This window comes from Doryrhamphus excisus, linkage group LG11 (genome assembly GCF_037039965.1).
Source record: "Doryrhamphus excisus strain RoL-2023G ecotype Guam linkage group LG11, RoL_Dexc_Guam_v1.1, whole genome shotgun sequence".
Taxonomy (NCBI): Eukaryota; Metazoa; Chordata; class Actinopteri; order Syngnathiformes; family Syngnathidae; genus Doryrhamphus; species Doryrhamphus excisus.
Window position 1 is genome coordinate 3,312,461 of NC_136367.1, and position 144,179 is coordinate 3,456,639.

The 144,179-nt window shown below is 38.7% G+C and overlaps 6 protein-coding genes and 2 long non-coding RNA genes across 8 annotated transcripts; 3 read left to right on the forward strand and 5 right to left on the reverse strand.

Moving 5' to 3' along the window:
* The first annotated feature begins 14,679 nt into the window (after positions 1-14,679).
* LOC131139608 (proteasome subunit alpha type-6) lies at positions 14,680-19,574 on the forward strand. Its single transcript, XM_058089359.2, has 7 exons — positions 14,680-14,866; positions 15,480-15,574; positions 16,448-16,529; positions 16,817-16,972; positions 17,846-18,024; positions 18,118-18,212; positions 19,398-19,574. Exons 1-7 carry the CDS (start codon positions 14,791-14,793, stop codon positions 19,453-19,455), a joined length of 741 nt encoding a protein of 246 aa, XP_057945342.1. The 5' UTR covers positions 14,680-14,790; the 3' UTR covers positions 19,456-19,574.
* A 1,746-nt stretch (positions 19,575-21,320) lies between these two features.
* On the reverse strand, positions 21,321-23,254 carry LOC131139599 (NF-kappa-B inhibitor alpha-like). The gene is made up of 6 exons (XM_058089346.2): positions 22,939-23,254; positions 22,528-22,633; positions 22,232-22,439; positions 22,062-22,150; positions 21,718-21,978; positions 21,321-21,640 (listed from the first exon to the last, which is right to left on the reverse strand). The coding sequence occupies exons 1-6, from the start codon at positions 23,166-23,168 to the stop codon at positions 21,611-21,613; spliced, it is 924 nt and encodes a 307-aa protein (XP_057945329.2). The 5' UTR covers positions 23,169-23,254; the 3' UTR covers positions 21,321-21,610.
* Positions 23,255-29,502: 6,248 nt separating this feature from the next.
* Positions 29,503-39,620, forward strand: LOC131139593 (breast cancer metastasis-suppressor 1-like protein-A). Its single transcript, XM_078794563.1, has 11 exons — positions 29,503-29,679; positions 30,347-30,624; positions 30,823-30,913; positions 31,046-31,173; positions 32,322-32,401; positions 32,530-32,626; positions 33,868-33,957; positions 34,033-34,097; positions 34,164-34,203; positions 36,036-36,156; positions 37,950-39,620. Exons 2-11 carry the CDS (start codon positions 30,489-30,491, stop codon positions 38,065-38,067), a joined length of 966 nt encoding a protein of 321 aa, XP_078650689.1. The 5' UTR covers positions 29,503-29,679; positions 30,347-30,488; the 3' UTR covers positions 38,068-39,620.
* A 311-nt stretch (positions 39,621-39,931) lies between these two features.
* LOC144901238 (uncharacterized) lies at positions 39,932-89,578 on the forward strand. The gene is made up of 4 exons (XR_013629393.1): positions 39,932-40,007; positions 47,581-47,690; positions 72,320-72,435; positions 88,678-89,578. It is a non-coding gene; the product is annotated as an uncharacterized LOC144901238 (long non-coding RNA).
* On the reverse strand, positions 72,516-89,368 carry LOC131139628 (calmodulin-1). The gene is made up of 6 exons (XM_058089403.2): positions 89,235-89,368; positions 82,327-82,357; positions 81,181-81,324; positions 75,824-75,930; positions 75,319-75,454; positions 72,516-73,663 (listed from the first exon to the last, which is right to left on the reverse strand). Exons 1-6 carry the CDS (start codon positions 89,235-89,237, stop codon positions 73,635-73,637), a joined length of 450 nt encoding a protein of 149 aa, XP_057945386.1. The 5' UTR covers positions 89,238-89,368; the 3' UTR covers positions 72,516-73,634.
* LOC144901239 (uncharacterized) lies at positions 83,787-86,718 on the reverse strand. Its single transcript, XR_013629394.1, has 3 exons — positions 84,136-86,718; positions 84,028-84,065; positions 83,787-83,993 (listed from the first exon to the last, which is right to left on the reverse strand). It is a non-coding gene; the product is annotated as an uncharacterized LOC144901239 (long non-coding RNA).
* Positions 89,579-92,315: 2,737 nt separating the features above from the next.
* LOC131126033 (26S proteasome regulatory subunit 4) lies at positions 92,316-95,881 on the reverse strand. Its single transcript, XM_058068174.2, has 11 exons — positions 95,783-95,881; positions 95,264-95,317; positions 94,997-95,093; positions 94,523-94,647; positions 94,232-94,417; positions 94,044-94,172; positions 93,782-93,878; positions 93,524-93,713; positions 93,297-93,448; positions 93,066-93,220; positions 92,316-92,666 (listed from the first exon to the last, which is right to left on the reverse strand). Exons 1-11 carry the CDS (start codon positions 95,783-95,785, stop codon positions 92,532-92,534), a joined length of 1,323 nt encoding a protein of 440 aa, XP_057924157.1. The 5' UTR covers positions 95,786-95,881; the 3' UTR covers positions 92,316-92,531.
* A 1,580-nt stretch (positions 95,882-97,461) lies between these two features.
* Positions 97,462-107,444, reverse strand: LOC131131641 (potassium channel, subfamily K, member 13-like). Its single transcript, XM_058076517.2, has 3 exons — positions 106,802-107,444; positions 101,203-101,957; positions 97,462-97,972 (listed from the first exon to the last, which is right to left on the reverse strand). Exons 1-3 carry the CDS (start codon positions 107,136-107,138, stop codon positions 97,817-97,819), a joined length of 1,248 nt encoding a protein of 415 aa, XP_057932500.2. The 5' UTR covers positions 107,139-107,444; the 3' UTR covers positions 97,462-97,816.
* Positions 107,445-144,179: the final 36,735 nt, after the last annotated feature.

A 144,179-nucleotide genomic window follows, 5' to 3' on the forward strand; every position in this document is an offset into this window, starting at 1 on the left:
CATCATGCTGCTGCTGGAACCTTCCTATTCTCAACATGGCAGATCTGAAAAAGGTAAAAGTGGCACCTGTGGAGTTGATATGGGTACAAAAAGGCTCAGTCGAGCCCTGAAAGCAGCTTTTTTTTATTAGCTTTTCGTTCGATTCCATTTGCTTTTATGTAAATAAAACAAAACAGTATCAGTCCAAAATGACCCTGAGCAATTTATGAATGAAAATGAAAATTGCATGCAGTTTCTTATAAATCCGCTGGGGGGCACAATTGTTCTCAGCACATAAACATGACACTGCAATAGCAGTGAGATGGATTATGCTGAAGCTGTTTTGTTTTTTCATTCATTCATTTTCTACCGCTTTTCCTCACGAGGGTCACGGGGGGGGTGTGCTGGAGCCTATCCCAGCTGTCTTTTTGGGCGAGAGACGGGGTACACCCTGGACTGGTGGCCAGCCAATTCACACTCACATTCATACCTATGGACAATTTGGAGTCGCTAATTAACCTAGCATGTTTTTGGAATGTGGGAGGAAAACCCACGCATGCACGGGGAGAACATGCAAACTCCACACAGAGATGGCCGAGGGTGGAATTGAACCTTGGTCTCCTAGCTGTGAGGTCTGCGCGGTAACCACTGGGTCCATCATCCACCACTAATACTACAGCCCACAAAAATGTCAGGTATGCTGAAAAGCAGCATGCAACTGCAGGCCGCCATACGCACACGCAAACTGGGAGGGATCGGAATGGGAATATTGAAGCAGTTTTGGGACTTTACAAGCAGACGTGCGGGTGACGATGTAAGGCTTCATTAGTGAGGTCAGGTTGGATAACAATGCTTACATTCTCGTCTCTGGATTTTCCCGCTGAATCACAGATTGATGACTGCCGCATGCATCACGTCTCTCCCAGAAAGGAAGCTGCTTGAAACGGGAGACGTCGAGTTTCCTCTTTGTTGCACTTTTACACACATGGAATGTTGTGGAGATTTGGTGTTTTTAGCATTTAATGAGGACTTTAATATTTAACACGGCGGTCGCGTGGTTAGCACGCAGACCTCACAGCTAGGAGACCAGGGTTCAATTCCACTCTTGGAGTTTGCATGTTCTTCCCGTGTATGCGTGGGTTTTCTCCGGGTACTCCGGTTTCCTCCCACATTCCAAAAACATGCTAGGTTAATTAGCGACTCTAAATTGTCCATAGGTATGAATGCGAGTGTGAATGGTTGTTTGTCTATATGTGCCCTGTGATTGGCTGGCGACCATTACACGGTGTACCCCACCTCTCGCCCGAAGACAGCTGGGATAGGCTCCAGAACCCCTGCGACCCTTGTGAGGATAAGCGGTACAAAATGAATGAATGAATTTTAGAGCCCTCTAGACATGAAGTAACACCCCTATAGTGAACTTTATACTCATATTACCCAATATATTAGACATAATAAGAGAAAATAATGTTTTCACGCTGCATGGCGGTCGAGTGGTAAGGAGACCCGAGTTCAATTCCACCCTCGGCCATCTCTGTGTGGAGTTTGCATGTTCTCCCCGTGCATGCGTGGGTTTTCTCCGGGTACTCCGGTTTCCTCCCACATTCCAAAAACATGCTAGGTTAATTAGCGAGTCCAAATTGTCCATAGGTATGAATGTGAGTGTGAATGGTTGTTTGTCTATATGTGCCCTGCGATTGGCTGGCCACCAGTCCAGGGTGTACCCCGCCTCTCGCCTGAAGACAGCTGGTATAGGCTCCAGCACCCCCCACAACCCTTGTAAGGAAAACGGTAGAAAATGAATGAATGAATGGGTATTTTTATATACGGGTACTGATGCTGCCTGACAAAGTCGAGTAAGGACAGGGACAGTTGGCATGAACCCAATCAGACAAATATGTGTTTTGAGGTCACGGTCCCACCTGTTGGATTTGTTCGTGCATGGCCTTGAATGCACCGTAGTTGACTGTTGCTGTCAATAAAGTAGAGCACACCGCTGCACTGTGGTATCTGAGGTCCATGTAAATATAGCAACAGCGGTTAGGGGGCATGCTAGACAAAAAGAAAAGTGAGACATATAGAAATACTTAAGAAGGGAACATAATGAGGACAGCAGTCGTGGCTTTAATGTGGGCCTCAGCGGGGACCCAACATGAGGGAAGGGGATTTCCAACGCTGCCTGGTCTCCCGTATCACCCCCTCAGCCTCCGCATCCTCTGAGAGCTGCGCTGTTCAGAGCGCAGAGCACCCATCCCCTGAATCATCAAAGGCAACGTGAATACACTTTTAGATTTAGTGTAGCTACTGAGGAACTAAGCTACATACTAAATTAGAGTAGTTACTGAGGAACTAAGATACATAAATTAGAGTAGTTACTGAGGAGCTAAGATACATTGATTTAGTGTAGTTACTGAGGAACTAAGCTACATACTAAATTAGAGTAGTTACTGAGGAACTAAGATACATTGATTTAGTGTAGTTACTGAGGAACTAAGCTACATAAATTAGAGTAGTTACTGAGGAACTAAGCTACATAAATTAGAGTAGTTACTGAGGAACTCAGGTATATTGATTTAGTGTAGTTAGTGAGGAATTAAGCTACATAAATTAGAGTAGTTACTGAGGAACTAAGGTACATTGATTTAGTGTAGTTACTGAGGAACTAAGCTACATAAATTAGAGTAGTTACTGAGGAACTCAGGTACATTGATTTAGTGTAGTTACTGAGGAACTGAGCTACATAAATTAGAGTAGTTACTGAGGAACTCGGGTACATTGATTTAGTGTAGTTACTGAGGAACTAAGGTATATTGATTTAGTGTAGTTACTGAGGAACTAAGCTACATAAATTAGAGTAGTTACTGAGGAACTAAGGTACATTGATTTCGTGTAGTTACTGAGGAATTAAGCTACATAAATTAGAGTAGTTACTGAGGAACTAAGCTACATAAATTAGAGTAGTTACTGAGGAACTCAGGTACATTGATTTAGTGTAGTTACTGAGGAATTAAGCTACATAAATTAGAGTAGTTACTGAGCAACTAAGGTACAGTGATTTAGTGTAGCTGCTGAGGAACTAAGCTACATAAATTAGAGTAGTTATCGAGGAACTAAGCTACATAAATTTGAGTAGTTACTGAGGAACTAAAGCATGCACATTTAGAGTAGTTACTTAGGAACTAAGCTACATAAATTTTGAGTAGTTACTCAGTAACTAAGCTACATAAATGTGAGTAGTTACCAAGGAACTGAAGCACATTAATTTAGAGTAGATACTGAGGAACTGAGTTGAATAGTTATTAACAGAGGACCTATGGAAAGAATTAGTACATTATTTCCTGAGAAACTAAGCTACATACATTTTGAGTAGTTACTGAGGAAGTAATGAGTAGAGTAGTGACAGACGAATTGAGTTCTATACTATAAATTCAAAGTAGTTACTGAGGAACTAATGAGTAGCGTAGTTACTGAGGAACTAAGGGATATTTATAGTAGTTACTGAGTAACTAATAGGTAAAGTAGTAACAGGAATTAAGCAATATAAGGTTAGAGTAGTTACTGAGGAACTAATGAGTATAGAAGTTACTAATGACCCAAAGCACGTGCATTTAGAGTGGTTACCGAGGAACCAATGAGTAGAGTCGTTACTGATGAACTTAGGCACATGCATTTGGAGTGGTTATTGTGGAACTCATGAGTAGTTACTGAGGAACTTGGGCACATACATTTAGAGTAGTTACTGAGGAACTGATGAGGAACTATTGCGTCGTGGTTTGGGTGGAGTCGGTTCATTCCTCATTAACTCGTGTAAATGTGGGCACCTTATCGTTAAGTGTTACCCATCAGTTCATGCTCAAAGACTAGATAGGACAGCCTTCGTCTGAGGGGATGGGGGGGGGGGGATCCAGGTCTTTATCCTCGAACATAGAGGCAGCATCTTCTCAGACAATGAGGGCATTCAACGCCCTAAGAAAGGAAAAACATATTTTATGTTTAAAGGCAAAATGAACTGATGTTTAGTTTCAACAGTGAGAGTATAAACAAAAATACTACCCCCCCCCAAAAAAAAAAATGTGCACTTGATCATTTTTTTTAAACTATTATGTTCATTGTGTTGTGGAATTTCCCGAGCGGTTATTGCTTTCAGCTGCCAGTTTGCAAGCTGCAGGTGTTTGCAACAATGGTAGTGATGATGAACACATTGTGGACCTCCAGCTTTTTCAGGTTGGCGGTTTGATGCTCCCTCCCTCCTTCCTTTCCTCCCTCCTGCCCAATAGTCATGTCAATAATGGTGTCATCAGTCAACATTGGGAATGCTAACAGATTTATTTAAAGATGCTCAGATCCTGATATCCAATATTGTCCAGCACTTCATTAACGATACCATTAACTTAAAGCAGCTCTCATAGGTTCGACGGCGTATGAGTGGTCATTGAGTGTTTTGACTGGCGGGGGTGGAGGCCTGCTTCCTTTTTCAGAATGGCTTATGCAACTGCTGGTCGCAGGAGAGCAGTAGTGAAACATCCCCTTTAGAACAATGTGCCTGGGTGTGGGGAGGGTATGGTACTGTGCATTCAGGTCCAGATACTTTGGGTACTTTCCTGCATAAAGAGCAGCCCACCACTGACATGTGCTCAAAGCAAAGAGGTGTGAAAAATGTACTTTGAACAAGGAAACAGGAAATCTGTCACATCCCATCTCTGGGTCAAAAACGGTTTGTGGTTTGTCTGCGAGGAACCAAAATTCTTGATTGTCACTATAGGGGTACTATTTCATGTCTATAGGGCTCTAATAAGATCAGTCATATGAATGTGAGTGCGTTGCTTTTTTGGGGTGACACTTTTTGGGCACACAACTTGAATGATATCGAGCATCCGAGATCCTTTTAGTTCCCAAATACTTTCTAATACGCTTCTGCCTTTGGAGACTATGTGTCTGTAAGTAATGTGCAATTCTAATGATATGATACCTATGAGATTATTATAGCTGCTGTTTGCATTTCCTCCAAACAAAAGGATCCGATGCCGCTGTAGCCGCTAACTCGACCGGTTTGACTGTCTGCGGCGGGAGAAGCGCGAGACACAAGGAGGAGGGAGGGGGGGAATTTGAAAGGAAGAGCGGAGGGAGGCAGTCAAGCAGCTCATTGTCCCGAGCTGAGGATCCAGTCAAACAAAGCCAAGCAGTGAGAGAGGAATTCCCCCAAGTAAGTTCAAACGTTTGCAGATGTGCGCCTGGCCAACCGCTACTGTACACATCTGGTGAAAGCATCCCTAAGATTACCCCCCCCCCACCCCTCAATTCCATCAACCCTGCCCTCTGCTCTACCCCTGGAAAAGCCATTTAGCAGCACACATGGCGACCCGCTGCACGCGACCCAGTCAGGCGGCCTGTCAATCAGTCAGTCCGCTGCAGTGCGAATCATCGGAAGCCTGAAAAGGACATTATCTTGGCAGCAGGAGGAGACATTTGTGCTGAGGGAAAGTTTGGGGGATTTTTTTTTTTTTTTTTTACTCGCCGTTTCCAAGTAACTGTGCTACTGGAGGTCAGCAGTAGTCAAACACCCCAGAAAAAAAAGTGGGATTCGTACATTCTTCAACATGTTGTTGTTTTCCACCAAAGCACAAAGCCCCATTGAAGAGGCTGACACATGGATATTGGAAAACACTAAAGTCTTTCCATTTTGGGGTACAACTGGAAACTCATTTCTAGGATAGGATTATGTTAGGAAGCCGTCACTTCAAAGTCTTCATTTGGTTTTGGTGGACTTCCTGGTGTATTTTGTATCATTTTATCAGCAAAACAACCCCAGACCATCACACTACCACCACCATATTTTACTTTCCATATTTTACTCTTTCTATTTTGGGGTACAATTGGAAACACAATTCTAAGCAATTCATTCTAGCGTCTATCCGGAACACTAGATAGGATTATTTTAGGAAGCCGTCACTCCAAAGTCTTCATTTGGTTTTTGTGGACTTCCTGGTGTATTTTGTATCATTGTGATGTTGTAGAAATGGTTCCATTTATCACAGCAAGTCTTCCAGGTCATTTTTGCAGCAAAACAACCCCAGACCATCACACTACCACCACCATATTTTACTTTCCATATTTTACTCTTTCCATTTTGGGGTACAATTAGAAACACAATTCTAAGGGATTCATTCTAGCGTCTATCCGGAGCACTAGATAGGATTATGTTAGGAAATAGTCACTCCAAAAGCAGCAAAACAACACTAGACCATCACACTACCACCACCATATTTTACTGTTAGCTATTTTTACATCAGATGGGAGTTGAACTTTGGAAAACATCACAGCAAGTTTTCCAGGTCCTTTTAGCAGCAACACAATCCCAGACCATCACACTACCACCACCATATTTTACTGTTAGTATGATGTTCTTTTTTTTCTGAAATGTGGCGGTATTTTTACATCAGATGTAATGGGAGTTCAAGTTTGGAAAACACGAATCTCTTTCCATTTTGGTGTACAATTGGAAACACAATTCTTAAGGATTCATTCTAGCGTTGATCCAAGATAGGATTATGTTTGGAAGCCGTCACTCCAAATGTGACTTCCTGGTGTATTTTGTATCATTCTGATGTTGTAGAAATGGTTCCATTTATCACAGCAAGTCTTCCAGGTCCCTTTAGCAGCAAAACAACCCCAGACCATCACACTACCACCACCATATTTTACTCTTAGTCAATCCAGGATAAGATTGTGTTAGGAAGCCGTCGCTCCAAAGTCTTCATTTGGTTTTGGTGGACTTCCTGGTGTATTTTGTATCATTGTGGTGCTGTAGAAATGGGTAAGTCTTCCTGGTCCCTTTAGCAGCAAAACAACCCCAGACCATCACACTACCACCACTATATTTTACTGTTAGTATGATGTTATTTTTTTCTGAAATGTGGCGTTATTTTTTACACCAGATGTAATGGGAGTTCAACTTTTGAGTATTTTCGGGATTATTACGATTTTTTCTGGCAAATCTGAGATGAGAATTCATGGTGATTTTCGCCCTTTTTGCCCACTGTCCTTCTTATGGTCATGAACACTGCCTTTAACAAGTGAGGCCTGCAGTTCTTTGGATGTTGTGGGGTCTTTTGTGACCTCTTGGCTGCATGGATGGAAGGTTCACCACCAGTCCATGTTTTTGCCATTTGTGCACAATGGCTCTCACTGTGGTTTGCTGGAGTCCCAAAGCTTTATCTACCTTTTAAGTGCGATTAACATGCAAACATTCACACTATACAGTATGCAGTGTATTTTGTTATTGCAGTGTTCGACTCCGTACCAGCTCTCAATGCATTCTTTTGAGTCAATTCCCCTTTTTTTGTGTTCCCGCACACTCAAACCAGTAAATCCACCGAGTTGAACGTAACTAGCTGAAAACGATGTAATCATACGGGTGTTGTTGTCACCTCAAAGCCGCCATGTTCACTTTTTTTTTTTTTTTCCAAAATAAGACACCCATGTGGGTCGGTCGGACTTGTTTGTAGTCACTCGAGCGCTGCTGCACGCAGGCCCGAAGCGTACAACTGTGCACACACACACACACATTTACAATAGCGGGAAATTCCCAACAAAAATTCCAGCCGAGCAGCGTGAGGACATTCTTGTGTTTTTGAAAAAGTCTCGCAGCTGAAATGAAAGTCACTTATACTACCGTGGAGTCCTGAGTACCCTCCAGCTAGCAATAAATATCCCCTGACTGGGGATGTTGGAGGGAAGATTAAGTTTCTTGACAGCACTTTGGAAGTACGGGAAGCCTGATAGAACAGGCAGAAGTGACAAAAGGGAATTTAGGCGCTTAAATAAAGTGAAGTATTGGCTATTAACTGCTTTTAAATCTCAAAAAAAAAAAAAAAAAAAGTATATCAAGTGAATTTTTGGGAAGTGTTGTCACTCTAAATTCCCCCCCATCATTCCCTGCGATGACTTCACCGAAGTCATTCTTTATTTATAATCCTTTTTGACATTGACATAACAAAACATGATCCATGAGAACATTATTTCCATCCGCGGACAGTGCGGACATGCAATTAATGAATGCAAAAGTGTTTAGAGAGGGGGGATTTTTATAGGCGTACAGTAGTGCGTGCAGCATGAGTCATGCTGTTTGGTTGGATCCTTCAGTCTCCATCGTGGACCACAAGCATGTCTAACTGTAGTCTTCATCCATGCTTGCCCTGTATTTAGTCATACAGTGGTATCATTGTTCCTTTTAATGTATCGGCTGGATGCGTTGCTTTGCTTATTTATTACTCGCGGCATGTGGTCCGGTTGTGATTTGTTGCAGTTGGCATCACTGCAGTGGTTACACTCATTCAAGGCCATGAGATTACTGGTTTCGCTGGTCTCACCGGGAAATAGCGGTTCCCATAATTATGCTGTAGGATAAGGTTTGGAACCCCCCAGTTCCCTTTCAGAGGAGCTGTCTGTTAAGAGAGTGGGGGCTGGCGTTAAGCATTAAGATGATAACTTCATTGCCATTTGTTGCCATTTGTTTGGGTTCCTCTTATTCTGATTGAAAAAACAGTTATCCTCTCATTTGTGTGGAAGTGGTAAGTTATGGCTTTTTAAGTTTAAAAGAAAAAAACAAAGCTAAATAGTTAGCTCAATTGGAGTTACCCTTGTTTGGGTTCCTCTTATTCTGATTGAAAAAACAGTTATCCTCTCATTTGTGTGGAAGTGGTAAGTTATGGCTTTTTTAAGTTTAAAAGAAAAAAACAAAGCTAAATAGTTAGCTCAATTGGAGTTACCCTTGTTTGGGTTCCTCTTATTCTGAAAGAAAAAACAGTTATCCTCTCATTTGTGTGGAAGTGGTAAATTATGGCCTTTTAAGTTTGAAAGAAAAAAAACAAAGTTCAATAGTTAGCTCGATTGGAGTCCCTGCAGCATAAGATTTGAGCAATGTATTACGACGATTACTGGTTTCACTGGTCTCACCGGGAAATGGCGGTTCCCATAATTATGCTGTAGGATAAGGTTTGGAACCCCCCAGTTCCCTTTTAGTGGAGCTGTCTGTGAAGAGAGTGGGGGCTGGCGTTAAGCATTAAGATGATGACTTCCGTATCACGGAGTTGCCATTTGTTTGGTTTCCTCTTATTCTGATTGAAAAAACAGTTATCCTCTCATTTGTGTGGAAGTGGTAAGTTATGGCTTTTTAAGTTTAAAAGAAAAAAAGCAAAGCTAAATAGTTAGCTCGATTGGAGTTCCCCTTGTTTGGGTTCCTCTTATTCTGATTGAAAAAACAGTTATCCTCTCATTCGTGTGGAAGTGGTAAGTTATGGCTTCTTAAGTTTAGAAGAAAAAAAACAAAGCTAAATAGTTAGCTCGATTGGAGTTCCCCTTGTTTGGGTTCCTCTTATTCTGATTGAAAAAACAGTTATCCTCTCATTTGTGTGGAACTGGTAAATTATGGCTTTTTAAGTTTGAAAGAAAAAAAACAAAGTTAAATAGTTAGCTCGATTGGAGTCCCTGCAGCATAAGATCTGAGCAATGTATTACGAAGATTACTGGTTTCACTGGTCTCACCGGGAAATAGCGGTTCCCATAATTATGCTGTAGGATAAGGTTTGGAAGCCCCCAGTTCCCTTTTAGAGGAGCTGTCTGTTAAGAGAGTGGGGCCTGGCGTTAACCCATTTGTTTGGGTTCCTCTTATTCGGATTGAAAAAAGAGTTATCCTCTCATTCGTGTGGAAGTGGTAAGTGTTTGGCTTAAGTTTAAAAGAATAAAAAAACAATGCTAAATAGTTAGCTTGACTGGAGTCCCTGTAGCATAAGATTTGAGCAATGCATTATGAACAATGAATAATAGGAGTAAAAAAGTGACCATATTTCATGACTCTATTTTCTATGAAAATATTGCTTTTATTAACATAGAACATTCCAACATTCATTGATTGTGGTAGGGTTTGGTTTGGGACCAAGTAACCAATTATGACTTCCGTATCGCGGAGTTGCCATTTGTTTGGGTTCCTCTTATTCTGATTGAAAAAACACAGTTATCCCCTCATTCGTGTGGAAGTGGTAAGTTATAGCTTTTGAAGTTTAAAAGAAAAAAAAACAAAGCTAAATAGTTAGCTCGATTGGAGTCCCTGCAGCATAAGATTTGAGCAATACTAATACAGGTTTGCAATGATGCAAAGTCGACAATTACATTATACACCCCCCCTCCCAATCACCCCGCACAAACCAGGAAGTAGCATCCTCGCTAATCAACAGGTCATCAACAGGTACGGTATGTGAAATGAGTCACGCATAGCTTAGAGGGGAGGGAGCTTTTAAATGATGACGTTTTTTTTTGTGTCTGGTTTCCTTGCAAGTTTTGTTATGATGACGGAAAAGGACAAAATAATGCACGTTAGCACAACAGATATGAGCAATGCTATTCTAACTTGAGGCCCGAAAAATAAAAATAACACTTCAGGTCAGTGCTGATCTGGGTGTTTGTCAGTCCGCTATTAAAAGACAGAATTGGGATGATACCACAATGACACAGAATGAAACATGGGGGTGGTTTTTGTTCAGGGAATGATGTAAGGCTCGACTGTAATAATGTAATAAAATATAATTAATAAAAATAATAATAATAATAATAAAACGGCAAATAATAAAAACTTAAGAAACCACATATAGTTGGTGTGTAGACAAATTATTTTTTTTTCAGATTAAAATGAACAAAGCATTATTAGAGCCCTGTAGACATGACAAAACACGACTATAGTCACATTTATATTTTTTTTATTTACAACATATTGCGCAACTGCAGGGTCTTGACACACATGCTAACTCGCAAACTAGAGAGCTAGCGACCGAAACGGTAGCCTCCGAGTTATTTCATTTAAACTTAAATAGCCAAAAACTTACCACTTCCACACGGGTAGGGAGGATAACTATTAACAGTTATTTAACCTTTAACATGAACATTAATCAAACATAATATTTTTTTCTGGGTACATGATTTGCGCGGGCCGCACTAACATTAAACTTTCATATCAAAGCGGGGGGCCTCAAACTAGTGTCCTGTGGGCCACATTTGGCCCGCGGGCCGCATGTTTGAGACCCCATGCTATACACGGACAAGAAGTGCGTCTATTTTTAATCAGGAGGGAATGTTTATGTAAAATTTAGCAGTCAAAATGTTCACTCCCAACACCTCCCTTTACCTCGGGTTCCCATGGCAACGCATCCTCAGCAAGCAAACATAACTTATAAACATATCATTTCTAATGGTTGGAGTAATTAGTGAAACAAACATGACAGAAGAAAGTCCCCGTGCAGCTGAAGAAGGAACGAGTCACAGCATTCCGTGGAAGTGCGCAATCATCATGACTGTCGCTACTGGAATGTTTCCTGCACATGACTTTGACCCCGCTTTAGTACCACACCGACTGCCAAGGTGCAATTTACTACATTTTTTTCCCCCCAAGAAATAAAAATATCTGAACATGTTCAAGGCATGAAGACTTGGACTCGTCACATGGACGTGATGGGTCCAAGTCTTACTCGTGGAGTATTTAACAGCCCGCACGGTGGAACAGTGGTTTGCATGGGTGACTTCTCCATCAGTGCCTTCATATGGCGGCTGAAATGAAATTATTAAAATAATGTATATTTTTGGTCATTATAGTCCATTATGCTACAAAACAAAAATGAATGCATGTTTTATAAACATTTAATTTAAAAAATTGTACAAAAAAAATAAATGTACAACCAAAAAAATCAGCAAATTTCCTGTTTTTTGGTCATGTATTTGTATCACAAAAAGTTGCACAAAAGCAACCAGTGAACTTATTTTTAAAATATATGGATATACATTTTTTCCCCCAGTTTCACTTCCTTGTGAGAAGCTAATGCTTCTCTCAATGTCACATGACAGTTACTCTGGTGGAAATGCAGATAAATAAAGACATGTTCTACATAAACATGATACATTTAGTTAAAATAATTAGTTTACTTGCAGTTTAAAAAAAAAATAATAATAAAAAAAAAATAATTATGTAAGTATATGTATAAAAACTTTAAATGTATGTAATGGCACCATAATTAAATTCTATATGTACTATATTATTTTTATTGTGTAAAATATTTTTATTTATATAGTATATTATATTATAAATGTATATAGTTTGTGTGTATCACATTTTTTTCAATTAATTTCATTTATTTTGTGTTACTTATTTTATTAAAAAAATTTTATATTTGTGTGACTTTTATATGTATCATAAATATAAGTTTATACAATAAAATATACAACTATTCTGTATATAAGATTCATCAAAATTATTAAATATATAAACAATATTTAATTTTATATTTAAATTTTATATTTATTTAATATTTAATATACCAATATTTAATATTTAATTTATTTATAATTAAATATTTAATAATAAACATGATGTCACTTAATTGTTGCAAGTGCAGAGAGAAAGTAATGACACCATAATTAATGTAATTCTATATGTACTGTATTATTTTTATTGTGTAAAATATTTTTATTTATGTAGTTTGTGTGTATCACATTTTTTCCAATTAATTTAATTTATTTTGTATTATTTATTTTATTAAAAAAATAAAATTCATTATTTTTTATATTTGTGTGACTTTTATATGTATCGCAAATATAAGTTTATACAATAAAATATACAACTATACTGTATATAAGAGTAATCAAAATTATTAAATATATAAACAATATTTTATATTTAATTTAATATTTATTTAATATTTAATATAACAATATTTAATATTTTATTTTATTGATAATTAAATATTAAATAATAAACATGATGTCACTTAATTGTCGCGAGTGTAGAGAGAGCGAGCAATTTATCCTTTCATAATCGGCTAATTAAAACTCAAGAGACATTAAATAACTGACATGATGTAATATGTTTTAAAGCAAAGGTTGTTTTTTTTTTTATGAAAGTATAATGGAAGGTATGCCGTCTTTGCCAGCTCTCATGTTGTTCATGTTGGAAGGCAAACAAGGAGGCGGGCCGCTCTATTGCAACACACATCCAAGCGACATTGCAACCACATGTTTGCTTGCAACATACAAACTATGCACTTTTTTTTTAATGTGTCAAAGTTAAAGGAAGCCAACACGCAGCGTTGCCACCAACATTTTTCCCCCCCACTTCCAATTCACTCGGTTCCTCATTCCACAAAGATACACACATGATGAAACTTTTCTTATTACACTTATTTGCAGTATTTTTGGTTACTGTAAATGGGAAAAAGTGAGTAGTATTAAAAAGTTTAGTGTTTTAGAAAAACACCTGTGACAACGGAAGTGGGTCCCACACGACTTGAAGCAGACCTGGGGGTGGGGGTCTTTCACTGGCAGAATGGAAACTATACCGTATATGAATGAGAGACGCTTTCGTGGAGTAAGGTCAAAAGCAGAGGAGAGAGGGGGGCATGATGAATCACGGATGGGGGGATTCATCAGTCATGAAATTCCATTCATAAATAAATCTAGGCCACGATACATCTCCAAGAATTCGACGACTGTACTGTATGACACGAGTTGAAAAAATTGTTATTGTAATTAATATGATGTACTTTTTTTCATGTCAAAGCGCTAAATAAAACTACAAGCATAAAAATTACTAAATGAAGTAAAATACAAATTTAAGTACTGAAAGAAGTATTATTAGTAGTAATATTACACAACGTATATTTATAATGCATATAAAAGTCACACAAATATAAAAAATAATGAATATTTTTTAATAAAATAAATAACACAAAATAAATTAAATTAATTGGAAAAAAATGTGATACACACAAACTATACAAATTTATTTATATATATGTATGTGTGTATAAACTATATAAATAAAAATATTTTACACAATAAAAATAATATAGCACATATAGAATTACATTAATTATGGTGTCATTACTTTCTCTCTGCACTCGCAACAATTAAGTGACATCATGTTTATCATTTAATATTTAATTATAAATAAAATTAAATATTAAATATTGGTATATTAAATATTAAATCAATATAAAATAAAAATATTAAATTAAATATTAAATATTGTTTATTACATTTTATATGTAGGTAAGTATTTATTATTGAATTATTAAATATTTAATTATTATTTTAAAATATTTATCTATGTATTTATTGATCTATGATTTAAAATCCGATAGATAAAAAGTTTGGCTTTAATCTTTCATAATTAGAACAATTGTTACATTAATATAAATGCGATAAAAAATAAATAAAAAATACTTGCAATAATTTATTTGTATTTATATTAGTACAATATGTAATATATGCAAAATAAATAGTGTGTCATTTTTGTCATAGCCGTAGTCATCGTAGTCATTTTTATATGTAGGTAAGTATTACATTATTTAATATTTTTAAATATGTATGTATGTATTTATTCATCTATGATTTAAAATCCTATAGCTAAAAAGTTTGGCTTTAATCTTTCATAATTAGAGCAATTGTTACATTTATTTATATGAATGCTATAAAAATACATTAAAACTAAACAATATTTGCAATAATTTATTTGTATTATTTGAAATTGTTAGATTATATTATAATATTTTTTTGTTTATATTTCTAAACACCGAAAAGGAATCGTGTGCTTATCCCGTCTCCTGAATGGCAAAGCATGCGTCGTTACCATGGAAACTGCAGAGACCTCTGACACCGGATGTACTTTTAGTTGCTGCGGCTCCACTTCCGGTTTGAAACAGTTGTGCACAAGCTAGTTACCGCTTGCAGATTCATTTCAGCGAGCTTCTCGGTCAAGTTTACCGTGGAAAAATGTCCCGGGGATCGAGTGCGGGGTTTGACCGACATATTACCATCTTCTCTCCCGAAGGAAGGCTTTATCAAGTCGGTTAGTATTTGCAGCATTTTAAACAAAAGCCGGCTGGAAGGCTGTCATGTTTGCTAGCTAGCTAAATGCTCAGTCATGGTTCACACTGTTCCCGTTGTAGCTGCTAAACAACACACAGCCATGACAAAGTTATTATTATGTACAGTTTTAAAGCACGTTTATGTTGTAATGGTTACGTTTCGACAATTGTGTTGCTTATAATTCAACGAATTGAATCCTCTGGTTGATTAAGTAGCAAGTGAGGTTAGCTAGCAAGTTAGCACGCCAGGCAACCAATGAAATTAATTGCTACTACTTTACCAGTTGATTGAAGAGTAGTTTTTAAACCGTATCGGTTAAATAATTATTGTTTAATTCGGTTTTGGGTTGCATGACGAATGATATTTGAATTTTGAAGATAATGAAAGTGATAGCATTGTTTATTGTGACCGGAAGTAGTAATGAGGCAACGTCAGTAATGACGTATGAAGATTTTCAATGCTTTATTTTACATTTGCAGATTCGGTTACCGTGATGAAAATAAATAAGTGATTTTACTTGATAATACTCCTGGAAAACAACTTTCTTATTAACATATCAACACTCATCAACACTTTGTGTTGTTTTCTTTCAGAATATGCTTTCAAGGCTATCAATCAAGGTGGACTCACGTCAGTCGCCGTACGAGGGAAGGATTGTGCAGTTGTCGTTACACAGAAAAAAGTACCGGTGAGTGGATGAAAATAAGATAATGAGGTTTGCACATTTTGAAAATGAGCCCTGAAAGAAGTTTGAGATGGCTCTGAATGCTCGGTTTATTCTACCATCACAATGGAGCCTTGTGAGAAGTCACCGGCTTCCTTATATGGGCGTGCCTGGGTACAAGTTGCAAGCTGTACAAGTCAAATGGGACCAATCACAGCGGAATGGGAACACCCGGAGTCGAGCCATATGTGGCATTAAAACGGAACGTTTTGGAAATCCAAGGAAATATAGCTGGAACAGCGGCAGATTCTGGAAGATCTAGAAAGCTAGCTCCGAGAAAGAAATCTAGCTGCTCTATAGGAGTCCACAACTCAATACCAAGGGGCCGAAAATGAACATAATAGATCCTCTTTAAGTATTTTCAAGCATAAAGATTGTTAAATGAACTGGAATATTAATAGAAGGCATTCATAAGACTCATTCAAATATGTTGTGGTGGATTCTACACAAGTCACTAGGTGCCTGCATTGTTACTGTAATGTTGGGTGAGACACACAAGCACCAGACTTGATTGCTTTTAAACTCTATTCTGAACCCCCAACGTCACTTCCTGTCCTCCCACTCATCTTTGCTAGCCATAGTCTTAATGGCTTATTTTGTCTTACGTCTACAATGTTTGCTAATACAAATGTAAAGATGACTATAGGGGTGTTATTTCATGTCTGGGGGCTCTAATAATGTTAAAACGCATATTTTAGAAGGTCGTGAACAGGTTGGGCTGTTAAACCGGCTGAATTAAGGAGAATCTGACATGTGTTGTGGTAATCTTATATATATATATATATATATATATTTTTTTTTTTTTATCTTATGTTTCCATCTTGTCTCCTTCACCAGGACAAGCTTCTGGATTCCAACACAGTGACTCATCTTTTCAGAATAACAGATAATATTGGCTGTGTCATGTCCGGAATGACAGGTAAATAAAAGGCAATGTGAGTTACTAACACATTAAAAACGGCACCTCCCAACATGTTTGACAACCCCGTGCCCATAGAAGGCCTTTTAATATGTCCTCGCAACCACTTCTGCCTACATTTCCACACTCCATATTTGTTCATTGCCGCTTTCTCAACCAAAATGCTACACACCAACACTTCCCAACTGAAATAACCACATAAGCATTGTTTTAATGAAACATCAGAACAAAACTGTTGACTTATAAATGACCGTATTCTTTTTTTTTTTCAACAACGCCTTCACCAGCCGACAGCCGGTCCCAGGTTCAGCGAGCTCGCTACGAGGCGGCTAACTGGCAGTACAAGTACGGCTACGAGATCCCCGTGGACATGCTGTGTAAGAGGATTGCAGACATCTCGCAGGTCTACACGCAGAACGCTGAGATGCGACCGCTGGGCTGCTGTAAGTATAGCGTAGAGCAGGGGTCTCAAACTCGATTGACTTGGGGGCCACTGGGTGAGACTGGGCCGCATCAGGTTTTCCAAAAAAACAAACAAAAAAAACATGCATTTATTTAAAAAAATTATTAACTTCCACTGTTCTCAAATATCTTAATTTTTATTTTTCTACACAAAATAAGATGAAAAATAAATAAACAAATCAAGAATAAAGAAAATCAATCAATCAGTAATAAATAAATATAATAATAATAAAATGGCAAATAATAAAAACTTAAACCACATATAGTTGGTGGGTAGACAAATTATTTTTTTCAGATTAAAATGAACAAAGCATTATTAGAGCCCTGTAGACATGACAAAACACGACTATAGTCACATTTATACTCTTTTTATTTACAACATATTGCGCAACTGCAGGGTCTTGAGACACATGCTAACTCGCAAACTAGAGAGCTAGCGACCTAAACGGTAGCCTTCAAGTTATTTCCTTTCAACTTAAATAGCCAAAAACTTACCACTTCCACACGGATAGGGAGGATAACTATTAACAGTTATTTAACCTTTAACATGAACATTAATATTAATCAAACGTAATAATTTTTTCTGGGTACATGATACCATACAGCATCCATATCAAACTTGCATGGCGGAGGCCTCAAACTAGTGTGGCCCGCGGGCCGTGTGTTTGAGACCCCTGCCGTAGAGTCTGGAGCAAAATGTTGTGTTGTAATAAAAAGTCAGCCGGCAGTCAAAAGCCCCGCCCAGGTTTAACAAAGCTTGTGCACGCTAACTGATCAGGTTCACGGAAGGCAACCCTTCCACAAGGTCACGGCTCAAAACCCCCAAAGCCCAAACGTGCCGTTGTACCCCGCAGGTATGATTGTGATAGGCATAGACGACGAGTGCGGCCCGCAGGTCTACAAATGTGACCCGGCGGGCTACTACTGCGGCTTCAAAGCCACCGCCGCCGGCGTGAAGCAGACGGAAGCCACCAGTTTTCTGGAGAAGAAAGTGAAAAAGAAACTGGACTGGACCTTTGAGCAAACCATCGAGGTGTGTGTTGCACGAGCGGCAAGAATGTAGTGCTGCAGTTGTTGGGGAATTTCGATATAATCCCCCCCCCCTTCTCTGTTTTTCTTGTACCAGACGGCCATCTCTTGTCTGTCAACTGTTCTCTCCATTGACTTCAAACCCTCTGAGCTTGAAGTGGCCGTGGTCACAACACAAGACCCCAAGTTCAGGTAAACGTGTTTTAATCTTTTAATTCTCAAACATCAACATGTTGATCTAGAATGAGATTACACAATCATAAAGTCAATTATTTACCCATTTTAAAGATGATGGATACAAACCGGAACGCTCTAAGTCATTTTTTTGGGGGGTGTAATGTAATTGTCGACTTTGCATCATTGTAAACCTGCTTATGACTGATGTTATTAGAGCCCTGTAGACATGAAATAGTACCCCTATAGTTACATTTACACTCCGAATTACCAAATATAGTAGACATTCATTCATTTTCGACCGCTTTTTCCTCACGAGGGTCGCGGGAATGCTGGAGCCCATCCCAGCTGTCTTTGGGCGAGAGGCGGGGCACACACTGAACTGGTGGCCAGCCAATCACAGGGCACATATAGACAAACAACCATTCACACTCACATTCATACCTATGGACAATTTGGAGTCGCCAATTAACCTAGCATGTTTTTGGAATGTGGGAGGAAACCGGAGTACCCGGAGAAAAAAAACCCACGCATGCACGGGGAGAACATGCAAACTCCACACACAGAGATGGCCGAGGGAGGAATTGAACCCTGGTCTCCTAGCTGTGAGGCCCTCGCGCTAATCACTCGTCCGCCATGCAGCGTAAAAACATCGTATTTTCTCTTATTATGTCTACTAATATGAGTATAAAGTTCACTATAGGGGTGTTACTTCATGTCTAGAGGGCTCTAAAATTCATTCATTTATTCATTCATTTTCTACCGCTTAGCTTCACAAGGGTCGCAGGGGGTGCTGGAGCCTATCCCAGCTGTCTTCGGCCGAGAGGCGGGGTACACCCTGGACTGGTGGCCAGCCAATCACAGGGCACATATAGACAAACAACCATTCACACTCACATTCATACCTATGGACAATTTGGAGTGGCCAATTAACCTAGCATGTTTTTGGAATGTGGGAGGAAACCGGAGTACCCGGATTAAATCCACGCATGCACGTAGAGAACATGCAAACTCACACACAGAGATGGCCGAGGGTGGAATTGGACCCTGGTCTCCTAGCTGTGAGGTCTGCACGCTAACCACTCGACCACCGTGCCGCCGGGTGTAGACATACTATTCCTAATTGTAGTACCAGATTTCCATGATTAATAGCCTCAGTCCCTCCTGGGATTTCCCACTCAACATCCTGTGTTCCCTCTGCAGGATTCTGACAGAGGCGGAAGTGGACACTCACCTGATGTCCCTGGCAGAGCGGGACTGAGCAAGCAGAGACAGGTCACATGTTGGATTAAGTCTGGCGTTATCCTTGTTTGCTGTACATTTCATCCCAACGTTTAATTCAATGATAATTAAAACAAAAAATCTTTTGGAGTAAAATAACATTTGTTGTTGGTTTTACTTTCAAGTGTTAATGTATACAGAATTAATTGTTTTTTGTTTTTTTTTTCCGGGAATGTAGCATACATAGTACATCCTGTTTCATCAGTGCTGCTTTCATGTGTCAAATTTAGAAGCAGGAGGGGGGAGGTGGGGGGGGGGCGTGGATGGGAACATGAGCTGTGCACGACTCTGCTTCCTGTTGTAGCTCTGAATGCAGCAAAGTCACATGACTCACATGAAGCATTGTAGAATTGACCCAATTTTTGCAGGTTTTTTTTTTAAACCTTTACACCTAAAACACGAGTACATTAGCAATATATTTAGGCATGAAACTATTTTTGTCGTCGTTTGAATGAATTGAGTAATCGGGTTGGTCTTTGTTTTGAAAAATACAATGGTTTAGTCTGTAACATAAACAAAAAGATGCAAAACTGTCAGTCAATGTTCTCCAAAGTCAAAGCTGATGTGTGTGAATATTTTCATAATAATGAAGGAAATTTTAAATTTTATTTAAATGTAATTAAATTATATTTAATTAAATTTTATTTAATTACATTTTAAATGAAAAATATTGTTTTGGGAAACATAATGTAGATCATGTGTGTCTCCAATTCAATACTAATTTTCTGTGGTGTGTTTTGGGAAATGGCAGCTCTGCATCTCTATTGGTGACCGATATTGACATCATCCTCCGCATCCAAAAAGATGCAAAACTGTCAGTCAATGTTCTTCAAAGTCAAAGCTGATGTTTGTGAATATTTTAGTAATAATGAAAGAAAAATTGTAATTTTATTTAAATGTAATTAAATAAAATTTAATTTAATTACATTTTTTTAATTAAATAAAATGTAATTAAATAAAATGTAATTAAATTTTATTTAAATTAAATTTTATTTAATTACATTTTATTTAATTTAATTACATTTACAATGAAAAATATTGTTTGGGGGAAACAATAATGCAGATCATGTAATATTAGCTCATGTGTGTCTCCAATTCAATACTAATTTTTGTGGTGTATTTTGTGAAATGGCAGCTCTGCATTTCTATTGGTTACCAATATTTACATCATCCTTTTAATCAGAAATGACATCATCGGTTAGTCAGGCAATATTCCTGAATCATAAAATCATTTGTCTTGCACTCCACCTATCTCTGAATGACACCCTGTACCCAATCCCCCCTTTTTGAATGTTCTCTCTTTATCCATAAATCATATCTGTATCTATCTGTTATCATTTAGAATTCTGTGATCTCCTGATTGTAGAAATGAGGAAGCAAGTAGAACATGTGGAAACCCCCGTGAAGTCCCGTGCACGTCTCCACGGCCTTGCACATGTTTACAATCATAGGCTATTAAAATTACAATTACTTAACATTAGGACCAGTTCTGGAAAAAAAATACATTTTTAATGTAATCTAATAATTTCAAAGCTTTTATGCTGAATGCTGAATTAAGCAATCTGGATCGTTTATTATGTCTTCATTACTAGGTAGGGCTGAGCGTTCAATAGTTTGGGACTTTTTTACGCTGTGACTCACACGCTTATTGTGACCTCGCCCAATACGAGGAAATCCCACATGCTTGCATGGCGTTTCTAAACGGGACGGTTTTGGACCTGTGTGTCTTTCACAACGTGGCTCGTAACTCTCGAGCGCTGTCAAGTCCATGTGTCGTGTGAGTAATTGTGGTTGTGTTCCAGTAAAAAAAAAAAAAAAACACACATGCCTCACACAGACCAGTAATTCATATTTAAATGTTTTTTATTATGCGTATTATTTTGTTTGATAGTGTTGAACATATTTACAGGTATAAAAATAATATCTCTGTATGTACACTTTACTACATGATTCACATCCTTATACGGTATTACAGAGACAACTGTGGTTCTTGGTCTTGCTTGTGTGTTCTGGACCGGAACCGGACACTGTATTCCTTCTTATGGGCCAGCACTGTTATGGCCTTCTGGGCAGGTGTTCGGGCCGTGGCTTGATGACCCCGATAGCAGCTCTTTCATCACCACTAGTGGTTGATTTTACTTCCCGAACTTTATGTCGTCATACAACTGCGAAGGTGAAGAAGAACGTTAAAATATGTCGATATTATAAAACCCGTTTTAGACCGTTTTGTGAAAAAACTGACCTCGTCCTCGGAGAGGTCCAGATCCTCCATATCGCTGTCGTCTGATTCGCTGTCAGGTAACGCCCTCAGCTCCTGTGCCGTCTTCTCGTGCAGTTGTCGCCGTATGTCGTCATTTTGCCGCCCGTAAGTGAGATGATACGGCGTGAAACCGCCGTAATTTAAGCAATTGACGTCGGCGCCTAAATCGATGAGGCGACGAACCAACGCCGGGTTTTGGACATCCACGGCCAAATGTAACGCCGTTCTTCCGCTGCATTGTTCCTGTATTACAAAAAAATTTAACGTTATTTCCTCGAGTTTCAACATGCAGACTTGCGGGGGCGGGGGTGGGGGGGGCGCCTTACCTGCGCGTTGACGTCGGCACCCAACCGAACTAGACTCTCCACTAATGAAATGTAGCCTTGAATGGACGCCAGGTGAAGACAGTTATATCCTTAGAGAGCAACACAAAAAAAAAATTATAACAGCCGCTCATTTTTTTTTTTTTTTTTTTTTATGCGTTTCTTGAACATACCGTTGTAGTTGGAGAAGGAGAGCATGGATGTAAGATGGCGGTGGCAGTTTTGGGTGATGACGCCGAAACAAGCCAGTGAGCCTTTCTTGCAGGCTATGTGAAGCGCGGTGTTGCCGTTGTCGTCGGCGAGTCGGGGGTCGGAACCTGCTTTCAGGAGCTGTTCCACCAATTGCGGCTGTTCCGTGATCACGGCTATGTGCAGAGCTGTCTGCAAGGGACATTTAATTATTTTTTTTTTTTGTTTTTAGCGTTAGCATTATTACATTACATGCATTCAAATGAAGTTTTTGTCATACCTGTCTTTGGTGGTTCTGTACGTTAAGAAACGGGTGATTGTGGGACAGTTTGATCATCTGCCGGGCTTGTTCGATGCCTTCATGAATGATGGCCAAGTGCAGAAGCCTATCAGATACATGGAGAAGTTAAGAGAAGTTAAGTAAAAAAAAAAAAAAAATGGCCGCCTGTGCAAAAGGAGCGTTTCGCAAGAGTGGAGTTTTTGCGCTTGTTTCCACCAGTTTGACACGTCTGATGCTTTTATCAGTTACTGGCGTGGGGCCAGGGACTTTCCTAAGCTCCGCCCATTACACCCAACTTTTAAACATCCTTCATGCAATATCTTATTTCGTTTTTGCATTGTTAGAAAAAAACGTTTTTGCATGAATAAATGCGCACTTTTCTAGTTTTGTGCAAAAAAAAAAAAAACTTACGTGTCACCGTCGTCTGTCACGACGCTTCTCCACTGCTCGTATTCATGCACACGCTCCTCGCTGGCGTGCACGGTCAAATGCTCCATGTAGCTGACCAGATCGTCCTCTTTTAGAGAGTCCAACCCGCTATCAAAACGCTCGTCCTGGCAGGGTAATATTTTCCCTTGCTTTGCCTCCATATTGTTATAATCCGTAAAATTATCGTGGTGAGATACTCCTTGGACGTCCATGTTGGCTGTGAGAAAGACACACAGTGCGCACAACACACACACACGCACACGCAAACATCCGAAGGGTCAGTTTGCGCAGAGGAAGGCAGGCGCACTGGGTTTTTGTGCGCCTGCCTTCCTGCCTGGGAGGAGCCTCTCTCTCTCTGCGGGGATTTCCAATTGACTTATCTAAAGACAGGAGCAGGGAAATCACACGCCAAGCAGGGTTGGGTTTTTGTGAGAAAAAAATCCCCCCCCCCCCCTCCACCTTCACCCATCCTCCACCCATTAATAATAAGTCAACATGAAAACTTGTAGTTTCCTTTTAAGACACCCACCCACAGGGGATGTTTGGGAATGGTGGCCATCAATGAGAGTGGGGCATCCTTGAAGAGTTGATCTTTGTTTGGGGAAATTATAGTGAGATTTTCCATAAAATGACTTATTTCCACTTTTGAAAATAATTGTAACTCAGTATATTATATTAGTCAAAAATATTTTATTGATTAAATATTAAATCCTACTTTGTGGAACTGCAATAAAACAAGAAAGTCAACAATAGCTAATGTCTAAATTAGTTAAATTATTTGTATAAATTACTGTTTACGATGTACATTGTTCATATTTATTATTTATTATTATTTTTTTGTTTTTTATTTTTTGTTTTTTATTTTTTATTTATTTTTTTATTTTTTATTTTATTTTTTATTTTTTATTTTTTATTTTTTATTTTTTATTTTTTATTTTTTATTTTTTATTTTTTATTTTTTATTTTTTATTTTTTATTTTTTATTTTTTATTATAAATGAGAGTGGGGCATCCTTGAAGAGTTGATCTTTGTTTGGGGAAATTATAGTGCGATTTTCCATAAAATGACTTATTTCCACTTTTGAAAATAATTGTAACCCAGTATATTATATTAGTCAAAAATATTTCATTGATTAAATATTAAATCCTACTTTGTGGAACTGCAACAAAACAAGAAATGACTGTTCATTCAACAATAGCTAATGTCTAAATTAGTTAAATTATTTGTATAAATTACTGTTTACGCTGTACATTGTTCATATTTATTATTTATTTTTATTTTTTATTTTTTTATTTTTTATTTTTTATTTTTTATTTTTTATTTTTTATTTTTTATTTTTTATTTTTTATTTTTTATTTTTTATTTTTTATTTTTTATTTTTTTTTATAAATGAGAGTGGGGCATCCTTGAAGAGTTCATCTTTGTTTGGGGTAATTATAGTGCAATTTTCCATAAAATGGCTTATTTTCACTTTTGAAAATATTTGTAACCCAGTATATTAGTCAAAAATATTTCATATCATATTTAAGTCAATGTTATGTAAATGTAACAAAAATACAAAGATAATGCATTCAGAAGATGCATTTAAATATGACATGAGGATTGTAGATGTAGTACTCTACACCGGTCACTAGATGCCAGTAATGTTACTGTAATGTTGGGTGAGACACAATCAGACACAACAGCCTTTTATTGCACGTCGGAATTTGAACCCCTCACATCACTTCCTGTCCGCAATCCTACTCCGCTATCCCCCGTAGTAGAACACCACATTTAAAGCTTTATTTTGGCTTTAAATGTATTATTTTGTCTTATGGCTAGAACTGAATATCAGGTAATATGAGTGTAAAGGTAACTATAGGGGTGCTATGTTATGTCGAGGGGGCTCTAATAATGTTAAATTGTAGTTAGTAAGCACTTTTTTTGTGTGTTTTAACTACAAAAATATTTCATTGATTAAATATTAAATCCTACTTTGTGGAACTGCAACAAAACAAGAAACGACTGTTCATTCAATAATAGCTAATGTGTAAATTATTGAAATGATTTGTACAAATTACTGTTTACGCTGTACATTGTTCATATTTGATGTCATCTATTTATTCTCCACATTATTATTTCTTGTTTATTTTTTATTTTTTTTATTATTTTTTTTGTATTTTTTATTTTAATTTAAAAAAAAAAAAATTTTAATTTTTTTTTTACACAGGAGCTATGCAACAACATTTCGTTAGTTAGTAGCTAAAATTTAACTCATCATGATCTTCTTACCGTAATATTTTGACTTTATTCCTGTGACCGTATAACTTTTTCTGCAACTTTAATTGATGTTCTGTCTGTTTCTCATAACATTATGACTTTTTTTAATGCACTTTTTCTATGTTTTATGAACTATGGACTTAGTGCATGCATTTCCCTGTATTTTAATTGGGTCCCTGAACAGCATGGTATTGTGACACCCGGGCATCATGTGCCGTAAGAGGATGTTCTGGACTTGCCTGTCTTTGCAAATACTGTAGGAAGCAGAACAACTGCTGTTTTGCTTGTTGTTGTTTTTTGGGGGTTTTTTTTGCACTACATTTTCATACTGAATTATCATAAATGTGTCCATTTTTTTTCCCCCGGCACTTTACTTTATGAAGCGTTTTTTTTTTTCTAACTACATAGCAACAGTATCCAAGCGTTGGCACCCTATTCGAGGGAGATCACATTGTGTGCAAGAGACGTGAATGGCGTCTAAACACACCCAAATGGGATGCCCGTGTGTCTTTGTCTTTGGAGCGTGAGTCACATGCCACTCATACTGTATGCGTGCACGCAATCTCCTCGTAATTCCAAGCAATCTTTCATCTCTGCCGTGTGGCACAACAAAGAAAGCGAGGACAAACTGTTCTTGCGAAGTTCTCACAGTGAAAATATACACAGTGGAACAATACTTGGACAGATATTAACACCGCACAGGAAACTACGGGACTTCCACTTACTGCTTTGTAGATTTTTTTGTTGTTGTTGTTGCTGCAAAGACGATGCAAGCTGGTACTTTTGCTTTGTGTTTATGTGGTTGTTATGGAAACAAGCGCTGTCATTCGAGTGTCAAGTGCAGTACAAACGGCGTAAGTGTATATCGGTCGGGTTTAGCTTCTGCTGATGTCATAGAAATATTTGCTGTTATGCTAACTGTTGGAAAAGCAGTGGTGGTGTTTTTTTTTGGGGCGGCACGGTGGTTGAGTGGTTAGCACGCAGACCTCACAGCGAGGAGAGCAGGGTTCAATTCCACCCTCGGCCATCTCTGTGTGGAGTTTGCATGTTTTCTCCGGGTACTCTGGTTTCCTCCCACATTCCAATCTCGTTATTTCAACTTTTTATCTCATTATTTCGACTTTATCTTGTTATTTCGACTTTCTTATCTCGTTATTTTGACTTTCTTATCTCGTTATTTCGACTTTTTTATCTCATTATTATGACTTTCTACCTCATTATTATAACTTTCTATCTCGTTATTTCGACTTGTTTTCTCGTTATTTCGACTTATCTCGTTATTTCGACTTTCTTATCTTGTTATTTCGACTTTCTTATCTCATTATTTCGACTTTCTTATCTTGTTATTTCGACTTTATTTTGTTATTTCAACTTTCTTATCTCGTTATTTCGACTTTCTTATCTCGTTATTTCGACTTTTTATCTCATTATGACTTTCTACCTCATTATTATGACTTTATATCTCGTTATTTCAACTTGTTTTCTCGTTATTTCGACTTATCTTGTTATTTCGACTTTATCTTGTTATTTCGACTTTCTTATCTTGTTATTTTGACTTTCTTATCTTGTTATTTCGACTTTCTTATCTCGTTATTTCGACTTTATCTCGTTATTTCGACTTTATCTCGTTATTTCGACTTTATCTTGTTATTTCGACTTTATCTTGTTATTTCGACTTTTTATCTCATTATGATTTTCTACCTCATTATTATGACTTTATATCTCGTTATTTCGACTTATCTCGTTATTTCGACTTTATCTTGTTATTTCGACTTTTTATCTCATTATAATGACTTTCTATCTCGTTATTTCGACTTGTTTTCTCATTATTTCGACTTTATCTTGTTATTTCGACTTTATCTCGTTATTTCAACTTTTTATCTTGTTATTTCGACTTTATCTTGTTATTTTGACTTTCTTATCTCGTTATTTTGACTTTTTACCTCATTATGATGACTTTCTATCTCGTTATTTCGACTTGTCACGTTATTTCGACTTATCTCGTTATTTCGACTTCTCATTATTTCAACTTTATCTCGTTATTTTGACTTTATATCTCGTTATTTTGACTTTATCTTGTTATTTTGACTTTCTTATCTCATTATTATGACTTTCTATCTCGTTATTTCGACTTGTTTTCTCGTTATTTCGACTTATCTCATTATTTTGACTATCTCGTTATTTCGACTTTATCTTGTTATTTCGAGTTTCTTATCTTATTTCGACTTTATCTTGTTATTTCGACTTTTTATCTCGTTATTATGACTTTCTACCTCATTATGACTTTCTATCTCATTATTTCGACTTGTTTTCTCGTTATTTCGACTTATCTCGTAATTTCGACTTCTCATTATGTCGACTTTATCTCGTTATTTTGACTTTTTATCTCGTGATTTCGACTTTTTATCTCGTTATTTCGACTTTTTATCTCGTTATTTCGACTTTTTATCTTGTTATTTCGACTTTCTATCTTATCAGTTCGACTTTCTATCTTGTTATTTCGACTTTCTCAGAATTTCGACTTTTTATCTCATTATTTTGGGTCTGCACGGCAGACGAGTGGTTTAGCGCGCAGACCTCACAGCTAGGAGACCCGAGTTCAATCCCACCATCTCTGTATGGAGTTTGCATGTTCTCCCCGTGCATGCGTGGGTTTTTTTTCTCCAGGTACTCCGGTTTCCTCCCACATTCCAAAAACATGCTAGGTTAATTGCCGACTCCAAATTGTCCATAGGTATGAATGTGAGTGTGAATGGTTGTTTGTCTATATGTGCCCTGTGATTGGCTGGCGACCATTGGTGTACCCCGCCTCTCACCCTTGTGAGGATAAGCGGCAGAAAATGAATGAATGAATCTCATTATTTTTACTTCCCATTGAGATAATTTTTTACGAGCTTCCATATATATAAGGGTTCATTCACCCAACTGAAAATATCAATCATGACACATTCCTGTATTCTGAAGGGAGGCGTCACTCACATATTACAGTAATCCTCCACCGGACCAGACCTTTGTTCACTTACATACCACTTCCACACCCACTGAAAGCACACCTCCCTCTCAGCATGAGTATCAAAGTCATTTATGACAGTATTTAAGTGTGATAGTACCATAAATAAAATATCTGACGTACTATATTATTACATAAGGCAGCAATCTAACTGGTAGAGGAAGTTATCAGCATTCTGAAAGAGAGGCCGACAACATGCGAGACAAAGACTACTGACTGAAAGTTTCAAAAAGAAGTTGAAAAGGTCGGTGAACGTCCTTTGTCATGCATGACCCACTATTGCGATGAATGTTCAGAGAGTGGGTGTGTTTCACAGAAGGGGTAATACCTTTATTTCCATCCTCAGGCATTCCCACTGTGTATGTACACGCCTACGCTACTCTGATGCTACTTTAAAGGTTGTAATGTTACTGTTCCTGTCTTTGTCATATAGTTGTCTCCGTGCAAGAGGCGGGGTACACCCTGGACTGGTGGCCAGCCAATCACAGGGCACATATAGACAAACAACCATTCACACTCACATTCATACCTATGGACAATTTGGAGTCGCTAATTAACCTAGCATGTTTTTGGAATATGGGAGGAAACCGGAGTACCCAGATTAAATCCACGCATGCACGGGGAGAACATGCAAACTCCACACAGACATAGCCGAGAGTGGAATTGAACCCTGCGTCTCCTAAGGTGTGAGGTCTGCGCATTGCAGCCCCCACATGAAGTCTTATTTATGTCATATTTTCTGTTACTATGTCTACTATATTGGGTAATACAAGTGCAAAGGTGACTATAGGGGTGTTATTTTCTGTCTAGAGGGCTCTAATAATGTTGAAAGAGATCGTTTAGAAGGTTGTGAATTGGTTTTCTATGCTGTAAGTATGAAAACATTTGTGTTTATAAATTTATAAATGTTTAGAAATAAGGAAAAATATATAAATAAATAAATATATTTATAAAATTAATAAATAAATAAATATATTTATAAAATAAATAAATATATTTATAAAATAAATAAATAAATACATATATTTATAAAATTGATAAATAAATAAATAAAAAATTATAAATAAATTCTACTTAAATAAATAGAGAAAATCACTTTCTTGTGTTTTTGAGAAACAATAGTAGTTTTTGTTCTTCTTGATCTATTTACCTGTACTTTATTTTGGTATGTACGGTAAAAAAGTATGTGTATCAATAACACAGACCCTGTGTTTACTCAGTATCGGATCAATACCTACATTTGGAGAATCACCCATGCCTTTAATCCGCAGTGCTCCTACGACTAAACAACCTTGAAGTTGTGCAAACTCTGAATTTCTGCCTGCGCACTGCAGCGCTACAGAAATCAGACAGCAAAGTTTCCTGACCCACATGCAGTTGAAAATGGACCACGTTGGCAGACAGCACGGAAATCGTGGGATTGCATGATAAACCGCAACCAAAATGACGGCATGGTATCGCTCTATCCAGTTGATTCATTTCTGCTTTTTTTGTGTCTGTCAGCATAGAAGCTAAGACCACTGTGGTTTCTAAATTGAATGATTGATGATATCATTGGTGTCCAATACATTCATTCATTTTTTTTGGTCATACTTAAAACTGGTGTTTTTGCTTTTTTTTGTGTGGAACTGGTTTACTTGAATTTTTTTTTACAAATAATAAAAAAAAAATCCTGCATAATTAAATAAATATTATGAATTAATCCGCCAAGGTCAAACTGTAACCGACATAATTTTTGTAACAATAATCATGTAACATATGTAATCTTTCATTTATTTATTTTATGTTATTTATGACTTTTAAATTGTTTTAAGTTTCTGTCAACTTTTACTTATATATGGATAATTTATTTACTTATTTTTCTTTCTATTTTTTATATTGAGCAAACTATCTTCAAGCTCAAACTACCACAGTACACTTTTTTTTATCATTTACGGAAATTTTTTTGTATAATTTATTTATTTTATTTTCAGTAAATAACCTCACAAATGTCGAAAAACAAAACTTCCCTGTATAACCAATAAAACTACAAATCCCACAACAGTTCCCATCCACCACTAGTTGTGCATATCGACATTTGATTGGATAACCTGAGTAAAACCTCTTCTGATTGGTCCACAGTAGCCATGTTTGCATTCCCAGCTGTCTTGATGCGGTCTTTGCTAACCGGTTAGCTACCTCTTAGCTACAACACCGTCTTCCGCCGGTGTTCAAACTAACGATACCACCACGGCGTGAACGGTTGCGTGGATTATAAGTCGTTATGCCGGTTCATTCCCGGGAGAAGAAGGAAAATAACCACGAAGAAATGGAAGTGGATTTTCCGGAGCAAGATGCTAGCAGCACAGACGAGGAGGACACGGTTAGCACGTCGGTGTCTGAAGATGGAGACAGCTCTGGTAGGAAAAAAAAAAATGGGCCTTAAATATCACCACACTGTTATATTCACATTACACAATTGCCTGTCAGTTATAATCTCACTGGGAAATGTCACAGCTTGACTCTAATGATGTAAATATTATGTTTATGCACAGTGGAGATGCTATTTGTTTAGTTACTATGGCGATGCTAAATCTGCCATGTCTTCACATGAACAGAGATGGATGATGAAGATTGTGAGAGGAGGAGGATGGAGTGCCTGGACGAGATGACTACTCTTGAGAAACAGTTCACAGATTTGAAGGAACAGTAAGTTATCTTCTGTAAATGGCAGAAATTCAAAGAGTGTTACTAGTGTTACTGATTCTCAGTGGTGGGTTCAACTGTCAGTCATTATTTAAAAGTAACATGTAAACAGTAACTTTTTTTTTTTTTTTAAAGATTGTATAAGGAACGTCTGAGTCAGGTAGACATCAAGCTGCAGGAGGTGATGGCTGGATGTGCCCAGGAATACCTGGAACCTTTAGCCAATCTGCAGGAGAACATGCAGATCAGGACCAAAGTGGCAGGTATGCATGTGGTTTGTATCAGGGGTTCTCAAACCTGGATCCACAAGTCGTGACCCACTTTTATTTATTTTACGAGGGTCGCGAGGGGTGCTGGAGCCTATCCCAGCTGTCTTCAGGCGGGGTACACCCCCGGACCGGTCGCCAGCCAATCACAGGGCACATATAGACAAACAACCATTCACACTCACATTCATACCTATGGACAATTTGGAGTCGCTAATTAACCTAGCATGTTTTTGGAATGTGGGAGGAAACCGGAGTACCCGGAGAAAACCCACACATGCACGGGGAGAACATGCAAACTCCACACAGAGATGGCCTCAGCAGACCCGACAGCCCCCGGTGTGGAAGACCCCCCCCTTGAGGAAACACTGGAGTTAAAAGCTAAAGACTAAGAGCATACAATAGGACTAAAAAGATTAAAATATTAGTTAAAAGCCTGATTAAAATGGGCTGCACGGTGGTCGAGTGGTTAGCGTGCAGACCTCACAGCTAGGAGACCCGAGTTCAATCCCACCCTCGGCCATCTGTGTGTGGAGTTTGCATGTTCTCCCCGTGGGTTTTCTCCGGGTACTCCGGTTTCCTCCCACATTCCAAAAACATGCTAGGCTAATTAGCGACTTCAAATTGTCCATAGGTATGAATGTGAGTGTGAATGGTTGTTTGTCTATATGTGCCCTGTGATTGGCTGGCCACCAGTCCAGCGGGTGTACCCACCGCCTGAAGACAGCTGGGATAGGCTCCAGCACCCCCCTGCGACCCTCGTGAGGATAAGCGGTAGAAAATGAATGAATGAACTGTCACAAACAAGACGACCCGTGACTGCTTTTGGACGGGGGTGGGGGGCTCACAACCGTACCCGCTGCTCGTTGAGAAGAGCAGTACATGCTTTCAGAAAGCTTGCAATTTTTTAACATGCTTATATGCCCTCGTTTGAACCATAGTGCCTTTTGTGAAGCTTGAAGATTTCGCAACTTGTTCGTCGGTTCTTAAACGCACCACAGCTAAGTGCTGTGAAACCATTACATAACTTTATCAGACGCTGCCACAGTTTAATAAGGCCACCAAATCGAACACAAAACTATATTTAATGTCAATAAATTCATGATTTATTTGTCATTACTAACGTTTGACTGGATGTCTTGCAGGCATCTACAAGGAGCTGTGCTTGGAGTCGGTGAAGAACAAGTACGACTGTGAGATCCAGGCAGCCTGCCAGCACTGGGAGGTGATAATGAAATAGAATGGAGATCGAGTTCTATCATTTCACAATCCAGGATAGAATGTCTGTGGCAATAGATGAGCTGCTTCCGCATACACTTAATGTTGACCCATGTGTGTGTTTTTTTTCCACAGAGTGAGAAGCTGCTTCTGTTTGACACCGTGCAAAGTGAGCTGGAGGAGAAGATAAGACGACTGGAAGAGGACCGACACAGTATTGATATCACCTCAGGTACCAAGGAGATATACCATATATACCGGAAAGGGCGCTTAATGGTTATTGTGTGAATGCTGAGTTATTCCTCTACTTCTTATTCCACTTCAGTTATTGTCCGCTAACTCGTCTTAGATTTCTCAAGCATTCATTCGTTTTCTAACGCTTATCTTCACGAGGGTTGCGGCGGTGCTGGAGCCTATCCCAGCAGTCTTCGGGGCAAGAGACTGGTCGTCAGCCAATCACAGGGCACATATAGACAAACAACCATTCACACTCACATTCATACCTATGGACAATTTGGAGTCGTCAATTAACCTAGCATGTTTTTGGAATGTGGGAGGAAACCGGAGTACCCGGAGAAAACCCACGCATGCACGGGGAGAACATGCAAACTCCACACAGAGATGACCGAGGGTGGGATTGAACTCGGGTCTCCGAGCTGTGAGGCCCTCGCGCTAATCACTTGTCCGACATACAGCGTAAAAACATCTTATTTTCTCTTATTATGGATACTATATTGGGTAATATGAGTATAACGTTCACTATAGGGGTGTTACTTCACGTCTGGAGGGCTCTAAAATTCATCTATTCATTTCCTACCACTTATCCTTACAAGGGTCGCGGGGGGTGCTGGAGCCTATCCCAGCTGTCTTCGGGCGAGAGGCGGGGTACACCCTTGACTGGTGGCCAGCCAATCACAGGGCACATATAGACAAACAACCATTCACACTCACATTCATACCTATGGACAATTTGGAGTCGCCAATTAACCTAGCATGTTTTTGGACGGGGAGAACATGCAAACTCCACACAGAGATGACAGAGGGTGGGATTGAACTCGGGTCTCCTAGCTGTGAGGTCTGCGTGCTAACCACTCGTCCACCGATTTTTTTCATTTGTGAAGTCAAAGGTCACTGACGGTGGACCCGAGACATGCCATGACTCTGTGTTCTGCCTTTTTTGTGAAGCTTGCTTTGTTCATTCGGATTGGGGAAGGGGGGGGGGGTCCCAAAGTGTTTCCACAAAGTTGGAAGCGTACAAGTTTCCTGATAAGAATGAAGAATTAAAATTCCATGGGACTTCAGCGTCTATTCCAATCACTGATTGCCTAATCAGTTGATTAGAACGATAGTTTAGTTTTAGTTATAGCTATAGTTTTGTCCTCGGTGTATGAAGTACTGAATAACTATGAGGTGGCATTTTTGATTGCTCTAATGCCGATTTTCATTTCTAATCCACACTTTTTGACTTCCCAGAATTGTGGAATGATGGATTGCATTCCCGGAAAAATAAGAAGAAAGACCCATTCTGTCCCATTAAGAAGAAGAAGCCGGTTGTTGTTTCTGATATCCTTTCTATCATCCCGCCACAGAACCAAATCCTTCTGTTAGCCTAACTGTTTTCTTTAACGCTTCTTTTACGGCCTTATATTGTTTATATGCTGCAAGATCTGGATATTCTTGAAGACTGGACTGCAATACGGAAGGTAATATTTTGGGGGAAGTGAGTTTGGGTGTTTTTATGTTTGTGATGTTTTGTTTTGTTTTCTCAGGCGATGGCATCTCTTGGACCGCCCAGGGTGAAAGTTGACGGTGAGAATCTAATTTCCTGTCCTCCTCAATATTTGCCTCAAGCACAGGGATCAATGCACATATCCACATTCCTATCTGATCCCGGTACCTGAATTTGGATATCTGCCGATACTGTTCCAATATTCCAAAACCAGAGCTTTGTTTGCTTCAATATTTTTTTATGATTGTCTACAGATGCTATAATAACAATGACGAGGAGGTGGTTGGCCAACAGCGGCTTTATTAAACAAACAGATTATTGTCGGCCGCTATGTTTGCTAAACAACACTAAAGCAGAGATGTGGCTCATTGATCAGGAATCTTTGCATTTCCGTCACTTGAATTACGGTGGTATTTGGGAACCCGATACCGATACCGGATCGGCCTCATTGGAAAAATGGGGAAGCAAAGACCGAATTTCATACTAATAATAGGCTTTTTTTTCATATCAACATGTGTTACTTTACCAAATCACTTTACCAAAGTGATTTGACCAAATTTCATACTAATAATTGGCTTTTTTCATATCAACGTGTGTTACTTTACCAAATCACTTTGGCCGAATTTCATACTAATAATAGGCTTTTTTCATATAAACATGTGTTACTTTACCAAATCACTTTTGATTTGAATTTCATACTAATAATAGGCTTTTTTCATATCAACATGTGTTACTTTACCAAATCACTTTGACCGAATTTCATACTAATAATAGGCTTTTTTCATATCAACGTGTGTTACTTTACCAAATCACTTTGACCGAATTTCATACTAATAATAGGCTTTTTTCATATCAACATGTGTTACTTTACCAAATCACTTTTGATTTGAATTTCATACTAATAATAGGCTTTTTTCATATCAACATGTGTTACTTTACCAAATCACTTTTAGTAAAGTAACACATGTTGATATGAAAAAAGCCCATTATTAGTATGAAATTTGGTCAAAGTGATTTGGTAAAGTGACCGAATTTCATACTAATAATAGGCTTTTTTCATATCAACATGTGTTACTTTACCAAATCACTTTGACCGAATTTCATACTAATAATAGGCTTTCTTCATGTGTTACTTTACCAAAAGTGATTTGGTAAAGTAACACATGTTGATATGAAAAAAGCCTATTATTAGTATGAAAATCGGTCAAATCACTTTTGGTAAAGTGACCGAATTTTCATGCTAATAATAGGCTTTTTTCATATCACACATATTAGTATGAAATTCGGTCAAATCACTTTGGTAAAGTGATTTGGTAAAGTAACACATGTTGAAATGAAAAAAAAAGCCTATTATTAGTATGAAATTCGGTCAAATCACTTTGGTAAAGTAACACATGTTGATATGAAAAAAAAAGCCTATTATTAGTATGAAATTCGGTCAAATCACTTTGGTAAAGTAACACATGTTGATATGAAAAAAAAGCCTATTATTAGTATGAAATTCGGTCAAATCCCTTTGGTAAAGTAACACATGTTGATATGAAAAAAAAAGCCTATTATTAGTATGAAATTCGGTCAAAGTGATTTGGTAAAGTAACACATGTTGATATGAAAAAAAAGCCTATTATTAGTATAAAATTCGGTCAAAGTGATTTGGTAAAGTAACACATGTTGATATGAAAAAAAAGCCTATTATTAGTATGAAATTCGGTCACATCACTTTGGTAAAGTAACACATGTTGATATGAAAAAAGCCAATTATTAGTTTGAAATTCGGTCTTTGCATCCTTTTGATTTTTCTCCATGTGACCCTCACGGGGGAAATGCTTGGCCACACCTCTTTTTAAAGCATTCAAACTAATCTGAGGTCCTTTCTTTTCTATCATGGAATCACCTTTTTAAACTTCATCAGCCAAAACGGACCGACACCAACATGTTGCACGCTCTGAAGACGGTCGACTTTTCTACGACAACCAGTGGTACTGCCGGGGCCAGTCCATCTGTATCAACAGGAAAGATGAGTTCCCCACAAGGTTTGTGTGTGTGTGAGAATGAATCAATTGCACCTCAATCTTGCATTACAGTATGCAAAAATGGAAGAATTATGGACGACAAAGCACATCTTACACTAGGGATCACTGAATTAAAACTATGGTGAATTTGAGGCCAAAAAAAAAGCTTTTAAAAAAGCACAAGAAGTGACTGTTGGGTGCTGCCGGTGATGTTGGGGCAACACGACCCCGGCAACACCTGCTTTCATGCTCGCCTCTGGAGATTTGTAGTGTCGTGTCTGTGTCACATGCAAATGTGTTTATCAGCAGTCACAGCCTGTCCCTGTTACCACAAAGTGTCAGAACACTAGAAGATCACAGTCCCAACAACTATACTGTAAAGCGCATCCTTGTTTCAGAACCAAAGTAACCTATCAAAGTTGTTCCAACTGTAATGTCTGCGTCATTGAATGTAGGCATTTCTATTGAATCTGGGTTTAGGAGGCACCTGGGGGTGCTCACAATAGGGTGGTTGTTGTCCAAAGTGCAGCCTGGGAACCATTTGCGGCCATTGCATGTATTTTATTTATTTTATTTATTTTATTTATTTTATTTATTTTATTTATTTTATTTATTTTATTTATTTTATTTTGTTATTTTATTTATTTTAATTTAATCTAATTTAATCTAATTGAATCTATTTTTTAAATTTTTTAATTTAATTTAATTTTTATTTTATTTTTTTATTTAATTTTATTTTTATTTTTTATGCATCATAACACATACATTATGGCTCCATTATGATTAAACTTTGCACAATATATAATGCAGTACTACTGTACTTATGACAATGACACACGGTGTATGATTGAGTCTCAGCTTTCTAATTTTTTTAATGAAATATTTCATTTATGTTTTACAACAGAAACGCATGTCAAAATTCAAAACAAATAATAAATATGAAACCTGACTTAACCCTAAAACATCTATATGCATCTAAAAGCTCTGATAAAACATTCCACTGTTCTCAAATATCTTAATTTTTTATTCTTCTGCACGAAATAAGATGAAAAATAAATAAACAAATCAAGAATAAAGAAAATTAATCAGTAATAAATAAATATAATAATAATAATAATAAAATGGCAAATAATAAAAACTTAAGAAACCACATATATAGTTGGTGGGTAGACAAATTATTTTTTTCAGATTAAAATGAACAAAGCATTATTAGAGCCCTGTAGACATGACAAAACACCACTATAATCACATTTATACTCTTTTTATTTACAACATATTGCGCAACTGCAGCGTCTTGAGACACATGCTAACTCGCAAACTGGAGAGCTAGCGACCTAAACGGTAGCCTTCAAGTTATTTCCTTTAAACTAAAAATAGCCAAAAACTTACCACTTCCACATGGATAGGGAGGATAACTATTAACAGTTATTTAACCTTTAACATGAACATTAATCAAACGTAATATTTTTTTCTGGGTACATGATACCATACAGCATCCATATCAAACTTGCGCGGGCCGCACTAACATTAAACTTTCATATCAAGGCGGGGGCCTCAAACTAGTGTCCTGCGGGCCACATTTGGCCGCGTGTTTGAGACCCCTGATCTACGGTCATGGCCAAATATATTGACATGCCAATGTTTTTGGCCGTGATGACCTAAACCTCCAATGCAGAGGTCATCGCTCTCCTCACTACACTGCACACGGAGCAGTGACCTCTACAGTGGAGAGACCAAGCAAACCCACCTACAAAATATTATTGCATCAACAACGTGACTACTTTTTTTCCCTAACTCTTATTTTATCTCCACAGCGCCGTCATCACCACCATCAACAACGATGAAGTGTGGTTCAAACGCCTGGACGGCACCAAGTCCAAACTGTACATATCTCAGCTGCAGAAAGGCAAATACACCATCAAACACTCATGAAACCGTCCTGAGATTTCCAATACGAAAACCTTCTATGTGCACGATCACACACACACACACACACACACACACACACACACACACAAAGTACATCCTTAAAAATACACCCCCCCTCTTTATTTGTGCGTAATGGACCAACCATGAAAGGGTCTTCTCCTCTGTAAATATGTACTTATGTTGATATTAACGACAAATTCACAAAGTGTCATTTCTCCATAAAAGGAGATCCAGTGCAAAGCGCTGCTGAGAACGAAAGCGGGTGAAGCGAAGTGAAGTGCAGTCGTGTGCCTTTTTGAGACAAGACTTTGGCTGAATTAAAAAAAAAAACACACAAATAAATCATCCACATGTGCGCTGAAAGCCTTACTGTGTCGTGTGGCAGCAATCAAAAGACTGGAAGTGGATTAAAACGGGTCAGTTAGTGATGCTAATGCTGCTAGCATTGTTTTCATAGTCACCGCAATCCTGTCCGATATGTATGAAGCTTTGAGTGCATGCTTTGATAGAGTGTGTGTGTGTAGTCACATATTGCACAAGAATTGGGAATGATGAACCTGAACGCCACACGAGTGTGTGAGTGTATGATGTCTGAATGTCTCCAACGTTATTTTTGCAGCACTGAAATTGAAGTAGAAATCAAGCAAGCGTGGAAAGACAACGTTTCTAGAGGTTCCCTGTAAATAGAAGATTTAATGTTATGGGTATGTTTGATTCTTCCTTCATGTGCCTGATGGTGGGGTGGGCATCCGGGTTTCAACAAACCGTGCTGTTTATTTCTCCTTTCTGTCAGTAGACGTACACTTGAACTGCAAACGCAAGGAACAAAGTGTCCTGCAATGCATCATAGTGTTTTGTAAAGCTTATTTAGATTATTTTTGTTGTAAAAAAAAAACAAAAAAAAAACACATGCTGGACACTCGGCGACAATTTGTACCTTTGTATCTTTACGTGTCAAAGGTCAAAAGAAACATGTGACCTACAGTGCCAATGCATGTGCATCTTATTATTATTTTTTGTTATATCTGAAGAGTTGACACTGTAGGGACTGTTTCTCATAAATGGCCCACCACAAATAAATTTACCCTTGCTTATAAACACTTTATAATGGGACAGTCTGTGAATGCAGCTTGTCATTCCAACTATGTACAGCAGGTGGCATTATAACGCATACATTACGGTTCCATTATGATTATTATGAAACTTTGTACAATATATAATGCAGTACTACTGTACTTATGACAAATGACATCGGTGCGTATGATTGAGTCTCAGCTTTCTAATTTTTTTATAAAATATTTCATTTATAATATGTTTTGCAACAGAAACGCATGTCAAAATTAAAAACAAATAATAAATATGAAACCTAACTTAACCCTAAAACATGTTTATGCTTGGTGGGAACTCATGTTAAGTCCATAAGTGAGGTACTGTTAGCGTTTTGTGCTCTAAAATTGATTCTCACTTGAAAATATCGATACTTTTACTTTGGTTATTTGAGGTAATTTTTGCCTGAATCGTTTGTTGAAGTAATGAGCCATGTATGAATTGCAAATAAAGTTTTCATTCTTATAGTTAATAAAAATAAAATAAAAAAATGTATTGTTTTAAATAAACTATAAATAAAAAAATATTTTTACATATATGATTTTTTTTCATTTTTTTTCTGTTGTTGTATATTACCTACTTCAATATACATCACCTTTAAAAATGAATAAATTACATAAATTAATTATTGAATAAGTAAGTGAATTTCCACCAATTATCGTTATCGTATCGGTATCACTGACAGCAGCCTGAATTTCATTCAATATCGAATCAGAATCAAAGTCAGTGGTATCGTACATCACTAAGGTACTATACAACAGGAAGCATATCAGCGTGTTTGTCATGTGACAGTCACGTGACTACCTCGGATTGCCCCAATATGGCACTGGTGTCAGGTAAGCTAGCTCATTTCCAAACTCGCTGTTGCCCATTGAAGGTAATTTTAAACCCATTTAACTGTTTTAATGCTTTAGTCGGTGGTCAAATATTACAATTAAACTATACTTGATATAATTTGTTCATGAATTCATGAAAAGCAACTACGAAAATATCGGACTTTAAAACAGTTACGGACAGCCTGGCTTGACATATTAGAATATCACACATGCTAATTAAACACTCAAATTAATTAGAAACAATATATACTATTTAGTTCCATTCCACATTCGCTGTCAAAATGTATAATGAAAAATGTAAAATGAAACGTGTGTGTAAATAATATAACTCAATATTGACTGCTTCTGTTGCAATGTCACGTTTGTCCGCAAGGTGTCGGTAGAGCTCCACCTTGGAAATGCTGCAGGTGTTTGCAAGCGACGGGAAGAGGAGGGGGTGGTCTTTGAATCTGGGGCACCCTGCTGTTGAAGCCTTCCAGCTGATGAGAGAGAGAGAAAGAGAGAGAGAAAGAAAGAGAGAGGGAAAAGGGAAGGATTGAAGGCACAGCTTGATCACAGTTTGCAGGCCTTGTCTGCATCTACTGCTGCAAGAGAGAGAGAGCGCGAGAGAGAGAGAGAAAGGAAAATCCCCATCAAGCCATCAAAAGCAGCATGCAACATTCCTTGTTGTCAATGTGCACATGCAAAAAAAAAAAAAAAAACATGCATCCCTCCCCCAACCTATCCTATCCTGATCCTATCTCCGTGGACTGCTCGGAGCATTTTGCATGGATGTGGAGGGACTTCTTCCTGTGACGAGTCAGGTCCTGATGGATGATAAGAAGCCCAGGCCATGGGCGTCATCCATACTTAATGAGAAACCAGAACTGGAAGGGTCATTGGGAGGTGTTTACTGCAACAGTGGGGCTAATTAGACCGTGAAAGTGTCACACACTGCTGAATTACTTATATCTCAGCCCCACTGTGTGTGATGTACATCTATATCTATATATCATATATATATATATATGTGTGTGTGTGTGTGTGTTGTCGCCATGTGTTTTCAAGGGAGTACCACTGTGGTTGTCTTTGTGCATGCGTGAAATGTGCCGCGCTGCAGGCCCCAGCGTGGGCGTGTACCTTTTGATGCTGATTGTGTAAGAGAATGCTAAATGTATGCATCCATAAGTTAACATCAAAAAGGATGAGGCAAACGGCGCTCGCGATGAGGTTACGTGCATCGAACGCAACAAGCGAGTGGAGCGGAGTCATTCACCAATTGGATGGAATTCCCTCGCCTGCATGGGGGGGGGTTGGTTCCAACTGTTTGTATGATTTTTAGGCATTATGATGAAAAGGACAAGCGCTAGGTGTTTGCATGCTAATATGCTAACGCGAGCACACTAGCATTTCTGAGAATTACATGAATATGGACTTAAGATGACACTTAGCGCTATTATGCTAGGTGTTAGCATGCTAATGTGCTAACATGAGCACACTAGCATTTCTGTGATTTCCATTAATAGAGACTTGAGTTGACACTTAGCGCTATTATGCTAGGTGTTAACATGCTAATGTGCTAACATGAGCTCACTAGCATTTCTGAGAATGCCATGAATATGGACTTAAGATGACACTAGGTGTTAGCATGTTAGCGTTGCTAGCATGCTAATATTAGCATTGTAGCATTTTTAGCCATTTTCATGGGTAGACACAGTATATAAACACTTAGCATTAACATGTTAGGTGTTACCATGCTAACATTAGCATAGTAGCATTTTTAATAGGGTTGGGCGATATGGACCTTAGCATAGATTACGATATTTTGGGGATGTATTACAATATAATGGTATAAAATGCCACCCTCGCCAAGCTGACACTTAGCTCTATTATGCTAGGTGTTGGCATGCTAATGTGCTAACACGAGCACACTAGCATTTCTGAGAATTCCATGAATATGGACTTAAGATGACACTTGGCGCTATTATGCTAGATGTTAGCATGCTATTGTGCTAACATGGGCAACCTAGCATTTTTGCGATTTCCATTAATGTAGACTTAAGATGACACTTAGCGCTATTATGCTAGGTGTTAGCATGCTAATGTGCTAACATGAGCATACTAGCATTTCTGTGATTTCCATTAATATGAACTTAAGATGACCCTTAGCGCTATTATGCTAGGTGTTAGCATGCTAATGTCCTAACATGAGCATACTAGCATTTCTGTGATTTCCATTAATATGGACTTAAGATGACATTTAGCGCTATTATGTTAGGTGTTAGCATGCTAATGTGCTAACATGAGCACACTAGCACTTCTGTGATTCCCATGAATATGGACTTAAGCTGACACTTAGCTCCATTATGCTAGGTGTTGACATGCTAATGTGCTAACATGAGCTCACTAGCATTTCTGAGAATGCCATGAATATGGACTTAAGATGACACTTAGCGCTATTATGCTAGGTGTTAGCATGCTATTGTGCTAACATGAGCATACTAGCATTTCTGTGAGTTCCATTAATATGGACTCAAGATGACACTTAGCGCTATTATGCTAGGTGTTAACATGCTAATGTGCTAACATGAGCACACTAGCATTTCTGCGATTTCCATTAATATGGACTTAAGATGACCCTTAGCGCTATTATGCTAGGTGTTAGCATGCTAATGTCCTAACATGAGCATACTAGCATTTCTGTGATTTCCATTAATATGGACTTAAGATGACACTAGCTCCATTATGCTAGGTGTTGACATGCTAATGTGCTAACATGAGCTCACTAGCATTTCTGAGAATTCCATGAATATGGACTTAAGATGACACTTAGCGTTTTTATGCTAGGTGTTAGCATGCTTTTGTGCTAACATGAGTACATTAGCATTTTTGAGATTTTTCCATGAATATGGACTTAAGGTGACACTTAGCGCTATGATGCTAGATGTTAGCATGCTATTGTGCTAACATGAGCACACTAGCATTTCTGTGATTTTCATGAATATGGACTTAAGGTGACACTTAGCGCTATGATGCTAGGTGTTAGCATGCTATTGTGCTCACATAAGCACACTAGCATGTTTGCGATTACCATGAATATGACCTTAAGATGACACTTAGCACTATTATGCTAGGTGTTAGCATGTGAATGTTAGCATTGTTAGCATTTTTTCAAGTCATTCAAATCCTTCCATGGTATATTTTCATGGTCACGGATTCTAAATATGTAGGACTAATATTTCTGGTGTAAATCCCAATATGTCCTTCCTGTGTGGGCCCCTTGGCTTAAGTTGGCGGTCGCAGTGGGGCACACCTGCCCCCTATTAGTAATTATGTTACTATTTAGTGCAGCTTGGGCTGCAGTTCATTGCCAGGTCGTATTGTTTTTCCAAGTGTTTCTTTCTGCGACTCGTGAGGTTTCCTACCAGCAAACATCCACGCATCTTTTTGGACTCCAGCCTTCCTCTTCACGGTAAAAGACTTTTGACCGGAATGTGGAATCCACTTTCCGTTTTGCTACACCTGTCATCCTTTTTACTGTCAAATGAAATCGTGGAAGTTGATTCAACTTTAGTGGTTCCGCTGAGCTAATTCCAAAAAGATAATGTTGTCCTTGTTACACCTTTCCAGATATCATCTCCATATTTTAAATGTTTGTCAGCTTCGCTATCCATTAAAGTGATTCATACTGTGGGCAACTCCAGCTGAGTGGAATCAACTTTTGAGAACCGTGGAAGGAATTTTTTTTAATACCAAATATATTGCAATAATGGTCCACTCAGACGGATGACATTTATCCTGTCTGAGAAAATGGCTGCATAGTTCATTCGTCCAAATAAGACTGATTGTCACAGATTATGTAAAGCTTTTAAAACAGTACTCGGCAAACCTAATAGAGCATCAACATCCTTCCTTCACCTTTGTCTTCTCCATGGAGATGATTCAAATTATGATTTGAATTATTGATATATGAATTATTATTTTATTTTATAATTAATATGTAAGATTTTGTTTGGGTTTTTTTTCTTTTATTCATGAATTTATTCCTACAATATTTTGGCTTTGTTCTTTTTTTTCTTAATATTTTGTCTATTTCTGTAAAATTATTATTTTTTTTAAATATGCAGTGGGCCCATTGAAAAAAAAATGCTTCAAATGGCCCCAGGCCACACTTTGGACACCCCTGCTACAATAATTAATATGTAAGATTTTATGTTTGGGGTTTTTCCACATAAAATCAAATGTATTTGTGTGGTGGCCCGCCACAGATTCATTTGGACACCAAGATGACCGCTAACTGATATTGTTCAATTCTGAATTTCCGATACTGATATGTGTAACATGACATATCTAATTTATTTTTTCTTTTATTCATGACTTTATTCCTACAATATTTTGACTTTATTCTTGTATTCTAACAAATTTTTCAAATATCACAAGTTTAATGTTTTGTTTCTTTAGTACATTAATCATGTAAAATTGACTCATTCGCATCTGATTACTTTTTTTTTCTTAATATTTTCACTACTCCTGTAAAATTACAGATTTTTTTTTTTAAATATGTGGTGGGCCCATATAAAAAACAAAACACAAAAAAACAAAACAGCCGCATGCTTCAAATGGCCCCAGGCCACACTTTGGACACCCCTGCTACAACAATTAATATGTAAGATTTTATGTTTGGGGTTTTTGCACATAAAATCAAACGTATTTGTGTGGTGGCCCGCCACAGATTCATTTGGACACCAAGATGACCACTAACTGACACAAGGGTGAATATTTGAGAATATTAACACATTTTCCAAAAATTACAACTTTATTCAATGTTTCAATGTTTTTCTTATAATAGGATTATTATTTTTAAAATGTTTTCTTTTGGTTGTTTTGACTAAAACCAAATATGGAACCTAACTTCGCACTAAATATCTTTATGCTTGGGGATGTTTGATATTGGCTTTTTTGCCCCCAAAAAACGATATGCCAATATGTTTAACATGACATATGTAATTTATCGCTAATTTATTTTATTTTTTCTTTTATTCATGAATTTATTCCTACAATATTTTGACTATTTTTGTGTTCTAACAATTTTTTCAAATATCACAAGTTTGTTTTGTTTCTTTAGTACATTAATCTTGTAAAATTGACTTGTTCGCATCGGATTACTTTTTTTTTTCTTTAATATTTTGACTATTCCTGTAAAATTACAAATTTTTAAAAATATACGGTGGGCCCATTTATAAAAAAAAAAAAAAACATGCTTCAAATGGGCTCCAGGCCACACTTTGGACACCCCTGCTATAACCGGTAATATGTAAGATTTTATACTTGAGGTTTTTCCACATAAAATCAAACGTATTTGTGTGATGGCCCGCCACAGATACATTTGAACACATTGAGGGAATATTTTTATTGTATTTTTTTTTTTACTCACTTATGCAAATTTGACAATGACGGGACATGCCTTTTGTCCAGATGAATATTAATCACCGACTTATAGATAACAAAGCAGGATGACTCATCTATTATCCATCATTCTTTATATGAATTAGTGTTTACATATAACATGTTTTTAATCTTTCCCTGCATGGACAGTTGTTTCCATTAGCATTTTTTTTTTCCTCTCAGAGGCTGACAGACAAAGCATGAGCATAAAAAAAGTTACTCTGATGACGGCTATGATGACATTTAAAATAACATTATCACAGCAGGCAAATGATCATTTGTTCATCCACAGACTCCAATAAAGCACCGGAACATCACGTAATGTTCCAATAATACCTGGAATAAGAAAGATGACTTTCATTAGTAGCAGTATGTAACATTTACAACAAGGACCAGAATTACTCACAATCCAGATGCCTTTTTTTTTTTTTTTTTTACATTTATAATTTTCTTGTAATATTATGGCTTTTTTTCCTCAAAATTACTTTTTTCTCAAAAAATTTGTTTTTCTTGTAAAATTCTTTAACAATTTTTTTTTCTCTAAATTTACGTCTCAAGTCGTATTTCTGACTTTATTTATTTGTTATTTAGATGACTTTCATTAGTAGCAGTATATAACATTTACGAGGACCAGAATCACTCCAGTTAATCCAGATGCTTTTTTTTGTACATTTAGAATTTTCTTGTAATATTATGACTTTTTTTTTCTCAAAAAATGTGATTGTTTTTCTTGTAAAGTTATTTTTTAAATTTTTTTTTTTCAAAATTTACATCTCTTAAGTCGTATTTCTGACTTTATTGTTTTAAATGTACAACTTTATTTATTTATTATTTAGATGACTTTCATTAGTAGCAGTATATAACATTTACAACAAGGACCAGTATACTCACAATCCATTTTTTTTGGTACATTTATAATTTTCTTGTAAAATTATGACTTTTTTTTTCTCAAAAAATTTGATTGTTTTTCTTGTAAAATTTAACACAATTTTTTTTTCTAAATGTACATCTCTTAAGTCGTATTTCTAACTATTGTTTTAAATGTACAACTTTATTTATTATTTAGATGATTTTCTTGTAATATTATGACTTTTTTTTTTCTCAATTACATTTTTTTTCAAAAAATTTGATTGTTTTTGTACTTTTTTTTTTTAGATTTTTCTAAATTTATGTCAAGTTGTATTTCTGACTTTAGTGTTTTAAATGTACAACTTTATTATTTAGATGATTGTCTTGTAATATGACTTTTTTTCTCAATTACATTTTTTCTCAAAAAATTTGATTGTTTTTTGTACTTTTTTTTTTTTTTTTTTAGATTTTTCTAAATTTATGTCTCAAGTTGTATTTATGACTTTATTGTTTTAAATGTACAACTTTATTTATTTATTATTTAGATGACTTTCATTAGTAGCAGTATATAACATTTACAACAAGGACCAGTATACTCACAATCCATTTTTTTGCTACATTTATAATTTTCTTGTAAAATTATGACTTTTTCTTTCTCAAAAAATTTGATTGTTTTTCTTGTAAAATTTAACACAATTTTTTTTTCTAAATGTACATCTCTTAAGTCGTATTTCTATTGTTTTAAATGTACAACTTTTATTATTTAGATGATTTTCTTGTAATATTATGACTTTTTTTCTCAATTACATTTTTTTTCAAAAAATTTGATTGTTTTTGTACTTTTTTTTTTAGATTTTTCTAAATTTATGTCTCAAGTTGTATTTATGACTTTATTGTTTTAAATGTACAACTTTATTATTTAGATGATTTTCTTGTAATATTATGACTTTTTTCTCAATTACATTTTTTCTCAAAAAATTTGATTGTTTTTTGTACTTTTTTTTTTTTTTAGATTTTTCTAAATTTATGTCTCAAGTTGTATTTATGACTTTATTGTTTTAAATGTACAACTTTATTCTCAAAAGCGAAGATTTTTTTCCCCTGGTGTAGTTTTAATACTGACTTTTGGTGTCATAGTTTAGATTATATCCGTGTATCAAGTCATCTTCCCTTATTTCCTTCCAGACTCGGCTTCATGTATGCAAATGTAGTCAAATTGACAAGTTGTGACAGTACTGTATATTACTTCAATGTAGACTTATTTATATTCATATTTTTTGGTGTATCTTGTTTGTTGCAGACAATCAGTGGAGTGGAATGAGAAAGCAAAGCTCAGCCAGCCATTTGGATCCAGTCCTAATTAACCAGGCCTTGCTGACAGGATGCTGACAGAGTACATCACACACTCAGGTACTTCGTTTCTCTTGGTTTTGTCTGCTTTTTTTTCTTGTTGTTATTATTATTATTATTAATGTATCCTCCAAGGAAGGCATGTACAACTTCTGAAAAAGTCCAATTAAAACATTCCTAACTCGCTCCCCAGCAACCAACCAATCATATTCCAACTTCTATTATTTGAGGGTTGGTCATGGTAATGGTTTGATTTCATTTTAACGTGCATCAGATTACAATTGAATGCATCACATAATCAGTTCACAGTTCCACATGTCCAAAAGGAGTAGGAAGAAGCAAAGCTTATTAAATCCTACCCCTCCATCTGGTACTTTTACAATCAGTAACTGTTACATTTGTTCACTTCCTGCTTTCCTAATATAGTTTAAGGCAGGGGTCTCAAATTCAATTCACTTGGGAGGCCACTGGAGCTCGGGTCTGGGTGAGATTGGGCCGCATCAGGTTTTCCCAAAAAAAAATGTATTTATTAAAAACAAAAAAATTAAAAAAAACTTTGCTTTGGTTCCAATTTTCTACAATAAAAGCTCTGATAAAACATTCCACTGTTCTCAAATATCTTAATTTTTATTTTTCTACTCAAAATAAGATGAAAAATAAATAAACAAATCAAGAATAAAGAAAATAAATAAATATAATAATAATAATATAATAATAATAATAAAACTGCAAATAATAAAAACTTAAGAAACCACATATAGTTGGTGGGTAGACAAATTATTTTTTTCAGATTAAAATGAACAAAGCATTATTAGAGCCCTGTAGACATGACAAAACACGACTATAGTCACATTTATACTCTTTTTATTTACAACATATTGTGCAACTGCAGAGTCTTGAGACACATGCTAACTCGCAAACTAGAGAGCTAGCCACCTAAATGGTAGCCTTCAAGTTATTTCCTTTAAACTTAAATCGCCAAAAACTTACCACTTCCACACGGATAGGGAGGATAACTATTAACAGTTATTTAACCTTTAACATGAACATTAATCAAACGTAATAATTTTTTCTGGGTACATGTTACCATACAGCATCCATATCAAACTTGCGCGGGGCCGCGCTAACATTAAACTTTCATATCAAGGCGGGGGCCTCAAACTAGTGTCCTGCGGGCCACATTTGGTTCACGACTCTTCATCATATTTGGTTTGGGTCGGATGACATGAAAACAAATTTGTCGCTAGTCCCATTATAATGTGTTTATGAGCAATAAATGAATTGACTTGGCATATTAAACCCGCCTCTACTGAAAGTAGTGTTTTACTTTAGAAACGTAGCTAAAGCTAGCTGTATGAATAATGAAGTGTATCGTTCCCTTGTAGAAAAAGTACTGTACTTGTACTTTTACTGGACAGCACAGGCGTCTGGAGTGTGAGTAAAAATGTGAGGGGGGGGGGGAGGGATGCATGGAAATGAGGCATGTCTTAAGATGGGAAGGAAACCCCTTCCATCCCCCCCACCCCCCAGGGGTGCTTTTTACTCGACGCTTCACTTTGATGGGTCACAATGATAACGCTTAATGCACTTCTCTCGCTCGCCCTGTTTCATTCACAAACGCGAACACACATGCCTTCGGGGATTATTATTTTTGTTGTTGTTTGTTTACTTGATGTCATACGTTGTCGTTTGGACATTCCATGACAATAACACAGACCACTGGCCACAACTTTAGTTACGCATTAAGTTATGGGGGGACGAATGTACAAACTTAGTCACAGTAGATAAAGTAATCCCTCACCATATTTGCACTTTGAATATTGTACAGTATATAAATTAATTAATATATATTATATTATGTATTAAATTATTAATTAATTAATATATATTATATTATGTATTAAATTATTAATTAAATAATATATATTATATTATGTATTAAATTATTAATTAATTAATATATGTTATATTGTGTATTAAATTATTAATTAATTTATATTAATATACATATTATATATTATTAATTAATTAATATATATTTATTATATATATCATTATATAGTAACATAATATAAATATATAATATTAAATACAATATAAAATTATTTAACTATTATAAAATACAAACTTAGTCACAGTAGATAAAGTAACCCCTCCCCATATTTGCACTTTGAATATTGTACAGTATATAAATTAATTAATATATATTATATTATGTATTATTAAATTATTTAATTAATATTAATATACATATTATATATTATTCATTAATTAACTAATATTAATATACATAATATTATTAATTAATATATTTATCATTATATATCATAATATAAATATTATATATATTAAATACAATATAAAATTATTTAACGATTATAAAATATTATATATAATTAATTAATAAATGTTATATATATATATAATATGAAATATATTTAAATATAATATATATATTATATATTGTAATAATAATAATAATAATTAATATAAATTAATAAACTGCATTCTCCATTGTTGCTGCTGTTACTGTTTTAAGTGTAAGCTACACCTTCCCTGTTATATGGCATAGTATTTTGCTTAAAACATTTTTTTAATAATAAAAATATATAATATAATAAAACTAACTAACTAATAATAAAAAATAAAAAATATATATATACATATTTTTTAAATGTTTTGTTATGCAAATTTGGAGGGGCAAATAAACCGAATGCATGAGCTCGACCACACTATAGTCAACTCATTTATTCATCTCGTATCGCCGACAACCACAATCAATGTGCTGCCAGCTGAATGGAGTGGTAGTAAATATTGTATGTTATCATTTTGCATATTGACCACATATGGCTTCTGTTGATGGAGACCTCCATATGAGGATCATCAAGTTGCAGGACAGTCGGTAAGGCTTTACCTGACTTTTCCTCAGGACGCGGAAGCTTTATAAATAGTTACAGATTAATCAACTAATAGTTTCTGCTCTATTGTGTTCATTTGAGCATACAGTATAATGGGTGCGATTTGGGGCCCTCATTAAGCCGCCCTGAAAGCGTCAAAATGTCAGAGGCAGGTCTGGCATCACTAACAACATATTCTTAAATTAATAGCTCTCAGTCAAAACAGCATTATTATTTTGATACATTCATGAATTTTCTACCGCTTATCCTCATGAGGGTCGTGGAGGGGTGCTGGAGCCTATCCCAGCTGTCTTCAGACGAGAGGCGGGGTACACCCTGGACTGGTGGCCAGCCAATCACAGGGCACATATAGACAAACAACCATTCACACTCACATTCATACCTATGGACAATTTGGAGTCGCTAATTAACCTAGCATGTTTTTGGAATGTGGGAGGAAACCGGAATAAACCCACACATGCACGGGGAGAACATGCAAACTCCACACAGAGATGCCCGAGGGTGGAATTGAACTCGGGTGTCCTATCTGTGTGGCCTGCATGCTAACCACTCGTCCAAATTCCAGTGTATAAACACAAAATTCATCACACAGCAACTGAACACTCAGAAGGTATACATGGGAAAATATATAAACGTGTACCAATACAAGTTTACATGTATTGTGTCTGGGCTCCTGGTATATACGTACACCAGTAAATCAGGTTCTTTTCTAGTTTGTGGAAACAATGGTGCCTTAGCGTAATATGGCTAAAGGGTCGCATGGATTAGCTCGTTGGAGCCTATCCCAGCTGTCTTCAGGCGAGAGGCGGGGGTACACCTTGGACTGGTCACCAGCCAATCACAGGGCACATATAGACAAACAACCATTCACACTCACGTTCATACCTATGGACAATTTGGAGTCGCTAATTAACGTAGCACAGGGGTGGGCTAACTTTTTGACTCGCAAAAGGTTGGCTCAAGCCATGATGCCAGGTTGTATTTTAAGTTTCAATTAAATACTTTGTAAAAAAAAAAAATGTTCGGGCCGTATTTAAACACTTGGCGGGCTGGATCTGGCCCCCGGGTCATAGTTTGTCCACCCTTGACCGAGCATGTTTTTGGAATGTAGGAGGAAACCGGAGTACCCGCATGCACGGGGAGAACATGCAAACTCCACATAGAGATTGAACTTGGGTGAGGTCTGTGCGCTAACCACTCGTCCACCGTGCAGCCCATGTTAAACATTATTATAAGTTGGGTTACGAACAAGTTCCGTTCCTAAGATTTACAATGTAAGTGGAATTTTAGTGTCGGAACTCGTATTTTAATTAACGCTTAAGTCAGCCACATGGTACAGAGAACCCATCAAGGACATAAAATGCAGTAATAAAAACACTAAATACAAGAATTAAATGAAACGGTAATAAAAAAGAGAGAGCACAATCCCTTACCTTTTTATCCCTTTTTCTAATCTCAGCCAACGCATCAGGAAACTCACTGCTGCTTTATCTTCCCACCAGCAGCTTCACCTTGAACCTTATGCAAATTGGCACAAGCCTTACACGGCATAAACACTTTTCCTTTCCAACCATCTCCTGAAGGGACGTAAGGCTCACTGGGACTGAGTGCTGATTCTGGTCTTCCAGCCAAAACACAAGCAACCTTTCCGTCCCAATCATAAGACCGCTGCACTGTCGCTTTCATAGGAGCACATCCTTTAACATGCTCAAGGATGGGATCTTTAGGCTTTATGATGCTCGGATGCTTGCAACAGTTACGCAGTGTGCTTGAACACATCGTCAAGTTTGTAATATATTTTGTTAATATTGAAAGTCAACCTCTTTTGGCTTCATTGATCCTTTAACATGCTCAAGGATGCAATGTTTATCCTTTATGATGCTTGCAACAGTTACGCAGTGTGCTTGAACACATCAAGTATGTAATATATTTCGTTAATATTGAAAGTCAACCTCTTTTGGCTTCATTGGTCCTTTAACATGCTCAAGGATACGATCTTTATCCTTTATGATGCTTGCAACAGTTACGCAGTGTGATTGAACACATCAAGTATGTAATATATTTCGTTAATATTGAAAGTCAACCTCTTTTGGCTTCATTGATCCTTTAACATGCTCAAGGATACGATCTTTAGGCTTTATGATGCTCGGATGCTTGCAACAGTTACGCAGTGTGCTTGAACACATCAAGTATGTAATATATTTTGTTAATATTGAAAGTCAACCTCTTTTGGTTTCATTGATCCTTTAACATGCTCAAGGATACGATGTTTATCCTTTATGATGCTTGCAACAGTTACGCAGTGTGCTTGAACACATCAAGTATGTAATATATTTCGACAATATTGAAAGTCAACCTCTTTTGGCTTCATTGATCCTTTAACATGCTCAAGGATACGATCTTTATCCTTTATGATGCTTGCAACAGTTACGCAGTGTGATTGAACACATCAAGTATTTAATATATTTAGTTAATAATGAATTTTCGGATGCTTGCAACCGTTACGCAGTGTGCTTGAACACATGAAATATGAAATATATTTTGTTAATAATGAAGTTTATTTTCCGAATATGCGGTATTGTACTTTAAACACCCCAGCCATAAATGGCGTATCTGTCAGTGTCATATCTTGTACAGAGGAATCAAATCGGTGAAAGTCAACCTCTTTGTTGCTTCATTGATCCTTTAACATGCTCAAGGATACAAACTTTATCCTTTATGATACTCGGATGCTTGCAACAGTTACGCAGTGTGCTTGAACACATCAAGTATGTAATATATATCATTAATAATGAATTTTATTTTGTACTTTGAACACCCCAGCCATAAAGGCAGTATCTGTCAGTGTCATATCTGTACAGAGGAATCAAATCGGTAAAAGTCAACCTCTTTGTTACTTCATTGATCCTTTAACATGCTCAAGGATACAATCTTTACCCTTTATGATGCTCGGATGCTTACTTTAAACACCCCAGCCATAAAGGGCCTATTTGTACGGAGGAATCAAATCGGGGAAAGTCAAACTCTTTGTTGCTTCATTGATCCTTTAACATGCTCAAGGATATGATTTTTATCTTTTATGATGCTCGGATGCTTACTTTAAACACCCCAGCCATAAAGGGCCTATTTGTACGGAGGAATCAAATCGGGGAAAGTCAAACTCTTTGTTGCTTCATTGATCCTTTAACATGCTCAAGGATATGATTTTTATCTTTTATGATGCTCGGATGCTTACTTTAAACACCCCAGCCATAAAGGGCCTATTTGTACGGAGGAATCAAATCGGTAAAAGTCAAAGTCTTTGTTGCTTCATTGATCCTTTAACATGCTCAAGGATACGATTTTTATCTTTTATGATGCTCGGATGCTTACTTTAAACACCCCAGCCATAAATGGCGTATCCGTCAGTGTCATATCTGTACAGAGGAATCAAATCGGTGAAAGTCAACCTCTTGGTTGCTTCATTGATTTCTACATCTGTGTCCCACTTACGTGGCGTCAAAAGGCCCAGCTGTCAGCTGAACAACACTGCCAGGGGATCACGCGGTTAAGACGAGGGGGGGGAAGTGATGGGCTTGTCAGTGTCACGCCCCCCCCCCCCGTCAGCCTGGCCCCCTCGTCAGCGCTCTCCAAAGCTAGCATCAAGAGAGTCTGTCGTTGCCGTTTATGATCAAGAGCCACCGCCTCGGCCGCCGGGACTCCAAAGTTACTGTGGCAACCCAGGCGCGGAGAACTGAAAGTGCAGGTGCTGAGCACGTGGTTTCCGAGCCATCCGAGGACGCGGCGATAAGCACTGACTCATGAACACAAGAGGGAACACTGTGTGAACGTGTCAAAATTCCACGTCGTTTTTTTTTTTTTTTTTACAAGGTCGTACAGAGGTCGGCACCAACAGGGACTTTTAATGTTAGGGAGGCCAGATGTGGACAAACCGGGTTTCCGGAGACCCGATTGTCGAACAAACGGCCAGACCGCGTGGAAAAAAAAAAAAAAGGCGAAAGCGTGTAGGTGGCGTCCGTGCATGTGTTTCAACATTCGGGTGTGCGTGGGCAATGCGGGATGTCGGCGGACGGAGAGTAAAAAAGAAATAGAGCACAGAGCCTCGCCATGCATGGAAAGCGTACAGCGAGTGTTTTTTTTTCCACACACACACACAATGGGGATTTCTCGTCGCTGATCTCAGCGAATTCTCATATGAATATTCATAAAGTCCTCTTGTCTTCGGTAAAAGCTTCCGTGTTGTTCCACACCGCGGGAAAGCGTAGCCGCCGAGTGCTACTCAATGTTTCATTGCAACTTCCTGCATCAGTGTGTCCTGCACTATAAAAGCCTTTATTTGTGTTTTGTTTATGTACCCAATTATGTTGATGTGATTTATCTGGCATGCATGTGTCATTATCTCTGCTTTACATTTTTGAAAATGTGCTCGCACATGCAAAAAAAAAAAAAAAAAAAAAAATCCAGCCCGGAGCGCTTTATGTTTATGAATAAGTAAATAGAATTTCCCCGTACGGCAGACGCTCCATTTGGCTCGGCCTTACCCACCACTTGGGGCTATGTTTCCCCCCCCCACTCTCACATGGTCCCCAATAACATAACACACACATACCTATTACCCCTTCGGCTTAACGGGCCTACTTTTGCATCGCCGTGTATTCCTGCATCTCCCGCTCTTATGTAACCCGTAAGAAGGAGGGCAAAGCAAGAGGAAGCAGGCTGTCTTTATGTGCCGGCTTCATTGAGCCTCACTCATGCCCAGGGGTGCGTGTTAAAACCCCCTGCAAAACTGCACACACTGGGAAAGACATACATAAAGACAAGCGGCAAAACCCTCAGAGGCAAAAAAAAAAAAAACCCGCAACCCTGCTCCTTTACAGTACCCTGACCCATGCAACCACATGCATAGTTTAAAGCGCAAATGAATAGGCTTAATGCGTCTGCACCTCTTTATGAGGAGACATTCTGTTCCCTTTTATCTGTCGGTAAACTAATGCAGGGGAAGGGGGGGGGGGGCTGGCGAAAGGGTGAAATGGATGCATCCTAATGGGTAAGAGTGAGAAAGCGAGGGAGGAAGTGCATGAATGTGAGAGAGAAAGAAAGAGAGAGAGAGGTGGCACTAATGGAATGCAACATCATCCAATCATTTTTCAAGTCCAAATAAATCCAAAAGGCTTTTTTTTTTATGGCAACAAATTTGGCGATGTACAAGTGTACACAGTGTGACGTAACTATGGAGAATCAAATCGGTGAAAATGAACCTCTTTGTTGCTTCACTGATCCTTTAACATGCTCAAGGATACGATCTTTATCCTTTATGATGCTTGCGACAGTTACGCAGTGGGCTTGAACACATCAAGTATGTAATATATTTCGTTAATATTGAAAGTCAACCTCTTTTGGCTTCATTGATCCTTTAACATGCTCAAGGATACGATCTTTATCCTTTATGATGCTTGCAACAGTTACGCAGTGTGCTTGAACGCATCAAGTATGTAATATATTTTGTTAATATTGAAAGCCAACCTCTTTTGGCTTCATTGATCCTTTAACATGCTCAAGGATACGATCTTTATCCTTTATGATGCTTGCGACAGTTACGCAGTGTGCTTGAACACATCAAGTATCTAATATATTTCGTTAATATTGAAAGTCAACCTCTTTTGGCTTCATTGATCCTTTAACATGCTCAAGGATACGATCTTTATCCTTTATGATGCTTGCAACAGTTACGCAGTGTGCTTGAACACATCAAGTATGTAATATATTTCGTTAATATTGAAAGTCAACCTCTTTGGTCTTCATTGATCCTTTAACATGCTCAAGGATACGATCTTTATCCTTTATGATGCTTGCAACAGTTACAGTGTGCTTGAACACATCAAGTATGTAATATTTTTTGTTAATATTGAAAGTTAACCTCATTTGGCTTCATTGATCCTTTAACATGCTCAAGGATACGATCTTTATCCTTTATGATGCTTGCAACAGTTATATCTGTACAGAGGAATCAAATCGGTGAAAGTCAACTATGGCTTGATGATGATAATAGGACCGCACACTTCCGTCAAAAGGTTGAGTGCCGGGTTTTTCCATTTGGGGGTTATTAAGAGCACATCAACGCTCATTAATGTTTCATAGAGAAGTGCCACTAGAACATTGTAGCTGGTAAATACCTGCAATAAGCACCGGCTTGGCTTACTTCAAGCATTGCATGGAATTTGCATGTTCCCTTCAGGTGTCGGGTTTCTTTGCACACAGCATTACAGACGAGCAAGTTCACTGAATCGGGAGTTAATTGGTGTGAGTGTGAACGTGCACGGAGCTGACGGCTTCAGATGATTTGTAATCTACAGTTTTTGTCGCTAATGATAATGGTTTTATTTCGTTTGAACATGCATCAGATTACAATTGAACGCATCACATAATCAGTTCACAGTTCCACATGTCCAAAAGAGGAGTAGGAAGAAGCAGATCTTATTAAATCCTACCCCTCCATCTGGTACTTTTACAATCAGGAACTGTTACATTTGTTCACTTCCTGCTTTCCTAATATAGTTTAAGGGGTTTTTTTTCGCGGATCGTCCCGTGTCTTGCCGGTTCTCCGGTTCAGGGTCTAACTGACGGTTTTTGGACTACACTCAAAGGATCGTCCCGTGTCTTGCCGGTTCTCCGGTTCAGGGTCTGACGGTTTTTGGACTACACTCAAAGGATCGTCCCGTGTCTTGCCAGTTCTCCGGTTCAGGGTCCAACTGACTGTTGTTGGACTACACTCAAAGGATCGTCCCGTGTCTTGCCGGTTCTCCGGTTCAGGGTCTAACTGACAGTTTTTGGACTACACTCAAAGGATCGTCCCGTGTCTTGCCAGTTCTCCGGTTCAGGGTCCAACTGACTGTTGTTGGACTACACTCGCGGATCGTCCCGTGTCTTGCTGGTTCTCCGGTTCAGGGTCTGACTGTTTTTGAACTACACTCAAAGGATCGTCCCGTGTCTTGCAGGTTCTCCGGTTCAGGGTCTAACTGACGGTTTTTGGACTACACTCAAAGGATCGTCCCGTGTCTTGCCGGTTCTCCGGTTCAGGGTCTAACTGACGGTTTTTGGACTACACTCGCGGATCGTTCCATGTCTTGCCGTTTCTCCGGTTCAGGGTCTAACTGACTGTTTTTTGACTACACTCAAAGGATCGTCCCGTGTCTTGCCAGTTCTCCGGTTCGGGGTCCAACTGACTGTTGTTGGACTACACTCAAAGGATCGTCCCGTGTCTTGCCGGTTCTCCGGTTCAGGGTCTAACTGGCTGTTTTTGGACCACACTCGCGGATCGTCCCGTGTCTTGACGGTTCTCCGGTTCAGGGTCTAACTGACGGTTTTTGGACTACACTCGCGGATCGTCCCGTGTGTTGCAGGTTCTCCGGTTCAGGGTCTAACTGACGGTTTTTGGACTACACTCAAAGGATCGTCCCGTGTCTTGCGGGTTCTCCGGTTCAGGGTCTATGAGATTTATTTGCGTCTACCATTTGACTTTCTTCTTGTTCCATCGCCCTGGAATTTGCATATGTGGCTCCACCCGTTCAAAGAGAGAAAGCTTTTCAGCCTTTGCCATCAAGAGATCCAAGAGTGCAAATTTTTCAGCTGGTCTTAACATTTTTCATAAGTAAGTTTTTATATGTAAGCGCCATGTTGACTTTTTCCCCAAGCACATGTCCATTGTACGCTGGTCTAATTAAAGGTTTAGTAAATTAATCTTAGTTGGCAGCTTCCCAACTCGGTTCTTTGTTGGCCTTATCCACTTGACCCGATGGCCTTTGTTTGCCTCTCACCTGTTGCCCCTATCAGATCTAAGTCTAAATGTCAACACTAGCGTCCCTGAACTGAGCACTAACCACCATCCTCACGTCTATTATTCAGCAGCCGTCTCGGGTGACCCCTCATAAACACCCTGTTATCATTTAGGATCCGGTGTCTCATTAGCGGCCCATTCAGAGTCCTCAAATATTGCTTTTTGTGGCTTGAGCGGGTCCGCCACCTGCCGCCGCCACCGCCACCGCCGTCATCATCCGACCGATCGATCGATCATCCGCTGGCTGTCAATCACTGGCTGCCTTTCCGAGGGAAACCGAAGACGCCACAGCGGGCTCGGTGGCGCCGTCTCAGGTTTTCATCTTCCAAGATCCCCCGCAGGTCTCCGTGGCAACCGTGGAGGAAGCGCATGTACATGGGCGGCATCAAGCGAACAGTCGTGCCGCGCGTTGTAGGATCAGGGCGGGCAGCAGAGACGTTTTTGTTGTGTTCTTATAATTCGACTCTAGGATATTTTTAGATGAACAAACTGCGTTTGTCCTTTGACCTTCCATTAGAACTAGACTTAGCTTCAACTGAACCAGATCTTGATGTGCTCGGTTTGGGGAGCACCCAGTTTCGCTTCAGCAACTCCACGAACGACATATTCTGAGGTCTTTGTGTTGTGTTTTTGTGCAAAATTCTGGTCTGACTTAGTACCGAACCATAATGATTTGTACGGAATACGGGGAGTACCACGTTTATATAACAACAAGAAACAAATAATACTTCACCGATAAACGATGCGTAAAATGAATAAGCCACAATGTAATGATCATATTTCTGAGTAATTAAAAAGAAAGCATCGGAAAAGTCCATGAGAAATAAGGATGCATCGGTAATGTGAGTGATTGCTCAGAATAATTCCAGTTATGGATTAAAAAGCCTTGCTTGGCATTAAAAAAATGTTAAATGTTTGACATTTACCTTCGCATTGTTGCTACTGATGCGGTTGTGATTCACTCGGGGAAAGACGTTATTATTCAGAGAAGCACATTTGCGACCCACAAATTGATTATTTGTTCTTCGAATGTTTTTTTTTTTTTGTTGTTGTTGCAGAAACACTCATTCACCGCAGTCGGTAATAATGCTTAAATATTTCATAATACAGCCAAAATTTGAATGCATGACACTATGTAGGACGGGGAAAGAGGAAGGGATGATAAATATAATTAAATACATTAATAAATAAAAAATAAAAGAAAAAAGTGGAAGTGAAAAACAGTAGTAGTTGGGATAGCCGTGATTATTTAATTTGAGGTATTTTAAAGAATGCTTTTCTTTTTTTTCTCTCGCATACTTTTTTCATTCAACCTGTATTGGTACATATTTGTATATTTAGGTATACATTTTCAGTGTTAAGTCGCTGTGTGATGAGTTAAGTATTCTATGTAAGATGACACTGAGTCAGGCTGTTATGTTGAGTAATTCAATATAATGAAATGCATTATGGCAAAACAAGAATAACATGATTCCTTTAACCTGTATTGGTACATATTTGTATATTTAGGTATACATTTTCAGTGTTAAGTCGCTGTGTGATGAGTTAAGTATTCTATGTAAGATGACACCGAGTCAGGCTGTTATGTTGAGTAATTCAATATAATGAAATGCATTATGGCAAAACAAGAATAACATGATTCCTTTAACCTGTATTGGTACATATTTGTATATTTAGGTATACATTTTCAGTTTTAAGTCGCTGTGTGATGAGTTAAGTATTCTATGTAAGATGACACTGAGTCAGGCTGTTATGTTGAGTAATACAATATAACGGAATGCATTATGGCAAAACAAGAATAACATGATTCCTTTGACCTGTATTGGTACATATTTGTATATTTAGGTATACCTTTTCAGTGTTAAGTCGCTGTGTGATGAGTTAAGTGTTCTATGTAAGATGACACTGAGTCAGGCTGTTATGTTGAGTAATTCAATATAATGAAATGCATTATGGCAAAACAAGAATAACATGATTCCTTTAACCTGTATTGGTACATATTTGTATATTTAGACTCAAAATGGAACAACATGTTAAATGAACTCTAAATAAGTAAGTTATTAGAACTTTGAGTATGCATAACTTATTTAAGTACTTTGAACATTCGGGTTTACAGTGTAGGATAAGTGTTGATAGAACTCGAAAATATTATTTTCAATGTTGTACCGCTTTTGTATTCGAGAAGTTGGTGCTGACCACCAAGTTTGACTTTTTTCACGAAAGTTCCATCTGATACTGCCGCAGTTGGTCCCAATGCAAGTTGACTATAATGTCATAACAACATTTGTCCAATTTTGCCTTTCGGTTATTCGGTTATTTGGGTAACTTGGCGTTAAAGTCGGTAAAAATGTAATTGATGGGAATGCCTTTGCAGAAGGTTTTTTTTTTTTTAGGGTTGTTTTATAACCATGAAGTGCTTTCTTTGTTTTTGCCGTAGATTTTTTTTTTTAAGGGAACATCCGGTGAATCACTTGCCTTCCAGACATGTACTATACAACACAATACAAACGCTAGCTTGTATGATTTTCTTTCTTTTTTTTGTGTTTTGCCACCATTGATGTTTAAGAGCGAGCCGAGGTCAGACGAACATTTCCCAATAATCCCACCTCTCTCTTTCATCGTGATCAAGGCCGTAATGATAGTGAGACTATTTTTATGTCGGAGTGATTCTCCGCTCTGATTCATAACGGAAGCAAGGCTATGTTGGAGATAAATGGATGAGAAGATGGAAATCATCGTGTTCTTTTGATTGGGAGAACCAAGCGCCATCCTTTCCCTGTTTTTTTTTTCAGTAGACAGGCGGCCTCAGCTGGCCAATGAGTGTGTGTGCTGCCAGCCGCCCACCTGGTGACTAGGCCCATGTGTGGGCGCATACGGCGGACAGGCTCCAGTTCTGCTTCCAGCCTCGTCTCAGCGTTTAGCATGCTGTAATACTTGAGAATAAACTTTTCCGGTATTTTTATGGTCGGGTTGTTGTGTCCACGTCTGCGTTTTTGATGATGTTAGTATTGTATACCAAGTATTACAGTAAAGTCTCGTTATATCGATATCGGTTAAAACGAATTACTACTTATTACGATACTATTTTCATTTCCCGGCAAATTTCTAGTATTTTATGATATAATTAGTTCCGTTAGTACGATACCTGGTTATTATGATAATCCGGTTACTACGATACCCTTTTCATCTCCCGCCAGCCAATTTGGTCTGCTTATATCGCTACAAAAGCAGCTTAAATCAATCTTTGCTTAAGGATTTCAATACCAAAAAAGAACACGGCGAACGGCTGCTTCCAGTCAACTTTATTTTTCACACTTCCACCACCAGAGTGCAGCACACACAGCGGAAAACACCCGTCCCTCGCGCCTACCCCTCCGGGTGGCAACACCTTCCCTATCGATAGTTCCGGGGTGAATTATGTCCCGGTAACCGGTAATCACTACAGCGTAAGTTTATTTTTATTTATTGTAGTACAAAAGCATGCTAGATACGCAATCCATGAACTCAAGGAGAAAATTACATGCCATATCAAAGATCCGCCCACTTTTAATGCAGTTCGGCGCAGGATCGGATATATGGATAGTCCGGTTATATCGGTAGAATATAATCGAGAATATCGATATAACGAAACTTTACTGTGTATATACCATAAATTACGGTGTGTAAGCTACGTTTTCTTATATAGAACACTAAACTCATCACACATAAACTTAACACTCAAAAGGTATACGTAAAAAATATGCTAACATGTACCAATATGAGTTCCCCTGGTGGACATAGGCAGTATAACGAGAATAACATGATTCATTCAACCTGTATTGATACATACCTTTTTCAGTGTTAAGTCGCAGTGTGATGAGTTAAGTGTTTTATTTCATAGCTTATGATTGGCTCTTGTCAAAGAGCTGCCTGGTCCTAAGCTACTATTATTTTTTTCTTAACAAGTAGGCAAATCATTGGAAATTAGGTCATTGTAACAGTATAACTAAATCTTACATAGAACACTAAACTCATCACACATAAACTTAACACTCAATTATTACTGTTTCCTTATCTGAATGTTTGGCATGGTTTAATACGAGAATACAACGTTCTAACTACAAGAACTACTTGTACTATATCATTGACCATATCGTCAATCAAGACATCAAGTTGTCTCTTCCAATTACTGCCTTTGCCCCCCCCCCCCCCCTCCGTTTTTACACAGGCAGCATGTCCTGTGTGGAAACGCCACGTGTCACATGGAAGCAACTGTTTTGTTTTTTTTTTTGTTTTTTTTCTGCCGCCTGCTGACAGTTGGCCCCCTGTCAATCACCACAGCTGTGGATTAGTGTACGCTGACGGCTGGCCCTTCCTGGGACCGAATGCCCTGTCCTTCCTGTCAGCACCTTTTCAAAATGAATATTATATAATTGAGCAACCTCTCTTACTCCATCATTTTTTTTTTGTTTTGCTTTGTCTCTTTTTTTTTTTTTTTACCCCCCGTAGCACAAATTGTGGGTCATCACAGCAGAACACAAAAGGTCTGAGTCGGCGAGTTGGCCTTCAAATGTAGCAAGGATGCAGGGAAAGTGACAACTAGAGTTGGAATATGGAATATGACTCCCTAGTACAAAAAAAAAACAAATAATTTTTCCCCATAAATAATCTATTCCACATACAACAATATTAACAAATGGCTCCCTTCTTGTTGTGGATTACGGCCGCATCAGTAGAAAGCGTTTTTATGAAGGATTTTTATTAGAAATTATTGTTAGAATTCAAATCTGCTATACCCGGAACATTACTGACACCTAGTGACCAGTGTTGAGTACTACACATCATTTATTGCATCTTTGAATGCGTCTTCTGAATGCCTTATTTGTATTTTTGAACTTTTTATGCTTTTAAAATGCTTAATTTACATTTTTGACGAGCCGCACAATACTGAGGGATGACTGCAAGCAGCCGAAATATGGATTTGAAATGCATAACTTTATTGACTTATTAAATAACATCACAGTTACTTGTTGTGGATTACGGCCGCATCAGTAGACAGCGTTTTTTATGAAGGATTTTTTATTAGAAATTATTGTTAGAATTCAAATCTGCTATACCCGGAACATTACAGTAACATCACTGACACCTAGTGACCAGTGTTGAGTACTACACATCATTTATTGCATCTTTGAATGCGTCTTCTGAATGCCTTATTTGTATTTTTGAATTTTTTTTATGCTTTTAAAGTGCTTAATTTACATTTTTGACGAGCTGCACAATACTGAGGGATGACTGTATGAATGTAGTGACACCTAGTGACCAGTGTTGAGTACTACACATCATTTATTGCATCTTTGAATGCGTCTTCTGAATGCCTTATTTGTATTTTTTATGCTTTTAAAATGCTTAATTTACATTTTTGACATAGTCGACATAGCCGAAATAAGGATTTGAAATGCATAACTTTATTGAATTATTAAATAACATCACAGTCTCGACAGTCTAGTTAGTCCAAGGTAGGTTTGAGGCCCGTGTGTAGTACATAAAGCTGCGGACCCGTACGCTAAATATACAAAGGACGTGTATCGACAATCTTTACAGCCAATATCTCGCTACTATTCCATCACATGACATGTCATCTGGTTGATTGGCAATTCCTACTTTTACGTCCATCAAGGTCGGCGATGCATTTCAAACGGCGTCACTCATGCTCGAGGGGAGGGAGGGGAGGGAGGGGGGGGGGGCTTTTGCAGGAGCAGTCTATACCGCCTTTTGCCTTGTCACATCTGCAATGCCTCAGTCAGCTACCACTGCATTATGTTGCATTTGCATCTGCCTCTGCAGGAATAGCCCCCCCCCCCCCCACCTCTGTTTCTTCCCCTGCACCTAGCGCTCATATACCTTTTTTCTTCACTCACCTTTCATTACAACAATGAATGTGCAATTACCAGGAAAGGTTGTTAAAAAAAAAAAAAAAAAATCAGGGAAACCCCTTGCAGGAGGACCCCCCCCCCCCATCCCCACATCAGCACTTTTGCTCCCACCTCTTTTGCTCACTGTAGCGTTTTCCTGTCTCTTTGCATCACTTTCTCCGCATTGATATCCCCCCCGCCACTTCTTCTTCCTCCACTCTGGGAGGGGGTGGTGGGGGGGTTAGCCCTGTTAGATTTGCTGATGTTGACACAATATGCATCGCCACTCAGTCAACCCTCGTCCTGCTTGTCTGTGTGTAGTTTGTGCGTGCATGCATGTGGGGGGGGGGGTACGGTCTGAATGACGATGCATTCCTTGCATCACATGATGAAGTCACGTGTTCCTGAATGCAACTTCTTCAGCATGTTTAATACAAATAAATTATGGGTGTATAGTAAGGGAATATGGAATATAACAAGAATAGCAGCAAAAATGGGGAAAAAAATCATATGCAATATGAGAATAAACATAAAAAACACTAACAAAGATAATTCAGCAAGAATATAATTAAAATATTATGAGAATAAAGTCATAATTACCAGAAGAAAATTACAAAAATTTTAATAAAATATAGAAGAATATAATACAATGTAACGGATGAAAAATGGTCAAAAATATTAGGAGGAAAAAAGTCACAATTTAACATGAAAAAAGAAGCAATTTTATGAGAATAGACTTATAATTTTCCTGAGGAAAAATGGCCTGTGTAAAAATGTAAAATATAAAGCATTTTTACAAGACTAAACTAGTAATATAATGAGCCAACTAAACAGTTGTAATCGAGAAAATAATTCTAATAATAAATAAATACAATAGCAGTAATGCTGTAATTTCACAACGATAAAGCCAAAATAGTTGTATTCCAACAAGATTGCCATTTTAGTCGTATAAAGTTGAAATATTAAAGAAAACATTATTTATGAAAAACAAAATAAAGGTGTCATTTTTTGGAAAAAGTTCCAATTTTATGGTCACAAAGTCAAAATATTATGGAATTAAGTCATTTATATTATGTATAAAAAATTTGCGGAAATTTGCTAAAAATAATAAAAATAAAATAAAAAAAATTGAAAAATTGTGGGAAAGACCAAAGTTCCTACTCATAATATGCTTTTTCACTTTTGTAACCACATTAGCATATATACTATATGAGTGGTCCCTGCTAGAAGATGTATAGGATGCAGGTGTACCATAGCGTAGTGTGTATTGATAACATTGGGTTCCAATTTTATGGTGACAAAGTCAAAATATTATGGAATAAAGTCATTTATATTATGTATGGAAAATTTACGGAAATTATTTGCAAAAAAACAATTTTAAAAAATTGCGAAAAATTGTGGGAAAGACCAAAGTTCCTACTCATAATGTTTTTTTCCCTTTGGTAATATGAGTGTCCCTTGCTAGAAGATGTATAGGATGCAGGTGTACCATAGCGTAGTGTGTATTGATGACATTGGCTTCCAATTTTACGGAGGTTCCAATTTTATGGTGACAATGTCTAAATATTATGGAATAAAGTCATTTATAGTATTATGTATAGAAAATTTACAGAAATTATTTGCGAAAAATAATAAAAAAAAAATTGCAAAATATTGTGGGAAAGACCAAAGTTCCTACTCATAATGTTTTTTTTCCCTTTGGTAATATGAGTGTCCCTTGCTAGAAGACGTATAGGATGCAGGTGTACCATAGTGTAGTGTGTATTGATGACATTGGCTTCCAATTTTACGGAGGTTCCAATTTTATGGTGACAATGTCTAAATATTACGGAATAAAGTCATTTATATTTTGTATAGAAAATTTACGGAAATTATTTGCAAAAAAACAATTTAGAAAAATTGTGGGAAAGACCAAAGTTCCTACTCATAATATGCTTTTTCACTTTTGTAACCACATTAGCATATCTACTATATATGAGTGGCCCTTGCTAGAAGATGTATAGGATGCAGGTGTACCATAGCGTAGTGTGTATTGATGACATTGGCTTCCAATTTTACGGAGGTTCCAATTTTATGGTGACAAAGTAAAAATATTATGGAATAAAGTCATTTATATTATGTATGGAAAATTTACGGAAATTATTTGCAAAAAAAACAATTTAAAAAAATTGCGAAAAATTGTGGGAAAGACCAAAGTTCCTACTCATAATGTTTTTTTCCCTTTGGTAATATGAGTGTCCCTTGCTAGAAGATGTATAGGATGCAGGTGTACCATAGTGTAGTGTGTATTGATAACATTGGCTTCCAATTTTACGGAGGTTCCAATTTTATGGTGACAAAGTCAAAATATTATGGAATAAAGTCATTTATATTATGTATGGAAAATTTACGGAAATTATTTGCAAAAAAAACAATTAAAAAAATTGCGAAAAATTGTGGGAAAGACCAAAGTTCCTACTCATATGTTTTTTTCCCTTTGGTAATATGAGTGTCCCTTGCTAGAAGATGTATAGGATGCAGGTGTACCATAGCGTAGCGTGTGTTGATGACGTTGGCTTTTATACAGGGTGCGGTGTTGACATGCCGTCTCCCTGCGTGGCCTCTAGTTACCAGCTGACTGTTCTGAAGCTGAACAGGGACCAAGCTGTTATTAAAGAGCTGTTTGTATTGCCTGCTGTTTTTTTTTTTTCTCATTAGCAGTAATCTTATATCACAGCCTCTGAATATTGCATGAGGTTTGGGGCGGCTCAGTTGTCGTGACACCTCTGTAATATTTTACAATCAAACATGGATGAGCCTATTGTTCTTGGAAAATAGAGGGAGGCCTGGCATGGATGCCCAATGACGGTGACAGACGGTCAAGGGAAAAAAAAAAAAAAAAAAAAAACGTATCGATGAGAAAGCACAGAAAATTGGGGATGAATGAACAACAACATCGGAGCAACTAGAAATTTCTGTTTGCTTGAAGTCAAGACTGATTTACAGCTGCAGCTTCCATTAGCACAACACGGAGAAAACCAACCTCCAAGGCCCATAATAGGCAGTGAAGCTGCAAGAGTATTATGGCTGACCCCATGCAGCCTAATTACGATAGGTGGCTCTGCAGAGGGAATGGAAGGAAGTGACAACTTTAAAAGGGAAACATAGCTAGCATCACGGCAAAAGAAAGAGTACAGATTTGTTTGTTTTGATAAACGTTTCCACAATGAAAGCACCATGCTCACCAGTCCAATTCATGGCAGCAACTGAAAAAATTAAATTTTGGTCTTTGGTCTTTCCCACAATTTTTTGCATTTTTTTTATTTTTTGTAAATTTCCGTAAATTTTCCATACATAATATAAATGACTTTATTCCATAATATTGTGACTGTGTCACCATAAAATTGTAACCTCCATAAAATTGGACATCTTCTAGCAAGGGCCACTCATATATAGTAGATATGCTAATGTGGTTACAAAAGGAAAAAAGCATATTATGAGTAGGAACTTTGGTCTTTCCCACAATTTTTTGCAATTTTTTTATTTTTTGTAAATTTCCGTAAATTTTCCATACATAATATAAATTACTTTATTCCATAATATTGTGACTGTGTCACCATAAAATTGGAACCTCCATAAAATTGGACATCTTCGAGCAAGGGCCACTCATATATAGTAGATATGCTAATGTGGTTACAAAAGGAAAAAAGCATATTATGAGTAGGAACTTTGGTCTTTCCCACAATTTTTTGCATTTTTTTTATTTTTTGTAAATTTCCGTAAATTTTCCATACATAATATAAATGACTTTATTCCGTAATATTGTGACTGTGTCACCATAAAATTGGAACCTCCATAAAATTGGACATCTTCGAGCAAGGTCCACTCATATATAGTAGATATGCTAATGTGGTTACAAAAGGGGAAAAGCATATTATGAATAGGAACTTTGGTCTTTCCCACAATTTTTTGCAATTTTTTTATTTTTTTGTAAATTTCCGTAAATTTTCCATACATAATATAAATGACTTTATTCCGTAATATTGTGACTGTGTCACCATAAAATTGGAACCTCCATGAAATTGGACATCTTCGAGCAAGGGCCACTCATATATAGTAGATATGCTAATGTGGTTACAAAAGGGGAAAAGCATATTATGAATAGGAACTTTGGTCTTTCCCACAATTTTTTGCAATTTTTTTATTTTTTGTAAATTTCCGTAAATTTTCCATACATAATATAAATGACTTTATTCCGTAATATTGTGACTGTGTCACCATAAAATTGGAACCTCCATGAAATTGGACATCTTCGAGCAAGGGCCACTCATATATAGTAGATATGCTAATGTGGTTACAAAAGGGGAAAAGCATATTATGAATAGGAACTTTGGTCTTTCCCACAATTTTTTGCAATTTTTTTATTTTTTGTAAATTTCCGTAAATTTTCCATACATAATATAAATGACTTTATTCCATAATATTGTGACTGTGTCACCATAAAATTGTAACCTCCATAAAATTGGACATCTTCTAGCAAGGGCCACTCATATATAGTAGATATGCTAATGTGGTTACAAAAGGAAAAAAGCATATTATGAGTAAGAACTTTGGTCTTTCCCACAATTTTTTGCAATTTTTTTATTTTTTGTAAATTTCCGTAAATTTTCCATACATAATATAAATGACTTTATTCCATAATATTGTGACTGTGTCACCATAAAATTGGAACCTCCATAAAATTGGACATCTTCTAGCAAGGGCCACTCATATATAGTAGATATGCTAATGTGGTTACAAAAGGAAAAAAGCATATTATGAGTAGGAACTTTGGTCTTTCCCACAATTTTTTGCAATTTTTTTATTTTTTGTAAATTTCCGTAAATTTTCCATACATAATATAAATGACTTTATTCCATAATATTGTGACTGTGTCACCATAAAATTGGAACCTCCATAAAATTGGACATCTTCTAACAAGGGCCACTCATATATAGTAGATATGCTAATGTGGTTACAAAAGGAAAAAAGCATATTATGAGTAGGAACTTTGGTCTTTCCCACAATTTTTTGCAATTTTTTTATTTTTTGTAAATTTCCGTAAATTTTCCATACATAATATAAATGACTTTATTCCATAATAATTTTAATATTTCAACTTTATGCGACTAAAATAAAATTTTTCCTCATATATATTCTCAAAACATTTGGACTTTTTACTCTCGTTGGAATAAAACAATTTTGGCTTTATTCTCGTCAATTTACGTAGTGCACTTGAACATAAACTGGGGTTGGGGGGGGTGATGTGTATTTTCATGGTAAATGGACTGTTCAGGTTGTCTTAGACACTTTGCGTCTGGTATACTCAAAGATTAGGTAGGGTTAAGACTAGATAGGACAGCTCTAGTCTGAGAACTCGGTGCAACATCCAGTGGATTTATGACATCTCCGGACAGGAAGTTGGGTACGATGGAGTGGGACGTCAGACCGCAGAGCGATGGTTGGTTGGGTGGTATCGTCTTTGTTAGCATCGGTCATGGACCCCCCTGTTACCAAGATGGTTGGGTCTTGTGTCTCTTAGGAAGTGATGAAAGAACAGTGTAGTACAGTAATGGTGGTGTCGCAGACCTCCCACCCCCCCCGCAATAATCCTGCCTTTTTGTCATACATCTTGTCAGTGGGTCTGTTCTTTCCAAGGTGGGGGGGGGTATTTGAGGGGTGACACACGATATTTGGACACGGGAACTCATTCTCACATTACGGCCTCCGTAGTGCGATGCTTCATTTACACGTGAAATATTTATGTTCTTAATTTAACCGCCAGGGTGATCAGGTGTCTTTTCCTCGCTTCCATAGTCCAAAGACCACACCCCTCCTGTCGTGGGACTGGTCAACAGGACCAGGATTTAGATACTTATGTATAGAAAATGTACAGAAATTATTTGCGAAAAATTATAAAATAATAATAATAATTTGTCAAAAATTTTGGGAAAGACCAAAGTTCCTGCTTTTTTCCCCTTTTGTGTATCATGTCCTTTTCCCAAATAGCTCCACTGCTTCGGCAGTAATACTTGGTACTACTGCGCTACTGCTTTGGCAAAAAAGATGCAATTTCATGAGAATAGACTCATAATTTTCTGAGGAAAAATGGCCTGTGTAAAAATGTAAGTTATGTAGAGTTATGTCCAAATATTATGCAAAGAAAAGAAAGAAAAATAATTCTAATAACTAAATAATAAAATACAATAGTAGTAATGCTGTAATTTCACAACAATAAAGCCAAAATAGTTGTATTCCAACGAGAGGAAAAATTCTGAATGTTTTGAGAATATACATGAGGAAAAATTTCAATTTTTTTAATTTTCATAATATCAAAGAAAACATTATTTTGAAAAGTCGTAATATGAGAAACAAAAAATTGATGTATTTTTTTGGGAAAAATTCCCAATTTCATGGTAACAAAGTCAAAATATTATGGAATAAAGTCATGTATATTATGTATAGAATTTTTACAGAAATTATTTGCGAAAAATTATAAAATAATAATAATTTGCCAAAAATTGTGGGAAAGACCAAAGTTCCTGCTTTTTCCCCTTTTGTGTATCATGTGCTTTCCCCAAATATCTCTACTGCTTCGGCAGTAATACTCGGTACGACTGCGCTACTGTTTTGGCAAAAAAAGATGCAATTTTAGAACCTGTGGTGTTTTAGAACCCGAAAGGCATGCTGGGTAACTTCCTGTTAGGGACGCGTGCTCATGGACTCTGATTTTTTACTGAAAATGGCTAATCTGAACAAAAAAAGGACTGTTTTTTTTAATGAATTTCTTTGCAATTTGCATCATTTTACCAAATGGTGTGTGCTGCTAGGAGGACTATAGGGGTGTTATTTCATATCTAGAGGGCTCTAATGTTAAAAAGGTCCATAAAATCAAGAGATGAACTTGACCTGGCATCATTTTACCAAACTGTGTGTGCTGCTAAAAAAAAGCAAGTGTGAAGACGACTATAGGGGTGTTATTCCATGTCTAGAGGGCTCTAATGTTAAAAAGGTCCATAAAATCAAGTTGCAAGACAAACTTGACGTTGCGTCATTTTACCAAACGGTGTGTGCTGCTAAAAAAAAAGCAAGTGTGAAGACAACTATAGGGGTGTTATTTCATGTCTAGAGGGCTCTACTGTTAAAAAAGTCCATAAAATCATGTTGCGAGATGAACTTGACCTGACATCATTTTACCAAACGGTGTGTGCTGCTAAAAAAAAAATGCAAGTGTGACAACGACTATAGGGGTGTTATTCCATGTCTAGAGGGCTCTAATGTTAAAAAAGTCCATAAAATCAAGAGATGAACTTGACCTGGCATCATTTTACCAAACGGTGTGTGCTGCTAAAAAAAAAATGCAAGTGTGACAACGACTATAGGGGTGTTATTCCATGTCTAGAGGGCTCTAATGTTAAAAAGGTCCATAAAATCAAGTTGCGAGATGAACTTGACCTTGCAACATTTTACCAAACGGTGTGTGCTGCTAAAAAAAAAGCAAGTGTGAAGATGACTATAGGGGTGGTATTCCATGTCTAGAGGGCTCTAATGTTAAAAAGGTCCATAAAATCAAGTTGCGAGATGAACTTGACCGAAAGCCCCGATTGCAACCAGTCACCTTTGACCTCACAGACGGACAAAAAAATTTCCACAGAGACTTCCCAGAATATTGGAACCAACGCCACATGTTGTTTTCGGTTAATACTGTAGTTAAGAGCGGAAATGGAACTGTACTACATCGGTAGGGGTACCAAGTTGTGCTATAAATAGCAGCTATGATGTTGAGACGTGTGTGTTGGAGGGGGTGGGGGGGGTGTGTAGAGCCCCTTCCCAAACATGGCGGAGTACAGTCCAAATATAGCATAGCGGTGCGGTTCTTGCTTGACTTGATGTTGAAGTGGGGAAGGTGTTAGGAGGCAAAGCAGACGGCATTCCCGCTTTGTTTTACCGATTTTTTTTTTTTTACCGAAAATTAACATGGAGTCCTTCAATCCCCCCCCCCCCTCTCTCTCTCTCTCTCTCTTCCAGTGCTCGTGTTACCTAGCAACCATCCAGGTCTTGCAAGAGAAAGAGGCATCATAGCGTGTGGCGTGTAAATGGGAGCATAGCGTGACGTGCTGATAGCCCCGCCTCCTCCAGTGAAGGTACTCGTGCAAATGCTTATTATAATAATTTATTTTTATTTTTTTAATTAAAAAAAAATAATAATGACAAAAGACATTAATAAAGTTCATGGTTTTTATTTGAAAAAAAAAAACAAAAAAAAAACAAAACTATAGCATGTACAACTTGGAATGAATGTAAACTGAACTCATGAGATCGAAGCGTGTCGGCGTGCCCCGTGAACGCAGCACGCCGCTCGCTCCCGTCTCGTCCGAGTCGAGAAAAACAGAAGAAAAAAAAAAAAAAAGTGAAGGCCAGTGATTCTCTCTTGCAAGAAAAACAGGACAGACATGCCATCTTAGCAAAGAAAACAAAAAAAAATAAAATAAAAGCTCACTGTAAGACTCTTCAAGCCCCTCCCCCTTTTTTTTTTCACTTCCTCTTCCTCTTTAAAGGGCAGGACACTACTAAGATGGTCGTCCATAGAACATAAAAAAACATGCCAAAATGTTTTTTTTTTTTTTTTTAAACATCATTCCCCCCGTTTTAACTAGCATACATTTAATCCCCGTTCCTCTTTTATGAGTTAAACCTGGAATATCATCTCATTTTTACTGGGTTCTTCCGCAAATACAAAAAAACTGTACCAAACCATCAATAGGACAGCGTATAGTGGAATTAGCACGCTCCGATAGGCCGCAGGAGGGATGGGAATTTTTAGGGAAAAGGTCGGGTATATGTGTGTGTGTGTGTGTGTGTGTGTGCTCCGGTCTCAAGCTGCATGCACAAAGAACAGAAAAAAAGAGATAAAGAGAAGATGACCAGCTCGGACATTTAAAACAAGCAAATGGAACTGGACACCAAAATAGTTTTTAGTCTGAAATAAGTCGTTTACAGGGTGGATGTTATTTGTTCAGTACTGATGCTAAACTGATCTCCAGGGAGGGGGGGGGGGGGGCGAGGGAGGGGTAGGATCACTAACCATCTTTTTTCATGCAGATATTTTTGTATATATATATATATTTTTTTTTGTAATATTTCCCTGTGTGGACAGAAGGATATTTTTATTTCAACATTCAATTATTTTTTCTATACAGAAACAGTATGAATAAATGAACATTTTTTTTCTTCTTTAAGAGGTAAGTAAAACATTTGGGAATTTTTTTTTTTGTCATATTTTTCTTTGTTTTTTTTTTTCCTTTTTTCTTCTAAGAGGGGGACAGAACGGGACAGGCGAGCTTCACTTTGCGGTCATCATCTGTACAAACTCTGCAGAGACAAAGAAAAAAAAGAAAAAAATAGTTTTGAAGCACAAATTTTGACATTTTTATTATGTTTTAATTATTTGTTTACTTAGTGTGGCCAGCCAATCACAGGACACATATAGACAAACAACCATTCACACTCACATTCATACCTATGGACAATTTGGAGTCGCTAATTAACCTAGCATGTTTTTGGAATGTGGGAGGAAACCGGAGTACCCGGAGAAAACACACATGCAAATTCCAGGTGGAATTGAACCATGGTCTCCTAGCTGTGAGGTCTGCGCGCTAACCACTCGACCGCCGTGCCGCTAATAATAACAACATAATACATGAAAAAACATGTGTAATATACATGCAAAATAGTCGTGTGTTGTGGTGTTTTAGAACCCGCAAGGCATGCTGGGTAACTTCCTGTTGGGGAAGCATGCCCATGGTACTTCGATTTTTACTGAAAATTGACTGTTTTTTATGCATTTCTTTGCTATTTGCATCATTTTACCAAACGGTGTGTGCTGATAAAAAAAATGCAAGTGTGAAAACGACTATAGGGGTGTTATTTCATGCCTAGAGGGCTCTAATGTTAAAAAGGTCCATAAAATCATGTTGCGAGATGAACTTGACCTTGCATCATTTTACCAAACGGTGTGTGCTGCTAACAAAAAATGCAAATTTGACGACTACTATAGGGGTGTTATTCCATGTCTAGAGGGCTCTAATGTTAAAAAGATCCATAAAATCCAGTTGCGAGATAAACTTGACCTTGCATCATTTTACCAAATGGTGTGTGCTGCTAAAAAAAATGCAAGTTTGACGACTATAGGGGTGTTATTCCATGTCTAGAGGGCTCTAATGTTAAAAAGGTCCATAAAATCAAGTTGCGAGATGAACTTGACCTTGCATCATTTTACCAAATGGTGTGTGCTGCTAAAAAAAATGCCAGGGTGAAGACGACTATAGGGGTGTTATTTCATGTCTAGAGGGCTCTAATGTTTGAAAGGTCCATAAAATCAAGTTGCGAGATGAACTTGACCTTGCATCATTTTACCAAACGGTGTGTGCTGCTAAAAAAAATGCAAGTGTGAAGACGACTATAGGGGTGTTATTCCATATCTAGAGGGCTCTAATGTTAAGGTCCATAAAATCAAGTTGCGAGATGAACTTGACCTTGCATCATTTTACCAAACGGTGTGTGCTGCTAAAAAAAAAATGCAAGTTTGACGACTACTATAGGGGTGTTATTCCATGTCTAGAGGGCTCTAATGTTAAAAAGGTCCATAAAATCAAGTTGCGAGATGAACTTGACCTTGCATCATTTTACCAAACGGTGTGTGCTGCTAAAAAAAATGCAAGTTTGACGACTATAGGGGTGTTATTCCATGTCTAGAGGGCTCTAATGTTAAAAAGATCCATAAAATCAAGTTGCGAGATGAACTTGACCTTGCATCATTTTACCAAACGGTGTGTGCTGCTAAAAATAAATGCAAGTGTGAAGACTACTATAGGGGTGTTATTTCATGTCTAGAGGGCTCTAATGTTAAAAAGGTCCATAAAATCAAGTTGCGAGATGAACTTGACCTTGCATCATTTTACCAAACGGTGTGTGCTGCTAAAAAAAAAATTTTTTTAAATGCAAACCGTGAATTTGTTCCCTCATACCTTCATAGTTGACTTGTCCGTCTCCGTCGATGTCTGCTTCTCTGATCATCTCGTCCACCTCCTCGTCCGTTAGCTTCTCTCCCAAGTTCGTCATGACATGACGGAGTTCTGCGGCGCTGATGTAGCCGTTTCCATCCTGGATACAAGTCAAGTGTTTGACTGAGCGATAAATGATCAAATTGTTTGCTGCTCATTCCCAAAAATGGGTAGAAAACCCGACGTTTGTACACCTTGAGTGGCACACAAAGTATGCATAGGCAAACGACACGTTGCCCGAGGATGCTCTCGATATTTACTCTTATTCACACACCGCAAAGTCTAATCCGGACCTCACTCTCGGTGCAGCCCAAAATATGTAACGCGTGTAGAACACTAGCGCACATGCAAAATATCATTTTAGAACCCGCAAAGCATGCAGGGAAGCCTATGGAGATTGTGACTTTGTCTAAAATGTGTTTTGTACGTATGTTACTATGCAGTAACGGTTACTTTGGTACACGCATACCTTGTCAAATACCCGGAAAGCCTCGCGGATCTCCTCCTCGCTGTCTGTGTCCTTCATTTTCCTGGCCATCATGGTCAAAAACTCTGGGAAGTCAATGGTTCCGTTACCTGCAACGAGGAGAGGCGCACATTTAATCCGCGTTGCAATTCCGTAAAAGCCGAGTCGGATAAGTGGATAGCACGACCCAACATTTAGTTGATGAGAAAACACCTCGATGAAAGCATTAACGTGGCACTTCATGTCTGATGGTAATCATACCGGGGCGCCGACTTGATGACGCTGATGCATTTTAGTGCACACCTTCATCACTGTGACACATGCAGCGACCGCAGGGGGGGGTGGGGGGTTGTGTGTGGGGGGGGGGGTTGGCGTGAGAGGAACTACGTGCGTGTCTTCCTCAGGGAAGCCCCGTGAAGATGCTGCATATGTTACACACAGCTCAGCAGGATTGCGGGAAGAGGCGGGGGAGGGGCGGGGCGGGGCGGGGCGGGAAGACCCATAGCAACTCATCCATAATGTAGACATGGAGCGCGTGCAGCTTAGGCCTTCTAGAAGGCTGTATACATAAAACGCTCGTGACTCCTGGTGGCGAAAAACCCGACCTCCAGAAGGATATTCATTAAATATATATATATATATATATATAATTATAATTATGATAATTATTTATATATTTTTTGTTATTTTATTATATATGTTTTAATATATATTAATATATTGTTATGTATTATATTATTGTTATATATTAATGTATATATAATAATATATAACATATATTAGATATATTATTTATATTAATACATCATATTAATATACATAATATATATGTTATAATATATTAATGTGTACAGAAAATACAAAAAATAATAATATAATAATAATATATAATAATATTGTATAAAATAATATAATTATATATAATAATATATATATATAATTTAAAATATATATTTTTATATATATTATTATATACATTAATATAATATAATATATTAATAGAAATATTAATATACATAATATAATACATATTAGTATATCAATATATATTACAAAATATATACATATAATTAAAAAATATTATTTTGTTATATATGTATTATATTTTATATATATATATATATATATATAGTCCTGTCCCACATCCTGTTGATGATGTCACCATCTACGTTACATAATTGGCCATGCCGTGATTTTTAAGGATGCTCGCTAACCATAACGACAAAATGACTAAATTGCTAACCGCTAACCTCTCCTGCTACGTCGTCGTATTCTCTCCGGCGGGCCAGTTGTGTGGTGTGTTTAAGGACGTACGGTGCCATCTACTGTGTGGAGTTGGAACAACACGCTAACATTCACTGACATTTCCAGTGTGTTTTATTAGTGTGGGGCGGGGGGGGGGGGGGGCAGGTAGCGGCTAGCGGGTAGCGGCACATATATAAACGAATGTTATGTAAGCTGTCCAGGTGGCGCATGTATCAGGATCAATATCTACGTTGTTAATGTTGATTACGAGATTACCAGGGGATCAGACCCTCTTGAAGGGGGGGGGGGGGGGGGGGCTACGAGAGAAGTAGGTGGAGGTTCTACTTTCTACATGATAGTAGCTTCATGCAAGGGTGTCTTCTGATTTAAATAACAAAACAAAAACACAAAACCCAAATAAAAATAATGAAATTCCAATTGAAGGTCAGGAACACTGAGGGTAAAGAACCAAGATGGATTAGCCCTACGGTGGGTGGGACAGACGGACTGGGGGGGGGATTGTACAGATTAGACAATGGCCGACAACGCCTTGAGATGCCGGATGGATGGAAATCTGGGATGGATGTTGTGAGGGGCGAGGGAACAAAAAAAGGGATGCAGTGATGTGATAGGGCAGATGGTGAACTTGTGGCCCAGGGTAACAATCCAAGGACCTGTTATCTAACACACAAGGGGGGTGGGGGGGGTAAAGGAAAGAACAGCTCGTGGAGGGAAAAAAGGGGAACAATGAGTGAAGAAGGAGCTATGAGAAAAACTGGGAGGAAGAGACCGATCATAGTGGGAGGGAGGCAAAGTAAAAAAAAAAAAAAAAAGTACGGTAAGGGAGGGAGAGTGGGCGTCGGAGAGGGAGATGGAGATGCGAAGAGGAGAGGAGAGTGTAAGAAGTGAACCGAGTGGGAGATGGTGTGATTACACATAAGAGGCGCTGATGCAAACTATAGAAGGCTGAGGCTTCTCGGCACACTTGGGCTGTGTGCTCATCAAGTCTTTGCGACGCTTCTTAAAGGGGCCACGCCATCAACGGTAAAAAAGCAGCGTGTACGTAAAAATTAAGCGCATGAATTCAGTGAAATTGGAAAGCCGCCTTGTTTGGTAAATAAAAGTGATTTTCAATGGGCCGGCTTACATGTCATGGCTGCTGATGTGGGTACTGGATGTGCAGAGCACAGAGAGGCCTTATGTAACCACTTTTATTTTCCATTACTAGCTTCATTGCTGTCTGACCTAGATTGCATCAGCCAAGGGAGGCAGAGGCAGAACGAGGGGATGTTGGTGATGGCGTGTGTGTGTGTGTGTGTGTGTGTGTGTAAATGCTCACTCTTGGGTGGATGTGAAAGTGAGTGGGGGGGTGGGCACTGAGGACGGTGAAAGGATGCTTTGATAGCGAGACAGCCAACCTGCGGTGCGATTGATTCCTCCTGATCGATGCGGAAATCCTTTAAGCTAACACGGCACCGCCGGGTCCGATGTGTTCTCACGAGTATTTGTTAGAAAACGGTACAAAGAGTACTTTGTCATGATCAAAATAGAGTATTTTAGCCACAAACTACTAAACTGCAGAAAGACTATACAGAAATTTTCACGCTGAAAGGGGCGTTGCAAAGGAGCGAGAGAGAGTAGTGCCCTATGATTTCTGCAAATGGCCAAAAAAAAAACTGAATTTACTGTCAAACGCAAAATGTCCTGAAAAGTAAACGTGTGCAAATGGCGGCAAAAAAACAGCACATGAATGGAAGCTAGTGGGATTAGATTAGTTTAGCAGAGCATGCTGGTACCACTGTGTTTATCGACTCACGCCGGATGAGTCGTGTTTACACTAGTGGTGTGTCGATCATGAACAAACGGGTCAAAAGAAGTCGTTCTTTTTTGTGAACGGAATGAACGAGGTCACCGCCCCTAAAATACCCGTTCAGTTGCAAATGCTTTTTTTTTGATTGGCTGGAGAGTCGGTTCACCGTTCCTTTTGCCTTATCCTATCGTCGCGCCTCGTCTGTGGGTGGGTGGGGTTAGCCGACTGAAAGACCTAGATGGAGAGATTGACCGACACTGTCGGTGACCTCGTTCATAAAAAACTACTTCTTTTGACTCGTTCGTTCATGACCGACACACCACGAGTCATCACGTGTTGTTGCGTTGTTGAGTCGGAACAAACGTGAACGTTCGTGAACGGACTGACTCGACACGGCTGACCGAAAGACCGAGACCAAGAGATTGACCGACTGTCGGTGACCTCGTTCAATCCGTTCACAAAAAAACTACTTCTTTTGACTTGTTCGTTCATGACCGACACACCACGAGTCATCACATGTTGCATTGTTGAGTCGGAACAAACGTGAACGTGCGTGAACGGACTGACTCGACTGACCGAAAGACCGAGACCAAGAGATTGACCGACACTGTCGGTGACCTCGTTCAATCCGTTCACAAAAAACAACTAGTTCTTCTGACCCGTTCGTTCATGACTGACACACCACTAGTCATCACGTGTTGTTGCGTTGTTGAGTCGGAACGAACGTGAACATGAGTGAAAGGACTGACTCGACACGGCTGACCGAAAGACCGAGACCAAGAGATTGACCCAACACTGTCGGTGACCTCGTTCATTCTGTTCACAAAAAAGAACTAGTTCTTTTGATCCGGTCGTTCATGACCGACACACCATTAGTCATCACGTGTTGTTGCGTTGTTGAGTCGGAACAAACGTGAACATGCGTGAACGGACTGACTCGACACGGCTGACTGAAAGACCGAGAGATTTACCGACACTGTCAGTGACCTCGTTCATTCCGTTCACAAAAAAGAACTAGTTCTTTTGACCTGTTCGTTCATGACTGACACACCACTCGTCATTACGTGTTGTTGCGTTGTTGAGTTTGAACGAACGTGAGCATGAGTGAACGGACTGACTCAACACAACTGACCGGGTTTATGCACAGGGGGAGATCACAGGCTAACGACCAATTGACCGAAATGAACGGATCTTTTTCCTGAACAAACCGTAATCCGGTTTTGCCCACCACGAGTTTACACCGTGTTGTGTTTCACCACTTTAATGTAATCAAACCGGCCTGCCTTAACCATCAAGACACATTGTCACACACAAAACACGCTTCAGGCTTTCAAAATAAGAGCGTGGCGTCAACAAAATAAGGCTGTTGTAAGACTATTGTACATGCCAGGCTCTGTTCATTTCTCAATTCCATCCATCTGACTCGATTCCAGCTGAGGCGGGGGTACACCCTGGACTGGTTGCCAGCCAATCACAGAGCAAAATTGGCTAATGATGTATTGCATTGATAAATATAATTAATGGATATTTTACTCACTAAGCCATCAATCATATGAATTGCTACTAAATTCTTCTGAGAATGTTTTCCGAGGTAACGGCTAATGCCGACTGCCTCCTCTTTTGTGTCTTCAGTTGTGTAACAGCAACGACATTAGGCACTGAAGTCAGTGGAGACGGAAGAGTATAACCTTTAGACCCTAGCCTTTTATGTCATTCTCTTTTATGACTCATATAACTTATCAAGTCTCATAAGTGTTGAGTGAATACCCCCCCCCCCTCCCAACACGGTCAGCTGTGATGGAGCTGAACGGTGTGTGACTAAACTGCACACGCACTGACACGACACCGTTGTCAGGAAATCAAGCTGGCGACACAGTCGGCTTGGACAGTTAGCAGAAAAAGGGGCGGCGGGAAGGTGGCAAATAAACAACACCACTGCATGAATAATTTCATAACTAAGATGGCGTAAGAGTGCATGAATCCAAAGTCCATAGCTGTGTATCGCATTGAAGTGAAACTGGTAATTGCTGACCCCCCCCCCCCCCCCCCCCCTTTGCCGACCGAGCGCAGGCTTTATGGCGAGCGTGAGTGAAATAACAACTTAACCTTGATGATTCTCGAAGGCTCAAGTGGGCACTCGTCACACACCCACGGGCGAATAAAATAGCGCTTACACAAAATGCTAATACCTGCTGCTTTTTCTTCGTTTTCGTGCCCTTTTTACCGTCATTTTACATTCATGCTGGTGATTCAGCACCTTTTGAAATGCATCGAGGGGGGTGGGGGAAAAAAATGGCTTACTGACCGTCAGCGTCCACCTCATTGATCATGTCCTGAAGCTCCGCCTCTGTGGGGTTCTGCCCCAGCGACCTCATGACGGTGCCAAGTTCTTTGGTGGTGATGGTGCCATCGCCGTCCTTGTCGAATAAGGAGAAGGCCTCCTTGAACTCTGGAGAAAGTAAAGTAAATGTTAATTACATCACTATCCACTGTTAAAAAGCAGATTCCCCCCATAAATAGGAGTTTTTCTCTTTCCGAACGACTTTTCCGAAAAAGCAATGGTATACATGGAAAGGAATATTCCAATCGCGTGTCTCCATGCGCCGCTATAACCAGAATAGTCAATGGGGCATGCCCAGTAAAACGTAAACAACGTAAACACCATCTTGCTAATATTTTATAATTAAGCTGAGTACATGTTTTATATAGATATATATTTTCTTTATTTTAATAAAACTGGACTTATGAATGGTGTATAGAAGCGTTCAGATTCTGTTCCACAGATGGCGCTAATGCACACTGAAAGCTGCTTGCCAACCGCCAATAAACAACAGAAGAAGAAAAACACCACGAAGAAGAACGCAGTCTGACAACTTTCCGTTTGAGCGGGTACAAGATACCTCAATCGGATTGGGGAAAGGAATATTCCACCCCTGGGAATCCCATTATATGTTCATTCGTATACAAAGGTAAATAAAACCGAATGGAATTGGACTATTTAGGTCCGTGTATACGTGGCTACTGTGTAAAAGGATGAAAAGAAGGCTTCTTTTTTTGGATATAAAGCACAGGGAATATTGAGGCTTAACCTTGGAGCCTTTCCACAAGCTAATTAGCCACAGAGGGGGTTTGGCGGTAAACAACAACAACAAAAAAAAAAAAACTATGCAGCATCCAGTTTGGGAACATAATCCCTTATTATTTATTTATCAAGCATATCATGAAACTAACTGTAAAAAATGTGTTTTTCACTTTAGTGGGTCTTAGTACTAGCTGCTGTAAATACTTTGACGTAATCCCTGATCATTTTGCGAAGCTAATGCTCCCCCAAGGGAGTAAAAAAAGTCCGTTTTTTTTTTTTTTTTATTGCATTCCGTGTTACTGAGCCATGTTATGTAACGGCTGTGACAGAGAAGCTCCATTGAGTAAAACGAAATGGCGTTGTTCATACCTGCAATCTGCTCCTCTGTTAGTTGGTCAGCCTGCGGATGGAGAAAAAGAAGGGGGGTGGGGGGGGGTGAGCGGGTGGCAAACAAACAAGTTACTCAGCACGCACATTTTCCAAAATCCCAAACGTACAGGTCATCACATTCCGCATCATCCGCACCCACCAACCAACCCCGCGTTGCAACACTGGAGACAGTGTTCAGGGTTCTGTTGGCCTCTGAGCCGGGGCCTCAAATAGCAGACACCCATGGGGGGTGGGGCGCACTAAGATTTACCAATGACAATACTCCAAATTAACGAGCTCCCACTGGTCTATGGACTGGATTTGATCAATAATTTAGTTTCTCGTGCTTTCCTTCCACAAATGTGATTTTCTACACCAAAGCGTGATCAGGCCGTGTTAAATTGCTTTGATCCTTATCACGTTTTAATGACATTATGAGTCTATTTCATTTTCCTCGTCACGCTTTGACTGCTAAGAAATTTCTCACTGATGCAAAAAGATCACAAGGAATCAAACATAATTGGTGGACACCCAAAGCTACTGCGTTACGTGGTATCGATGAAGTCTTGCAGTGATGGGGAAACGCCATTCTTTTTTTACGGCTGAACTGTAACCCGAGTATTTGTGAGTCAGTCGAACGTTTTTTCAAGCACCACCAAGTCAGTGAAACTCAAATCTTGGTCGAGTTTTCGTCAAACGCACGTGAGGAGGCGTGTCATGGTAACCGATAAATCGATTGAACAGAAACTCAATTTTGCCTGTACCTGTGAGCCAATGACACTCGACTCTCTATTCGAGTATCCGTGAGTCAATGAAACTAACAAATTCATTGAAAAAACCGTGAGTCAGTGAGTCGCAAATCTTCTTCCACCACCCGTGAGTCAGTTCAACTTGAGTCTGTTCTGTCAGTGAAATTGTCAATGAAAGTATTCATCTAGAAATCGTGAGTCACTGAAGCTCGAGTCTTCGTCGAGAACCCACCAGTCAAGGAGACTTGAATCTTCCTTGAGGTCTTGTTAATCAGTGAAACTCGATCTCCGTCGTTCACCATTGAGTTAGTGAAACTTTCAGTCAAGTACCCTTGAGGTAATGGAGCTCGTCTCTGTCAAAACTCAAGTCTCAGTCTAGTACCCGAGTCAGTGAAACTCAAGTCTCAGTCTACTAACTCTGAGTCAGTAAAACTCGAGTCTCCGTCGAGCACCAGTGAATCAGTAAAACTTGAGTCTCAGTCTAGTACCCCTAAGTCGGTAGAACTCAAGTCTCAGTCTAGTACCCCTGAGTCAGTGAAACTCGAGTCTCAGTCTAGTACCCCTGAGTCAGTGAAACTCGAGTCTCCGTCGAGCACCAGTGAATCAGTAAAACTTGAGTCTCAGTCTAGTACCCCTAAGTCGGTAGAACTCAAGTCTCAGTCTAGTAACCCTGAGTTAGTAAAACTCGAGTCTCCGTCGAGCACCAGTGAATCAGTAAAACTTGAGTCTCAGTCTAGTACCCCTAAGTCGGTAGAACTCAAGTCTCAGTCTAGTACCTGAGTCAGTGAAACTCAAGTCTCAGTCTAGTAACCCTGAGTTAGTAAAACTCGAGTCTCCGTCGAGCACCAGTGAATCAGTAAAACTTGAGTCTCAGTCTAGTACCCCTAAGTCGGTAGAACTCAAGTCTCAGTCTAGTACCTGAGTCAGTGAAACTCAAGTCTCAGTCTAGTACCCCTAAGTCGGTAGAACTCAAGTCTCAGTCTAGTACCCCTGAGTCAGTGAAACTCGAGTCTCAGTCTAGTACCCCTGAGTCAGTGAAACTCAAGTCTCAGTCTAGTACCTGAGTCAGTGAAACTCAAGTCTCAGTCTAGTAACCCTGAGTCAGTAAAACTCGAGTCTCCGTCGAGCACCAGTGAATCAGTAAAACTTGAGTCTCAGTCTAGTACCCCTAAGTCGGTAGAACTCAAGTCTCAGTCTAGTACCCCTGAGTCAGTGAAACTCGAGTCTCAGTCTAGTAACCCTGAGTCAGTGAAACTCGAGTCTCAGTCTAGTAACCCTGAGTCAGTGAAACTCGAGTCTCAGTCTAGTACCCCTAAGTCAGTGAAACTCAAGTCTGTCTCCTACCCCTGAGTCAGTGAAACTTGAGTCTCCGTCTAGTGACCCTGAGTCAGTAAAACTCGAGTCTCAGTCTAGTACCCGAGTCAGTGAAACTCGAGTCTCACTCTAGTACCCCTGAGTCAGTGAAACTCGAGTCTCAGTCTCGTACCCCTGAGTCAGTGAAACTCGGTCTAGTACCCGAGTCAGAGAAACTAAAGTCTCTGTCAAGCTCCTGTGAGTCAATGAAACTTGAGTATCCGAGCACCCGTGAATCAGTGAAACTCAAGTCCCCGTCAAACACCTGTGAGTCAACGAATCTCAAAACTTTGTCGAGTATCAATGAGTCAGTGAAACTTGAGTCTTCGTTGAGCACCCATGAGTCGGTGAAAGTCGAGTCTTCGACTTTCAGCGGCTATTGTTCTATAAGATTGTTGACATTTTAATGAAACTTTGCACGCGTAGTTGGCTTCGACTTTTGGCAAAACTTGAAAATATTGTGATATATATCATACACCGGTTTTGGTCCAAGTTTGAACGACTTTTTCAGAGATGGGATATCATATTTGAAAAAGCAGAGTGTAGCCACAAAGGAGAAAACACAGCACGGTACTAAAATGGCAATGCTGTCGAGAGAGACAACACACACAGGGTTGTTTCAGGACATAATCGGCATGGGAGTGTTTTCTATATTCCGATCACCGGGGACCAACGATGCTTGCTGGTAGGCTTGATAACTGCCTGCGTTAGAAAACAATTGTTGTTGACGCACCACACTGACATAACTTGTGTGCCCGGCAAAAAAAGGAACACAAGTGAAAGTGGCAGATGCCCACACGCAAACAAACAAACGCACCTTTGAATGACATTTTTCCTGAACACCAAAACTTTCCATTCCCATGGTTCCAGTGAATTAGTCACATTTGCCAAGTTATGCCTCCGAGCCAATTCCCACAGCCGATTGGTGCACTTAAATGTTTGCACCTGCAAATTAGCTCCGGATATAGCCACACGTTGAGGTCATCGCTGCATCCCAGAGTGGTGGAAAAACAACCGTGGTCGGAGCTATTTGTGTATATCTTGCCGGTAATTTAAATCTGTTAAGATTCCAAGAAATAACTGAAATAAGCTTAAACTGGGAATAATTATATGATAACATTTTGCGTTAAATAATTGCCCCAATGGAACTAAAGCAAAACTGGGTGCACTACTTGGCTGCAACCAGCAGAGGTGCTGTTGATTCCACTGGTTAGTGTTCTGCAGAACAACATGGCTTCAGATGAGGGGTGTTGCTCTATATTTGTGGAAACAGGTGTTCAGAACTTCCCGTACATCCATTTCCATATCTGTTTGCCCTCGCTCATAAACACATTGTAATGGGACTGCCGAGTCTGGACAGTAGATGTCATTGTACCTCATTTGCACTTGTTCTGCCAGAGAATAAGAAGATGTAGCACGAGGGATCATAGTTGCTATGTTTAGCGATTATTCAGACCAATTCAGATTGAATGGAATTATTGTCTTTCTCGCGTCTGTCTCACATAATTGAAGGGGAGGGGGGGGGTACTGTTAAATTCTATGTAATTCAGCCGCTCTCCACATGACACACTCCTCCAAGCTGACCTTTTAACTCAGCTATGCAGAAAACAAAATGCCTCTCCTCATGACTTGAGTAGCAAACGCCGGATGAATCGATAGAGCCAGCCAGGGAATGGTGAATAACCTCGGCAGCACTCATAAGATTAGCCGACATAATTCAATAACCTCTCCGGCAAATAACACGGCTCGCTTTTCTGCTTCCTTCCTGCCTCTATTTGTAGTGTGACAAAAGGAAATGTCAATATGCTCATCTTAGCTAATGATCTCGGTCTTTCTGGCGTGTCTTGTATGTATTAATGAGCTGCTTTTTCATGTTATTATGGAAGCTACAAGGCCACATGATCTATTCGAGTTGTTTCAACTCAACATTATGCATTAATCATTAACTAAAAAACTAATTGGCGTCATCACCGTTAACTTTGATGTATTACAAATGTACCACATACTGTATGCATGTTAGCATGTTAGCCTCTTTACTTCCATACGTCTGCTTATCCTACCAAGGGTATGCTGGAGCCTATCCCAGCTGATTTAGGCAGCGTACACCCTGAACTGGTCACCAGCCAATCACAGGGCACATATAGACAAACAACCATTCACACTCTCATTCATAACTATGGACAATTTGGAGTCGCTAATTAACCTAAGTTGTAGCCGTTACCTTGTAAATTGGATTCTTTTATCGATACAGTAGACAGTCGACTTTTTTTTTAGAGGCTGCAACAATTAATCGACTGTCCAATTAATCAACTATTTTCATATTCGACTCACCGTGTAAATTCTATTCTTCAACTTTTAGAATATTCTCCAATTTAGATGTTTTGTTCTGTTCTATGGTTAGCAGCACACTTTTTATATTAGCCAATACTACGCTGAAGATGGTTGGGCACCCCTGAGTCAGTGAACCCCACTGAGTTGACATGAAATGGGAAAACTTGCAAGTCGGAATTTTTAGCTTGTAAATTATTTTATTTTTCCGATAATGGGACCAAATCGACACTTTGGAAAAAAGTCCAAAAATAATTCCCTTTTAGATATTTATGACAAATACTTTATGTCCTGGGTGATTTGCAGTTTTTGTGTGATTTTTTTTTTCTCCCCCCCCACCAAGAAATGTGGGTTAGTTTCCAAAAAGGGAATGTTCCCATTTGAAGGTCCTTCCCTTTTGTCATCATGTATCGCTGCTCCCGCTTCTCCGGCCACCCACCGTCTCCCTGAGTGGACAGGGTGTGCGGTTTTGGTGAGTCACTGCTATGGATCTCCTCCCTTGGATTAGGTCCAAGCTGTCAGGGACTCAAGTGCTGCAGCAGCAGGCCGACAACTAGCCTCTATTCCCTTTTTTTTTTTTTTTTTTTGGTCCTGCTTCTTTCTTTTTTGGACCTCAGCCCACAGCAACTCCTCTTTTGGACACTTCCCGTCTTTTTCCCATTCACGTACTGCTCCGAGGAAACTCCCCGTGATTCACAATCCATAAGACCTGATTGCAGTTTTGTGTCTTCGTTGGCACGAGTGGGTCAGCCACACCCACTGTTGCCTGGGCAGCCGGGACCGCAGCAGGCATATGAGGTAGTTCACTAGGCCAGGGGATCCACTCACGCTTTCGGACGGTTAAGTCAAAACGGTATAAATGAATCAGTTTTATGAACATGAGTCACATTATTCACCAACCGAAATGTGCAAAAACCAGCTGTCGGTCCGGCAGATGGGCGTGACACGCAAACACACAACACTCCATTCACTTGGACACCGTCAGCGTGACCCCACACACACACTATCTCTTTTGTATGGGCTCAACAATACACAAAGCAAGAGTCTAGAGGCGCGGTGGAGACAGGATGGTTGTAAACAACACCAACTTCCCGACACCCTGCGGGACAAGGCTGGTCCACCATATGGCCTCGGTTTGGCCGTAGGTGGCCGGGTACTCCTCCGCACCACTCACTCCAAGTAACTGGGAACAAGGTGTTGTCCGCCAAAGCGTGTCAATTATTCATTGCGGATCAGATGTCCTTCAAGTTACAAAACATGCATCGGGAAACAAGAGCAGAGCAGTAATGAGATCGGGGCTTCGCGTGGTCAATACTTGCACCGCATTGAAGTGAGGGGAGGGGTAAGGGGGCTGTTTACACTCCGGTGGGTGTACCGATGCAGATAAGGGGCTTCAACTTTTTTTTTTTTTTTTTTTTTTTTTTTAAAAGGGAGGCAGGAAATAAAACAATTCCCGCGTCAACTACTGTGCTGCATTGCAGCCAATAACTTGAACAGGACATCTGATCGCAACAGCGGAGGGACGCCTTGCATCTCTTGGGTCGTTATTGAGCTCCCAAGCATGTCTTTAATAACACTGCTTGTTTAATAACGGAGCAGTAGATACTATTTTATAACAACAACATAAAGGAGGCCTTGTGTTGATTTATTCACGACTTACAAATGTTAGCATACGCCTTTATCGCCTTTTTGCAATGCATTTCTGTAGCTAAAATAAAATAAATATATATTTTAATGTTTCAAAGCAGCAACCAATCATGTCATAAGAGTAAAAATGCCAAAATAAGAGCTTTTTACTAATATTTGCACAAAGGCTACGTCAATAAATGTGAATAATTGACAAAAATATCAACCAAAAATAGCCCCAGCAGGCTGCAATGCAGTTCTAACATTGTCTTGCATGTTCCATCTCATTAAACAGACCCTGGAAAGGAAATCGAACAGGCACTGGTGGGCAAAGATCCACGGAGTAAGAGGACCATCTCCCACACTTCCTGCATGTCCTAAAAGAGAAGAATGTCAGCGTGTGCCTGTAATAGCGGCAAAGGTAGGCGTCCCAATGCGCCTGCGCTCCTTAGGCGGATTGGGAAATGGAATTTTATGCACATATTATACCGCAATAATAATAATTGAATAATCATAGTAATATTCAGCGGGAAATGCAGCCGCTTTCTTCCCCATTGAGGCGCATAAATGCACGGTTCCATTGCGCAGTTGTGAGGAAATGCGGTTTTAAAACAGTAAATTTCTTCTCCAACAGCAATGAAAATTGATATTAATTCATAACGGAATGTTTTCACATTAATAAGCTCACTCTGCATATTTAAACGCGCTTCGCGGGCGTTTTCCTCTCCGCATATGAATAATAATAACCCGGTTGGCGCGAGAAATCATCTTTTTACACGATTTAGCGACAAGATGCTGGGTTGAGTTATTTTTAAAAAAGTAAATAAAAAGAGAATAAAGGACAATACATACCATGTCGGATGGATTGTGTGCTTGTCGGTGTGTGGAGGCTGACCAGGAATGTGCTCGTCCGTTAGATGGAGCTCCACTGGCGGGTGAACGCCGTGTATATTGCCGCTACCAGAAGGGGGGGATTGTCCGTGTATCCCTCCGCCTAGAGCCCTTCATCACTTCACTTCCTGGTTTTACTTCAGTGCAGTTTCACAGTCGGAATATTCTATTTCTTTTACTACAGAACTCTATATAAAATATTATTTCCCTTTTTTTTAATTAATTAATGTATAGTCAGAAATAATGCGTGCATCACCATCATTATCATCAGCAGTAACAATGCGGTAGTTCAATATTAAATTATAATGTCATTTTTGCACATTTTCCTGCTTTTTTTTTTTACAGTGCACACCGAAAAAAGCTACTTGTTCATTATAAAAGCACAAATGCACATCATCTTTATTTAAAATAAATGCAACCTGTTGCTTTGTCGGGAAACAATCGTGTCATTACTGTAAAATTACACAACTCTATAAAGAGACACTTTAAATTATAGAACATAACACAAAAAACACAAATCTTTATAACAAATATACATAAACATAAAAAAAAAACAAAATGCCAAATCGCTTTTATTTTTTTTTTAAAGACACACACCAGCAAACACTTGCAACAGCACTAGTTTACTTCTGCGGAAGGATTCCGCGTGTATAGGGAGTATTACGGTTGACACTGGAGAATTGGTTGTGTGAAGTCGTTTCTGATTGGCTACATTAGACCCGCAATATTATACTCAATGTGTCGCCTTCTCTGATTGGATACACGGGACCTGCATTGCACCAGGCAGTGGCGCTTGATGGGAATATAATAAACATAAATTTAGGAAATTTGAAAAGTAATGTACCGTTCAGCAACGGACTGCAAAGAGCTTTATTTTCTCATCGTGTGACATTATGAGGACAGATATAAAACGTAACATTTTTTTTCTCCACTGATACGAGCAGAAGGCAGATTTACTGTTAGCTAGCGCTAGTGTGTCAGGCCCACATGAAATGTACACTTTATTATCGGCATTGCAGGGTTGCTTATTTTAACCTCTTGCCAGTGTGATGACTTTAACGACTTTGCTTCTTATATTCTTGTTCACTTATAAGTGAAAAGACAAAAAAAAGTATGAATGACGAAGCAAAATGTGGAAGTGTAGTAAGACAGTGTTGACATATTGCTCTCAATACTAACTGTTGGAGTGGGAATTATTTGGAAGCAAGGACCTTGCTCAGAAGCGCCATCCAGTGGCCAGAAAGCAGAATGACTTTTTAACAGAGATGGTCGAGACTGCAAATTACGATATCGATCCGACAAAAGTTAGTGTTTTTGGTCTTGTGATTTTGACTTTAATTTGTTGATCTTGATTATTATCAGAACATAAAACGATTCGCTTATTCCCTTTTATTACACACAGTAATCTGCACAAAATAGTGAAAAATAAAAGCAAACAATCCTATACTATACTCTAACCATGAGTCAGTGAAAGTATCCATTGGCACCCGTGAATCAGTGAAACTCGAGTCTTGTTCTAGCAATTGAGAAAGTGGAACTGGATTCTTCATCAAGCACCCGTAAGTCAGAGAAAGTCGAGTCTTCGAGCGTTCGTGAGTGAGTTCTATTATTGAGCAACTGAATCAGTGAAACATGGGTCTTCGTCGCGCACTCATGAGTCAGTAAAACTTGTCTCCGTTCGGCACCCATGAGTCATAGAAACCCAAACTTGAGTCTTTGTCAAGTACCCTTGAATGAATGAAACTCTAGTCTAAATCAAGCACCCGTGAGTCAAAGAAAGTCGAGTCTTCAAGCGTTCGTGAGTCAGTTCTATTATTGAGCAACTGAATCAGTGAAACATGGGTTTTCGTCTCGCACTCATGAGTCAGTAAAACTTGTCTCCGTTCGGCACCCATGAGTCAGAGAAACCCAAAGTCTTTGCCGAGCACCCGTGAGCTAGTTAAACTTGAGTCTTTGTCGAGTACCCGTGAATCAATGAAACTCTAGTCTACATCAAGCACCCGTGAGTCAGTGAAACGCGAGTCTTTGTCCTGCAAACGTGAGTTAGTGGAGCTTGAGTCTTTCGTCAAGCAACCGTGAGTCAGATAAATTTGAGTCTTTGTTGAGCACCCGTGAGTCAGTGAAACTCGAGCTTTTGTTGAGCACCCATGAGTCAGTGAAACTCGAGTCTTCGTTTCACACTTGTGAGTTAACAAAACTTGTCTCCGTGAGTCAGTGAAATTTGAGTCTTCTTCGGGTACTCGTGAATCAGTAGCAGGGTGCAAGTGAACGAGTTAAGGGCGCTGTTAAAAAAAAAAAAAAAACAGGACATGTAATTCTTGAAGCGATGTGGTGTGCCTATTCCCTGGCGTTGTCACATTTCAAGTTAACAAGCGGAGCACAATGTGTATGCATCATGAATGAATGAGCATGTGGATGTGACATTTCAGAGGAAGCCCACACCACAGTTCGCCCCGTCCCGCATCTGGAAGAATCCAACCCAGTTGCCTGGGGTTGACAGGGCGGACGCTTCATTACAACACACATCCATCCACGCCATGTTTTTTTTTTTTTTTTTGCTTCCATTTGCTAAATGTGCTGCGACGTGCAGTTGAAATGGACTGATTTAATAGAGTTTCTGGAGAGGAGATGCTTGCTGCATGGAAGCTGTTTTTGCTGAGCACGGTGATAAGACACGTGGCTCCACATGGAGAGGAATTAAATCAGCGCTGCTGTTTTGTTGCACCGTGTGTCAGACGGGGCAGCTTAGCTGGATTTACTTATCCATGCTGTAATAATTTAACTGCTGATTAAAGTACGACAGCAGATTCCAGCGAGGAGTGCACTCTTGCATTTGATATAATGGTATTGGAGCGTACTAAAACTCAATTTCATTTACTCGGAACGCAGATGGAATGTCCAAAAGAAATGGTATTTCTGTGAGCACTGGATTTTATTTCTATGCATCTATGTAGGTGTCGTGTGTGGGAGTTCTAAGAAAGTCAAGCACGTTATTTATGTCTGTTTTTTTTTTTTTTTTTGGAATGACTTAAATACACTAGATTGAGTTTAGAGATATTCAATCATTTTTATTCATTTCTTCAACATGGAACCTAAACAGAGTGGATAAGCCTGACATGCACAAAATATATCAAAAAAGCACTCTGTAATGGAGACAACTCAGCTGCAGCCCCGTCCCCACTTTTTTTCCACACTGTGATGGATGTAGGAAGGTGAAATTGGGGGAGGGGGAACCCAAAAAAGAACAAAAACAAATAGTTACAGGTAAAGCCCCTCCGGTGTGCCTTCCTGCTTCTTGTACAAGACATTTTCCTTGGACTTCTTAAAGTCCTCGTTGGTGACTTTCATGCGGCGTTCCCGCAAAGCCATGAGGCCTGCCTCTGTGCAGATGGCCTGCAGGGCACAAGGAGAGACGAAGACATAAGTGCTGCAGCGAGTGTAGTCCAAAAAAGGAGTGGGGTTGCTCAATAGCTAACCAACTATATGTGTGTGCTATTCTCGGCCACTAGAGGGCAGTACAGACAACTCTGAAAGTTTGAACTGAAACATACAAATGCAGTATACAGTCACTGGGAACTGAGTAGAGTGTGTAATTATATGAAAATAGACTTTTTGAGGACAAATAATGGTATTTTAGTAGCACAGAGTAAATTTTTTTAAGTCATAATGGGAAACAAATTTTTTAGAAAATTTGATTGGGGGAAAGTTATGTATGGGAATTTAATATAAACATGTGGAATAAAGTGTCTCTTGCATCCTTTCATTTTTGAAATTGATACGCTTCCCCCTCACCTTAATGTCTGCTCCTGATAGGTCGTCCTTGGCCAGAATGAGGTCATCGAGGGTGACATCATCCGCCACCGTCATGCGGCTCGTGTGAATCTGAAAGATCCTCCGCTTGGTCTTCTCGTCAGGTAAGGGAAACTCAATCTTACGATCAATTCTTCCTGTTGAGGAAAAAAAAAAAAAAAGCCTTGAGTACAGCGGAGGGAATATCACGTAAAAGTAGGAGTTGAGTCGGACCAGGTCTGATGAGGGCAGGATCCAAAGTTTCTATCCGATTGGTAGCCATGATAACTTTGACGTCACCCCTCGAGTCGAAGCCGTCCAACTGGTTGAGGAGCTCCAACATGGTTCTCTGGATCTCCCTCTCGCCACCAGAGTTGGAGTCATACCTGCGTGAGGAGAACATAAGCTACGTAGATCGCCAACAACAACAAAAAAAAAAAAAAACAACATCCACCATGTACCTCTTGGTCCCGATGGCGTCGATCTCGTCGATGAAGACGATGGAAGGCGCGTGTTCCTCTGCCACTCGGAAGAGCTCTCGGACCAGCTTGGGCCCATCTCCAAGGTACTTCTGAATGAGCTCTGAGCCCACCACGCGCAGGAAGGTGGCAGATGTCTGATTGGCTACGGCCTTGGCTAGCAGTGTCTTACCTGGTGCAAAGTAATAGCAGTGTTATCGCTAACTGTAGTATTTCTGTACTCTATTACTGTATGCTCACCTGTGCCAGGAGGTCCATAGAGAATGACACCTTTGGGGGGCTTTATGCCCATCTCTTCATAATACTCTGGATGTGTGAGAGGCAGCTCCACTGACTCCTAAAGCGAGCCAGACAATAATTAGTCTGTGGTACAGTAACATTGTGTCCTCCATTAGTATTATTTATGGTTGCACCTTGAAGGTGACATTTGTGTCTTTTGTCAGAATAGACATTTTATGGGCATCTCAAAGTTTGACTATTTATATTTTTGACTTCTCCATACCTTTATCTCCTGGATCTGATTGTCCAGTCCGCCAATATCAGCATAGGTTTCCTGCGGGGCTTTCTCCACTTTCATGACAGTCACCAAAGGATCAGTGTCATCCATTAACACTCCGATAACGGCGTGGACCTGTGGGATAAAACAATACATTCGGCGGCTATATGACTTGTGTTGTGAAGGCAGCATACCTTATGGTTGAGCAGGACTGAGCAACCCGGCTCCAGTAGATCTTTATCCACAAAGGATAAGATGCTGACATAATGCTCTGATCCAACTGAGGTGGATACAATAGCGTGGTTGTCATCAATGATCTCTTCCAGAGTGCCCACAGACATGGGGGTCCCTCGCAGGTCGTCCACTTTGGACCTCTCCTCCTGTGAAAGTAACCGGTTGATGTCGATCACATGACTTTTTGACACCTAACGTGTAGCTGCTAGTTTTAGTTCATGGCCATAGTACTAATCATCAGAAAGGCTGACCTCCTGTTTTTCTTCCAAGGGTTTCATCTGCTCCTGGTTTCGGATAAACTCCTCCTCCATTAGGAGATAGTCTTTAATCCGCTCCTGCTTCAGGAGCTTCAGGCGACATTGAGTGTGAGGGGTGACTGAAAACATAAATCAAAAATTACTGTGTCGATATTAATCACAATTGATGATTAACTTGATGTTTGTTTACATCTGAAATGCAAAAGTTATTTGATTTCAGAGTAAAGTACCAACGGAATGCTCTGCAGTGCTGATGAGAACATGAAATATTATTACAGAGATATTGAATTTGGGGGTTTTATTAGTCTGGAGTTATAATCATAAAAAAAAATTACATTCTTTAGTGAATCTATAGAATGTAATAGTCCACCATTTGAACAGAACTACAACAATACATGGACTTTTCAATGGTTTATTGAGGTAAACATGTATATGAACTGATCAAAAATGTATTTTAAAGTTGCTTACCCAAAGGTAGTTTACTGGCAGCATCTGGTCCTTTTGTCTTCTTCTTTTTCTTGCCAACTCTGGTAGGAATCGGGGGTTCATATTTCTTTTTCTTATCCTAAAAAAGTAGAACATTAGCAGTCTAATTATTGCAGTGAAAACATAACTTATATGCAATCAAGCATAGTAGCCTCTGATCATACCAATGTTTTGTATCATACTGACAATCTTTTCACCTATAGTATTGATATTAGCAAAACAAGCTAGCATTAGCTATGTTCATCTTACCTTGTCATCCTTCTTGCCTCCTCCTGGACCGTGGCCCCCGCTCTGGCTTTGACCCTTGACATGTCACACAAATGTTACTAAAACTGGCAGTCGTATGTTTGTTATATGGAACATTCTCATGTAGGTTTGTATTTATAACTTTGAATGACGGAGCTAGCTACCTTCACATAGCGCTCAGTCCCGTTAGCTAATCCAAGTCAAATGCTCCGACACACATAATATATAACTTAATCTTCTAGAACGTTTATATTTTACTTATAATAAATGCTGTACAACCGGCATCCGTGACAGAAAAAGATGACAGTAAAGCTAACGCTGCGCACCATCATGGGCTAAAAGGCTACATTGTATTTTAATGTAGTGCTTTTTGTATGAACGGCGAATGGCCGTTTTTCCCCCCTCACGAAACAATATAGTTAAGATAAGGATACGAGTAGCTTTTTTTGCCCGATTTGAGGCAATAAAATGTTTTGGTATACTAAATATTAAGTGCGGAGAGAAAATTGCTTGCTCACTTACCATTGTTTGTCGTCGCTCTGGAGTGACGTCACGGTGCCACCGCAGGCTGGCTTCATCTTCGTATGACGTTGACTGTCACGTATAAGCTCGTTACCGCCCCCTTTCGTCTGGAGAGGGGCGTTACTGTTACTTAAAAAAAAAAGAATCGCAGACACATGCAGTTTTTACTGTTTTCATGCTGTGTCCATACTTTAAGAAATGTTTATAATATTTGTGTTTTATGCGATATTTTTATGTCCGTAACTATCATTAAATTTGACGTGACTTTTTCAATCAGATTTGAATCTGATTGGCACACTTTTGGTTTAGAAATCTGCTCACCGTTTTGTAACGCATGTCCTTGAACTAACCTTAAAATGAAGTAAATCACCATTGCCAGTTTTTTTTAATGGAGTTTGTTTTTGAAAAAGTTGATCCTCCCTTACTTACTTGCAATATTTGATTATACAGATTTTATTACATTATATTTTCCACTTTTTTTCCACTTTTTCCACTGCACACCCCAATTAAATGCCATTGTAGTAGTTATGCATGGCTTGGACTGTAGAGCTGATTTGTCACTTTTTTTATAGATGTATCTCATCTTACAGCCACTAGGAGGCATAATTGCATGATGTCTTCTATAGTATTTTGTCTTAATGTTGCTTGGAAGAAACAATTTTATAACAAAAATACATTATTTTTGGTATATGAAATGCTGGGAATAATTAAAAATATAAACTACTACAATGTTTAGGACAACATGGCTTAACAGGTGCTGAAAAACAAATCAAAACAAAAGAAAACTTTTAAAGCAATTTAATGAATTCTATCAGTCTTTTTTTAATTTTCTGTCCTCGGGGCTGTGAATCCACATCCTTCACACACACAATCTCTCACACACACTCTAACACACACACTCACACTCACACACATACACCTGAGCTAAAATGAGATAATGACACCCAACGGCAGGAACATCTGGGTGAGAAAATGTCACGGCGTTGTGCTATATCACCTTATCCACATGCCTCACTTCTCCTTAAGTTGCAGATTATGATTATTTGTTATGAGAATAAAGTCAAAATATTGTGGGGAATAAATTTATCGTTTTGAGGAGAGAGTTTACATCAGGAAAGTTCAAATGGTTGACTCACAGCACATGATTAAAATATGATTTAACAAAAAAAACTACAAAAAAAGCTGCAATTTTTCGGAGAATAAAGTCAAAATATTAAAAAAAAATTGTTGTATTAAAATTATTTTATTTTAGAAGAATAAACTGTAAATATTTTGAGGAAAAATAATGTAATTTTGGTTGCATAGAGTTAATTTTTTTTTTTTAAAAAAGCTAAACAAAACAAAATGTCGCTTAGGGAAAATTCAAATAATAAAAATGATCAAAAAATAAAATTCATAACATAACAAAAATAACATTTACAAATATTATTTATGAATAAAGTTGAAATATAAATGCATTGCTTGGCATAGGTTGTGTTTTTACCTCTGTCTGTTTGTTTGTTGTCAAAATAACTTGAAAAATTCAAAATGGATTCGGATCAAATTTTCAGCAATTGTCGGAAACGGGATCTGGAAGAACCGATTACATTTTGGAGGCGATCCGGGTCACAGGAATCACTGTTTTATGCAATAGCGGCCATGTTTCCCTGTATTGTAGCATACATTGAATAGGTAAAAAGCATCAAAGTGACACCCAAAAACACACATAATAAAAAAAAGCCAGTTTATTGGAGTTTTTTTCTGTATCCATGTGACCATCCAGAACGACATGTGATACTGTCCAGTATTTATTCAGTGAAGTGGAAGTTGGCTGTGTCGCCTATGGCACAGAAGCATTTAAAGCTGGGAAGCAAGAGGAAAAAAAAAGGCAGGCTTCTTCATCACCATAGCAACTGAATTCCACCGGAGATGAACATGTAAGATTCCAGCACACTTGTCATGCATCATTCATACCGGAAAATACACTAAAGTCCATACATTGAACTCTCCAGGGGGGGGAATCTTGTTTTCCCATCCTTTTGAGTAGTCTTCCTCTTATCTGTCCACGCTGGTCTCTGCCAGCCGGTTGTTCATAATACCGAGGGCCCCGACACCCTCAGAGAAACCGTTTTGACGTGAAGTAGAGCCGGGTTGGCGTGGGTGCCCGATCGCCATCTCGGAGAGCTGTTTCTGCATGATTGCCAAGTTGACCTGCGGCGGAAGGTAGACGAGACAACAGATGAGTCGGGTCTTGTGTTGTTGAACAGATGGAAGGTCTGATGTCGCTTGTTTGTTTTAGTTAAATGAACAAAAATGACAAGAAAATTATGTTTCTTCTTTTTTTTTTGGACAGAATAGAGCAAATGTGTTTGGTGGAGAGTCTGTGCCCACTGGGGCATCCTTATTGGCAGAGGACTAATTGGGTCTGATTGTTGCTAGGTTACCAACAGCACTTCCATTCTCCATTCCTGTGAACTTCATACTTTGGTAGATTCATGAATCATAAAATACAACTATCAGAAGAATCATTTATCAGTAATGTCACTGTATTGTTCGGTGAGACACACAAGCACCAAACTTGATCGCCAAAACAACAGGATTTTATTACAGGTTTAAATTATCTCCGTAGTCACAATAATTCCGAACCAAAATTACTTTTGCGGTAATAACCCACACCTAGCTAAAACCTGTCCGCCCCCCCACCCCGCAGAACATGTTTGCAGCCTTTTCCCCCTTTTATTAAAGCTACTATATTGGGTATATTGGGTGCTGCTTATATTCATTAGGGTAGCAGGGGTATGCTGGAGCCTATCCCAGCTGTCTGGACTGGTTGGCAGCCAATGGCAGAGCACATGAAGACACGTATTGTGGGAAAAGACGCACCATTCTTAACTAATTAAATCACCATATTCAACCCTTTCAGTAGCGGCCATTTTAGATGATTTTGACAGATTTTTCAAGGCACACAGAATATTGTTTTATATGTCTATATCAACGTGGAACCTACCAAATGAAAGATTAGACTCTCATATTTCATCAGAAAAAAAAACTTTGTTTCTACCTTTTTATATTCTTTAGTAATCAGCAGTAGAACATTGCTAAGTTTCAGATTCACACTAGCTAGAATAGCCGCTAGCAAACTTGCTACACAGCTTAAAAAAACAAAACAAAGAAATAGAATTTGTTTCAAACTGGTAAGCTAAACCGCACATTTGTGTCATAAAACTACCACATAAACTTGATTTCAAACATTTACAAGAGTTAATTAACGAGTAAAACAAGAAAGAGCAGCGGGGTTCGGCTAGCTTGACATGCTAGCTATAGCAGTGCTTTGTGGGACTTGTAGTGTTATATAAAATCAATCATGTTTGATAATAACATAAATTAATTATTAATTACAACTAATTAGTCTTTATTTTCATAAGATAAATAGGTAAAATAAAGCATTGTTTCGCAGTAACAAATACCGTTCACACACACAAGCTAATTATTCAAAGAGATCATCAAGCATCAGATTGAATCTTTAGTTTCCGTTTCAATTTAAAGTAATCACCCGGTGACTGATTAGACATCCAGCGGCTCGCACTGCCTGTTCCTCTTATCTGAGACGCCGTGTATCATTTATGGAAATGTAGAAAATCAGATGACACCTCTGAGGGTCTGGAAGTGCTGTCGAAAGGCTGCACGGCGGTTGAGTGGTTAGCGCGCAGACCTCACAGCTAGGAGACCAGGGTTCAATTCCACCCTTTGCCATCTCTGTGTGGAGTTTGCGTGTTCTCTCCGTGCATGCGTGGGTTTTCTCCGCACATTTCAAAAACATGCTAGGTTAATTAGCGACTCCATAGGTATGAATGTGAGTGTGAATGGTTGTTTGTCTATATGTGCCCTGTGATTGGCTGGCCACCAGTCCAGGGTGTACCCCGCCTCTAACTCAAAGACAGCTCCCCCCGACTATAATGAGGATAAGCGGTAGAAAATGAATGAATGAATGAACGGGTTAGAGGGGAGTTGGCACTGACTACCCAGCATGCCTTGTGGGCGCTTGTGAATAAAAGTGAATTTTACATGTTGTTGTTGTTGTTGTTAGTACTTAATTGTTGTTTATTACCATCATCATAATAGTAGTAATAGTGATGTGTTATTTTGTTGCACCGTGAGTAAGGCTGTTCTTCCATTTAATGACCATAGGTTTTCCAGCACCCCCACGACCCTCGTGAGGATAAGCGGTCGAAAATGAATGAATGAATGAACGGGTTAGAGGGGAGTTGGCACTGACTACCCAGCATGCCTTGTGGGCGCTTGTGAATAAAAGTGAATTTTACATGTTGTTGTTGTTGTTAGTACTTAATTGTTGTTTATTACCATCATCATAATAGTAGTAATAGTGATGTGTTATTTTGTTGCACCGTGAGTAAGGCTGTTCTTCCATTTAATGACCATAGGTTTTCCAGCACCCCCACGACCCTCGTGAGGATAAGCGGTCGAAAATGAATGAATGAATGAATGGGTTAGAGGGGAGTTGGCACTGACTACCCAGCATGCCTTGTGGGCACTTGTGAATAAAAGTGAATTTTACATGTTGTTGTTGTTGTTAGTACTTAATTGTTGTTTATTACCATCATCACAATAGTAGTAATAGTGATGTGTTATTTTGTTGCACCGTGAGTAAGGCTGTTCTTCCATTTAATGACCATAGGTTTTCCAGCACCCCCACGACCCTCGTGAGGATAAGCGGTCGAAAATGAATGAATGAATGAATGGGTTAGAGGGGAGTTGGCACTGACTACCCAGCATGCCTTGTGGGTGCTTGTGAATAAAAGTGAATTTTACATGTTGTTGTTGTTGTTGGTGCTAAATTGTTGTTTATTACCATCATAATAGTAGTAGTAGTAGTGATGTGTTATTTTGTTGCACCGTGAGGAAGGCTGTTATTGAGTTTGTGTAATTCATTTTCTACGGCTTATCCTCACAAGCGTCGTGTGGGGTGCTGGAGCCTATCCCAGCTGTCTTCGGGCGACAGGCGGGGTACACCCTGGACTGGTGGCCATCCAATCACAGGGCACATATAGACAAACAACCATTCACACTCATATTCATACCTATGGACAATTTGGAGTCGCTAATTAACCTAGCATGTTTTTAGGAGTACCCGGAAAAAACCCACGCATGCACGGGGAGAACATGCAAACTCCACACAGAGATGGCCGAGGGTGGAATTGAACCATGGTCTCCTAGCTGCGAGGTCCGCACACTAACCACTCATCCACCGTGCAGTCATAATTCAATCATGTGACTGCAGTAACGATTGCAGGGAAACTCGATTATGGAGTCGGTGTCGGTGATGCCTCGCATGAGAGCAGTTTAATGGAATTAGTCAGGGCAGGAATTGAACATGGTGCTTGTAGGAGCACATGTGATTGCATTAGACTAGACGCTCTCACCTTATTTGCCGCTAGAAAGTCTCTCATGGAGATCATCTCGCCAGACATCCTGCGCCCGGCGGCGTCAGTCTCGCTCTCGTTGACGGCGTCTGTCTCTATGGAAGGTTCCCTTCGGGCTCGCAAGTGACCCGGGGCCACGACATTGCGACGAGGGTACCGATGCGGGCGGCCTCTTCTGGGGTAGCAACATTTACATGGAGCGTCGAGTCTCCTCAGGAGCCAGTTGAGAACCTGCTTGATGGCGATTGAGATGACATTGAAGAGAGAGTAGATGCAGCAGACGCCCGTCAGGATGAACACGAAGTTGCCCAGCTGGTACGCCGCCGTGGCGTGGCCCTCGTAGACCAGACGCTGGCTGCTCACCATATCTCCAAAACCAATGGTGCTGAAAGCCACGAAGCAGAAGTAAAGCGAGTCCAGGTATCCCCAACCCTCAGCTACAGAGTACATAAAGGAAGCGCAGCAGGACACCAACATGGCCGCCGCCCCGAGGATGAGCATGACGCAGTACACTGACGGCTTCCACCCGGCCAGATCCTCCCCTCTGGACTTTGCGGCGACTCGCTGACCGTTTTGGGGGACAAGAACCTTGTTGTGGCGGCGCTCTTGGCAAGACTTGAGGACAATGGCGATGACGGTGATGACCCGCTCCAGAAAGAGATTGAAGAAGAGGATGGTGGCGGCGCAGCCTAGAAGGCCGTAAAACATCAGGAAGACTTTCCCTCCGATGGTGGCGGGTGTGGTCATCCCAAAGCCTTTGATGCACAAAAAGGCATTTTAGTTGGGAACTGATATTTTCCTGAAACTTACCTATATTCTACGGCTGATGACGAGAGTGGTTTAGACATTTGAACAGTCAGTCAAGTAAAATTGATGCTTGAAATGCATCATCACAAAAAGCTCACTTTTAGTTGGGAACTGATATTTTCCCAAAACTTACCTATATTCTACTGTTGATGACTAGAGTGGTTTAGACATTTTGAGCAGTCAGTCAAGTAAAATTTATGCTTGAAATGAATCATCACAAAAAGCTCACTTTTAGTCGGGAACTGATATTTTCCTGAAACTTACCTATATTCTACTGCTGATGACTAGAGTGGTTTAGACATTTGAACAGTCAGTCAAGTAAAATTTATGCTTCAAATGCATCGTCACAAAAAGCTCCTTTTTTAGTTGGGAACTGATATTTTCCTGAAACTTACCTATATTCTACTGTTGATGACGAGAGTGGTTTAGACATTTGAACAGTCAGTCAAGTAAAATTTATGCTTGAAATGCATCATTACAAAAAGCTCACTTTTAGTTGGGAACTGATATTTTCCTGAAACTTACCTATATTCTACTGTTGATGACTAGAGTGGTTTAGACATTTGAACAGTCAGTCAAGTAAAATTTATGCTTCAAATGCATCGTCACAAAAAGCTCCCTTTTAGTTGGGAACTGATATTTTCCTGAAACTTACCTATATTCTACTGCTGATGACGGGAGTCGTTTAGACATTTGAACAGTCAGTCAAGTGAAATTTTTGCTGAAATGCATTGTTACAAAAAGCTCCCTTTTAGTTGGGGACTGATATTTTCCTGAAACTTACCGATATTCTACTGCTGATGACTAGAGTGGTTTAGACATTTGAACAGTCAGTCAAGTAAAATTTATGCTTCAAATGCATCATCATAAAAAGCTCCCTTTTAGTTGGGAACTGATATTTTCCTGAAACTTACCTATATTCTACTGCTGATGACGGGAGTTGTTTAGACATTTTGAGCAGTCAGTCAAGTAAAATTTATGCTTGAAATACATTGTTACAAAAAGCTCCCTTTTAGTTGGGAACTGATATTTTTCTGAAACTTACCTATATTCTACTGCTGATGACGAGAGTGGTTTAGACATTTGAACAGTCAGTCAAGTAAAATTTATGCTTGAAATGCATCGTCACAAAAAGCTCACTTTTAGTTGGGAACTGATATTTTCCTGAAACTTACCTATATTCTACTGCTGATAACTAGAGTGGTTTAGACATTTGAGCGGTCAGTCAAGTGAAAGTTATGCTTGAAATGCATCGTCACAAAAAGCTGCCTTTTAGTTGGGAACTGATATTTTCCTGAAACTTACCTATATTCTACTGCTGATAACTAAAGAATGGAAAAAGATAAAAACGAACTTTTTTTTCCTGACGAAAGACGGGAATCTAATCTGTCTTTTGGTAGGTTCCATGTTGACATAGCTAAATAAGATAATATTCTGTGTGCCTTGAAATGGCCGATACCTCTTCCTGTCCCAGCTGCTGGCTAACGGTGAGTACTCGAAGAACCCGGGTACTCGTCAACGCCAAGCATCTACAGCTTACGGACATTCGATTCACAGTAGGGGTGTCCAAAGTGTAGCCTGGGGGCCATTTGTGGCCTGTAGCTGATACTAAAAATTAATTTTATAACAAAAAAAATGAAAAATCAGTAAAAAAAAAAAAAGTTAAAATATATGACGGGTAAAAGCTCAGCTTTTTAAAAAAAATTAAATTATATGTTTAGAATGTAAAATAATAAAAACAGCCACAGACCTCAAACAGCCCCTGAGCTGCACTTTGGAGACCTCTGGTCGACTGTCCCTTTGTCTTCCCTCAGTGAACACAATTAGGGTCTACTTTGACATTGTCCTTATAGCAGCTGTCAACGCAACATACTGTGCGGCACATCGGTAGCTGATGAGTGAGACTAATTGCCAGTCTGCTGCGCTGTGCAAAGCCGCTCTGGGTCTTTTGATTGCTTCCACTTTCACGCTTGTTCTCAATGTGATAATTAAGGATGAGTCACAAACTCAGTTCTCGAAGAAAATGCAGGTATCCTTCTTGTTCGGTAAACTTTTTGATGGCATCTGTGTGTATACAGAATGTTACAAGTATCAGTTCTTTATCGATAGAAATATATTTCAGAGATAATCACGTATAAGAGCTGTTTTACATTTGTAATAGTAATGGTTTTTACAGATTACAATTGAATGCATCACATAATCAGTTCACAGTTCCACATGTCCAAAAGGAGTAGGAAGAAGCAAAGCTTATTAAATCCTACCCCTCCATCTGGTACTTTTACAATCAGTAACTGTTACATTTGTTCACTTCCTGCTTTCCTAATATTATTATTATTTTTGTTATTATTTTAATAATTTTTAATTTTTTTTCTTTCTTTTTTAAATTTTTTTAATTTAAAAAAAAAAAATTTTACATTTAAATTTTTTTTTTTTTTTTTTTAAATTTTTTAAAATTTTGTTCTGTACCAAAGTACAAGGTGATATGAGCATCCAATGACATAATGGGTACCATAGTAAGTGTCAATATAGTGATATATATAGCACATCATGACTGGTTCAAGACTCTTCATCCTTGTATTTAGCAAACATCAACTGCTTGTATTGTTTCTTGAATTGGCTCATCGTTGTGCATTGTTTGATTTCCTTACTCAATCCATTCCATAGTTTGATTCCACATACTGAAATGCAAGGCTTGCATAACATAGTCCTAGCATAGAAGTGTTTCCAATGTAGTTCTTCCCTGAGATCATATTTCTCCTCTCTTGTAGAGAAGTATTAGATGTCATTTTTAGGTAATTGGTTATTTTTAGCCTTATGCATTATTTTAGCTGTTTGAAGATGAACTATATCAGCAAGTTGAAGTATTTGTGATTTTAGAAATAAGGAGTTAGTATGTTCTCTGTAGGCGGCATTATGAATTATCCTTACTGGCCTTTTTTGCAGTACATTTAGCGAGTGAAGATTGCTTTTACAGTTATTAGCCCATATTTCCACACAATAAGTAAGATATGGTAGAACCAGTGAGCAATAAAGAGTGTGAGACGCTGTACCACCTGCTTCACTGTAGGTGAAGACGCTTACTCTTGCCAGTGATGCCAACAATGAACTTTTTGTGTCCTGGAGGCGATTCTGCCATTGATGCTTATCCAGTTATAAAACATTGAGATCCCAAGATTAAAATTAAGATTTGAAGAATTAATCACAGTGATCCAAGATAAAACTGTACTGCCAGCGACAGCGGAGATGCACATTAAGAATGATTAAACACGTATTTCCTATTATTCAGTGGCCAGGAAAACCACAGCTCCATATTTGACACCCGCCCGCATTGCCAATAATCACAATGGAGTTCAGCCATAGGTTAAATATGTGCTGGGTTGTGAAAATCCACTCGACACGGTCCCCAATATCCATCAACGCCCTCATTATACGGGCCCTGCCAGGCAGCCAATCACACGGGTTGTCACTGTTTGAGTGACAGCTCTACAAGTGATGTTGAAATGATGCTGGGCATCACATACTGACAGAAACATGCATTGTGCAGAACTCAAATACTTTTATAAAGCTATATTAATTATTTATTGTTTTATATTATATTAAAGAAATTTATTTAATATTTGTTAATATTTAACATATATATTTGTTGTATACATTTTTATACGTTTGATTTAGTATGTTATGTAATATATGCATGGATGTATTTATGTATGTGTATTTACATTTTTTATATTAATATAGTTGCATAATATATACATAAATTAGACAGCAATCACACCAAATAAATAGTAAAAATAATAAATGGTGCTATTATAATATATATTATTATATAAATATATGTAATATATTTTTTGAGAATGATGACAAAATAATAATGAGTTGTTCCTCGGCTATGACTTATGCCATTAATGTGAGGCAAAGTATGAAAATATTGGGAAATAATTGCCTGAACTGCCTTGAATTGAAAAAAATATAATAAAACAATATTAATATTACATGTACTATTTTTTTTATAATTTTTAAATAATTATTATATGTAGAATTATATATGTATTTTTTATAAATATTTATATTTTTAAAATAATATATATAATTGTAATATTTTAATATATATTTAAAAATAAAATTAGATAAATGTATTTGAAAAAAATCACGCCAAATAATAATGGGTTCTACCTCGGCTATGATTTATGCCATAATCGTAGACATAGTATGATAATATTGGGAAATAATTGCCTCCAATTGAATGATATAATAAAACAATAATAATATTACATGTATTATTTTTTGAATTTTTAAATAATTAGATATATGTAGAATTATATATGTATTTTTTATAAATAATTATATATTTAAAATAATATATATAATTGTAATATTTTTATATTTTTTTAAAAATAAAATTAGATAAATATATTAGAAAAAAATCACGCCAAATAATAATGGGTTCTATCTCAGCTATGATTTATGCCATAATTGTAGACATAGTATAATAATATTGGGAAATAATTGCCTCCAATTGAATGATATAATAAAACAATAATAATATTACATGTATTATTTTTTTTGAATTTTTAAATTATTAGATATGTGTAGAATTATATATGTATTTTTTATAAATATTTATATTTTAAAATTAATATATATAATTGTAATATTTGTATATATTTAAAAAAAATAAAATTTGATAAATGTATTAGGAAAAAAATCACGCCAAATAATAATGGGTTCTACCTCGGCTATGATTTATGCCATAATCGTAGACATAGTTTTTTCCTTAGTTCTTGTCACTCACCGATCGTGGAAACCACAGTCCCCACGAAGTAAAAAGCTCCGGTGAAGTCCCATCGAGGTCTGATGGTGTCCACTCGAATCCCGGCCACGTTGGCTTCCTCATAGTTCCTGAGGAAGTTGTTGAGCTCCTTCTTGCTCAGGTTGTAGGTCTTGCTGAAGAGCTCGAACCTCTGCGCCCATCTCTCCTTCGCCTCCTTCTCTTTCGGCTCCTCCAGCGCGGAGAAGACGGCTGCTCCACACAGCAGATAAATGATGATGAACAAGGCCAGCAGCAGGAACCTCGCGTTGTCCTCGTTGATTGGACCGGAATTGCAGCAGCAACCGCTCCTTAACGCCATTATGTTGCTGCTGTGGCATGATGGTGTCAACTAAAACGCACAACCACACAATCTTAACATGTTTGGTCACGGCACGGAGGAGAAGTCATGCGCAAAATAAGCCTAGCGCGCCCTTTAAAGGTGGTTAGATGTTCACATCTGGCGCGTCTGGAAGCACAGAAAGGGAGGAGGAGGAGGAGGAGGAGAAAGAGGAGAGAATGGAAGTACGCGCAACAACCTGTTTGCTGCCGATTCGTGCTGTGGCGCTCCTTTGTCCTGCCTCCTCTGTCGCGTCCCTCACCAGAGCGCACATTTTACGCACGGTGAATATTCCCTCAAAACAGACATTGAGGGAATATTAATCATAATCACCATAAATATGCAGCAATCCAGCCCATTTAATTTACTTTCTTTTTTTCTTTATTTTTTTTTTTACACGTAATAAGAAGCAAAAAAAAATCACGTCACTCTTCCTTACTCGTTATAGTATTTGTTTGTTGGACTTTCTAGTACTTAATACGCAGTAATGTTGTTAAGAATGTTGTAAACAACACTCAGGGGTGTCCAAAGTGTGGGCTAGGGGCCATTTATTGACCGTGACTTTTTAATTATTAGCTTGCAGTACATTTAAAAAATATACTTTCATAAGATAACTTATTAAAGTAACCAACCAATTTTACAACAATAATGTCAAAGGGGGAAAAAGTTGAAATCTAGCAAAAATCAGAACTATGACATATGAAAAAAAGAAACTATGAAGTTGTAATTTTTAGAAAAAAACATTTACAAGAAGAAAGTAGTTGGAAAACTGTACAAACAGTAGCGGAATAGACTTGAAATATGAGGACGGATTAGCAAAGAGTTGGAATATTCAATAAAAAAATGTCATATTTTTAAGAAAAATAAAACAAAATAAAGTTTTCATTTTCAAAAATTAAGTTTGGGAAAAAATGTGAACATAATGGGAAGAAAAATTCTTTAATAAAAAACTTTAAATATTTGGAAAATTTGAAAAAAATGGAAGATATAAAGAGCAAAATATAATAGGAATTGTCTTTTTTACTCGGGATGTCCGATATAATGATCGGGAAAAAGTCTGAGACCGATATCAACCGATATCACATTTTTACCAAATATCAAAGTGACCCTTACATCATTTGGACCCCCCCTTGTACTACCTAATAGTTCAGTCACAACCACAAGTTACCCAGCATGCCTTGCGGGTTATAAATGGGCCTGAAACTGTATTATTTTGCATGTATTTTTGTGTGTAAGCGTTAATGGTGCGGTTACATTATGTGTTTGACTTGTTTCTTCATATTTCTGGTTGCACCGTGAGTGAGGGAGGCAGGTAGTTTAGTAACGTTGGTTTAGTGTCATAATAGTCTGAAATACTCACATTTTTTTTTGTCATTTGAGGACATTCTGAGTACGCAATTTCTTTCGAGGTGCGTGTACAACTACTAAAGGATTTGGTTCAACTGATTTTTGACTTCAAGTACATAAATTGTAGCTTAAATTGTTGCGTAGCTTGCCACTTTTCTTGAAGTTATTAACTAACAATATTCATGGGGAGGCAGGTTGAAAAATTACCTGATGCTAAATTTAGGCTGTGTATATATATATATGAAGGGAGATCAATATTATGTGACATTTTCACACTCTGCTGAGGGGTTTTCGCTCAGGCTCACTTTACCTGGGGACGACGTGGGTAAATGTCATGTGAAAGTTAGATCACAGCAAATTATTCAGGTCTAAAGCAAGGACACAAAGTTCAATAAAAAAAAATAAAAATAAAAAAATTAAATAAAATAAAAAAATTAAATAAAATAGAAAAAATAAATAAAATAAATAAAAAAATATATGTATTTTATTAAATAAAAAACAAACAAAAATATATATGTATTTATTTTATTTAATTTTATTTTTTAAATAAAAATAATTTTTTTAAATAAAAATTAAAAAATATGTATTTTATTAAATTAAAAAACAAACAAAAAAATATTTTTATTTATTTTTTTTTATTGAACTTTGTGTTCATATATGTGTTTATAAATATTTATATATATATATATTCATGATAGCAAATGACCTTAACTCCAAGAGGTGTACATCAACAGTATGTAATTGCTAATAAGCATGCCTGATGATTAACCTCATGTCATTGTGACTTAAATGTAATCCACCCTCATCCCTGGTGATGAGCCTTCATCTGAGGCTACCGTTGATCTGTATCATTACGAACTAAGGAGACAACGTTGCTGTCAATCAGCCTCTGTGAGTGATTGCTTTACCCTGACCAGTCGCCACTTTAGTCCAAAAGTTGGGAACATCTATAATTTTTGCAGCATAACACTGCCATATAGAGGATCTTTGACCAATGGTTTTGCAGTATTTCAATGGTTATCAACCAGGGGTGGCAGGTTTGAATGATTTTGGACCAGACAAAATAAATACCAATGGTATGGTGGGGGGTTTGGGGGAGCGCTATGACAAGTGGATCAGACATTTTGAGTATCGTGGAGATAGGGATCTGACCATTTCCGAGCCTGGTGAGATTAGATTAAGTAAAAGATTAAATTCAATTAAAATTTACTCCCATCACAAACTTTGGGTCATGATAACGATTTTTCTCATTTACAGTATGTATTTATCTATTACCATTTTTAAGCTACAACCATTTGAAATACTAATATAAAAACTCAATATTTTCTTTAAAGGCAACCAGTTTTTCCACTTTTCTGACCTATAAATGTAGTTAAAATGTTCTATTCTGGTGTTAAACCATGCCAAAGTTTCAGATAATGAGGTTTATGTACTTGGAAGTGAGTCCTGAAAGAAGTTTGGGATGGTTCAAAACGCTCTGTTTCAAAAGGCGTGGTAAAACTGCCCCCTTTGTGATGTCACAGAGAGGCAGACTTCCTTATATGGTTCACAGGAAGCAATTTGGGCATATGACCAATCACAGAAATTTTAGTTTTTGTGTTACTACCCCAACCTTCCATAAGTGGGTCAAAAATGACCTGGTCAGGTTGTTTTCTTGAAATATCCTCGTAATGAAATTTTTTTATAATTTCATATTCCAGGTATTCCTCAAAAAACATGTTTTTGCTATCATGCCATTCACATTTTTAACTTACATTTTAAGAATTTTTAGTTTTTGTGTTACCTTCCATAAGTGGGTCAAAAATGACCTGGTCAGGTTGTTTTCTTGAAATATCTTCGTAATTATTTTTTTTTTATCATTTCATATTCCAGGTATTCCTTCAAAAACGTGTTTTTGATATCATGCCATTCACATTTTTTACTTACATTTTAAGAAATTTTAATTTCAGATAATGAGGTTTATGTATTTGGAAGTGAGCCCTGAAAGAAGTTTGGGATGGTTCAAAACGCTCTGTTTCAAAAGGCGTGGTAAAACTGCCCCTTTTGTGATGTCACAGAGAGGCGGACTTCCTTATATGGTTCACAGGAAGCAATTTGGGCGTATGACCAATCACAGGGAGTGGGATGGGCCGTGGAATACATTATACAGACTAAAGTTGTAGTTGAAGAAACCACCAAAAACAAGCATTGATCTCGGAATTCGGAATGTTAGAAACATGTAACGGAGATTTGCTTAATTATATGCGCATGTTCTAATCACTGATGTTGGGACTTGGTTGCATTTATCGACATACACAGTTGTTTTCTGTAAGGGGGGGGGGTCGATAGCAGAGCGCTCGATAATTATCCATTGATTCTACAGCCTTGAAGCTCACTAATTACTCACCATCAGAGTATAAACTGTACGGAGGAAAAAAAAAGCAATTTGTGGATTGATGGCAATTTGTGTGGTCTGGCTCCCTGGGGAGGGGCGGGGGTCGGGGGGGTCTTTATGTTTGTGTTCCACACATTAGTCTGATGTGAATCCCTGTAAAACAACCGTACATAAGCCTTTCTCCCACAATATCAATATATCAGTGGCGGCCATTGTGTTTCATCGCTGGGCCTTCAGTGGGTACCCAATCCACCTCTTAGTAACACCACTAACACTAATGACACTAACTGTCAATAACAGACAAAGAAGTGCGTGGTATTACAGAATTGAGGATGAATACCATGATTGCTACTCAACCATTAACCAATCAAATGATGGAGGAGTGCTCACAGGGGCCAGCACTCCTGATACTGAAGGCCCTGGGCACATTGTATAGACGTAACACCACACACTGAAGGCGGTACACAAACATGCAGTAGTTACTGTTTAACTAATGAACTAATGAGTAGTTAATGAGGAACTAAAGTACATACATTTTAAGTCGTTATTGAACTAATTAGGAACTAATTAGTAGTAGTTAGGTCTAGGGTCTAGGGTCTAGGGTCTAGGGTTTGTTCTTCATTAACTACTGTTATTTTGTGTGCCTTATTGTAAAATATTACCAACAAATTTTATTTAAAGGGGAACTATTATGTAATTTTTTGGCCTTTTTGTACACACGATAACCAGCAGAGTAATCTTTATAGATCTTCCAGAATCTGCACCTATTCAGCTGTATGTCTTTGGATTTTGTGCTTCCCGCAAAAGCTGTTAATTAAATTTTTTTTTTAATTTATTCCACCTTTGGCCCAACTCGTATTATGACCACTGTCATAATAAAATATATTATGTACCCACGTTATAAACATCCACAATATGCTTATTGCTTGTTTGATCTACGTATATTCATTCGTTCATTAATTCATTGATTTAGGATCACTGGGGGTTCACAATAATTAACTGAATGGCTACAAATGATTAATTTAACTCATTTAATCCCAGTAACCTTTTTTCCAAAAGACAGCCCCTTCAGTACAGGCTACGTATTTTAGACTATTTTGACCGATCTTCCAAGGCACACAGAATATTGGTTTATATGGCTATATAAACATGGAACCTACCAAATGAAAGATTAGACTCCCGTCATGCATCAGAAAAAAAAAGTTTATTTCTACCTTTGTCGGTTCTTTAGTAATCAGCAGTAGAACAGGGGTACGTTTCAGGAAAATGTTAGTTCCCGACTAAAAAGCTTTTTGTGAAAAAATACATTCATTCATTAATTTTCTATTGTTGAGGGTTGCAGGGGGTGCTGGAGCCTATCCCAGCTGTCTTCTAGGCGAGAGGCTGGGTACACCCTGGACTGGTGGCCAGCCAATCACAGGGCACATATAGACAAACAACCATTAACCGAGCATCCATTATCACTTTAATCACAATACAGACTAAAAACTGTTGTTACCATTTTGTCGGCCAAGGTCACGGTCATCAGGTTCAACAACTTCTCAAGTCGGCATGTTTTTTTTCACCTGGCTGTGGGTTTAAGATTATACAGTAGAATATCTGCATGAGCACTTTGAGTACAAGGCTGTTTCCAACATGGCAGATCACCCTGTCAATGCTGAAAGGTAGTGTTCAAGGATTGTTTTATAAGCCTTGCAAACCCACAATGCAACACAAATTACAGTTACATTAATTGCACGCCTCCACACGATACTACTTCATATAATATCACTGAATGCTCGTCAAACTTCTGTCAATGCAAGAGTTATATTTCTTATAAATATGTAGCACAAGTTGCTGAGTTTTTTAGTTTTTATCCGCAGTTCATCCAGAAATCGGATGTTTGGCGGTTCGATCCTCGCTTTTTTTGGCCATTTGTACACACAATAGCCAGCAGAGTAATCTTTATAGATCTTCCAGAATCTGCACCTATTCAGCTATATGTCTTTGGTGGCACAAGGTGCTGAGTTTTTTAGTTTTTATTGAAAATTTTTCGGATGTCGTGGAAGGAACCAGCTCAGGAGGTGGAGCAGATCATCCAGAAATCAGAAGGTTGGCGGTTTGATCCTCGTTTTTTTGGCCATTTGTCCACACGATAGCCAGCAGAGTAATCTTTATAGATCTTCCAGAATCTGCACCTATTCAGCTGTATGTCTTTGGCGGCACAAGGTGCTGAGTTTTTGAGTGTTAATTGAAAATTTTTCGGAAGTCATGGAAGGAACTAGCTCAGGAGGTCGTAAGGTTGGCGGTTTGATCCTCGTTTTTTTGGCCATTTGTACACACGATAACCAGCAGAGTAATCTTTATAGATCTTCCAGAATCTGCACCTATTCAGCTGTATGTCTTTGGTGGCACAAGGTGCTGAGTTTTTATTGAAAAATTGTCGGATGTCGTGGAAGGAACCAACTCAGGAAGTGGAGCAGATCAAGGTTGGTGGTTTGATCCTCGTTTTTTTGGCCATTTGTACACACGATAACCAGCAGAGTAATCGTTATAGATCTTCCAGAATCTGCACCTATTCAGCTGTATGTCTTTGGTGGCACAAGGTGCTGAGTTTTTGAGTTTTTATTGAAAAATTGTCGGATGTCGTGGAAGGAACCAACTCAGGAAGTGGAGCAGATCAAGGTTGGTGGTTTGATCCTCGTTTTTTTTACCATTTGTACACACGATAACCAGCAGAGTAATCTTTATAGATCTTCCAGTATCTGCACCTATTCAGCTGTATGTCTTTGGTGGCACAAGGTGCTGAGTTTTTGAGTTTTTATTGAAAAATTGTTGGATGACGTGGAAGGAACCAACTCAGGAAGTGGAGCAGATCAAGGTTGGTGGTTTGATCCTCGTTTTTTTTGGCCATTTGTACACACGATAACCAGCAGAGTAATCTTTATAGATCTTCCAGAATCTGCACCTATTCAGCTGTATGTCTTTGGTGGCACAAGGTGCTGAGTTTTTGAGATTTTATTGAAAATTTTTCAGATGTCGTGGAAGGAACCAGCTCAGGAGGTGGAGCAGATCATTCAGAAATCAGAAGGTTGGCGGTTTGATCCTCGTTTTTTTGGCCATTTGTCCACACGATAACCAGCAGAGTAATCTTTATAGATCTTCCAGAATCTGCACCTATTCAAGTGTATGTCTTTGGATTTCGTGCTTCACACAAAAACTGTCAATTTTAATTCATTCATTTTTCAAAAAACAACCCCTTCAGTACAGGCTACGTATTTTAGTTGGCGGTTCGATTCTCGCTGCCTCCACCCAGTCACTGTTGTTGCGTCACCCACTTTGCCTCCAGTGCTTCCCACACTGGTGTAGGAGTGTATTAATTGTGTTTATGGGGAGCTAAAGACCTACTTCACTGCTCCTCTAAGTATTTTTGTAAAATACTACAGTAATTTAGCAAGACAGGATCTCATTAAAGGATATCTTAACAAAGCTGAGATTAACGTTTATTGGCAATGTTTTGTATGTTAAGTATGTTTAAATACAATGTGATAAAGACAACAAAACATTACTATGAGTCTTTTGGAGCAGTATTTTCCTTAAAATCTTGTTAAAAAGGCATGCATATCAGTGGAATACTATCAGGCATATAGTATACAGTATTTATGAAGGTGCTACAAGCTTTGTATCAGGGTTATCGGATCGAGACGCACACCTCCATTCTTCTCAATAAATCACACCAATTTTTGTTTCCAAGTAAAAATAACTCCTCCTTTGAGAACTGTCACATATATATTTTTTTTTCTAAATTCAACCATGAAGTATTACGGTGTACCCTCTCTTGTGAAGACATGTTGGGTTCGAAGGAACCTGTGAATTCAATCATAAGACTCGAATGATGTTTTGGAGTGTTTGTGGTCCATCTCGCTATCTCATACAGAAACACTGCAGAGCCAGAGGTAACCATGGTGACCAGAAACTAGGTTAGAATGTAGTATATACAAATATCAATGCGGTTCACAAGCGTGTGTAATGTGATGTGGTGGTCTATTCAATATTACAAGCTTTTGAAAGGCAAATTTTTTTTTCCTCCCCTCTTAGTTACCATTAAACACAACATAACCTGCGTGTCTCTGGGGTCCCTTAACACTTAGATGCATAAGTGGGTCAAAAATGACCCGGTCAGGTTGTTTTCTTGAAATATCTTCGGAATGACATTTTTTTTTATAATTTCATATTCCAGGTATTCCTCAAAAAACATGTTTTTGATATCATGCCATTCACATTTTTAACTTAACTTTTATACATTTTAAGAAATTTTAGTTTTTGTGTTACTACCCCAACCTTCCATAAGTGGGTCAAAAATGACCTGCATGCATTTTCTATGGAATCCAATAGGAACCTTTGATTCTTATCAACTTATCAACTCCTAAATATAATACTAAATATAATACAAGTGATTATTCCTAACCAAAATGGCAAAATTGGCATAAAAACGCATTGATTCTAGTATGGGTCATTTTTGACCCACTTATGGAAGGTTGGGGTAGTAACACAAAAACTAAAATTTCTTAAAATGTATAAAAGTTAAGTTAAAAATGTGAATGATATGATATTAAAAACATGTTTTTTTTAGGAATACCTGGAATATGAAATTATGAAAAATTTTCATTATGAAGATATTTCAAGAAAAAAACCTGACCGGGTCGTTTTTGACCCACTTATGGAAGGTTGGGGTAGTAACACAAAAACTAAAATTTCTTAAAATGTATAAAAAGTAAGTTAAAAATGTGAATGGCATGATATCAAAAACATGTTTTTTTTAGGAATACCTGGAATATGAAATGATGAAAAATTTTCATTACTAAGATATTTCAAGAAAACAGCCTGACCGGGTCATTTTTGACCCACTTATGGAAGGTTGGGGTAGTAACACAAAAACAAAAATTTCTTAAAATATATAAAATGTAAGTTAAAAATGTGAATGGCATGATATCAAAAACATGTTTTTTTCCAGGAATACCTGGAATATGAAATTATGAAAAATTTTCATTACGAAGATATTTCAAGAAAACAACCTGACCGGGTCATTTTTGACCCACTTATGGAAGGTTGGGGTAGTAACACAAAAACAAAAATTGACCAAACTTTTTAAACCAATGAAACCTCCGTCTGACTTTTCACAAGTCGTACACGAGAACAGCCTTGATGTCAAACATCAATATAAATTCAAATGATTAATTATATGACAAAACTCGAAAGGATTTGATGTTGTCTTCTTAATCTCGTTTACTCTTTGAATCAAACATTAAAAAAAAAAAAAAAAAACATCCAAAAAGACCTCACGCTGTGTGTTTGCCCTCTGGGGGCGACAGAAGCGGGGAGGCAGCATCGTTGCTATGGCGGTTGCTTCTGATGTGTTATTGCGGCGTGTTTCTATTTGTGTTGTGCCGTGTAATTTGTTCACCTAATTAGCTCAAGAGTGATACTCCCACTCCAATGTTCCATCCAGTTATGATACTATGAATAGCATTAATATGTCCATGCATGTATTTTAATACATTATATTTGGGCTGATATTATTGTTGTTCCTGACTATCTGATGAAGATGGATGGATGGAAACTTTTATTCCTATGGTTGTCTTAGCACTTTTGTTTTCCGTTAAATATATTGCATCATCACTCAGCCCGAGCTTACTAATTAACCATCATCATCATCATCATCATGGCTGCATCCAGCTGTAGGGACTCATCCTCGGTGATTGTGTTGTCACTACAGCAGCTGGAAATGAACACGTGTTTTCCCCTCCGTCAGCTACCCATCAGCCCCCGGCATGTAATAAAGATTTAAAGAGGTGCGAAACATGCGGCCCGCGGGCCAAATGTGGCCCGCAGGACACTACTTTGAGGCCCCCGCCTTGATATGAAAGTTTAATGTTAGCGCGGCCCTGCGCAAGTTTGATACGGATGCCGTATGGTATCATGTACCCAGAAAAAATTATTACGTTTGATTAATGTTCATGTTAAAGGTTAAATAACTGTTAATAGTTATCCTCCCTATCCGTGTGGAAGTGGTAAGTTTTTGGCTATTTAAGTTGAAAGGAAATAACTTGAAGGCTACCGTTTAGGTCGCTAGCTCTCTAGTTTGTCTACCCACCAACTATATGTGGTTTCTTAAGTTTTTATTATTTGCCGTTTTATTATTATTATTATTATTATTATATTTATTTATTTATTACTGATTGATATTTTATTCTTGATTTGTTTATTTGTTTTTCATCTTATTTTGTGTAAAAAAATAAAAAGTAAGATATTTGAGAACAGTGGAATGTTTTATCAGAGCTTTTATTGTTGAAAATTGGAACCAAAGCAAAGTTTTTAAAAAAAATTTTGTTTTTAATAAATGCGTTTTTTTTTTTTTTTTTGAAAGTTCGAGACCCCTGATGATGACACTTGGCCCACAATGCCAAGTTATTGGCAAATTGTTATGGGTCTTTTACTGGTTGGTACCCACCCCCCCACACCACACTCCCCCAACGCAGTCTGTTCAGATTTCCCACTTTGTTCGGCAGTCCCTGAATGCACCATATTTGTGTCCTAAGACACAATCGTTATTCTGATTCCATCCGTTCATGAAACATGAAAGATATACTGTAGACATTGTTATGGGTCTTTCACTGGTTGGAACCCCCCCAACCCCCCACGCAGCCTGTTCAGATTTCCCACTTTGTTCGGCGGTCCCTGAATGCACCATATTTGTGTCCTAAGACACAATCGTTAGTCTGATGAATGAAAAATGGAAGATATACTGTAGACATTGTTATGGGTCTTTCACTGGTTGGTACCCCCCCTACCCCCCCAACCCCCCACTCCCGTTCAACCGCCAGTGATAATCATGAAAAAAACATGAAAAAAATTAAAGATAATAACCCGCATGGTGACACTTGGCCCACAATGCACTCCCACATGACCTCAAGGAGGACTGGTTTCTTAGCAACCTGGAGATAGGTGGGTGGGAGAAGAGAAAGAGGGATGGGGGGGGGGGGGGCAAAAAAAAAAACCAAAAGCCAAAGAGGATCAATACAAACACTGATTTGGCTTCGGTTGTCATGGTGTCAATGGTGCACGTTTTTTTTTTTTTTTTTAATAATAAAGACGACTTAGCAGACAATAACAACCGATTGCATCTTCATAATAAATATTCACCCAAGGACTCCTGAACATCTTAATTTCACTTGACCGGAACATGAATTTCACATAACTTCACCTCGGCGCCGTGAAGCAGAACGTAAGAGCAAAAAAGTACGAGGAAAAAAGGAGATGAAAAGCAATGAAATAGATGAGACGAAGAATAGAAAGTGGATTAAATGAGATGACAAGTGATTATGATGAGAAAGAGCTTAGCGACTGACTTAAATGATTCATGTGGAACACACAGAATTGAGTCTGCGCCGCCTCGGCTGCTGACGGACATAAAAACACCACTTAGTACTGATGGAAAATGTGTGTGTGAACACACTCCGATTGGCAATTTGTTGGCTTTGGTCTTTGTTTTGGCTCCATGGTGGAGAATGGAGTGTCGGGATTAGGTTTGAAAATATTTGTAACCCAGAATATTAGTCAAAAATAATCATATTTAGGTAATGGGAATGGTTTAATTTCATTTAAACATGCATCAGATGACAATTGAATGCATCACATAATCAGTTCACAGTTCCACATGTCCAAAAAGGAGTAGGAAGAAGCAAAGCTTATTCAATCCTACCCCTCCATCTGTTTTTTTTTAACAATCAGTAACTGTTATATTTGTTCACTTCCTGCTTTCCTAATTGAATGCATCTCATAATCAGTTCACAGTTCCACATGTCCAAAAGGAGTAGGAAGAAGCAAAGCTTATTAAATCCTACCCCTCCATCTGGTTTTTTTACAATCAGTAACTGTTACATTTGTTCACTTCCTGCTTTCCTAATATAGTTTAAGTTTTTATTTTTCAATTGAATGCATCCCATAATCAGTTCACAGTTCCACATGTCCAAAAGGAGTAGGAAGAAGCAAAGCTTATTCAATCCTACCCCTCCATCTGTTTTTTTTTTACAATCAGTAACTGTTACATTTGTTCACTTCCTGCTTTCCTAATATAGTTAAAATTTTTTTTTTTTTTTTTTGTCCCGTACTAAAGTACAAGGTGATATGACCATACAATGACATAATGGGTACATAATTGGTAATATTTATTTACCAACTTATTCAGTTTCTTTTAATTTGATCATTAGGCTTGGGGCCGTGTTCGTGTTCTTCACTTTTGAATAATTTAATGTGTAACTGTCCTAGTTGGCTTGCTCTCACCCCGTTTGGGTGGCGGTGTTCACCCAAAAGTCAAAATGAGGTATCAGAGTCACAGCAAAATTGAATTACTTCACTATCATCGCTACATTGTATCAATACAAGCCCGTATTTATCAACATTGTAGCTCATATTTCATGCATAATTTCCCTAATCTAGGTTAAAAGTTTTCTTCACATTTTCACATGTAAAATGTCAATAGTTAAAGGTCACATTGTCTATCTCGGAAAGGTGTGTGTGTGTGTGTGTTAGTGTTTTAACAAAGTCTGTGATGTTTGTACGAAGAAAGGTCAGCATTGTAAAGTCAAATGTGTTACCTTAGATACCACTGTCACAGTTTTGACGGATTCCACATGAAGTTTCAAAGTTTTTTGATTTATGTATGCAGTAATCTCCATAGAGTTGGATTTTAGAGCCCTCTGCACATAAAATAGCAACCCTATAGTCAGATTTACACTCTTACGGGAGACATAATGAGAGAGAATAAGGCATATAAAGCATAATATTGACTCACATATGTTGTTGCAGTGGCTGCACGGTGCAACACAGCTAGGACACCCGAGTTCGATTCCAGCCTCTGGTATCTCTGTGTGGAGTTTTTATGTTCTCCCTGTGCATGCGTGGGTTTTACTCCGGTTTCCTCTCCCACATTCCAAAAACATGCTAGGTTTAATTAGCGACTCCAAATTGTCCATAGGTATGAATGTGAGTGTGAATGGTTGTTTGTCTATATGTGCCCTGTGATTGGCTGGCGACCAGTCCAGGGTGTACCCATGCCTTTCGCCCAAAATCAGCTGGGATAGGCTCCAGCATTTGAGGATAAGCAATAGAAAATTAATGAATTCATAAGAAAAAATCATAATGTTATTTCACATAATCTTATGACTTTTATTCTCGTAATGTTATGACTTTTGCACACAAATTTACAACTTTCTCTGAATTTTCCGACTTTTTTTCTTGGAATTTGACAACATTATTCTTGGAATTTCTCATCTTTTTTTTTTCCAAATGGAATCTTTCCGAATTACTTTTCCGAAAATTGTGAGTGTGAATGGTTGTTTGTCTATATGTGCCCTGTGATTGGCTGGTGACCAGTCCAGGGTGTACCCCGCCTTTTGCCCGAAGACAGCTGGGATAGGCTCCAGCACGCCTACAACCCTCGTGACGATAAGCAATAGGTAGAACATGGATGAATGTTGTTGCACTTTTTAACTGCCATTTCATCCATGTAACATTACTGACACCTAGTGACCAGTGTAGAATACTACATAGTAGTATATCATATCATTGAATGCATCTTCTGAATGCATTTGGTATTTTTCATTCATTCATTCATTCATTTTCTACCGCTTATCCTCACAAAGGTCGCGGGGGGTGCTGGAGCCTATCCCAGCTGTCTTTAGGCGAGAGGCGGGGTACATACACCCTGGACTGGTGGCCAGCCAATCACAGGGCACATATAGACAAACAACCATTCACACTCACATTCATACCTATGGACAATTTGGAGTATTTGGTATTTTTTATTATTAAAAATACTATTTAATACTTAAATGTAATACTTTGCTAGCACCAGGTATGAAGGAACCTACTCCTAATGTGATGGGGGACAAAAAAAATAAGAAGAGGAATACATAGATGAAAATGGCCGACTACAATAACATATGCATTCAGTTCAATATCAGCTACCATGTGGAGACACACCAGACAGATCATTATTTAGTTTCTGTGACGACCCCCCCCCAACCCCCCCCCAACATAATTGTGTAGTGCAGTGAAGAGGTTCACACGCTCTCAGTAATCACTTGCTACGTGCTGTTGCGGACCCGCCTCCCACTGGATCCCCTTTGTGACCCAGCTAAAACAAGATGGATTCAGTTTTCTCTTTGTGTCTACTGTCGGGGTTTGTAGGACTTTGTCATTTATTACAATAATAACATCCTCTTTAGGCGTTTCAAACCCTTTCATGCAGCAACTGAACTATAAATATCATCGTATATATTACATATGATGAGGAATCAAACTATCACACTTCATCCCTGTCCTTTGTCCAAAGCTGAAAAACTGAGGTTCCATGGAAGAGAAAACAATACATCAAGTCGGAAGTGTTCCCATGCTGTGGTGTGGGAAGCATTACCATGGCAACCAACAATCAGTAACACATGGCACATAGTTTACTGTAGCCATCTGGTGGTCATAACTGCATATTACAACTACTCTAAATCATAAAGCAGTATTTTTTTTTGTGTTTCATTAGTTTGAATGTAATTAGAAATAAAAAATCAACTATATTGTGATATAATTTAAAAAATAACATGACTAATATAATAATAATAATAATAATAATAATAATAATAAGGGAGAAAAGAATATTAATATTATATATCATATGCTATTATATTATATTCTATATGTATAGAATATATATATATATTCTATATATATTATAGAATATAATATTATATACCTAAAAATATTATAATATTAATATTAATATTTTTAAGTATCTTTTTGTAATGTTTGACTTTTGGACTGTTCTCAATTGTTTTTGTTTTTATTCCATTATATTTTATTTCTTTTCTCCCTTTTTTATTGAATATTTTTACGTTAAGGTTGCCTTTTCCTTGCCTGCACTGGTGACTCTGGTTATGACATTTGGGTCCAAAAATTAAAAAATGAAATGATTTACGCTGAAGAATCTTCATCTATTCATGAGTTAATAGTGTCATCAGTGTATTGTTACTGTGGGGTATGAGGGCCACTTTGGGGGAAAAAAAGATAAAAAAAAAAATAATAATAATGTTGTAAAATTCCAAGAAAAAAGTCGGAAAATTCAGAGAAAGTTTTAAATTCATGAGAATAGTCATAAATTTGCGGCAAATGTCGTAACATTACGAAAATAAAAGTTTAATTTTTTTCCTTTCCAAGCATATCATTGTTTTTGGAAAAGTAAGTCAGAAAGATTCCATTCAGAAATGTTTTTTTTTTTTTTTTATTTTGCTGCCACTTTGTAAATAAAAGCTTGCTCGTCCTTCCCTTTTCTATCTGACATTTATGTCACGTAATATTATTTTATTCTCGTAAATTTATTTTTTATTTTTTATTTTTTATTTTTTATTTTTTATTTTTTATTTTTTATTTTTTATTTTTTATTTTTTATTTTTTATTTTTTATTTTTTATTTTTTTTTTTATTTTTTTATTTTTTATTTTTTATTTATTTTTTTAAATCTTATACAGACATTTCATATTGGTTAATGATATTCTATCCTTTCTTTGCTAATTAGCTGGGACAAGCCTCATGGTTCCTTTGGCTCCATAGTAAAACATGCGGTGTCCAAGTTACCCAATAATGTCCCCTTGCAGTCCCGGTCTCAATCAGTCAGCTAAAATGACTTGTCTATTTCCTTCCAAACTACTTAAGAAGACCGAACGACCTTGGCCATGCTCTCAGGCGACGTGTACACTGACTCACTGCGCACAATCCATCTCCATTTGTGGCGTTCATGATGTGCTTTTCTGTTGCCATGAGATGGTGCTGAGATACTTTACAATGTCGTTTTCCTCCCATCCTTCTCCGCCTTTCTTCTCCCGGCATGCAGTCATGCATGCTCGCTGGTGTGTGTTTGTGTGTCTGTGAACTATGTGCATGCTGTGTGTGTGTGTGTGTGTGTGCACGTGACTGTTCCGCTCTCTGTTGTGGAACAAATTACACAGTGGCTGGGGAGCCAAATGACTAATCAGTGGTACACAGATTAAAATCCAATTGCTGCAATTTGAAGCCTCACAGGAGAGTACTGGATATTAACTACTACAGTGCGTTTGTACGTCGCAGAGTCCCTTTTTGATCGGGACTCGCCGCTGATCACATTCAACGAGCAGTGCATCCGACTTCCTGAAAGTGAGGCGATGAATTCATTATTCCGCTTTTTAAAACCTTGCACGGAATCTAAGAAGCAGTGCGCAAAGTTGCTGGATGTTCACCGAGAGGGTTGTTAAGATGATGACATCATTATGGGATTTGATGTCTGCAGCTGCTCGTTCTCCATCACAACGTCCCTCCTTGGATACCGTGGACAATTCTACCCACCACAAGCCAAAGTGGCCACGGACGAGGGGGGGGGGGGGGGGGGCATCTCTCATTTTTAGAAGTAGCCGGAAAGTTTGTTTATTTTTGCAGCCTGGCATATAATTTATTTCCCGCAGAGATGCAACAACAACAAGAGGGGAGACTCTTAAAAGTGCACTCACTCTCAATGCAGGGCATGCTTTGATACGTTTGATGCCGAAAGTCCAGTTTTTTAGACAGATTATAATCTGTGTGATTGGTCCTCCCACCAGTTATTAATAATAAACCTCCACTTTATAGAAATTAAGACAAAGCCCACGGGGTGCTGGAGCCTATCCCAGCTGTTTTCGGGTGAGAGGCGGGGTACACCCTGGACTGGTCGCCGGCCAATCACAGAGCACATATAGACAAACAACCATTCACACTCACATTCATACCTATGGACAATTTGGAGTGGCTAATTAACCTAGCATGTTTTTGGAATGTGGGAGGAAACCGGAGTACCCGGAGAAAACCCACGCATGCACGGGGAGAACATGCAAACTCTGCACAGAGATACGAGAGGGTGGAATCGAACTTGGGTGTCCTAGCTGTGTGGCCTGCACTAACCACTAACCACTGACAGATCAAATATCTAAACCCAGTATAAACCAAATATTTAAAACCCAGTATGAACCAAATATCTGAACGCAGTACGAACCAAATATCTGAACGCAGTACGAACCAAATATCTGAACGCAGTACGAACCGAATATCTGAACGCAGTACGAACCGAATATCTGAACGCAGTACGAACCGAATATCTGAACGCAGTACGAACCAAATATCTGAACGCAGTACGAACCGAATATCTGAACGCAGTACGAACCGAATATCTGAACGCAGTACGAACCGAATATCTGAACGCAGTACGAACCGAATATCTGAACGCAGTACGAACCGAATATCTGAACGCAGTACGAACCGAATATCTGAACGCAGTACGAACCGAATATCTGAACGCAGTACGAACCGAATATCTGAACGCAGTACGAACCAAATATCTAAACCCAGTACGAACCAAATATCTGAATGCAGTACGAAGCAAATATCTGAACGCAGTACGAACCAAATATCTGAACCCAGTACGAACCAAATATGTAAACCCAGTACAAACCAAATACATATATAAACCCAGTACAAACCAAATATCTGAACCTAGTACGAACCAAATATCTGAACACAGTACGAACCGAATATCTGAACGCAGTACGAACCAAATATCTGAACGCAGTACGAACCATATATCTGAACTCAGTACGAACCAAATATCTGAACGCAGTACAAACCAAATATCTGAACGCAGTACGAACCAAATATCTGAACGCAGTACGAACCAAATATCTGAATGCAGTATGAACCAAATATCTAAACCCAGTACGAACCAAATATCTGAACGCAGTACAAACCAAATATCTGAACGCAGTATGAACCAAATATCTGAACGCAGTATGAACCAAATATCTAAACCCAGTACGAACCAAATATCTGAACGCAGTACGAACCAAATATCTGAACGCAGTACGAACCAAATATCTGAACGCAGTATGAACCAAATATCTGAACGCAGTACGACCCAAATATCTGAACGCAGTACGAACCAAATATCTGAACCCAGTATGAACCAAATATCTAAACCCAGTACAAACCAAATATCTGAACGCAGTACGAACCAAATATCTGAACCCAGTACGAACCAAATATCTGAACCCAGTACGAACCAAATATCTGAACCCAGTACGAACCAAATATCTGAACCCAGTACGAACCAAATATGTAAACCCAGTACGAACCAAATATCTGAACGCAGTACGAACCAAATATGTAAACCCAGTACGAACCAAATATCTGAACGCAGTACGAACCAAATATCTGAACGCAGTACCGTCCCAAACCGAGGACCACCTGTACTTCAAAAATTCAGGAAATCGGAAAAGTGAATGTGAGCCCACTCTTGGAATATTGTCCTTTTTTTTTTTACATTTTTCCACGGATAAAGTAAAGTCTGATATGTGCTTTTGCGGTACTGAGACACAACAGGAACGCTGGAATCTCCTCAATGGCAAACCTAAATAAATAAATAAATAAGAATAATCTCATTTTGTCTCGGAGTGTAAAAATCGTGTTTGCATGGCTGTGGTGTGCGTCTTTGTGCCCGAGTGTCTTATGGCAGGCAGGAGGCTGTCGCTGAAACCAGAACAATAATACTGGAGCACGTCATGGGGATTAAATTGAATCTTTTTATTTATTTTTTTTAAACCACAGCTGTAACATATTCTGCCATTTGGATCAGCTACATGAAGGGTGGGATTGTTGGTTTGCTAATTTTTCTGGAAAATATTCCAAAGTACCAAATTTGTACTGAGCCCAGCTTGAGTCGTCATCCAGCCCAGCACCCGTGACTCTGTGAAATTCGAATCTTTGTCAAACATGTATCCGTGAGTCAGTGAAACTTGAGTCTTCATTTGGCACCCGTGAATCAGTGAAATACGAATCTTTGTCAAACACCCATGAGTCAGTGAACTTTAGTCTTCATTCTGCACCCGTGAATCAGTGAAATTTGAATCTTTGTCAAACAAGTATCCGTGAGTCAGTGAAATTTGAGTCTTCATTCAGCACCCGTGAATCAGTGAAATACGAATCTTTGTCAAACACCCATGTGTCAGTGAAACTTGAGTCTTCATTCTGCACCCGTGAATCAGTGAAATTTTAATCTTTGTCAAACAAGTATCCGTGAGTCAGTGAAATTTGAGTCTTCATTCAGCACCCGTGAATCAGTGAAATTTGAATCTTTGTCAAACACCCATGAGTCGGTGAACTTTAGTCTTCATTCTGCACCCGTGAATCAGTGAAATTCGAATCTTTGTCAAACATGTATCCGTGAGTCAGTGAAACTTGAGTCTTCATTCTGCACCCGTGAATCAGTGAAATTTGAATCTTTGTCAAACAAGTATCCGTGAGTCAGTGAAACTTCAGTCTTCATTCAGCACCTGTGAATCAGTGAAATTCGAATCTTTGTCAAACATGTATCCGTGAGTCAGTGAAACTTGAGTCTTCATTCAGCACCCGTGAATCAGTGAAATTCGAATCTTTGTCAAACACCCATGAGTCAGTGAAACTTGAGTCTTCATTCTGCACCCGTGAATCAGTGAAATTCGAATCTTTGTCAAACATGTATCCGTGAGTCAGTGAAACTTGAGTCTTCATTCATCACCCGTGAATCAGTGAAATTCGATTTTTTGTCAAACACCCATGAGTCAGTGAAACTTGAGTCTTCATTCTGCACCAGTGAATTAGTGAAATACGAATCTTTGTTAAACACCCATGAGTCTTTGTCAAACTTGAGTCGTCATCCAGCCCAGCACCCGTGACTCTGTGAAATTCAAATTTTTGTCAAACACCCATGAGTCAGTGAAACTTGAGTCTTCATTTTGCACCCGTGAATCAGTGAAATACGAATCTTTGTCAAACACCCATGAGTCTTTGTCAAACTTGAGTCGTCATCCAGCCCAGCACCTGTGACTCTGTGAAATTCGAATTTTTGTCAAACACCCATGAGTCAGTGAAACTTGAGTCTTCATTTTGCACCCGTGAATCAGTGAAATACGAATCTTTGTCAAACACCCATGAGTCTTTGTCAAACTTGAGTCGTCATCCAGCCCAGCACCTGTGACTCTGTGAAATTCGAATTTTTGTCAAACACCCATGAGTCAGTGAAACTTGAGTCTTCATTTTGCACCCGTGAATCAGTGAAATACGAATCTTTGTCAAACACCCATGTGTCAGTGAAACTTGAGTCTTCATTCGGCACCCGTGATTCAGTGAAATTCGAATCTGTGTCAAACAAGTATCCGTGAGTCAGTGAAACTTGAGTCTTCATTCTGCACCTGTGAATCAGTGAAATTTGAATCTTTGTCAACAAGTATCCGTGAGTCAGTGAAACTTGAGTCGTCAACAAGCACCCGTGAGTCAGGAAGGGTGGGATTGTTGGTTTACTAATTTTTCTGGAAAATATTCCAAAGTACCAAATTTGTACTGAGCCCAGCTTTGGTTAACAAAACCCACCTGCTGTTCTTCGGTAACGTTCCGCTTGTCCTTGTTCTTTTGGAGAACGGAACTCACTTGGGAGCTGCAAAATCCTCCCTCGAGAGGCTGCACCTCCTTTGCAGATGTTGGGAATGTTGAAGTGGGAAATGGAGTTCAGTCATTTATCGACTTTATCTCCAAAAAAAGCGGACTACCTCAAAGTTTGGGTTTCGGGAATTCTCCTTGTGGACTTTTAAAGCAATATAGCCGCTATAACTTTCCTTTGGAGACGGAGATGACTGACAGTGCGTTAAATAGGTTTTGCATGAAGCCGTTAGCTATTTAGCTTAACTTTGTATGAAGATCGGGAAGGATGACTCTGTTCAAAAGTACCTAAAAGCATGAAATTGTCTCCAATGACTCAAAAGGACAAGTTGATTTGAATTGATGCCTATTTCGCTTGTCCAAGCAACCCTGGCTGTGTTTCCTCTTACACGGCATAGCTGGAACAACGGGGCCACAACTCGGGCTACGGTTGCGACGATAACCCACGACAAGCTAAAACTCAACTTTGAACCCCCTGGCGTCACTTCCTGTCCACCACCCATTCTGCTCCACTACTTTTGAGTTGTATTTACCTCTTAAATGGCTTTAAATTGGAGTGTAAAGGTGACTATAGGGGTGTTATTTCATGTCTAGAGGGCTCTAATCAGGTACTCAAGTCTCACCAGGCTTCATCTAGCACCCGTGAATCACTGGAACTTGAGTATTCACCCAGTCCAGCACCCGTGACTCGGTAAAATTGGAATCTTTGTCAAACAAACATGAGTCAGTGAAACTTTGGTCTTCATTCTGCACCTGTGAATCGGTGAAATTCGAATCTTTTTCAAACAAGTATCCGTGAGTCAGTGAAACTTGAGTCTTCGTTCTGCACCTGTGAATCGGTGAAATTCGAATCTTTGTCAAACATGTATCAGTGAGTCAGTGAAACTTGAGTCTTCATTCTGCACCAGTGAATTAGTGAAATACGAATCTTTGTTAAACACCCATGAGTCTTTGTCAAACTTGAGTCGTCATCCAGCCCAGCACCCGTGACTCTGTGAAATTTGAATTTTTGTCAAACACCCATGAGTCAGTGAAACTTGAGTCTTCATTCTGCACCCGTGAATTGGTGAAATTCGAATCTTTTTCAAACAAGTATCCGTGCGTCAGTGAAACTTGAGTCTTCATTCAGCACCTGTGAATCAGTGAAATACGAATCTTTGTCAAACACCCACAAATCTTTGTCAAATTTGAGTCTTCATCCAGCACCCGTGACTCAGCAAAATTCGAATCTTTGTCAAACACCCATGAGTCAGTAAAACTTTAGTCTCTATTTTGCACCCGTGAATCAGTGAAATATGAATATTTGTCAAACACCCATGAGTCAGTGAAACTTGAGTCTTCATTCTGCACCTGTGAATCAGTGAAATTCGAATCTTTTTCAAACAAGTATCCGTGAGCCAGTGAAACTTGAGTCTTCATTCTGCACCCGTGAATCAGTGAAATACGAATCTTTGTCAAACAAGTATCCGTGAGTCAGTGAAACGTGAGTCTTCATTCAGCACCTGTGAATCAGTGAAATACGAGTCTTTGTCAAACACCCACGGATCTTTGTCAAACTTGAGTCTTCATCCAGCACCCGTGACTCAGCAAAATTCGAATCTTTGTCAAACACCCATGAGTCAGTAAAACTTTAGTCTCCATTTTGCACCCCTGAATCAGTGAAATATGAATATTTGTCAAACACCCATGAGTCAGTGAAACTTGAGTCTTCATTCTGCACCTGTGAATCAGTGAAATTCTAATCTTTTTCAAACAAGTATCTGTGAGTCAGTGAAACTTGAGTCTTCATTCTGCACCTGTGAATCAGTGAAATTTGAATCTTTTTCAAACAAGTATCCGTGAGTCAGTGAAACTTGAGTCTTCATTCTGCACCCATGAATCAGTGAAATTTGAATCTTTGTCAAACACCCATGAGTCAGTGAAACTTGAGCCTTCATTCAGCACCTGTGAATTAGTGAAATACGAATCTTTGTCAAATACCCATGAGTCTTTGTCAAACTTGTGTCTCCATCCAGCCCAGCACCCGTGACTCAGTGAAATTCGAATCTTTGTCAAACACCAATGAGTCAGTGAAACTTGAGTCTTCATTCTGCACCCGTGAATCAGTGAAATACGAATCTTTGTCAAACAAGTGTCCGTCAGTCAGTAAAACTTGAGTCTTCAACAAGAATCTGTGAGTGAGTGAAACTTGAGTCTTCATTCTGTACCCATGAATCAGTGAAATTTGAATCTTTGTCAAACAAGCATCCATGAGTCAGTGTAACTTTAGTCTTCGTCAATCACCCGTGAGTCGGTGAACTCGAGTCTTCACCAAGCACCTGTTAGTCCATGAAACTGGCGTCTCCACCAAGCACCCGCGACGCAGCTTGGGTAGGAAGGGTAAAAGAGAGTTGCTTTGAGGCAAGGACTTGATCTGTTGCTTTTGCCGTGGGGCTTTTAAAACTTAGCGGGGGTGAGTAAATGAACAAATCAACAGAGACCAGTACCCGTGAGTCCCGGTTCAGTAAAAATACTTGCGAGTTTTGAAGGGCACATTTGAAGGACTCACTTGACCGATCATACAATGATGATGATGGTGCGTTCAGGTAATGTGAGGCCACTGATACTGTAGGCTTCCCTCCTTTGCATGCTATGTGTGTGTGTTTGTGTGTGTGTACACACATGTGGAGAAGGAATGAGTCTTTTAGCCGCTCTGATGGCCTTAAGGAAGCCCCTTGTTTGTCGTTGCCGTAAGTTACAGTTCACAGACACCTGTTGTGGTTTGGCAATAAAGCTTCTGAAAAGCAGCAGTGTCTCAGTGGGATGCTACATTATCGTAGCTGGACTTGTCCTGTTGAGGTTTTCTATGTCGGTTCTGGTACATAAAGGCCAGAAAACTGTGGCTAGGACTATCAACAATAACCACTGGTAATGTATTGTCTTTGGGAAGCTCTGTGTAATAAGACAAGACAATACAATACAATTGGTAATTGTAATGGTAATGGTTGTATTTCATTTGAACATGCATCAGATTACAATTGAATGCATCACATAATCAGTTCACAGTTCCACATGTCCAAAAGGAGTAGGAAGAAGCAAAGCTTATTAAATCCTACCCCTCCATCTGGTACTTTTACAATCAGTAACTGTTACATTTGTTCACTTCCTGCTTTCCTAATATAGTTAAAAAAATTTTTTTGTCAACATTACTAAGCCTGTGAATGTTGTGGAAGTTCTGAGGCACATTAAATCTTTCTCCCAGCTCCTTTTAACCGTCAACACACACAACACACTTCCAACCTTCAAAATAAGAGCTCTTGGCCACATAGTAATTGTATACACAAAATAATGGTGTCATAAAAAATATTTTACTAACGTTTATAATATTTTACAATATTTTAATAACGTAATTGGAATTGCATTGGTGACTGCGACTTCCTTGAGGACAAGTTGTTGAGGATTTTGTGTGTGCAGCGACTAACAAGTTAGCCAAAATACGTCCGCTTCTAAAATAATGGGCAATGATGTATTGCATGAATAAATTTAAGGATTTTTGCATTTTCATCACAAAAGTACACACTCTGTACTGTCAATTTTTAATATTTTTGTTATTATTTACAATTCAATTAAGATTAATAAGGGTAATGGAAATGCTAAATCTGTCAATATAATACACCTTCACCTTGCAAAAATGGTAATGGTAATGATTTTCAGATTACAATTGAATGCATCACATAATCACTTCACAGTTCCACATGTCCAAAAGGAGTAGGAAGAAGCAAAGCTTATTAAATCCTATCTGGTACTTTTACAATCAGTAACTGTTACATTTGTTCACTTCCCTGCTTTCCTAGTACAGTTTAAGGCAGGGGTCTCAAACATGCGGCCCGCGGGCCAAATGTGGTTCACAGGACACAAGTTTGAGGCCCACCGCCTTGATATGAAAGTTTAATGTTAGTGCGGCCCGCGCAAGTTTGATATGGATGCTTATGAAAAAATTATTACGTTTGATTAATGTTCATGTTAGAGGTTAAATAACTGTTAATAGTTATCCTCCCTATCCGTGTGGAAGTGGTAAGTTTTTGGCTATTTAAGTTGAAAGGAAATAACTTGAAGGCTACCGTTTAGGTCGCTAGCTCTCTAGTTTGCGAGTTAGCATGTGTCTCAAGACCCTGCAGTTGCGCAATATGTTGTAAATAAAAAGAGTATAAATGTGACTATAGTCGTGTTTTGTCACGTCTACAGGGCTCTAATAATGCTTTGTTCATTTTAATCTGAAAAAAAATAATTTGTCTACCCACCAACTATATGTGGTTTCTTAAGTTTTTATTATTTGCCGTTTTATTATTATTATTATATTTATTTATTACTGATTGATTGATTTTTTTTATTATTGATTTATTTATTTTTCATCTTATTTAAACATCAACTGCTTGTATTGTTTCTGGATTGTTTACAATGAAAAGTATTTGTTCTGATGATCCGGGATCGCAAGATTCAGCCACAGGAAGCTAAATATCCCACATGAAATAATTACCCCGGACCGGTGTAATTGTAAACTTTTATTCCGTCATAAATCCATAAAGGGAGCCAGTGTCAATAAGTGAATAAGTCATTATGGCTCGGGGCTCGGTCATGGCCCCCATGCAAAAAAAAAAAAAAAAAAAAAAAAAAAGCCTTTACACCAGATGGTGCATTAGGACGAGTATCATTACGGTGATGTCATCCCCACAGGTCCATTCTATCTCCAGCCGTTTTCATCTGATCATATTTCCAGTCTATTTTGCAATGTGTTCTTGGACTGTTAACTCCGGAGCAAGTATTATTCCTATGACAAGTTTTTGAAGAAAAAGTGTATTCTTTTTGCAGGAGATTAAACCACTTTGAGCAGGTTGTTCTTTTTAAAACCCCTTCTAGCGTATGAAGGAAAGCTCTTTACAATCCTCAGCTGTAAAAAGAAGACACCGCGGGCTGGAACTATTTCCTCCCCGGCGCTTCTCTTTTGACTGTATTTCTAAATTTACCCATCCATTAGCGGGAGGCACGGAGTTTGCCTGAGCTCTTAACAAGGCTACTTCTCTTCAGTGTCATGCTCTACTGGGCTTCAAAACATGCAGCTCTTTATTGTGTCGCTATTGTGCTGCACGTTATTGACTTTTATGCACTGTTGTGTGTGTTTGAGGTGGAAATCGGACAGTCCTTACACAATATTGTCACTATATTATGACTGATAATATACAGCAAAATATATAAGGGACAAAAATAATATCAAATATAAACTATCAGCATTATTAGAGCCCTGTAGACATGACAAAACACGACTATAGTCACATTTATACTCTTTTTATTTACAACATATTGCGCAACTGCAGGGTCTTGAGACACATGCTAACTCGCAAACTAGAGCGCTAGCGACCTAAACGGTAGCCTTCAAGTTATTTCCTTTAAACTGAAATAGCCAAAAGCTTACCACTTCCACACGGATAGGGAGGATAACTATTAACAGTTATTTAACCTTTAACATGAACATTAATCAAACGTAATAATTTTTTCTGGGTACATGATACCATACAGCATCCATATCAAACTTGCGCGGGGCCGCACTGACATTAAACTTTCATATCAAGGCGGTGGGGCCTCAAACTAGTGCCCTGCGGGGCCACATTTGGCCCGCGGGCCGCGTGTTTGAGACCGCTGCTGTATACCATTCTGATGACTGAATTGTGAAAACTGCATATGAACTGCATGCATGATGTATGTTATTCCGTACTGATGCATGTTATTCCGTACTGCTCCATGGAAATGAGGTTCTCGTCGTCGACGTCCATCTCTAATAATCCTGCCATTCCTGCTGGTGCGCAGAAGCCGTGAGCCTTTTCAGCGTGGCACAAAAGGAGCAGTCACCATCTAAGCTGTAACGGAACAACGCTTAGAGGACGCGGGGAAAGGGGAAATGGATGAATGCTGATGGTGGATGACAGGAATTTTTTGGGAAGAGGAATTTCAAGAGATATTAATGAGGCAACGGAGACAGAATATAAGAAGGGGAGAGAGGATTGATGGAGGAACATAAAGCTTTATGAGATGACGTACAGGTGGAAGGGGGGGGGGGCGGGTCTTTTGGGGAACAATATAGACGATTAATGAGGATGGGGAGTCTTTCACTTTGTAATGTACACAAAACTCTGATACATACCATACATACCTTGTACAAGTTATACTCTAATGGCTCTGTACTACCTAAAGTACTGCTTTTGCACTTTTGAGGATCGGGGTCAAAGCTTCTCATTCCTGAAAAAAATTTTTGGGGTCCCATAAGTGTGGGGCGTTAGTGTGAAGAGACAGAAACTCACTAACTAAAGCCTTATATCTGCTACCATTTATAGCAGGGGTCTTAAACATGCGGCCGGCGGGCCAAATGTGGCCCGCAGGACACTAGTTTGAGGCCCCCGCCTTGATATGAAAGTTTGATGTGGATGCTGTATGGTATCATGTACCCAGAAAAAATTATTACGTTTGATTAATGTTCATGTTAAAGGTTAAATAACTGTTAATAGTTATCCTCCCTATCCGTGTGGAAGTGGTAAGTTTTTGGGCTATTTAAGTTGAAAGAAAATAACTTGAAGGCTACCGTTTAGGTCGCTAGCTCTCTAGTTTGCGAGTTAGCATGTGTGTAACTTTTTTTCAAGTTTTTATTATTTGCCGTTTTATTATTATTATTATTATATTTATTTATTACTGATTGATTGATTTTCTTTATTCTTGATTTATTTATTTTTCATCTTATTTTGTGCAGAAAAATAAAAATTAAGATATTTGAGAACAGTGGAATGTTTTATCAGAGCTTTTATTGTAGAAAATCGGACCAAAGCACTGAAAAAGTTTGTATATTTTTCTGTTTTTAATAAATGCATTTTTTTTTTTTTTAAAACCTGATGCGGCCCAGCCTTGCCCAGATCCGAGCTCCAGTGGCCCCCAGGTAAATTGAGTTTGAGACCCCTGGTATACAGTATGGAACCCATTCCATCCTGCTACTTAACGGTTTTTCTATATGTGCCCTGTGATTGACTGGCGTCCAGTCCCTGCCATTTGCCGAAGGTCCGCTGGGAAAGGCTCCAACTGTGTCAGTGAAACTTGGGTCTTCATTCTGCACCCGTGATTCAGTGAAATTCGAATCTTTGTCAAACAAGTGTCCGTTAGTCAGTAAAACTTGAGTCTTCAACAAGAATCTGTGAGTCAGTGAAACTTGAGTCTTCAAAAAGCATCCATGAGTCAGTGAAACTTGAGTCTTCATTCTGCACCCGTGATTCAGTGAAATTCGAATCTTTGTCAAACAAGTGTCCGTTAGTCAGTAAAACTTGAGTCTTCAACAAGAATCTGTGAGTCAGTGAAACTTGAGTCTTCAAAAAGCATCCATGAGTCAGTGAAACTTGAGTCTTCATTCTGCACCCGTGATTCAGTGAAATTCGAATCTTTGTCAAACAAGTGTCCGTTAGTCAGTAAAACTTGAGTCTTCAACAAGAATCTGTGAGTCAGTGAAACTTGAGTCTTCAAAAAGCATCCATGAGTCAGTGAAACTTGAGTCTTCATTCTGCACCCGTGATTCAGTGAAATTCGAATCTGTGTCAAACAAGTATCCGTGAGTCAGTGAAACTTGAGTCTTCAGTCTGCACCCGTGATTCAGTGAAATTCGAATCTTTGTCAAAACAAGTGTCCGTGAGTCACTAAAACTTGAGTCTTCAACAAGAATCTGTGAGTCAGTGAAACTTGAGTCTTCATTCTGCACCTGTGAATCAGTGAAATTCGAATCTTTGTCAACAAGTATCCGTGAGTCAGTGAAACTTGAGTCTTCATTCTGCACCCGTGATTCAGTGAAATTCAAATCTTTGTCAACAAGTATCTGTGAGTCAGTGAAACTTGAGTCTTCATTCTGCACCCGGGATTCAGTGAAATTTGAATCTGTGTCAAACAAGTATCTGTGAGTCAGTAAAACTTGAGTCTTCAACAAGAACCTGTGAGTCAGTGAAACTCGAGTCTTCGTTCTGCACCCGTGATTCAGTGAAATTCGAATCTTTGTCAACAAGTATCCGTGAGTCAGTGAAACTTGAGTCTTCAAAAAGCACCCGTGAGTCAGTGAAACTTGAGTCTTCATTCTGCACCCGTGATTCAGTGAAATTCGAATCTTTGTCAAAACAAGTGTCCGTGAGTCAGTAAAACTTGAGTCTTCAACAAGAATCTGTGAGTCAGTGAAACTTGGGTCTTCATTCTGCACCTGTGAATCAGTGAAATTTGAATCTTTGTCAACAAGTATCTGTGAGTCAGTGAAACTTGAGTCTTCATTCTGCACCCGGGACTCAGTGAAATTTGAATCTGTGTCAAACAAGTATCTGTGAGTCAGTAAAACTTGAGTCTTCAACAAGAACCTGTGAGTCAGTGAAACTCGAGTCTTCGTTCTGCACCTGTGAATCAGTGAAATTCGAATCTTTGTCAACAAGTATCCCTGAGTCAGTGAAACTTGAGTCTTCAAAAAGCATCCGTGATTCAGTGAAACTTGAGTCTTCATTCTGCACCCGTGATTCAGTGAAATTCGAATCTTTGTCAAGCAAGTGTCTGTGAGTCAGTGAAACTTGAGTCTTCAACAAGAATCTTTGAGTCAGTGAAACTTGAGTCTTCATTCTGCACCCGGGATTCAGTGAAATTTGAATCTGTGTCAAACAAGTATCTGTGAGTCAGTAAAACTTGAGTCTTCAACAAGAACCTGTGAGTCAGTGAAACTCGAGTCTTCGTTCTGCACCTGTGAATCAGTGAAATTCGAATCTTTGTCAACAAGTATCCGTGAGTCAGTGAAACTTGAGTCTTCATTCTGCACCCATGAATCAGTCAATCATCCTGGGAATGTGAGTGTTGTTTTTCTAATGTGCCCTGTGATTGACTGGCGTCCAGTCCCTGCCATTTGTCGAAGGTCCACTGGGAAAGGCTCCAACTCCAAACGACGGACGAAGCGAATGGATAAGCAGGTCTTGATTCGAGGTTGATGATATTTTTGTTGTTGATTTTTACACCGTTGACGGTCAGCGTTGCATCTCACCACAAGGGTTTGGTGATTTATCTGGGGGCTTGAGCGACTGGGATAGTCTCCAGCCAGAAATCGACAAACAAATGCCAGTAATGGTATTGTACTGGTACTGGTAAAGAAGACAGGAGACCAATGTGACGGCCACTGCTATGAGAAATTGGCATGGTGTGGATAGTGTTTTTGCTGCCACAGAACTCCCGCGGAGCTGTGCCGGTCTGGCTGGCAGGCTTGGAGAAAATGACCCATCTGTTGTATGAGATTATTTCAAACGAGGGACAGCACAGGATGACACCTGTTTGGAGACACGCGGGGGAGGTGGGATTGTGGGAGAAAGGTGTGTTTATGTATTGGACGGGACATTGACTAGCATAATGAATATGATACGCCTGCATCGGATACACGTTTGTCATAAATCTTTCAGGTCATTCATTCATTTTCTACTGCTTATCCTCACAAGGGTGTGCTGGAGCCTATCCCAGCTGTCTTCGAACTGGGAGGCGGGGTACACCCTGGACTGGTGGCTCAGCCAATCACAGGGCACATATAGACAAACAACCATTCACACTCACATTCATAACTATGGACAATTTGGAGTCGCTAATTTAACCTAGCATGCTTTTGGAATGTGGGAGGAAACCGGAGTACCCGGAGAAAACCCACGCATGCACATGCAAACTCCACACATCCCAAGTGGGGAATCGAACCTGAGTCTCCCATCTGTGAAGCCTACATGGTGGAAGTATGGTTAGCGCGCAGGCTTCACTGCTTTCCACTTTGTATGAAGTTAATATTTTGAAAATGGTGTATTGTGCGATTAATCAGTTCTCAAATGAATTAATCCTGATTAATCGCCATTTGCAACTATGTCCAAAATATGCCCTTTTTTAAACTGTATTTTATTGAAAGAAAAATAGACAATTTGCAGTCGCCAATTTAACCTAGCATGTTTTTGGAATGTGGGAGGAAACCGGAGTACCCGGAGAAAACCCATGCATGCACGGGGAGAACATGCAAACTCCACACATCCCAAGTGGGGAATCGAACCTGAGTCTCCTATCTGTGAAGCCTACATGGTGGAAGTATGGTTAGCGCGCAGGCTTCACTGCTTTCCACTTTGTATGAAGTTAATATTTTGAAAATGGTGTATTGTGCAATTAATCAGTTCTCAAATGAATTAATCCTGATTAATCACCATTTGCAACTATGTCCAAAATATGCCCTTTTTTAAACTGTATTTTATTGAAAGAAAAATAGACAATTTGGAGTCACCAATTTAACCTAGCATGTTTTTGGAATGTGGGAGGAAACCGGAGTACCCGGAGAAAACCCACGCATGCACAGGGAGAACATGCAAACTCCACACAGAGATGGCCGAGGGTGGAATTGAACCCGGGTCCCCTAGCTGTGAGGTCTGCGCATTGCAGCCCGACATGAAGTCTTATTTATGTCATATTTTGTCTTACTATGTCTACTATATTGGGTAATACAAGTGTAAAGGTGACTATAGGGGTGTTATTTTATGTCTAGAGGGCTCTAATACTGTTTGAAAGGTTGAAAACATGCAAAAGTTCAACTTTTTGGAACTTGTGTGTCCCATTACATCCGGCTTGGAAGTAACGTTGCATTTCAGAAGAACAATATACCAATAGTAGAATATGGTGGTGGTAGTTTGATGGTCCGGGACCGTCCTGCTTCAGGACCTGGAAGACTTGCTGTGATAAATGGAACCATGAAGGAGACTATTCGGTGATGTCTGTTCTGTTGGTGACCTCAAGCTGAAACCAAAATTGGGTTCTTCAGCAGGATGATGATCCGAAACACACCAGCTAGTCCACGTCTGATTGGCTGAAGAAAAAAACTCTTCTCATCCAAGCCCGAACCCCCAAAAAAAAAAAAAAAAGAGTCATTTCTTCCCGAGTCACTACCCTGATCCGGGAGTCAAACCACTGGACAAGGTTAGGCTGATGTACCTATCTGCATTTAAATGGCTGCAAAGCAGCGCTGCTGCCTTCAGGTGATGAATGAGCGTCACGTCAGGAGGGAAGGGAAGTGGAGGACGATGAAATTTGGCGATGGAGATGTTGCCGCAGGATGCTCAAGCACCTGACCTCAGGAAGCCACATCCCCTTCTCTCCGCCATCTGTGGCTCGGAGGCATTTTATGTGTGTGTGTGTGTGTGTGTGTAAGCCTTCCAACACGTACCCACGTCTATAATTTCATTCAAGTCTGTAATTTTATGTTTCAGTTGCACACACACACTCACTCGGTACACACACACACACACACACACACAGTGTCATTATCACCCCCATGCACCTCCATGGAGCAGAACAGATGGGAGAACAGGAGACAAGGTTCCGATGTCAGCTCTTCCACCTCATCCAAACTCGATCCATCTCCAACCAGCCCACCTCGACCTTGCCAGAAACGGCAGTGACTCATCCAAATTAAACGCACACACACACACACACACACACATACACGTACACAAAAGCAAACAGACTTCTGCCAGTACACACATGCTTCAAAAACAAAACACAAAACTCACACACTTGGACCCACAAATATACCAGTGATGAAGTATTCAAACTGGTCAATTACCTTTAATCTATTTTTAGATTATGGGATGCTTTTTTTTTTAATCCAAGCAATCAGTGGAACTCCATGCTTATTATATTGAATTACCAAAAATATCTAAAATTATCTTTGCAATACACTTTACTGTAGTAATATTATACAGTGTAAAGAAACGAGTGTTTTGTAATACTCAGAATATATGCACGGTTTTCATGGATATTGCACCAAAATGCAATTTTTTTGCAATTTTGCTGCACACAGTTTATGCAGACAGCACTGTGGAAAAGTGTTTAGTACATCTGACTCAATGCTAGGTGGTTCTAGGTTCCAATATCTGTGTCTGACCCATTTTGAGTATAATATAGTCAGCTTGGGGCGGCACGGCGGGCGAGTGGTTAGCGCAATGACCTCACAGCTAGGAGACCAGGGTTCAATTCCACCCTCGGCCATCTCTGTGTGGAGTTTGCATGTTCTCCCCGTGCATGCGTGGGTTTTCTCCGGGTACTCCGATTTCCTCCCACATTCCAAAAACATGCTAGGTTAAATTGGTGACTCCACATTGTCCATTTTTCTTTCAATAAAATACAGTTTAAAAAAGGGCATATTTTGGACATAGTTGCAAATGGTGATTAATCAGGATTAATTCATTTGAGAACTGATTAATTGCACAATACACCATTTTCAAAATATTAACTTCATACAAAGTGGAAAGCAGTGAAGCCTGCGCGTTAACCATACTTCCACCATGTAAGCTTCACAGATAGGAGACTCAGGTTCGATTCCCCACTTGGGATGTGTGGAGTTTGCTTGTTCTCCCCGTGCATGCGTGGGTTTTCTCCGGGTACTCCGATTTCCTCCCACATTCCAAAAACATGCTAGGTTAATTAGCCACTCCAAATTGTCCATCTTTCTTTCAATAAAATACATGCTTACTTTAAAAAAGTGTATATTTTGGACATGGTTGCAAATGGTGATTAATCAAGATTAATTCATTTGAGAACTGATTAATCGCACAATACACCATTTTCGAAAAAATTAACTTCATACAAAGTGGAAAGCAGTGAAGCCTGCGCGCTAACTATACTTCCACCATGTAGGCTTCAAAGATAGGAGACTCAGGTTCGATTCCCCACTTGGGATGTGTGGAGTTTGCATGTTCTGCCCGTGCATGCGTGGGTTTTCTCCGGGTACTCCGATTTCCTCCCACATTCCAAAAACATGCTAGGTCAAATTGGTGACTCCAAATTGTCCATTTTTCTTTCAATAAAATACAGTTTAAAAAAGGGCATATTTTGGACATAGTTGCAAATGGTGATTAATCAGGATTAATTCATTTGAGAACTGATTAATTGCACAATACCCCATTTTCAAAATATTAACTTCATACAAAGTGGAAAGCAGTGCAGCCTGCGTGCTAACCATACTTCCACCATGTAGGCTTCACAGATAGGAGACTCAGGTTCGATTCCCCACTTGGGATGTGTGGAGTTTGCTTGTTCTCCCCGTGCATGCGTGGGTTTTCCCCGGGTACTCCGGTTTCCTCCCACATTCCAAAAACATGCTAGGTCAAATTGGTGACTCCAAATTGTCCATTTTTCTTTCAATAAAATACAGTTTAAAAAGGGCATATTTTGGACATAGTTGCAAATGGTGATTAATCAGGATTAATTCATTTGAGAACTGATTAATTGCACAATACCCCATTTTCAAAATATTAACTTCATACAAAGTGGAAAGCAGTGCAGCCTGCGTGCTAACCATACTTCCACCATGTAGGCTTCACAGATAGGAGACTCAGGTTCGATTCCCCACTTGGGATGTGTGGAGTTTGCTTGTTCTCCCCGTGCATGCGTGGGTTTTCTCCGGGTACTCCGATTTCCTCCCACATTCCAAAAACATGCTAGGTTAATTAGCGACTCCAAATTGTCCATAGGTATGAATGTGAGTGTGAATGGTTGTTTGTCTATATGTGCCCTGTGATTGACTGGCGACCAGTGCAGGGTGTACCCCGCCTCTCGCCCGAAGACAGCTGGGATAGGCTCCAGCACCCCCGCGACCCTCGTGAGGAAAAAGCGGTAGATAATGAATGAATGAATGAATAGTCAGATAAATGGATAAATGGTCATAAATAAGCAAATTAGTGAATGATCGGCTAATAAAAATACAGCATTATTATCCTGGTCAAGGATTTTCAATGCAAGTCTTATGATTCGATGCTGGAAATACAAAGTAAAAAAAAAAAAAAAAATCCCAAATGACTAATACAATCGACCTAAATACATTTCTCCCATAGGGTGCAGGGCTCACACCTCCTACTGCTCCTTCATGCTACACTGACTTTTTATTATTTCTCCAGGTACAAATTAGTAGTTTCAGCAGGATCTGAGCTGGCTGGCTCTCCGAGGTACAAATCACACTTTTAACGGCTGAACATAAGATGTCTCCTGCTCTGGGTAATGTCAACGGTGCAGTATTTCTCCTGCTTTTTAAAGACTGCGTCGTCGTCGTGAAGACGCCTCAAAATCCAGCCCATGTGCAAGCGGCGTACAAACATGCAACATATTCCAACCGCGTGGCTATGCCCTGAAAGCACCCCCCGTGACGAGCACATGACCTACATTCCGCCGCTAAAAACGCAATTGTTCCCACGAAGTTGACTGAATTTAATGCAGAGAATTGACCTAATTTAGTGTTAAACATATAGCCCTGCATCATTTATGTCGATGCACTATTGAATAAGCAGAATTTCAAAGTTGGTTAAGTAGATTAAGCTCTTTAAAATCTTGTAGGGGTGGCGGGGGATGCATAAGTCTGCTTTTATGTTGAACAGTGCAGTGAGAAAATGTCGCTGTGAAATGGGATGCAACAGAATTAAAAAGTTTTCTAAACCAGTTGTTTTTTTTTTTTTTACTTTGATGCAGTATTTTACTCCATGCAACACATTATAACTGTACTGCAAATTAAGAAACTGCAAAAGACTTAGAATATGAGTTGTAATAAAATATTGCAAATCATGCAACTGGATTGTTCAGGTTCATGCTGGGTGATATCTGTGAAAAACGGTTAGTGGTTCTTTTACAGTTCGGACACTATAGGCAGATTCTGGCAAAGCATCCTTTAATGCCATAGCGTTGTGTTCAGAGGCATGACAGAAAATAACAAAGAACCACAGGTCAATCATTTTAGCGAGATGGTATGCAGTATTAGGGGTATTATTCATCGGAAGGGGGTGTAACTTGTTGCACATGTGCGAGTTTCTGCCGAACGAATTGTACTCGAGTTCATAAGAACTTGAGTCAGTCAAAAGGAATCGATTTGACCATCAGTAAACTACACTGAGAGGGGAAAAATAGTGTACTGCAAATTAGGAGACTGCAAAAGAATTACATGTAGTATGACGCGGAATATGAGCTGTAATAAAATATCGGACACTCTTGACAGATTCTGGCAAAGCATCCTTTAATGCTGTGGTGTTGTGTTCAGAGGCATGACAGAAAATAACTAAGAACCACAGGTCAATCATTTTAGCGAGATGGTATGCAGTATTAGGGGAATTATTTAGGGGTGTAACTTGTTGCACATGTGCCAGTTTCTGCCAAGCGACTTGAGTACCCGATTTACTTGAATTCATAAGAACTTGAGTCAGTCAAAAGGAATCGATTTTACCATCGGTAAACTACACTGAGAGGGGAAAATAGTGTACTGCAAATTTGTAGACTGCAAAAGACTGACATGTAGTATGACATGGAATATGAGCTGTAATAAAATATCGGACACTATAAGACAGATTCTGGCGAAGCACCATGTAATCCTTTAATGCCGTAGCGTTGTGTTCAGGGGCATGACAGAAAATAACTCAGAACAAATGGTATGCTGTAGTAGGGGAATTATTCAGGGGAAGGGGGTGTAACTTGTTGCACACGTGCCAGTTTCTGCCGAGTGACTTGAGTACCCGATTTACTTGAGTTCATAAAAACTTGAGTCAGTCAAAAGGAATCAATGTTACCATCAGTAAACTACACTGAGAGGGGAAAAATAGTGTACTGCAAATTAGTAGACTGCAAAAGACTTACATGTAGTATGATGTGGAATATGAGCTGTAATAAAATATCGGACACTATAGACAGATTCTGGCGAAGCATCCTTTAATCCTTTAATGCCGTAGTGTTGTGTTCAGGGTCATGACAGAAAATAACTGAGAACGAATGGTATGCAGTAGTTGGGGAATTATTCAGGGGAATGGGGTTTAACTTGTTGCACATTTGCCAGTTTCTGCCGAACGACTTGAGTACCCGATTTACTTGAGTTCATAAAAACTTGACTCAGTCAAAAGGAATGGATTTTACCATCAGTAAACTACACTGAGAGGGGAAAATATTGTACTGCAAATTAGGAGACTGCAAAAGACTTGTAGTATGACGTGAAATATGAGCTGTAATAAAATATCGGACACGATAGACAGATTCTGGTGAAGCATCCTTTAATCCTTTAATGCCGTATAGCCACCGGTCAATCATTTTAGCGAGATGGTATGAAGTATTAGGGGAATTATTCAGGGGAATGGGGTTTAACTTGTTGCACATGTGCCAGTTTCTGCCGAGTGACTTGAGTACCCGATTTACTTGAGTTCATAAGAACTTGAGGAATCGATTTTACCATCAGTAAACTACACTGAGAGGGGAAAATAGATAGTCTTGGAATGGTCCCAGACAAATTCTGATATGGTTCAGTGTCTTGAACGGAGCCAACTGCCAATTAAACGTACCAAACTCCAGGTAGCATGTAAACAGATGTCCTGGATCTTTTCTGGTGTTCTGTCGATTATTCATATCAATGATCAGCAAAGGCCAAATCTGCTCTGGTTCGCTTGGGTTTTGTACTGTGCCTGAACCCAGACCCATCTCTCAAACGGTCTGAGTCCCAGTCCACCTGTTTGGTTCAGTAGACCACATTCATACTTGACTAAACAAACCATACCAGCATAGAGAAGAGTGTTTAAACCCTCAAACTCACCTGACTAGATAAAGACCTTAGTCTTTGTTCTGTTGGTCCATGAAGATCTGGATGAAAACCACCTTTACTGGACAATCAGATCTGAGTAAAGTGCCAAACAT

Excerpts from the sequence above, each read along its gene's own strand:
- LOC131139608 (XM_058089359.2), top strand. The coding sequence starts at position 14,791 with ATGTCCCGGGGATCGAGTGCGGGGTTTGACCGACATATTACCATCTTC. Across the intron at positions 15,575-16,447 it reads TTACACAGAAAAAAGTACCG|GACAAGCTTCTGGATTCCAA; the intron begins GTGAGTGGATGA and ends CTCCTTCACCAG. Across the intron at positions 18,213-19,397 it reads ACACAAGACCCCAAGTTCAG|GATTCTGACAGAGGCGGAAG; the intron begins GTAAACGTGTTT and ends TTCCCTCTGCAG.
- LOC131139599 (XM_058089346.2), bottom strand. The coding sequence starts at position 23,168 with ATGGACGTCCAAGGAGTATCTCACCACGATAATTTTACGGATTATAAC. Across the intron at positions 22,634-22,938 it reads GTGACAGACGACGGTGACAC|GCTTCTGCACTTGGCCATCA; the intron begins GTAAGTTTTTTT and ends TGTATCTGATAG. Across the intron at positions 21,641-21,717 it reads TGGACCTCTCCGAGGACGAG|TTGTATGACGACATAAAGTT; the intron begins GTCAGTTTTTTC and ends TCACCTTCGCAG.
- LOC131139593 (XM_078794563.1), top strand. The coding sequence starts at position 30,489 with ATGCCGGTTCATTCCCGGGAGAAGAAGGAAAATAACCACGAAGAAATG. Across the intron at positions 30,625-30,822 it reads TGAAGATGGAGACAGCTCTG|AGATGGATGATGAAGATTGT; the intron begins GTAGGAAAAAAA and ends TCACATGAACAG. Across the intron at positions 34,204-36,035 it reads GCCCAGGGTGAAAGTTGACG|CCAAAACGGACCGACACCAA; the intron begins GTGAGAATCTAA and ends AAACTTCATCAG.
- LOC131139628 (XM_058089403.2), bottom strand. Across the intron at positions 81,325-82,326 it reads AACAGAGGAGCAGATTGCAG|AGTTCAAGGAGGCCTTCTCC; the intron begins GTATGAACAACG and ends TACTTTCTCCAG. Across the intron at positions 75,455-75,823 it reads CTTTCCGGGTATTTGACAAG|GATGGAAACGGCTACATCAG; the intron begins GTATGCGTGTAC and ends ACTTGTATCCAG.
- LOC131126033 (XM_058068174.2), bottom strand. Across the intron at positions 94,173-94,231 it reads CAGTCCTGCTCAACCATAAG|GTCCACGCCGTTATCGGAGT; the intron begins GTATGCTGCCTT and ends TTTATCCCACAG. Across the intron at positions 92,667-93,065 it reads TATCAGGAGCAGACATTAAG|GCCATCTGCACAGAGGCAGG; the intron begins GTGAGGGGGAAG and ends TGTGCCCTGCAG.
- LOC131131641 (XM_058076517.2), bottom strand. The coding sequence starts at position 107,138 with ATGGCGTTAAGGAGCGGTTGCTGCTGCAATTCCGGTCCAATCAACGAG. Across the intron at positions 101,958-106,801 it reads GACTGTGGTTTCCACGATCG|GCTTTGGGATGACCACACCC; the intron begins GTGAGTGACAAG and ends TGTGCATCAAAG. Across the intron at positions 97,973-101,202 it reads ACTTTCTAGCGGCAAATAAG|GTCAACTTGGCAATCATGCA; the intron begins GTGAGAGCGTCT and ends CTTCCGCCGCAG.